Source organism: Ranitomeya variabilis, chromosome 2 (assembly GCF_051348905.1).
Source record: "Ranitomeya variabilis isolate aRanVar5 chromosome 2, aRanVar5.hap1, whole genome shotgun sequence".
NCBI lineage: Eukaryota > Metazoa > Chordata > Amphibia > Anura > Dendrobatidae > Ranitomeya > Ranitomeya variabilis.
This window is the reverse complement of record NC_135233.1, coordinates 38,081,091-38,225,269: the sequence shown is the minus strand read 5'-3', so window position 1 is coordinate 38,225,269 and position 144,179 is coordinate 38,081,091. Positions and strand designations below refer to the sequence as shown.

The 144,179-nt window shown below is 45.1% G+C and overlaps 1 long non-coding RNA gene across 1 annotated transcript; it reads right to left on the bottom strand.

Moving 5' to 3' along the window:
* Nucleotides 1-34,038: 34,038 nt before the first annotated feature.
* On the bottom strand, nucleotides 34,039-101,319 carry LOC143809056 (uncharacterized). Its single transcript, XR_013222047.1, has 4 exons — nucleotides 101,212-101,319; nucleotides 59,733-59,934; nucleotides 48,462-48,516; nucleotides 34,039-34,587 (listed from the first exon to the last, which is right to left on the bottom strand). It is a non-coding gene; the product is annotated as an uncharacterized LOC143809056 (long non-coding RNA).
* Nucleotides 101,320-144,179: the final 42,860 nt, after the last annotated feature.

The following is a 144,179-nucleotide window of genomic DNA, read 5'->3' as shown; positions in this document are numbered from 1 at the left end:
ACTGAAAGTAAAGAAGTAATAACGAATGTGAGGATAGAAGGTAAACCCTGCGTCCCCATAGAAAGTTAGTTCGTTACTAAGGACAGAAAGTAGACCCGTAGGGGTTAGTGAGTGAGTCCTTATAGGAGCCAAGCAGAGTGTGCTCCATGCTCTCAAATTGAAAGGAATGTTATGTCTATACTATGTATAGTAGAGAAAGGCAGTAGGCCCTGGCTGAACGGGGCGGTCCTGTAAAAGAAAGGAGAGGCAGTAGGTCTGGTGCCATAGGGACAGGCGGTCCTGCAGGTTCAAAGTAGGAGAATGTGAAGTTACCTTGCCCTGTAATGTGATTATAGGAAGGCCTTTGATAAACTAAGAGTGTATGTTTCTTAAAGGCAATGTTAATTTATTGTTCCAGCATTTGCACTTAGTAGAATACCCGGTTGGGTAATGAGAGTTAATTGTAGCCTGTTGCTATGATATTTGATTATGTTTTGTAACGTTAAAGTGTCCTCACCTCCCATAAAGGGAAGCCTGTTCAAGTATGCTTATTGTTTTGCACTCAACAAATTTGTATGTCTTTTTGCTAACCTGTATTGTTGTTTTCTTCCCAGTCCCGGAGTACTGTGTTTAACCAGGGGGGAGTGCAGCGCCCCAGAGTCCTGGTCGTTGCAGTACTGTGGCTCCGCCACTAAGGGGGAGCCATGGTACGTTCGATGGCACTGAAGGAGTTCCTCCAATCAGGTATCACAGACACCAATATGTTTCACAGCTGGGCCTCCGGGGGGAGCTAAGGGTGCTATTCATTAGGCCACTCCCCACCATAGTGGGTAAACTGGGGGTCAGGCAGGAAGTTAGTAGAGAAAGCTGACTGGATCGAACGAAGCAACACCTAGTGAGAGAGGGTGTTGTGGAGGAAGAGACAGAAGGGTCTCTGCCAGGGGTGGGATCCTGGCAGAGGCTTGGCATTGAAAGAACGTAACGGGACCGTGCCTGCTCAGAATAGCGGCGGTGCCCTAAGAAAGGATTAGAAGCGAGATAGATTGTGCTGAGTGAGAAACGAAATCAAGCAGAAGGAGAATACCAGCAGGGGTTTTGTTGAAAGAGGCAGCACCTTGCTGAGGCGCATTACCGGTGGCCGGAACGCCGAGGGAGTGGAATAATATACAGCTTTAAGCCATACTCCAAACAGCGGCAGGACAGTCAGTCTCAGGCGGGCTGTCTACCACATATCACCTATGAAGTCTTGGGGGGCAATTGCGGGAGAGGGGCGTCTCTAGGGTCCCGGAAGAACTCCAGGCCTACCTGACAAACGGGTGCCGTTCTTACTGTAACATCAGGAAGGGACGGAAGATTAGCAGAAGATCAGTTAATCGAGTTGTGAGGGAACTTAAGAAACAGACACAACAGTTGTGGGGTACTTTCCGTAAGCACAGCAGGGAAGGACTACAACACAAAGCGCTAAGAAGGAAGGCACTGATTTCCACCTGTGAGGAGAACTCTGGAAGTGCCATTGGACCGGCCGGACTTGCGCAGCCTGGTGGACCGGATTCCGGACTGAGGACCGAGAGATCTCCAGTAAAGAGGTAAAGAGACTGCAACCTGGTGTCCTCGTTATTTACCGCGACCTGCACCCCACAACTGCACCGCTACACCACCGTTAACAGCACCTATTTGCAACGGACGTCCCCCACTGACAGACAGGGCCACGGACCGGGTCTAGCCACCGTGACAACCCCAGGACTGAGATCCCAGAGGCCCGGCTCCGGGTACCCCTCGGCCCTGCGGCGGTGTGGGGGCGCTCCACCTACATCGGGGGGCATGAATACAATCATGGTGGTAGTTGATCGCCTGACTAAAGCTGCTCATTTTGTTCTGTGCACCGGCCTCCTCTCAGCTAAAGATACAGTGAACTTGGTTATACAGAATGTCTTTCGGTTGCATGGGGTTCCGGATGAGATCATCTCTGACCGTGGAGTGCAGTTCACTTCAAGATTCTGGAAGGGGTTTTGCTCTGCACTCAATATTAATGTCTGTCTCTCTTCCGCTTACCATCCCCAGACAAATGGTCAGACTGAGCGTACCAACCAGATGCTGGAATAATATCTAAGATGCTATGTCAGCCATCTCCAGGATGATTGGTTGGAGTTGCTGCCGTTAGCTGAATTTTCATATAACAATTCTCAGAGCGCCTCCACTAAATGTACACCTTTCTTTGCCAATCTGGGTTATCATCCGTGTATCTTACCTAGGTCTCCAATTAATTCTCCAGTTCCGGCAGTGGAGGAAAGGCTGACTGCGATGAGGCAAAATCAGGAGGTTCTGAAGGAATCCCTGACTACAGCTCAAGAACGTAAGAGATCGGCTGATAGATTCCGTAAACCTGCACCCATGTTCAAGGTAGGAGATTCCGTGTGGTTAGCAACTAAGAATCTGAAGTTAAACTTTCCTTCACAAAAACTTGGACAGAAATTCATTGGCCCTTTCAAGATCAACGGTATTGTGAGCTCTGTTGCCTGCCGGCTGAAGCTGCCTAGGACTATGAAGGTACACCCAGTTTTTCATGTATCTTTACTAAAGCCTGTATCTCCTAATACCTTCCAGGGACGTGTTGTGCCACCTTCGCAGCCTGTGGTGATTGATGGGCAAGAACAATTTGTGGTGGAGGAAATTGTTGATATCAGGATTCGCAGGAATCGGCTCCAATATCTGATAAGATGGCAGGGATATCACCCTGAGGAAGACTCTTGGGAACCTGTGGAAAACATCAATGCCCAACAGAAGATTTCTCGTTTTCATCAGAGATTCCCTGAGAAACCAGGCCCAGGATCGTCCTGAGGCCGCTTCTAAGGAGGGAGTAATGTCAGGACTCTGAACATTTTTTATTACCTTTTTGTGCATTACTGCCCTTTTCCAAGATGGCGTCTTTGGTCTCATGTGCACCGTGTCTTCCTGCTATAAAACTCCACCCCAGCCTTCAGTCTGTGCTAGAGTATTCTGCCTTGCATCCAGCTCCTGACCTCTGGTGACTCCCTGGCTATATACCTGCTCCTGTGAACCTGTGTGGTGATCCTGCTACTCTGCTCTGAGTTCCTGCTGCATACACCAGTTCCAGTAATCCTCCTTCATCTGCTGCTCGTGTTTACTTCCATCTGCATTTGCTGGACATGTAAGCTGTTTCTGCTCTGAAAGAACCTGAGACTATTACCCAGACCTCCCTGGTTGAGCTAAGATATTATTTGAACTGCCTTATAAGCTTATCTATCTGTGTTTTGGACTAAGCAAGGACTTATTCGTGTCAAGTATCCTCAAGAATAATAGTGCTTCATAGACTTTCTGCATGATTGCATTTTCCTCTGAAGTTTCCTATAGACTGCTGAGCTGCATTTGATATTTGCACCAAGTGTTGTGGACTTGAGTTTCTCTCTGCACCTGTTTGAATCACCGTCTGATAATATAGACTTTACCACTTATAAAACTGTGTCCTGTAGTTGTCTTGTTCCACGCAAAGAGTCTCCTGAGTTATCCCCTATAATTATTACACCATGACACAAAAGTGGGACACTTTTACTGCATATTGGTATTATGGTTCTTAGTGTAATGGTTCATGTTAAAGATCAGTATTGTAGTACTATTTGGTCACGTTCTTGCGGTATTTGTTTTTTTCTATAGCTGTAATAATATTGGTGTTAGCACACCGACTACTTGTGACTTGTGCAATAGTGTTGTTTACTAACTGTATGATTGAAAAAAATAAAAGGACCCCCACAACTTTAGTTTTAAAGTAATGTTTATTATTTAGAAGGAATCTGTCAGCAGGTTTTTGCCACCTAATTTGAGAGCAGCATAATATAGAGACAGATCTTGATTCCAGGGATTTGTCGCTATTGGGCTGTTTGTTGAAGTTTTGATAAAATCCCAGTTTTATCAGCAGAATATTATCACTAGAGGACTAGTACAGCTGTAGCCATCTAGCCCTCCATATTTTTTAGCTCTTTATTATCGTTTCTAAGCTTTCTGTTTATAAAATCAATTTCATGATCAATTCCCAAACTTTTACCATGTCCTAAAAACTCTCCCAGGCTTGATCATAATAACAGGAGATATGCGGTTGGCGTGGAGCGGGCGAGGTCTGTCTGTAGATAAATCCTTGAACTACCCTTCCAACAGCATCTGCAAAATAAATTGCTCAGAAATCTGTCAATCAGTGGTGTGGGTGGGGATATATAGAGCACAGCATTCAGAGAACTGCTGGATCTGCAGCCGATAAAACAGGGATTTTATCAAAACTGCAGCAAGCAGCGCAGTATGTGACACATCACTGAAATTAGGGTCTTTGCCCCTACAGCATGCTGCTCTCAGATATTGTAGTAAAAACCTTGTAACAGATTCACATTAAAGGTTTTTAGGTGCACATGCTTTCTGTTGTATCCATACTCTGATCTGTGACCGCTCCTGTCTCCTGAGCTTTGTGGTGATCGGGTGAGAGAATCTCATTGATTTGCTTGAAATTAAAAAGTGGCTCAAAATGTAGAAAAACATTCCAAATCCTTATAATTGCCTTTTTAATGTGTTTATGCCCTAAGAGCTGCCGGCACATTATACATGCTGTCTTGGGATTAGCGAGCCAGAAAGGAGCCAAAAGACCGCATCGTCTGATTTCTCCTACTCCTGCACTTATTAAAAGCACTTCACCTTCATATTAAACGGTGCAAGTTTCTTCTAGGAGTGTAGGGGTTAATCTGCTCAGTTGAGAGCTACTGGAAGCTTTCCTGCATTAAGACTCAGCTGTTCACTGTTAGCCACTTACATCTCCTAAATAATCTGGGCCCTGGCTAGCACTCATTGTCAGAGCTGCATGGATATAGGTTGTTGGTGATTGTTATTTGAGAAAGCATTTGGTGGATTTACCTGTGACTGTTGCTAGGTTTTGGGTGTGTGATAATTCCCCTTCTTTTCCTACTTTGGTTTAACCCAGTCCTTCACTCCCCGGTGTTTACCTCTGTTGTTTATGTGTGTATATTTGTATGATTGGTATTTTTCTTCATCCCTGTTCATATTACCTTGTTAGTCTGGTTGGTGTATTACGGTACACTACTACTCCCCTCTTCACTAGGCGGGGGAAGGGTACAGACAGAGGGCGGATTCAGGAGATAAGGCAAGGTCCATGACCCCAGTGTCTTCACCATCAGAAGTAATCTAGCTATGGTGCCCCTAGCGTTAGGGTCAGGAAAGGAGCCCATGATCCCAGGACACCCGACTACAGAGTCGTGACTCATGCACAGACAATTATGTAATATAACTCACTTAAAAAAGTTCAAAGTTAAACAAAGTTTAGTAAAGTTATTGTTTATTGTTGCACAAGCAGAATTTGTTAAAAGAAAGTCATAACATGTAAAATAAAAGCAAAAAATATTGTGTGTCATCGTAAACAAAACTGCCTATAGCATACAAGCTACTCACTGTATCATTCAATGGATGTCAGAAAAAGAAACACAGAAAAAGAATGCAAAATTAAAATGCAAATTATGCCAAATTTAGCCATATCTATGAATATTGGAAATGGTTATGGCATGATGTAGGCAGGAGTGGTGCTGTTTTTGGAAGAAAGCATACTTATTTTTATGGACAAGCCGATTAAAAACTTAAATACACTCTAGTGACAAGTTATTGGCTCTAAAGTAATCTCTAAACAGAGTGGTCTTCCTCTGGAACTTCTTAGCCCCTTCTGGGTCAATACATTGATAAAACAACTCCATAATATCTACTGTGTTATAAATTCATTTTCCATGATTTGATTACTCCTTATATCCTCCTTAAAAATCTAATATCCCGAAAACCTTCTTACGAATTCTTATCACTTCCCCCTCCTACCTAATTCTATCATTCCTCATTTATAAAATCCCTCAAATTCCATTTGCGGAAAGGAAATGTGCGGATTACGGCTTAAGTAACTTCATAAAATTGTAAGATCAATTTCATGATCAAATCCCAAACTTTATTCAGACCTTTAAAAACTCTCCCAGGCTTGGTACAGGAGATATGCTGGTAACGAGGAGCGGTCAAGGTCTGCTCCCGCTGCTAAGTCCTTGAACCACCCTTCCAACAGCATCTGCAAAATTAATTCCTTCTCAGAAATATTCTCGTGTTTCTGCTAAAGAGGGAAAAGCTTTCTGATGCCGAGTGACGGGATTACCAAGTGACCGCTTAGGTTCAGGGAAGACTTTTTCTATCTCATCAAGGAAATCAATTTTTTAAGTCCAAGTCCCTTAAAATAATATATTCTTGTAGCATGCAGTTATATATATATATTTGGAATGGAAAAGAATAGGAGGTAAAGAGGATCAGAGGTGGTGATGGAATATTATAATCTTGCACACTCACACATCAGTATGTCACTAAGGAATTCCAGATAAATGGAGGATTTACATATTTAAGATTAAGGGGGTCGGATAAAATAATGCAGGAGGAATTTGTGTTGCGGAGCCTTGTGTGATTTATTAAAGTCAGAGGTATGAACAGATGTAGCAGGGCTGGGTTTGTCACTTGGCACGAATAAGTGCACGTTCATAGGGTGATTGCTGATGTGATTTATTAAAGGGGTTGTCCACTTAACAAAAAATATGATTTACCAAAGGGGTTGTCCACTTAACCCTTTCGCGCCACAGCCTGTTTTTGCCTTTGTGACCAAGCCAATTTTTACAATTCTGACCACTGTCACTTTATGAGTTTGTAACTCTGCAATGCTTCAAAGTATCCCACTGATTCTGAGATTGTTTTTTCGAGACATATTGTAGTTCATGATAGTGGTAAAATTTAATCAATACCTCATTTAATGTATTTATCATATGCATTCATTTTTTGCACTTTTTATCATATGATTTTTTGCAAGATGCAGCTAGGCCTCTTTCTGTTGGCTTGGTCTATTAGGGAGTCTGTCCCTGTGTGTTGCATTGATAATACAAGGGCGTCATTAATAGACTGCAAGCCAGACACATTGCATCACACTTACCTGTATGACTGGCGTCCTACGCAAGCCAAATCAATGTGCAATTTTTTCTACTAGGCAGCCAACCCCTCCATAATCTGGTAGGTGTGGGGGTGGCTGTTTTTATCAGTAGTTTGCACCTGTACTGCCCCTTGCCTTTATTAGTGGAGGCCTGCTGCATCTTGCTAGATGTGCATTTGTCATCAGACAGGGTTTTGGGAAGGCCGTATCTTATGGTATGTGTTTACTTAATGATATTGGTTAAAAAAAATTAATATGACTTGCGTTTATTTCTCAAGATATCGGAAATTTGGCAAATCTTTTGAAAATTTCTCAATTTTCAAATTTTTAATCTTTATTCACTTAAACCAGAGAGTTATGTCACACAAAATAGTTAACCCTTCAGGTGCTTCATAAGAATTATCGAAATGTGGAAAGAAAAAATTAAAAAATTAACATTTCACTTTTTCCCACAAAAATGTTTCTTTATCGCCATATTTTCCATTTTCACGAGGGTAACGGAAGAAAATGTACCATAAAATTTGTTGTGTGATTTCTCTTGAGTATGTGGATCCCTGTTATGTGGAGGAAAACTATGGTTTTGGTGCACCTGTACACTGAAACTATACACTATATACTACATACAGAAGTCCTGTGTATAATGATACTGGTGATCACTGTATTATCTGTACACTATACACAGATCTCCTGCATATAATGTTACTGGTGATCACTGTATTACCTTTACACTGACACTATATACAGTGCTCCTGTGTATAATGTCACTGTGATCACTGTATTACCTTTGCACTGACACTATATACAGAGCTCCTGTGTATAATGTCACTGGTGATCACTGTATTACCTGTACACTGACACTATATACAGAGCTACTGTGTATAATATCACTGGTGATCACTGCATTACCTGTATACTATATACAGAGATACTGTGTATGACACAGGTGATCACTGTATTACCTGTACACAGACACTATATACAGAGCTCCTGTGTATAATGTCACTGTGATCACTGTATTACCTTTGCACTGACACTATATACAGAGGTCCTGTGTATAATGTCACTGGTGGTCACTATATTACCTGTACACTGACACTATATACAGAGCTCCTGTGTATAATGTCACTGGTGATCACTGTATTACCTGTACACTATACACTATATACAGAGCTCCTGTGTATGTCACCAGTGATCACTATTACCTGTACACTGACACTATATACAGAGCTTCTGTGTATAATGTCACTGGTGATCACTGTATTACCTGTACACAGACACTATATACAGAGCTCCTGTGTATAATATCACTGGTGATCACTGTATTACCTGTACACAGACACTATATACAGAGCTCCTGTGTATAATATCACTGGTGATCACTGCATTACCTGTACACTATATACAGAGATACTGTGTATGTCACAGGTGATCACTGTATTACCTGTACACAGACACTATATACAGAGCTCCTGTGCATGTCACCGCTGATCGTTGTATTACGTGTACAGTACACTGACACCATACACTGTGTACTATATACAAAGCTCCTGTGTATAATGGCACTTATGGTAAAATTAATATTGTATTTTTTTTATTAATGATCAGTACTGTGTGTTTGTAATATGTTATCTGGTCATGATGTGGCGGTATTTGTCCCTTGTATGTCGTATTAGTGGTCACTGTCAGGTGGCAATATTTGATCTGGTCACGGTGTGGTGGTATTTGTCCCTTGTATGTCGTATTATTCGTTCATTTTGTGGTGATAATATATGGTCCGGCCATGGTGTGGCTGTATTTGTCCTTTGTATTCGGTATTATTCGGTACCTAATTTGTGGTAATATGTGGACTGGTCATGGTGTGGTGGTATTTGTCCCTTGTATGTGGTATTATTGTTCATTTTAAATATGTATGTGACTCATTCCCTTAAACATAAATAAAAATATGCCTAAAAAGAGTACTGGATAGTTTAATGAATATTAGGTTAGAGTAGTGTGTTTGGTGAGGACATGATGCAGATGTGGGCAGTGGGACTGTGGAAGATTTGAGGGTTGGAGGTGGAGCTGGGGTGGATCCTGGGCGGAGTCTCAAGGGAGCCCTAAAATTTTGCCAGTATGGGGCCCTGAAATTCTTGGTGGCAGCCCTGAGTGTGTAACACTAATGTGATCCCCATATTTGCAGTATAACACTTCCAAATTTGCACACATGCTGGAGTCATGTTCGCTCTCACCCGATTTCTCTCCTCTGCTAGCTGTTTCTCTGCAGATGTCTCCGCTGCCCACCTCACTTTACCGGTCCTTAAACCGACACATTCGACAGGGGTATGATGGCCCTAAGTCCACCGTGAAATAAGACATAAACATGCCAAACAGTTTTGATTATCACTCTCCTACCGTTCTGTGTATGCAGCTCCAATGCAGACCTTTGTGTCTCCATAGTTATAAACTACAATCAGTATAATCCAGTTCTGCAGATTACTGACTCTCTTCGACTTGCTATTCTACAAAGTGCAGAGGAGGAGGCAGGTGGAATGGAGTAAGACATGACTACAAGATAAGATTACACAGAGTTTGTTTCTAGTTTATAACCATGGAGACATAAAGATCAGTATAGAAGCTGCATACACAAAACGGCAAAATTTCTTTAATCACTATAACTTTTTGCAAAGTTGCTTAATTTTTTTATGTGGTGGAGCAATAAATTACTAATTGCAAAAATATAAACAGAGATAAGCAAATCTTTGTCCAATATTTGCCAAAAATTTGATTGGTGGTGAATCAATTTGTAGTGAATTGAAAGTACTCCGAAGCCTTCGGCTGTCCTGAAAAGACATGTGTAAGACTCTGAGGTCTCCTAGGACTGTATATAACATCTTTCAAGCTTTTTAACGCAAACACAGTCTTAGTAATGCCAAAGTGACCCCAAGATATATGGCAATGGGTATATGGATGTTAACTGGTGGTAAAGAACAGCCTGTGTGTTCTAATTTTCTTCACTGCTGTATTCACACACTATAAGTACAGTTTCTTCAGTGTTTCATGGCTTTCTCTCTATGGATAATCTGTGAGCAATGACGTCTTCTCACTATCCAGATTCAGAAAAAAAACTGGCTTCTGCATTCCCTGCCTAGGCTTTTATACTGGTTATAATATTCCTTCCTGATTGGTTATGCTACACCATGTGATGTGATAGCTGCAAGGCATTATGTGGAAACCTCCTCAGCCGTGCCTGAGGTCATATGATTCATCTATGGTTGATGTAATCTGGCCGTTAAATCGCAAATCATTCGACTTCCAAGGTTCACCAAATTCCTAAAGATTCAACACGAATTCTATTTGCATTGAATCATCTCTTATGCACACCCTTTGATAATGTTCTACAACCTACTGATTTGAAATTCATAAACAATCATTAGAGACGAGTTTAATTTAATTTTTGCATATGGCCACCCTGACTCCTAAGGGTTTGAAATGCATCTGTTTCTTTTATATCGACAAGGATTGCACGAGACGTTTCATCTTTTCCTTCATGGGGTTCGTGTTTTATGATTAAATCTGAATGTTTGATCCACCAGGAACGTCACCCCTTGAGGCGATTTTACATCTGACTCAATGTAGTGGTGGGTGCGTGGGGACGATATCGCGGGTAAATCTCCTAAACGCTCGCTTGACCCTTGCAGTAGTTACACTTCACAGGGAGAATTAGCTTCCAATAGTAAGTAGCAATCACAACGCAAAGATGCAGAAAGGGAGCAGATGGAAACCAGAAGGAAACCAGCTGGAAGTATGTTTGTCTTCGAAACTGTTTTAACAGCCTGCACACAAATACAGCGCCGGCAATGCACAGATAACATAAAACATAAATACAGGCTACTGCTAGAAAAGACAGCACCAACTGAGCAGCTTATGACATGGCACAGGTCGCTGTAACTGCCAGAATACAAAAATTTTACCAGTATTTAAAGATTAACTAAACTTTCATTTATATATATATATATATATATATATATATATTTATATACAAAGCCATCCACAACCTGTCTCCTCCATACATCTGTGACATGGTCTCCCGGTACCTACCTACACGCAACCTTCGATCCTCTCAAGATCTCCTTCTCTACTCCCCTCTTATCTCTTCTTCCCACAACCGCATCCAAGACTTCTCCCGTGCTTCCCCCATACTCTGGAACTCTCTACCCCAACACATTAGACTCTCGCCTACCATAGAAACCTTCAAAAAGAACCTGAAGACCCACCTCTTCCGACAAGCCTACAACCTGCAGTGATCCTCAACCTACTGAACCAGCTCTACCCTCTCCTAGTGTATCCTCACCCATCCCCTGCAGACTGTGAGCCCTCGCGGGCAGGGTCCTCCCTCCTTATGTACCTGTGTGCCTGTTTTTTTGCTCATGTTTAATGTATTTGTCTATATTTGCCCCGTATTCACATGTAAAGCGCCATGGAATAAATGACGCTATAAAAATGTATAATAATAATAATAATAATAATATATATATATATATATATATATATATATATATATAGTCACGCATGGAAAGTTAGGAAACTTCGCAAAATCACTTTATTAGAGAATTTGTCTTCATTTCTGTAAAAAAAAAAATACATGTACCGTAGGTGGTTTCCAAACCCTAGCTATTCCTTCACTTGCTTTGATATCAGAACATATTGATTTGGAGTTCAGATGATGGCAGTGGTTGGGAGTACAGATGATGGCAGTGATGGATCAGCCCCTGTTACTTATCAGAACAGTCACCTGCAGCAGCTTATCATTGGACTTAGCGACACCCAGGTGCTGACCCATCACTGCCATCTTCTGTACTCCAAATTAGTACATTATTATAACAATGCAGCTAAAGGCGGCAATTAGACTGGGGAAAAGCCGGGGTTGGAAGCCACTTAACATGGAATTTCTCTTACAGGAATGAAGAAAAAGTCTCTAGTAAAGTGATTTACAAAATGTCATAACTTTCCATACTGGAGAAAGTTCTAACAAAAAATACAGTAAATATAAAAGTTGAGTTTAGCAAAGGGTTATAGGAGTAGAAGCCACAAGAAAGAAAATATGCTATAGCCGTATGCGGTGGCCTAAAATATAACTTTTAATAATTCAAGATAAAAAAGAGATAGGCATCAATGAATATATATAAAAAGGTCCAAAGTGAAACTAACAAGAAAGACAGTACAAGGTAAAATACCTAACCTAAACAAAATGATATATATCTCAAAATGTGCCCTTCATGCAATACTGTCCAACAGTAAATTGGGAAAGAATCCTAGCAGTATATACATTAGGCGCAGTCAAAGCAATTAATTGTAGGTAGGCAAGATGATTAACCATACACCGATATCAAGATTCAATCTCTCAGTCAAACCAGATATATAGGAATCAAATTCTAACAGTGTAGATGGAAATTAAATAGGAAGTACAATAGCCAAGTCAATCAGACTAAGGGGTGCTGCTCCTAATGTGTTTCCTCTATCGCAAGGTTCGTCAGGGGAGTCGTAGCGTGACCAGTGGGGTCTGTCCCACCATCATGCCACTGCTGGTCAGTACCCCTTTCTGGCGGTGCTGATGAACCTCGCGCTGTCATTCCTAAACATTACCTTGTACTGTCTTTCTTGCTAGGTTTATTTTAGACCTTTATATATATATTCATTGATGCCTATCTCTTTTTTTCTTGAATTATTAAAATATATATTTCAGGCCACCGCATACAACTATAAAATATAAAAGCTGAGTTACTTTTTGGGGAGACACTTTCCTTTTCAGACCTGATATAACTTGATCATCTTCTCATTATTGGATTAGTTATTGGTAATTATACCACAGTTGCTGTAATAGAAAGTTTTCTTCATTGTTACGCTCCTGTCTGGGCTTGGCCCGGCTCCGCTCCCTTCCCCTTATGGTCACTTCCTTTCCCTGTGCTCCACGTCATGTTTTACAAGTTGCCTAGCATGTTCCAGTGACACCACCCTCTCGAGGCCCAGTTAGAGACTCACCTGTGTCTTAATATTGAGTAGAGTCCAGTTGTTGTTTGGAGAGTGTTACCATCTGTTCACACAGTGCATTCATCTTACCATACTCCTGTGATTCCTGCAAACCTTCAGTCCTGATTATTAACTCTCTGCTAGCCACCTTCTGTTTCAGTAAGTATAACCAACTGTTATTGGACTCTAGTCCTAGTGTGCATTCATCTTGCAAAACTCCTATGACTGTGTAAAGTGGCCAAAGGTGGTAGCCATGGTCGAGCTGCTGCTCCATAGCGCCCTGGTACTTTACAGGAAAACTGTGTCCCAGTGTGCTGTCAGGTGTGGGGTACATGACACTCACTTGTAGTCCACAGGCCTCTGCCGTCACCAGGCCTCCATCTTTAGGAGCAGCCACACACAAATCAGGGAACGCCAAGATTATTTCAACCAACAAAAGTTTACTGGACAGTTCAAGTTCATCAGATTGTAACGTGGGATAGGGCACATCACTTCTGGATCCTTATTTCCTTACCACAAGATATCTTCAGTCCTAGCCTTCGTTCCTCCTGGACTATACCTATGCCCACTGTCAGCCTCCAGATTTTCTGTCCAGTCCCGCACTGGACCCGGGACCCACTACCTTCCCTTAACACTGTTCCGCGTCCATCTTCCCTTCTGTACCAGAGGACACGACGAGCCTTTTAGCCCCTATGCTGGGCCTTGAGCTCATGACATTGCCGGAATATCTGCACAGGATTCTAGTACGGCCTCCCAATGCTTTGAACGATAGGTACATGCTGGCCCTAGCAGCCCACTGTACTTGAACTTGACCTTGTGACTGTACTTCCCTATCTTACAACCATCAGGAAGCAAGTCCCTTTCCTAACCTTACTAACCTCCTCCCACTGTGCACTAGTCCCAAACATTAACTGTATCATATACCTGTACCTTGAGCTAACTACAGATAGAATCCTATAAGAGTATGTACTAAGCCTATTCTTATCTTATGTCCTAGTCTATCTCTTACCCTATGCTGGTCACTACCATATCACAGTCTATTTACGAGGGAAACTAAAACCACAGTACATAGTTCACAATTCACATGACACTATAGGAATATATTTAAAAATGACAATATCTACATTAGGCGATTGTCATCTTCAGGGACAGGAACAGGGCAATAGAGTCCACACCTTTACAACTGCATACTTTTACCTAACTCCTGCTGGCTAACCCTCTGCTGGCTACCACCTGGAAAACCCATTGGTTGCAGCATAGCACGAGCTGTTATTGTACTCTGTTCATAATGTGGATGTAACGCCGCTGGGTTTATACCTTGTTTCTTCGGCGTTACTTTTGCATGTCTCTGCTTTAACCCTTGCTCCTCTCCCCCTAATGTGCAGGGATACTGTTGTCTGTTACCTGTATGGATGCTGCTCAGTTCCCTGCCACCGCTGCGTAGCTGTACATGTGCTGTGATGACTTTGCTCTGCTGCATGGCCACTCGCATGTGCGGTCCCTGGCTGCTGCTTGGAAGCTAGCCACGGCTTGCGAGGTCCTCTGCAGCTGGTGCATGGCTTTCCGCGTGTGTCCAGGCTAGCAGCCGCTGCCAGGTGCCCTAAGCCACAGTTCCTGTGCTGTCAGTGCTATAATGGTTTCTGTTTGTGCTTAGGGTGCGCGCGGCCACACCTACCCTGCTTTTTTCAGGGTTTGAGTGTGCACCTGTGTTGCTTCCTCAGCCTATTGCTGAGGAGCAGCTCCTATATAAACTTCCTCTTTGCTGCTGGGCGTCGCCAGAGCATTGCATTGTGTTTCTGTGTCTTGCCTTGTGAGGTATCCAGCTCCCTTTCTGTCTGCAGTATGTTCTGGGAGAGCTGATACCTGTCTCTCGCCTGTTCTGGGGGCCGAGTACCCAGATCCGCCTATCCCGGAGGCTGTATATCCAGATCCGTTTGTGTCTTGTTTACCCGCCTGTTCTGGGGGCAGAGTACCCAGATCCGCCTATCCTGGAGGCTGTATATCCAGATCCGTTTGTGTCTTGTTTACCCGCCTGTTCTGGGGGCAGAGTACCCAGATCCGCCTATCCTGGAGGCTGCATATCCAGTACCTGATCCTGCCTGAACCTGTCTGTGTTGTGTGTTATGACCCCAATGGCGAGGGTCTCAGAGGTACGTGGAAGTCTGCAGAATACAAAAATCCAGCTCATAGGGCAGTGGTAACTGGGTTGACCATATATCTACTCCTAACGCCAACACTAGAAGTAGCCGGGGATCATTCCTACGTTGATTCTAGATGACACGCTCCAGCCGGAGAATCTAGCTACCCCTAGTAGAGGAAAACAAAAGACCTTTCTTGCCTCCAGAGAAGGGGACCCCAAAGCTGGATAGAAGCCCCCCACAAATAATAACGGTGAGGTAAGAGGAAATGACAAACACAGAAATGAACCAGGTTTAGCACAGAGAGGCCCGCTTACTGATAGCAGAATAAAGAAAGGTAACTTATATGGTCAACAAAAACCCTATCAAAATCCACACTGGAAATTCAAGAACCCCCGAACCGTCTAACGGTCCGGGGGGAGAACACCAGCCCCCTAGAGCTTCCAGCAAAGGTCAGGATATAGATTTGGAACAAGCTGGACAAAAATACAAAACCAAAACAAATAGCAAAAAGCAAAAGGCAGACTTAGCTGATATAACTGGAACCAGGATCAGTAGACAAGAGCACAGCAGACTAGCTCTGATAACTACGTTGCCAGGCATTGAACTGAAGGTCTAGGGAGCTTATATAGCAACACCCCTAACTAACGACCCAGGTGCGGATAAAAGGAATGACAGAAAAACCAGAGTCAAAAAACTAGTAACCACTAGAGGGAGCAAAAAGCAAATTCACAACAGTTGTGTTTCTGAAGTCCTATTGTGTCTGACACCCCGCACCCAGTGACTGAACTTTCCGGGCTCATCATTTAAAGATGGAGTTCGGTGTTCTTGCTGAGCTCTTACTATTCTGTGCTCAGCCTTCCATGCGGTGCTAACCCCGTCTGGCCAGTTCCAGTCCAGCGGTGCTTGCACCATCACGCTTGAGTTCCTTCCTAGGTCTGATGTCCGGAGCCTGACGGCCGTAGTTACGAACCTGATGACCTCCACTACCTGGTCCTGTGCCATGCCAGTGTCCCAGATGTGTTTCCGGTATTCCTGATGTCCAGCTTGTGTCTGATGTCCTTCCGGTGTCCGATGTCCTGATTCCTTGACTGCCACGCCAGTGTCCCAGCCGATGACCTGGGCTGCCACGCCAGTGTCCCAGATGTCTTTCCGGTATTCCCGATGTCCTTTCGTTGTCCGATGTCCTGATTCCCTGGGCTGCTACGCCAGTGTCCCAGCCGATGACCTGGGCTGCCACGCCAGTGTCCCAGCCGATGACCTGGGCTGCCACGCCAGTGTCCCAGTTGTCTTTCCGGTATTCCTGATGTCCTTTCGTTGTCCGATGTCTTAATTCCCTGGGCTGCCACGCCAGTGTCCCAGCCGATGACCTGGGCTGCCACGCCAGTGTCCCAGATGTCCTGCCTGTGTCCAGATGTCCTGCCTGTGTCCAGATGTCCTGCCTGTGTCCTGAGGTCCACCCTGAGATGACGTCCTTCTGGGATCGGTGTCTGATGTTCTCCTGCTGAGCCTGTGCTATGCCCAAAGCCTGAGAGCGAGGTCGGCCTAGTATGCCCGTGCCAGATGACCCTGGACTGCATCAACCCGTGATGACTCCTGCCATCGTCAGACGTCCATCTAAGCCTGTGTTCCTGATGTCCTGCCTGTGTTCCTGATGTCCTGCCTGTGTTCCTGATGTCCTGCCTGTGTTCCTGATGTCCTGCCTGTGTTCCTGATGTCCTGCCTGTGTTCCTTATGTCCTGAGGTTCACCCAGTGAAGACGTCCTTCTGGGATCGGTGTCTGATGTTCTCCTGCTGAGCCTGTGCTACGCCTGAGGCCTGAGAGAGAGGCCGTCCTAGTATGCCCGTGCCAGATGATCCTGGACTGCATCAACCCGTGATGACTCCTGCCATCGTCTGACATCTGAGTCGTGTACCCTTCCTTGACATGTGGAATCGGGATCCTGACATCTTTATGTTTTGTTATGTACTGTGCTGTAATTTAAGTAAACTTTGTTTCTTCATACCTGAAGTTGTGCGGTGTAGTCTAGTTCTGTATATTGACATCTTGTTCACATGCTCAGCTGCCACAGATCCTGCTCGCTGCCCTTTCCTAGTCTGGGTAGGTCCAGGTTACTCTATGTGGTCCAGTGGGTCCACATTGCGTTCCTTTTTGGGACGCTCGCCCAAGTCGTCATGGTCTGGCGACGTGGAGGTGTCGGCTCGGCCACGTTTGCGGCCGCAGCCGTAGCAGTGGATTGATCTTTGCAAAACTCCTGTGCTTCCTCTGCCTTCCCCTATGTGCAGGTTTGGAATTGCCATTTCCCTCTTCGTCTGCCCACCTGATCCTGTGGTCTTCAGTGTGCCCTCCAGCCTTCTGCACCAACACACTTGGTTCCTTTGTTTTGAATCCACTTAACTAGGAGACCATGCAAAAGGCCAATTTTGCACTTGTACCTATGATATTCTATGGGGCAGATACATGTCCTATTATTTTTCTTGGACTGAGTAGTCCATGTAAAAAATCAGAGACATGTCTGATTTTGATCCAAGTGTCGGATTAAATTTGCCAATCCAAGTTTATGGTTCCAAGAAAAAGTCGAATGGTGCTCGGATGACATCCGAGCATGGTCCGATTTACACAAACTGACAAAAAAAAAATTTTCTATCCATGTCCCAAAAAAATTGATGCCACTCTAATCAAAGTCTTATAAGAGTAATCAGACCCTTTTGCTTGAATGTGGAGAAAACATTTGTGTGACCCTACCCAAACACTCATGACTGCAGGGTGATATACTGTATACTGTATAAGCAGAGCTTCAGCGTAAAGGGAGTTTTCATCATGTCAGTCATCTCATGAGATGGAGGTTGGGTAAATTTGAGACCCCCAATAACCATGGGAGAACGAGCCACATATGGCTCCCGAGCTACAGGTTGGGGACCCCTGCCTTATGGAACTGTGTTCCTCATGTAATGACTACAAGGAGAGCTTGTGCCTACACATATCAGCCTATCAGCATAGGTAGAGGTGCAGTGTAAAAGCACTTTTTTGGCTTACTCACATACATTTTGGCAAACGGCAGTCTAGCTTTTTTATGTCTCTGTCAGCAGTAGGTCCTCCTGGATCTCCAGCCATAGTGTTTCATTTCATTCAAATGTCAATGGATAGTTTACACTAACACTCATGTGCCCTGAGCCTGCAGGACAGCTTGAATTTCTTTGGATCTTGATTGGGGCTGCTTATCCACCATCCATACTTTCCTGCGTTGCAACCTTTCAGCAATTTAGCTCTGCCATCCACGTTCAGGGAGATTAGCTACAGTGCCACGTGTTGTAAATTTGCTGATTATGTTGCTCACTGTGGACAAAGGAACATCAAGATCTCTGGAGATGGACTTGTAACCTAGAGATTGTTGATATTTTTCAACAGTTTTGGTTCTCAAGTCCTCAGACAGTTCTCTTCTCATCTTTCTGTTCTCCATGCTTAGCATGGCACAGACAGACACACAATTGAGATTGAGTCAACTTCTTCCCTTTTTTTCTGGTTTTAGGTGTGATTTTCATATTTCCCACACCTGTTACTTGCCACAGGTGAGTTTGAATGAGCATCACATGCTTGGAACAAAGTTGTTTACTAGTGATGAGCGAGTATACTCGTTGCTCGGGTTTTCCTGAGCACGCTCGGGTGGTCTCCGAGTATTTGTTAGTGTTCGGAGATTTAGTTTTCATCACCGCAGCTGAAGAATTTAAGCTACTAGCCAGGCTGAGTACATGTGGGGGTTGCCTGGTTGTTAGGGAATCGCCACATGTAATCAAGCTGCCTAGTAGCTGTAAATCATTCAGCCGCGGCGATGAAAACAAAATCTCCGAGCAGTCACAAATACTCGGAGACCACCCGAGCGGGCTCGGGAAAACCCGAGCAACGAGTATACTCGCTCATCACTATTGTTTACCCAAGGTGCTAACAATTTTGTCAGGACCATTTTTTTGTGAAATTATTTCTAGTGATGAGCTAATATACTCGTTACTCGAGATTTCCAAGCATGCTCGGGTGTCCTCCGGGTATTTTTTAGTGCTCGGAGATTTCGTTTTCTGCGCCGCAGCTGAATGATTTACATCTGTTAGCCAGCATAAGTACATGTGGGGGTTGCCTGGTTGCTAGGGAATCCCCACATGCAATCAAGCTGGCTAGCAGATGTAAATCATTCAGCTGAGGTGAGGAAAACTAAATCTCCGAGCACTAAAAAATACTCGGAGGTCACCCGAACGAGTATATTCTCTCATCACTAATTATTTCCAATTTGCCTTTTGTCAGTTTTTTTTTGTGAAGTTACAAAACATACAAAGGAAATAAACATGTGTATAACAAAACATGTGTAATTGGAATACATTTCTGGGAGAAATACTTAATTTTCTGGAGCAATTGCAAGGGTGCCAACAATTTCAGCCATGACTGTAAAATCTTTAAACAAATCTATATCGTTAACCAGGTCTTTCCATGACAATTATCGGTAGATGAAATACGACTATCAGTAGAATACAATTTTATCCACATTTGATTAGGTGACTTCCTTCTCTTATCACAGGCCGGGAGTATGTCATCTTTACTCTGTTATTTACAGTTCCTTTCTCAAGTAAGTGTCAAATTTCTAAGAAAATCATTTTGGGAGAGAAAATTAAATTAGTTTCATATTTTGATATTTCCCAAAGTGAGGAAATTGACAATTGTGGTTAGCTAATTTTCTTATCTTTTTTCTATTCATGGAATTCACATATTTTAGAAATTGTAAAAGATCCTGCAGGCAGCATACCATAGTTCTGGGCATTCTGACTTGTATGTTTTAATCCTATCCAATTTTTATGATGAGTAGAGTTGAGGTACAGATCAATTGCGGCTGGTCAGAATTCCAACTTCTGGTGTTTACCAGCTTGGTTCATTAACTTTGATATGAGTAAAGTATAGAATATGGCAAAATGTACAATAGGAACGGAACCTGGTGCCAGTTCACACCTCTACCATGCCATTCATCTTACAAGAGAAGGACATCAGGACCTTTGGGAACAGTCCCCATTCCTTGTTTAAGATTACTGGGACACTTATACAGGTGGAAGAGACTTCTGCAAGTTCACACCACCCTTGAGAAAAGTGGATTTGTAAAACAAGACCTGGTGCTTTTTATTTTCTGATCTCAAATGATAAAATAGTAAAGTATATGTTAGATACCTGTTTGTGTTAGATACCTGTCTCAACTCCAGGGTTGGTCTCCGATCCCTTCTCCTAAGGCCAACACCACTTTTTGCTGTGCTCCACAAGTTGCTTCTCACTACCATCATCATCCAAGGCCTTTTAAGGTTGACTTAGACACGTAGTCAGTATTCAGTCACTGTTGTGTTCAATTGCTTTTTGCCATCATTTTATTGCTTCAGCTGCAATAATTTCTGCAAACTTTTGTGCTTTTAACAACCTGCATCTACTGCTCTTCAGTCCTGCTGATTAACTCATTGTCCGTTATAAGCATTAAGAACTGTTACTTAGAGACTATTCATCTTCTTCTGCAACCATCTTTGCAAACTCCTGTAGTTCTACAACTTGTATCTACTGCTCCTCATATCTACTGATTAACACATTCTCTGTTGCATTACAACCTGTTATTTAGAGAATGTTCACACTATGCTGCAAATATCTATGCAAACTCCTGTAGATTCTTAATGGGTTGTCTAGTTCAGTAAAACCTTCCTGAAGAGAACAGGGCAAGCGCGTATAAGTTGTTTGAAGGAGCCAAGATTCTCCTATGAGTGCATTTTCCCCACTCTTGCTTCATAGGAACAGCTTTTTAGAAAGGAAGCAGATAGCAGATGTACTGGAGGCTGTGGGTAGACAGGAGACCAGTAGGCAGATAGGAGAGGTAATAGAGGTTGCATGCAGACAGGAAACCAGGAAGCAGGTAGCAAAGGTACTGGAGGCTGCAGGCAGACAGGAGACCGGGAAGCAGATAGCAGAGGTACTGAAGCCTGTGGGTAGACAGGAGACCAGTAGGCAGATAGCAGAGGTAATGAAGGTTGCATGCAGAGCAGACAGGAAACCGGGAAGCAGATAGCAGAGGTAATGAAGGTTGCATGCAGGCAGGAAACCGGGAAGCAGATAGCAGAGGTATTGGAGGCTGCAGGCAGACAGGAGACCAGGAGGCAAATAGCAGATGTACTGGAGGCTGCAGGCAGACAGGAGACTGGGAAGCAGATAGATGTACTGGAGGCTGCATGCAGACAGGAGACCAGGAAGCAGCTAGCAGAAGTACTGGAGTCTGTGGGCACACAGGAGACCAGGAAGCAGATAGCAGAGGTACTGGAGGCTGTGAGCAGACAGGGGACTGGTAGACAGATAACAGAGGTAATGAATGTTGCATGCAGACAGGAAACTGGGAAGCAGATAGCTGAGGTACTGGAGGCTGCAGGCAGACAGGAGACTGGGGAGCAGATAGCAGATGTACTGGAGGCTGCAAGCATACAGGAGACCTGGAAGCAGCTAGCAGAGGTACTGGAGGCTGTGGGCAGACAGGAGACGGGTAGACAGATAACAGAGGTACTGGAGGTTATATGCAGACAGGAGACTGGGAAGCAGATATCAGAGGTACTGAAGGCTGTGGGCAGACAAGAGACTGGTAGACAGATAGCAGAGGTACTGGAGGTTGCATGCAGACAGGAGACCGGGAAACAGATAGCAGAGGTACTGGAGGCTGTGGGTAGACAGGAGACTGGGAAGTAGAGAGCAGAGGTACTGGAGGCTGTGGGCAGGCAGGAGACTGGTAGGCAGATAACAGGTATTGGAGGTTGCATGCAGACAGGAGATCGGGAAGCAGATAGCAGAGGTACTGGTGGCTGCAAGCAGAAAGGAGACAGGGAAACAGAAAGCCAATTTACTGGAGGCTTCGGGCAGACAGGACTCAGGAACACTAAAAGTCTTAATGCCAGGACACAGGTGTTTGTCTTGCTGAGCCTTATTTAGGCACAGGCAGATGATCACATGGGAGCACAACCCAACATAGAGCACAACAGAGTTCAGCGAACCAGGTTGAGGGAAGCAAAACCAGAATCTGGGACAGGTGTGTAAAATTATTATATATTATTATTATTAGTCTTTTCTGAGAATAAGCAACATTTTTAAAAAGATAACTCCTTTACCTGCGACATCCTTGACACTGATCTCTCCTTCAAACCACATATCCAAGCCCTTTCCACTTCCTGCTGACTTCAACTCAAAAATATTTCACGGATCTGTACATTCCTAAACTAAGAATCTGCAAAAACCCTAGTCCATGTCCTCATCATCTCCCGCCTTGACTACTGCAACCTCCTGCTCTGTGGCCTCCCCTCGAACACTCGACTGCTGCCTGACTAATCCACCTGTCCCCCCGCTATTCCCCAGCCTCTCGCCCTGTCAATCCCTTCACTGGCTCCCCATTGCCCAGAGACTCCAGTACAAAACCCTAACCATGACATACAAAGCCATCCACAACCTGTCTCCTCCATACATCTGTGACCTTGTCTCCCGGTACTTTCCTGCACGCAACCTCCGATCCTCACAAGATGTCCTTCTCTACTTCCCTCTTATCTCCTCTTCCCACAATCGCATACAAGATTTCTCTCGTGCATCACCCCTACTCTGGAACTCTCTACCACAACATATCAGACTCTTGCCTACCATCTAAACCTTCAAAAAGAACCTGAAGACCTACCTCGTCCGACAAGCCTACAACCTGCATTAACCACCAATCGACCAAACCGCTGCACGACCAGCTCTACCCTCACCTACTGTATCCTTGCGGGCAGGGTCCTCTCTCCTACTATACCAGTCGTGACTTGTATTGTTTAAGATTATTGTACTTGTTTTTATTATGTACACCCCTCCTCAAATGTAAAGCGCCATGGAATAAATGGCGCTATAATAAATAATAATAATAATAATCTGGCTCCCTCCCAAGAAGTCAGTAATTGAGATCAGGGAGTGATCTGAGGAAATTAAAAAAATACTTGTCTCCGGTAAAGCACAAGATCTCCATTCAGCAGATTAACCAGACGGGAATATCAAAAGCAAGACACCAGCCACGACCAAGATGTTACACTGAACATAAGCCAGTCATTAAAGAGCCAACAAAGACCAATTATTATTACACAACGGTAGAACACAAACCCATGAAATGAAGACACATACCACATTGTCTTCTCATGACCAAGCCCTGGAAACCCCACCTAGTATATATTCAATGCAGTTAAATCAGAACCTAAGATCAAGATGATGAAATGTCGTCCATTCTTCAGTGTGATAAAAGGTACATCTGTCCTTTGTGTGTCTTATGATTAGCCTGGCTGCAAAGGCCAGGTTGTGAAAGGGCTAAGCATTTCTGAATCCATGTGGGGCCACTTCATTTAAAGTGTCGGATGTGGAGTTGACCAAGCTTCTTAAGGCCCTTTTGCCGACACTTACTGTTCAACAGGTTCTCCAATTAAATAGAAGGCTTTGATAGCCCCTAAAAGAATGGACAGAGCAAGCCCTACGTTCCGGACACATGGAAGCTATCAAAGAGCCCGGAACACAAAAGGCAAACCTTCATATCTAAACATTCCCAACGGTGGACCTGACCCACTGTTTAACTTTAAAGAGTCCCCTTTAGCAGCGAGTGCAAAAAAAAACATTATTCCTTTATTTAATTTTTTTTTTTACATTTTGTTTCAGAGATCTGTAAGGATAAAAGCAATAAGAGGGAATGTTTAAGAAATACCAACACATCTTAAAGCACCTTGCAGAGTCAAGAGCCTGACCTGACGAAGGCGTGGACTCTGTTTCTACAGCACGGCGTGTCCTCCTCATTGATACCGGTGCCTATTGTGTAATGCTACAAAATACTGAAGCACAACAGGGCATTGAAATCACACAATTACATTTCTCAGATGTGATGAGAAGCAGGAAATCGATGGATGTTCAATTTGAGGGTAATAATACGTTCCCCAGAGTTCATTGTTACTTCCATAATATTATTTTTTTTAATCTGTCTTTCACCTCCTATCCTGAAAGCTTTTCCAAGCCGAAATTCAATCAGCGAATGACTTGATTGGGGAAATTGTGTACAATGTGATTGCCGGCTAATGGTTTTTATTTTTTGTTTTGTCCTTTTTTGTCATTATTTCAAAATATATGATGAGAAGAGATGGATATAGGGTTTCCTAATGGAAGGAGAGACAAGGCTGAGAAAATCAGCCAATGACTTGAAAACTATTAGAATTGTTTAAAAAAAATCTTCTAATCTCCCCAAATGTGTAAATAACTCACTTATCCCCGTCCACGTCTGTTCTCGGCATCAACCGCAAGATCTTTTACTCCGAAGTAGAGCTTTCAATTATCTTTGGACCGTCTTGAGTGTTTGTTTATGTCGGCAAATATTAGGTTTTGCGAGGAAATAACATTTTGTTTTGTAGAAGTAAACAAACTGAAACAGGACCTCACCCCTGTCACTACTGATGCTGCTACCTACATGACCTCAAACAACCTATGATCCCATGATATCACCAGCAAGAGAAATTAGAAAGGAGGGACCTTTTTTTCCCAAAACAGCACCACACTTGGACCATTGGTGGTGCCTGGTACTGCAGCTTAGTCCCATACACTTGTTCTCTAAACGTCTAGAGTTTCTAAGATAAGAAGTAGCTATCTAAGATTTTCCAATATCAGCCATATTAATTACCTTGTATCCAGTCACATTGAGAATACCCTACCAGACCATTTCTCTCACTGTGGATATACAGGTGCTTCTCACAAAATTAGAATATCGTCAAACAGTTAATTTATTTCAGCTTTTCAATACAAAAAGGGAAACTCATATTACCGTATATACTCGAGTATAAGCTGACCCGAGTATAAGCCGACCCCCCTAATTTTGCCACAAAAAACTGGGAAAACTTATTGACTCGAGTATAAGCCTAGGGTGGAAAATGCAGCAGGTACCGGTGAATTTCAAAATTAAAAATAGATACTCCATACCGTTCATTATGGCCCCATAGATGCTCCACATAAAGCTGTGCCATATATACAATGCTCTGCACCGTTGCCCCATAGCTGTGCCATATATATAGTGCTCTGCACCGTTGCCCCATAGCTGTGCCATATAGTGCTCTACACCGTTGCCCCATAGCTGTGCCATATAGTACTCTGCACCGTTGCCCCATAGCTGTGCCATATATATAATGCTCTGCACCGTTATTGCCCCATAGCTGTGCCATATAGTGCTCTGCACCGTTATTGCCCCATAGCTGTGCCATATAGTGCTCTGCACCGTTGCCCCATAGCTGTGCCATATAGTGCTCTGCACCGTTGCCTCATAGCTGTGCCATATAGTGCTCTGCACTGTTCATTATTGCCCCGTAGCTGTGCCATATAGTGCTCTGCACCGTTGCCCCATAGCTGTGCCATATAGTGCTCTGCACCGTTGCCCCATAGCTGTGCCATATAGTGCTCTGCACCGTTATTGCCCCATAGCTGTGCCATATAGTGCTCTGCACCATTATTGCCCCATAGCTGTGCCATATAGTGCTCTGCACCGTCCATTATTGCCCCATAGCCGTGCCATATAGTGCTCTGCACCGTTCATTATTGCCCCATAGCTGTGCTGCTGCTGCTGCTGCAATAAAAATAATAAAACACATACTCACCTCTCTTGCTTGCAGCTCCTCACGTCCCGTCCCGGCGTCTCTCTGCACTGACTGATCAGGCAGAGGGCGCCGCGCACACTATATGAGTCATCGCGCCCTCTGACCTGCACAGTCAGTGCGGAGAGACGCCGGGAAGATGGAGACAGCACCCGGCGTGTGGAACGAGGACAGGTGAATATGCGATACTTACCTGCTCCCGGCGTCCCGCTCCTTCCCCCGGACAGCTGGTCTTCGGTGCCGCAGCCTCTTCCTCTGTCAGCGGTCACCGGCACCGCTGATTAGAGAAATGAATTATGCGGCTCCGCCCCTATGGGGGGTGGAGCAGCCTATTCATTTCTCTAATGAGCGGTCCCACGTGACCGCTGTACAGGGGAAGAGCTGCAGCACCCGGAGACCGTGGGACGGGCAGGGGGAGCGACAGGATCGCCGGGACTAGGTAAGTATGCCTCAGCGCCCTCTCCCCCTCACCCGCCGACCCCGCCACCGATCATGACTCGAGTATAAGCCGAGAGGGGCACTTTCAGCCCAAAAATTTGGGCTGAAAATCTCGGCTTATACTCGAGTATATACGGTATATAGAGTCATTACAAAAAGTGATATATTTCAAGTGTTTATTTCTGTTAATGTTGATGATTATGGCTTACAGCCAATGAAAACCCAAAAATCATTATCTCAGTAAATTAGAATAATTAAAAAAAAAACACCTGCAAAGGCTTCACAAGCATTTAATAAGGTCCCTTAGTCTGTTTCAGTAGCTCCACAATCAAGGGGAAGACTGCTGACCTGACAGATGTCCAGAAGGCAGTCACTGACACACTCCACAAGGAGGGGAAGCCACAAAAGGTCATTGCTAAAGAAGCCGGCTGTTCACAGAGTGCTGTATCCAAGCATATTAATGGAAAGTGGAGTGGAAGGAAAAAGTGTGGTAGGAAAAGGTGCACGAGCAACCGGGATAACCACAGCCTTGAAAAGGATTGTTAAGAAAAGGCCATTCTAAAATTTGGGGAAGATTCACAAGGAGTGGACTGCTGCTGGAGTCATTGCTTCAAGAGCCGCCACACACAGACGTATCCAGGACATGGGCTACAAGTGTCACATTCCTTGTGTCAGCCACTCATGACCAATAGACAACGCCAGAAGTGTCTTACCTGGGCCAAGGAGGAAAAGAACTGGACTGTTGCTCAGTGGTCTGAGGTTTTGTTTTCAGATTAAAGTAAATTTTGCATTTCCTTTGGAAATCAAGGTCCCAGAGTCTGGAAGAGTGGAGAGGCCACAATCCAAGCTGCTGGAGGTCTAGTGTGAAGTTTCCACCATCAGTGATGGTTTGGGGAGCCATGTCATCTGCTGGTGTAGGTCCACTGTGTTTTATCAAGGCCAAAGTCAGCACAGCCGTCTACCAGGGAATTTTAGAGCACTTCATGCTTCCCTCTGCAGCCAAGCTTTTTGGAGATGGAAATGTCATTCTCCAGCAGGACTTGGCACCTGTCCACACTGCCAAAAGTACCAATACCTGGTTTATAAATAACAGTATCACTGTGCTTGCTTGTCCAGCAAACTCGCCTGACCTTAACCCCATAGAGAATCTATGGAGTATTGTCAAGAAGAAGATGGGACACCAAACCCAACAATGCAGATGAGCTGAAGGCTGCTATCAAAGCAACCTGGGCTTCCATAGCACCTCAGCAGTGCCACAGGCTGATCGCCTCCATGCCACGCCGCATTGATGCAGTAATTGATGCAAAGGAGCCTCGACCAAGTATTGAGTGCATTTACTGAACATACATTTCAGTAGGCCAACATTTCTGATTTGAAAATCATTTTTCAAGCTGGTGTTCTAAAGTATTCTAATTTACTGAGATAATGACTTTTGGGTGTTCATTGGCTGTAAGCCATAATCATCAACATTAACAGAAATAAACACTTGAAATAGATCACTCTGTGTGTAATGACTCTATATATGAGTTTCAATTTTTGTATTGAAAAACTGAATTAAATTAATGTTTTGATAATATCCTAATTTTGTGAGAAGCACCTGTATATCAGGATCTTTCGCTCCTTACTTTTCTGTTTTGAAGAAAAAAACAAAACTGATTTGGTGATACTCTATCAGGAGATGTTTATGCTATAGGTCTCTGTATCCCCCCATAGTTATGATTTGAATTGCAACCTGTCGGGCTTCTTGAATTGTGAGAAAGTGGAAACTTTAGGGGGTACCTACATATTTTTTTGTTTTCTAATAAATGACGGGGCCTGAAATATCCTACAGGTCAGAGGGGGTTTGGCTCATCAGATCCCCACCGATGGCTTAGGACTCTCGTCACATAAGCGCTCCTCAGGAAAGATGATGCACACAGTGGGATGTATGGGCTCATAGACTTTCTAACGAACTCGTACACGCTCTGAGCTTCCTCAGAGGCGAACATAAGAAAAATATAGTAAATGATCGTTGGGGGTCTCAAAACGGGGACCACCTCTAATATACAGGTATACAGGACATTTCAGTGTCTGTCACCTATTAGAAGATGTGTAACGGAGGAGACATCTATACTTGACTCTATGTTTGTAAATTCATAGAATCATAGAATGTTAGAGTTGGAAGGGACCTCAAGGGTAATTGTGTCCAACCCCCTGCTCAATTGCGAGACATGATCTGCTGTCGGTGACTAAATAACAGGTATTGCCTGCATGTGTTGTGGCTGTCGAACAGCGGCGAGACATGCAGGCGTTGGGACTCAAACATAGTATGCGATTACACCGGAGACACTCTATTAGCACACGAGCATGCTCAGATAACACCTTATCGGAGCATGCTCGTGCAGCGCCCCAGAGTCCTGGTCGTTGCAGTAATGTCACTCTTCCACCAGGGGGGAGTGATATTACGTCTGATGGTACTAAAGGAGTTCACCTGATCAGGTATCACAAGACACACACTACACTTCACACTCCAGTCCACCAGGGGGAGCCTTGCTCCTATCTATTAGGGCACTCCTCACACACGGGTAAAACTGGTGGGTTGGATAGGAAGTTAGGGAGAAGCTACCTGGGTTCAACCCAGAGAGGACCTGTCAGGCAGACAGGGGGAGAAGGAGGAACATCTGAGCTGCAGACAGAGGTCCCTGTCAGGGGTGGGATCCTGACAGAGGCCAAGCACGAGATAGAGCGTTACAGAGCTGCGCCTGCACCCATTGCGGCAGCATCCTAAGAAAGGACACGAAGCGAAGTATATTGTGGAGAGTGAGAAACGAGATCACAGCACAAAGAGATAACACTGGGAGGAGACCTGCCCCAAGATCGGCAGCCTCCTTCTGAGGCGCGTAGCCGGTGGCCGGAACACCGAGGGAGTAATTGACTCTACGTATTACTTCAGAAATCGGCAGGACAGTCAATTCCAAGTTGGCTGCCCAACCTTAATACCTAAGAAGACATGGAGGCAAATTGTGGGAGAGGGGCGACACTAGGGTCCCTATAAAATAGCTCCAGGCCTACCCCGTCATACGGGTCATCCTATCCATATCATCTGGGGGACGGAGAGAGAATATCAGAAACACACACGACAGTTGTGAGGACTATCCCGTGATGCTCATCAGTGAGGTACTACAACACACAGGCGCTAGTAGGAAGGACACTGATTTCCACCTGAGTAAGGGAACTCTGGATGTGTCTTCGGACCGGCCGGATTCCGCCTGCCCTGTGAATGGTACTCTGGACTGTGGACGCCGAAGTCTTCAGTAAAAGGTAAAGAGACTGCAACCTTTGTGTCCTCATTATTCACTGCGCCTTACATCATCCACCATCACCATCTACACATCTGGGAAGCCCTGGGGACCTACTTCACCTGTGGGAAGGTATACCATCTAGCTGCCATTCCATCACCCCAGCGGACCCCTCAGCAGCGTCGGTCACCCTGACCGAGTACCACAGGTGGCGTCACGAACACCAGACAAACTACACCTTTAATTGGGCGCCCCTCAAAGGGCCACGGACCAGGTCGGGCCACCGTGACATCCCCAGCATCGAGAGAGGGAGAGATTGACCCAGTACCGAGTACCCCATTGCCCTTGACGTGGGGGCGATCCAACTCGCTCATCACTAATAGTAACTTATGTGTCATCTGTTTATTGCCTACCCATTGACTTATAATGGGCAAATCAGATCCAAAAAATTGATTAAATTTGTGCATTCTGCAATTTATTTAAACGTAGACCATCAGTCCATGTGTAAAAATGTTCATGTGGCCAACACATTTGCTTGTATTGGTCAGTGTGTTACCCGATTTGCAATTATATGCTAGTCTGAATAAGCCCTAAGGACATGTGTACTTCAGCATCTTTAAGTCCAGTTTTCCAAGGCAAAAACGCTTAAAGGGATGATGACGTCACTTGTGGTGACAGGGCTGGTCTCTGCTTGCCAGGTTTTCTCCTTTCAATGCGTACTGACAGTGCACTTTCTTGTCGGTTCATCAGTTTTGATCAGAACCAGTGAGGGAGCGCACTGTCACTATGTGAATTGTAACTGTGTATGTGCAATCCATCGGAATTGACAAACGATGCATTTTCAGTACAGCAGGAACTAGCTCAGCACTTAAAATGGGGGTCACGGTTGAGGCTTTGTTTCTGGGTGGGAACCGAGGCAGTAGCCCAGTAACCCAGCATGCACTGAGATTCTCAAATGAAGAGGCATGACATAGGAAATAGTAAAAAACTAAAGTTAGAGTAGGGAGGGAACGATAGGGATTTTTTAATTATTAGAAAAGAGTTAATTTCAGACTACTCCTTCGAGGAAACACATTGTCTTCATTGGCAGTTCAGCCATCGTTTTTGAGGCGGATTCGCCACCGCCATCTTTTTTCTTAAAATTTATATTATTATTATTATTTATTATTTATATGCATGTTCCAGGTTATACCCCCAGTTCCTTCACTCTCATTCCCTTCGTTTGAGGTCCACACCTTCAGGCTCTTCTGTCCCCTCTCCCTCAGAGTAGCTGTCATATACCGGCCCCCAGGCTCACCCACCCACTTCCTGGACCACTTCTCAGCCTGGCTGCCGCACTTCATGTCCTCAGAACTACCAACCCTTATCCTGGGAGACTTCAACATCCCCATTAACAGCCCCACTTCCACATCTGCATCCCAGCTTCTATCATTAACCACTTCTCTAGGCCTCTCACAGCTCTCAACCTCTGAAACACACAAAGACGGTAACACCCTGGACCTGGTCTTTGTCCGGCTCTGTTCAATCTCTTACCTAGATAACTCACCACTTCCCCTCTCTGACCACAACATTCTCTCCTTCACACTCACAATTCCTCGCCCACCGCAGCACTCTCCTACCTACCACACATTCAGAAATCTACAAGCCATTAACCCTCATACACTTTCAGTCTCCTTACACTCATCACTGTCCCCAATCTCTTCTTTTTCCTGTCCTGTTCTGGCTGTACATCACTACAATGACACTCTTAGAAGCACCCTAGACCAAGTAGCTCCCCTCACCCTCAGAACCTCCAAACACAGAGTGAAACAGCCCTGGCTCACATCGCAAACCCGATTTCTCCAGTGATGCTCTAGGAGTGCTGAACGCTTATGGAGGAAAACTTGCACCCCAGAAGACTTCACACTTCATTTATGTTAAGGACCTATAACTCTGCCCTTCACCTCGCCAAACAGTCCTACTACACCACCCTGATCTCCTCACTATCCAACAACCCCAAGAAACTTTTTAATACCTTTCACTCCCTCCTTAGGCCAAAAGCACAAGACCCTATCACAGACATTTGTGCTGATGACCTGGCCTCCCACTTTATAGAGAAAATAGACAATATCCATCAGGAAATCCGCTCCCAGACACCAAGTGCAATTACTCCCATTCCTCCCTGCACCTCCCCTGGCTCACTCTCTGCATTCGATCCCATCACAGAAGAAGTCTCCAAGCTCCTCTCCTCTTCTCGTCCGACTACATGCACCATCGACCCCATTCCCTCACACCTCCTCCAGTCTCTCTCTCCAGTCGTCACAACTCACCTAACTACAATTTTTAATCTCTCCCTTTCCTCTGGCATTTTTCCCTCCTCCTTCAAATACTCTATCATTACTCCATTACTAAAAAAAAACACCCTTGACCCATCATGCACAAACAACTACAGACCGGTCTCCAATCTCCCCTTCATCTCAAAACTCCTGGAGCGCCTAGTATACTCCCGCCTTACCCGTTACCTCTCCACTCATTCCCTCCTAGACCCTTCACAGTCCGGGTTCCGCCCCCTACATTCGACAGAAACTGCACTCATCAAGGTGACCAATGACCTTCTGACAGCAAAATGTAACGGTGACCACTCTCTGCTCATTCTCCTTGATCTTTCTGCAGCTTTTGACACGGTTGACCACCCTCTCCTACTCTCTAGGCTCCAGTCACTAGGCATTAAGGACACTGCTCTCTCCTGGTTCTCTTCCTATCTTTCTGAACGCTCCTTCAGTGTTCTGTTCTCCGGCTCCACTTCATCTCCTCTTCCTCTCACTGTTGGGATACCTTAGGGCTCAGTCCTTGGCCCCCTTCTCTTCTCCCTTTACACGGCCCCAATTGGACAGACCATCAGCAGATTTGGCTTTCAGTACCATCTTTATGCTGATGACACACAACTATACACGTCATCCCCTGACCTTACCCCCGCTGTACTACAGAACGCCACTGACTGTCTGTCCGCAGTCTCTGACATCATGTCCGCTCTCTATCTGAAACTCAACCTCTCCAAAACTGAACTTCTTCTGCTCCCGCCTTCTACTAACCTCCCTAAATCTGACATTTCCCTCTCCGTGGGTGGCACCATAATAACACCCCGGCAGCAGGCATGCTGTCTGGGTGTTATGTTTGACTCTGATCTCTCCTTCACCTCCCACATACAATCTCTTGCCCGCTCGTGCCCCTTACACCTAAAGAAGATCTCTAGAATCCGCCCTTTTCTCACCATGGAGACAACAAAAACTCTCACTGTCGCCCTAATCCACTCCCGTCTGGACTACTGTAACACTCTATTAATTGGCCTCCCCCTCACGCGACTTTCCCCTCTCCAGTCTATCCTTAATGCGGCAGCCAGGGTTGTCCATCTGGCTAATCGTTACTCGGACGTGTCCGCTCTTCGCCAGTCGTTACACTGGCTGCCCATTCATTACAGGATACAATTCAAAGTACTTGTTCTCACCCACAAAGCTCTCCACAGTACGGCACCCCCTTACATCTCCTCCCTCATTTCTGTCTATCGGCTTAGCCGACCGCTGCGCTCTGCAAACGACTTTCAACTAACCTCTGCACTAATCTGTACCTCCCACTCCTGACTCCAAGACTTCTCCCGTGCTGCACCAATCCTCTGGAATGCTCTACCCCAAGATATTAGGACCATCCACAACTTGCATAGTTTTAGGCGCTCGCTCAAAACACATTTGTTCAGAGCGGCCTATCACGTTCACTAATCAAACTCATTTTATGTTTGTGTGTGTGTAGCCCATTCACTACTTCCATCTACCCCCCACTCCCTGAAGATGGCTGGACCATCATTGTAAATACATCATTGTAAATACACACCTGTACTTTATATCTCCCCACCTCATTGTAGATTGTAAGCTCTCACGAGCAGGGTTGTCTTATTTCGTCTTATTTTGTCTTATTTTGCTTTATTACTGTATTGTTAACATTGTTACCCATGACTGTTGTGTTTGAAACTGTTTAACTGTAAAGCGCTGCGGAATATGTTGGCGCTATATAAATAAAGATTATTATTATTATTATTATTATTATTATAGCGAGCAAGGAATGATCGTGCTACTTCCTTTAACCATTTGATGTTATTATATTGCTGTGTATTATGTTAATTTTTTTGCAGTGGGTTTCGCCTGAAAAAGACATCACAAGCACATACCCTCAGTGCTGTAGACTAGTGGTTGGGATCACTCCCGTGCACAACCAGCCCTATCATGTGATTGTAATAGATGATCAGGTGGGGTCCAGATCCCAGTGATGGATCCTCCACCAATATTCTATATCAATAAATGGAGGAATCTGCAGAACAAAACACCTCCATGAAGATTTGTGAATGACCCCCATAAATCATATTTGCCATTGGAGTGTAATACTTATGAATGCATCTATAGGATTATGTGCGGACGCCTTTTACATCATCCAAGTACATTAAGATAAATGAGAAGCGATACGATTTGCCATTTTATTCCTGCGATGCGCTGAGAGCTGCCATGTGAAATGCTTTATAAAGTATCACTGCACTTAATCCAGATGATAATGGCAGAATGTGCTGTTCTCATCGGCGTCCTGCTCAATGCCTCATTGTGGGAGATTACATAAGAGGTTAGATGATGAGGATGAATTAAGGTGGGAGCTGCGAGTAATTAGAAGACAAACGCCAGAGAAATTGCCTACGTCAGCCGTCGCCTTCTGTGGGGCTATATCCAAACTTCACACTATTCAATTGTCACGGATCTTCTGTCTGGCGTCTTTCATCTACGGTCTTGTTATATGCAAGAGAATAATATTATGTACTGCTTTCATAGAAAAGCCGTGTCGTGGAGAGATGTTTCCAATTAAACCAGGGCAGGGGAGTCTTTAAAGAACGTCTTTTTTTTTTTATTATTCTTTTACAGAAGAAAAATGAAGCGGCTTTCATCGTACTCCTGACTGTTTCCTTTTTCCTCCTTTCACATATTTTCTTCCCTGGGGATTACTTGCTTTTAAACAAATCCACTGGTAAATCTTGTCCTACACAAGCAATCTGAGGATAATCAAGACAAGAAATGACAATTTTACTCATCTAAAGCCATTGTTGTAGCTCTTTTAACACCGGCCCTTGTGTTAAGACAAATTAGAGGGGCAGTCCTAGCCGAAAAATACAGTCATCGAGACGATATGTTTTAGGCTGGGATATGCATGCAAGCTAGAAAACTACGGGAAGCTTTCACGCCTTCTAAAGTGGGGCACAAGAAATACCATGGGTCTCCGATATTTCACTCTGCCCCCTGCACATTATAGTTCCTTAAAGGGGTTGTCCACTACGTGGTCTTCCCCTTTATAAATGTAGTACTCCCCTTTGTAAAATAACATAACATAGACTCACCTCCCAGCAATATTGGCACCTGGCCTCCCTTGACATTGTTATGTCTCGTGAGCCCTGCAGCCAATCAGCGATCACTATTGGGCTGCAGAACGGTCACTTCCTCGGACAAGCAAAACAAGTGAGATCTAGCGGGATAATTAGATAAAGTGCTAAAGGGGCGAACTGAATTTTTACCCTTGATAAAGGAAAGCTTAGCTTATAATTGTGGCATATGTCAATCACTGATTCTTAACCGCTCTGGTTTAAAGGCGATATGTCACCAGGTCAAAAGTATCCAGTTTTTGCTTTTCTTTTATTCTAGCTTCTCCCCTGAGTATTACACTTTTTTCTTTTTTTAAATCCTCCATACAGTTCCAGAGATATAGACCTTTTTATTTAGTGACAATTTTTATGGTCATTACAAAGGGGGTGTGGTTCATGGAATTATTTGGGGGCGTGTCTTCGGAATGTTCTGTATCATGAGCCACGCCCTCTTAGTAAAGATCATGAAAAATTGTAGTAAATAAAAAGGCCTATATCTCTGGAACCGTATGGCAGAATTTTAAAAAGCAAAAAGTGGAATGCTCATGGGTAGAGATGGGAGGACACCTGGATGTTCGGGTTCAGCCGAACAATTACTAAAAGTTTGGGTTCGGGTACCTGGACCCGAACCCCATTCACTTGAATAGGGGGCCAGAACATCCGGTGTCAGAGAGCCGCGGTGAAAAGACAGTGTGAGCGCTCAGCTGTGATCGGAGGTATACAGTTTACCTCTAGTCACTGGTGTCAGCTGATGGGACAACTGCTCCCATCATCCGACACCTGCTGCCGCTAATAACAGGGAGAGATGGAGTCTAAATCCTGGCACCTCCACCGATCATATGATCAAAATGAGTGTGGCGCACAGGAAGTTGCACAGCGCCACATATTGAGTAGTGGCCACGGATGGTACTGCAAGCTCTCTCCTGTACAAATGACAGATTATATTCTTGGAGCTCTTTCAGTCTATGTATCAGGCGGTAAAATATGTCTCAGATATACGGTTTAAAGAACGTTTTAATGCACACAAAAAAAAGTAATTTCCTAAGAAAAATTCACGGCTTTCTCCATCTCCTTATTAAGACGACTAAGGCGCGAGAGTGATACAGGCGTAATCTATGGTGTTCATTACAGATTTAACATGTGTCTAATGCTTGTTTAGAAGAATAAGCTGGAGGTAATCTTCATTTATGCATGGTCCATTGGCCTTCACAGCTGGAATTTATGGAAGATCACTTCTGGACCTGAAAAGGTTAATTGATAACCCGCTGCGCGGCAGAAACTAAGACGGGCGCAGACACATTCGATGTGAATTGTTATTGGGCTAAATGAGGTTTTCTTTCTATGGAGGCGCGCTCTGAACATGCTGAAAGGGCACTAGTTCACAGTCACTTTCTCTGAAATTACCAAATCTGCTCGGGAAGCCTTCATTAGGATATTAAATGCGACTTAATAAGTGAAAGTGATTTGCATCACTGATAATCGGGGGCATTAATCAAGGCAGCTTCTGGCTCCTATCACAATATGTTTCATGTTCCATTGTAAAGCCTCTTTAATTCTGTAGGGCTTCTTAAGAACGTTACATTTAGAAAGCCATTTTTAAAATGATTTACTTAGCAAAGATCACTATAAATAATGTTCAACTCACTTTGCAGCGCTGTGCATCAATATAATTAATACTGGGAAGCCCGCGTTCGACGCCGCGCGCAGCAGATGTGTTTCCATTATCAGACTTACGCTGCACTTACCCTAATACGAGCCTTTTATTCCCCAGTAAGTTTTCAGAACCAAATGTCTGGATTTGGCACATCATTTCCAAGTCAGGGTTTTAAGGCTTCAATTTAGATTTTATTATTTTATTTATTTATTTTTGCAGATTTGTTGTTGTTTTCTCTGCTTTTTTTTTTTTAGCTTTTTATTTTTTTGCATTTTTTTTGCAGTCAATTAAAAATATAGAAATATCTAAAGAATCAAATTATTATATAAAATTCTAAATTAAATGCTAAATTGAAATAGAAAATAATATATCGAAGATGTGTGTTAGGGAAGGTGCAGACGAGAGTATTTTTGGTCCAAGTGCGATCCGACAAAACGTCAAATAAATAATGTCTTATTATGTCTGACTTTTTGCAACTTGATTTGACATTCGGATTGCGAGTCAATGAATGTGAAGAAACCATTGGACTGTACTCAGATGACACCTGGGTGCAGTCCAATTTCCGCGTACTGACACAATGGAGAAGATGGAGAAATTTTGTTCTCCATCTTCTTACCGGTTGTCTCATTCGAGAGAATCGGATCATACTGACACTTGGATCAGAGTCATTTCCATAATCAGCCCGATTCTCTTAGATGAGAGAATTTACGGACATACGCACCGGCCCCTTCATGACCTTGCCCTTTTCCGTTTTTGCATTCTCGCTTTTCGCTCCCCTCCTTCCCAGAGCCATAACTTTTTTATTTTTCCGTCAATATGGCCATGTGAGGGCTTGTTTTTTGAGGGACAAGTTACACTTTTGAAGAACACCATTGGTTTTACCATGTCATGTACTAGAAAATGGGAAAGAAATTCCAAGTGCGGTGAAATTGCAAGAAAAGTGCAATACCACACTTGTCTTTTGTTTGACTTTTTTGCTAGGTTCACTAAATGCTAAAAATGACCTGCCATTTTGATTCTCCAGGTCATTATGAGCTCATAGACACCAAACATGTCTAGGTTATGTTTTATCTAAAAAAAATTCCAAACTTTGCTAAAAAAAGTAAAAAATTGTGCAATTTTCCAATACCCGTAGCGTCTCCATTTTTCGTGATCTGAGGTCAGGTGAGGGCTTATTTTTTGCATGGCGAGCTGTCGTTTTTAATGATACCATTTTGGTGCAGATACGTTCTTTTGATCGCCCGTTATTGCATTTTAATGCAATGTTGTGGCGACCAAAAAAACGTAATTCTGGCGTTTCAAATTTTTTTCTCGCTACTGGGAGAGAGATATGGGAGAGAGGAGAGACCGGGTCCAACTAACCATAAGAGTTTACACTCTACAGGAGAAAGAGGACCCCACTGACCATAAGAGCTTACACTCTACAGGAGACAGAGAGGACCCTACTGACCATAAGAGCTTACACTCTACAGAAGAGAGAGGACCCCACTGACCATAAGAGCTTACACTCTACAGAAGTGAGAGAGGACCCCACTGACCATAAGAGCTTACACTCTACAGAAGAGAGAGAGGACCCTACTGACCATAAGAGCTTACACTCTACAGGAGACAGAGAGGACCCTACTGACCATAAGAGCTTACACTCTACAGAAGAGAGAGGACCCCACTGACCATAAGAGCTTACACTCTACAGAAGAGAGAGAGGACCCCACTGACCATAAGAGCTTACACTCTACAGGAGAAAGAGGACCCCACTGACCATAAGAGCTTACACTCTACAGGAGATAGAGGACCCCACTGACCATAAGAGCTTACACTCTACAGAAGAGAGAGGACCCCACTGACCATAAGAGCTTACACTCTACAGAAGAGAGAGAGGACCCCACTGACCATAAGAGCTTACACTCTACAGGAGAAAGAGGACCCCACTGACCATAAGAGCTTACACTCTACAGGAGACAGAGAGGACCCTACTGACCATAAGAGCTTACACTCTACAGAAGAGAGAGGACCCCACTGACCATAAGAGCTTACACTCTACAGAAGAGAGAGAGGACCCCACTGACCATAAGAGCTTACACTCTACAGAAGAGAGAGAGGACCCTACTGACCATAAGAGCTTACACTCTACAGGAGAGAGAGAACCCCGCTGACCATAAGAGCTTACACTCTACAGGAGAGAGAGGACCCCACTGACCATAAGAGCTTACACTCTACAGAAGAGAGAGAGGACCCCACTGACCATAAGAGCTTACACTCTACAGAAGAGAGAGAGGACCCTACTGACCATAAGAGCTTACACTCTACAGGAGAGAGAGAACCCCGCTGACCATAAGAGCTTACACTCTACAGGAGAGAGAGGACCCCACTGACCATAAGAGCTTACACTCCACAGGAGAGAGGACCCCGCTGACCATAAGAGCTTACACTCTACAGGAGAGAGGACCCCGCTGACCATAAGAGCTTACACTCTACAGGAGAGAGAGGACCCCACTGACCATAAGAGCTTACACTCTACAGGAGAGAGAGGACCTCACTGACCATAAGAGCTTATACTCTACAGGAGAGAGAGGACCCCACTGACCATAAGAGCTTACATTCTACAGGAGAGAGAGGACCCCACTGACCATAAGAGCTTACACTCTACAGGAGAGAGAGGACCCCACTGACCATAAGAGCTTACACTCTACAGGAGAGAGAGGACCCCACTGACCATAAGAGCTTACATTCTACAGGAGAGAGAGGACCCCGCTGACCATAAGAGCTTACACTCCACAGGAGAGAGGACCCCGCTGACCATAAGAGCTTACACTCTACAGGAGAGAGAGGACCCCGCTGACCATAAGAGCTTACACTCTACAGGAGAGAGAGGACCCCACTGACCATAAGAGCTTACACTCTACAGGAGAGAGAGGACCCCACTGACCAGAAGAGCTTACATTCTACAGGAGAGAGAGGACCCCACTGACCATAAGAGCTTACACTCTACAGAAGAGAGAGAGGACCCCACTGACCATAAGAGCTTACACTCTACAGGAGAGAGAGGACCCCACTGACCATAAGAGCTTACATTCTACAGGAGAGAGAGGACCCCGCTGACCATAAGAGCTTACACTCCACAGGAGAGAGGACCCCGCTGACCATAAGAGCTTACACTCTACAGGAGAGAGAGGACCCCGCTGACCATAAGAGCTTACACTCTACAGGAGAGAGAGGACCCCACTGACCATAAGAGCTTACATTCTACTGGAGAGAGAGGACCCCACTGACCATAAGAGCTTACACTCTACAGGAGAGAGAAGACCCCACTGACCATAAGAGCTTACATTCTACAGGAGAGAGAGGACCCCACTGACCATAAGAGCTTACACTCTACAGGAGAGAGAGGACCCCACTAATCATAATAGCTTACACTCTACAGGAGAGAGAGGACCCTGCTGACCATAAGAGCTTACACTCTACAGGTGAGAGAGAGGACCCCACTGATCATAAGAGCTTACACTCTACAGGAGAGAGAGGACCCCACTGATCATAAGAGCTTACACTCTACAGGAGACAGAGGACCCCACTGACCATAAGAGCTTACACTCTACAGGAGAGAGAGGACCCCACTGACCATAAGAGATTACACTCTACAGGAGAGAGAGGACCCCGCTGACCATAAGAGCTTACACTCTACAGGAGAGAGAGGACCCCACTGACCATAAGAGCTTACATTCTACTGGAGAGAGAGGACCCCACTGACCATAAGAGCTTACACTCTACAGGAGAGAGAAGACCCCACTGACCATAAGAGCTTACATTCTACAGGAGAGAGAGGACCCCACTGACCATAAGAGCTTACACTCTACAGGTGAGAGAGGACCCCACTAATCATAATAGCTTACACTCTACAGGAGAGAGAGGACCCTGCTGACCATAAGAGCTTACACTCTACAGGTGAGAGAGAGGACCCCACTGATCATAAGAGCTTACACTCTACAGGAGAGAGAGGACCCCACTGATCATAAGAGCTTACACTCTACAGGAGACAGAGGACCCCACTGACCATAAGAGCTTACACTCTACAGGAGAGAGAGGACCCCACTGACCATAAGAGATTACACTCTACAGGAGAGAGACGACCCCGCTGACCATAAGAGCTTACACTCTACAGGTGAGAGAGGACCCCACTAATCATAAGAGCTTACACTCTACAGGAGAGAGAGGACCCTGCTGACCATAAGAGCTTACACTCTACAGGAGAGAGAGGACCCCACTGATCATAAGAGCTTACACTCTACAGGAGAGAGAGGACCTCACTGACCATAAGAGCTTACACTCTACAGGAGAGAGAGGACCCCACTGACCATAAGAGATTACACTCTACAGGAGAGAGAGGACCCCGCTGACCATAAGAGCTTACACTCTACAGGAGAGAGAGAGGACCCCACTGACCATAAGAGATTACACTCTACAGGAGAGAGAGGACCCCACTGACCATAAGAGATTACACTCTACAGGAGAGAGAGGACCCCGCTGATCATAAGAGATTACACTCTACAGGAGAGAGAGGACCCCGCTGACCATAAGAGCTTACACTCTACAGGAGAGAGAGGACCCCACTGACCATAAGAGCTTACACTCTAAAGGAGAGAGAGAGGACCTCACTGACCATAAGAGCTTACACTCTACAGGAGAGAGAGGACCCCACTGACCATAAGAGATTACACTCTACAGGAGAGAGAGGACCCCGCTGATCATAAGAGATTACACTTTACAGGAGAGAGAGGACCCCGCTGACCATAAGAGCTTACACTCTACAGGAGAGAGGACCCCGCTGACCATAAGAGCTTACACTCTACAGGAGAGAGAGGACCCCACTGACCATAAGAGATTACACTCTACAGGAGAGAGAGGACCCCGCTGATCATAAGAGATTACACTTTACAGGAGAGAGAGGACCCCGCTGACCATAAGAGCTTACACTCTACAGGAGAGAGGACCCCGCTGACCATAAGAGCTTACACTCTACAGGAGAGAGAGGACCCAACATGTTAGGGCATGTTAGGTTAGGCTATGGGTTGAACTAGATGGACTTAAAGTCTTCCTTCAACCTCAATAACTATGTAACTATGTAACTATGACCCCGCTGACCATAAGAGCTTACACTCTACAGGTGAGAGAGAGGACCCCACTGACCATAAGAGCTTACACTCTACAGGAGAGAGACTTGCCCAGTGACTCTAGAGATGGAAAATTACTCTGCTCCGATGTGCTCCGCGATGACCCCGCGATCTGATCATCCGCTAGATGTCATAGATGCAGGACATTATGGGGACTCCTACACGGCAATGGGAAATTATATTAGCCACTTTCTGATGTTTCAGTAGTGTGGGAAATGATGCCCGGTACATTTTTTGCTTGTTTTTTGTAAACCGTGAATCGAATCTCAAAGTTTTTGAATTTGCGTAAAACGTGAACTCGATCCTCCATGAATTGATCGGCTCATCTCTAAATACTGATAATATTAATACATTTGAGAGACTCAGTCCCCTATATAAATTATTATGTAGCTGAATTTGCATCTTGGGAGACTCCCTGTAATCTGAGGTCAAATAATTTTTTCAGTAACTTTTTCTCTGACAAGAACTCCTTGTAGAGAGTAAGACAGCGGCATAATGTCAGATCGCTGCAGCCCCATCACTGTCTGTGGATCTGATGTGTGATCGTTCCTTTCAGAGGGATACAGATGTAGTTCTAATCCATGGCAGCAGTACGTGTAAAGACAGACAGGTTGCTATACGGTACATATGCTTCACACTAGGCTTTCAGTCCTTTTTTTGACTTGGCAAAGTAAACCTTATGAAGATGAGTAAATGTGACAAATTTCACCTGAATCATCTGCAGAACGAGCTCAGGTATAAAATGCAGGAACTTTTAACAAATTGTTTCCAAGAAGACTCACAATACAATATAAAATTCCTCTCTACAACTTTGCAAATTTATTAACTCAATATATACCAATGACAAATACAGAAAACCTATTTGCTACATATCTACAGGCTTCAGGCTTCACGCACAAAAAGAAAAGTGCCTCACAAAAAAACTTTAGCCCCACAGAATGGACCCCACCCTCATTGGGATCTCCCAAAAATGTACTGCTTTTGTCCTTCGTTTGATATAATTATGAATGTATGCAGCCAGCACTAGGTGGCGATGATATAATTGGGACTGTATACAGCCACCACTAGGTGGCGATGATATAATTGGGACTGTATACAGCCACCACTAGGTGGCGATGATATAATTCTGACTATATACAGCCACCGCTAGGTGGCGATGATATAATTCTGACTATATACAGCCACCACTAGGTGGCGATGATATAATTCTGACTATATACAGCCACCGCTAGGTGGCGATGATATAATTGGGACTGTATACAGCCACCACTAGGTGGCGATGATATAATTCTGACTGTATACAGCCACCACTAAGTGGCGATGATATAAATGGGACTGTGTGTAGCCACCACTAGGTGGCAATGATATACTTTTTACTGTATGCAGCCACCAATAGGTGGCGATATAATTGTGACTTTATGCAGCAACCACTAGGTGGCGATGATATAATTGGGACTGTATACAGACACCACTAGGTGGCGATGATATCATTCTGACTGTATGTTAGACTCATGAGGTGAGGTGGATCCACTAAGCCCAATGCTTGGGTGGGCACACGGGCCATGAGCATCAGTGCAGTATGTAGATGAGGCACGCAGGACACAAATAACTGAGGAACAGGACACTGCAGGTAGGTGGAGGACATAAGTAAACTGCAGGCAGACAGAGTATGGGAAAGCACAGGTAGGCAAAGGATGTCAGGAAACCGCAGACAGATGGAGCGAAGGATGCCGCAGGCAGAGGGAGGACATTAGGAAAGCGCAGGCAAGCATGGTGAAGTGCAGGAAACTACAGTCAGGTGGAGGAAGTCAAGAGACTGCAAGCAAGTAGTGCCATGTTGGAAGCCGCAGGCAGTTAGGAGATGATACTCCGGAGTAAAGGGAAAGTCAGCAACCAAGTTAGCAGCACACAGCTAGGAGGAGGTCCAGAAAATTGCAGGTGGAAAAAGAGAAGAGGTACAGCAGACCAGGGGACAGAACTCCGGAGTCAAAAGAAGCCGTGAACAAGTTGGAAAAAGCACTAGAAGCTGCAGGTCTACAGGAGACGACCTACAGCCCGCAGTCAGATGGCTGTGGACACACAAACTGCAAGTTTACGCTCAGATTCAATACCAAAGCCCACCAAAGTACACCAGACCACTTACAAAACCCAATGTGGAGCACCAAATCGTTCACTGGACTGAGGCAGAAGAAACAGCGTCCAGACAGGGACAGGTGTGTAACAGAACACAGCCACCACTAGGTGGCAACAATATAATTCTGACTGTAAGCAGCCACCACTAGGTGGCGATAATTGCATATGACTTTCTGTAGCATTAAAAGGGTATGCCAAGCTCAAAGAATGGAGCTGCATTGCTAGGATATGCCATCACTTTGCAAGAAGCAACCCAAACTCTAATGCATACAATTTTACTTTCCTTTTAATTTGGTACAATATATCTTTTCTGGAAAAAAAAATGCCACACTTGACCAAAAGATGTAAGCAGTATAGAAATAAACCCCATTCTCAATAAACTTGTTCTGCAATACTAGATACAGCCCATCCACAGGTGTGGCACAAGTCCTAGAAGAAAGCAGATATCCTGTTCAAACCCTGTTCAATCCCTTTTCCGAGGCTACGGACTCCACTGCGTTGGTTTTTTACTTATTCATTTGATTGCTAAATACAAAATGAAGCAATTTTTCAAATGGTTTTCTTAAAAAAAAAAAATATATATATATATATATACAGGGGTTGGACAAAATAATGGAAACAACTGGAAATATCAACAAAAGTTAGTTTAATATGGTGTAGGTCCACCTTTTGCGGCGATTACAGCCTCAATTCTCTGAGGTATGTATTCATACAAGGTGTGAATTGTTTCCAAAGGAATTTTAGCCCATTCTGCAGTTAAAACACCCTCCAGTTCTTTGAGCGACGATGGCGGCGGAAATCGACGTCTAACTTGAATCTCTAAAATCGACCATAAATGCTCAATAATGTTGAGATCTGGGGATTGTGGGGGCCAGGTGAGATGCTCAGCTTCATCAGAATGTTCCTCGTGCCATGCTTTAACGATTCTAGCTGTATGAATTGGTGCATTATCATCCTGAAAGATGGCGTTCCCCTCCGGGAACAGTGCTTGAACCATTGGATGCACTTGGTCGCCCAAAATGCCTAAATAATCTCGGCTGTTAATTCTTCCATGAAGGGATATCATTGGCCCAGCGGATCTCCACGAAATAGCACCCCAGATCATCACAGAACCTCCGCCATGTTTTACGGTTGGGAGAAGGCAGTCTGGATGGAATGCTTCTTTCAGCTGTCTCCAAACGTACACTCGGCCGGAGGTCGGAAATAGGGTAAACGATGATTCGTCTGAGAATATCACATGTTTCCACTGCTCGAGGGACAAATTCTGGAGGTTTCTACACCATTCTAAATGCTTGGAAAAATTTGTCATTGAGAGCAGCGGTTTTCTAATTGCAGGTCTTCCGTGGAATCCAGATTTGTGCAGCTCCCGACAAACAGTTTTCGTGGAAACTGGGTTCTGTAGGTGTTCATTGAGCTCAGCAGTGATTTTCGAAGCCGTGGTCTTGCGATCCTCTCTCACAATTCGCTTTAGAGTCTGACAGTCTCTCTGTCAACTTTGACTTTCGGCCGGACCTGTGCTTTGCTGCGGACGTTTTTCCTTCTCTTTCAAATGCAGCCATTACTTTGGAGACAGTACCTCTTGACACACCAAGCATTCGGGCACTTTCTGTTACACTAGCGCCTGCCATACGAGCACCAACAATTTGGCCTCTTTGAAAATCCGAGAGGTCTGCCCACAGGGTATATATATTAGATTCCTTGATAAGGCGTTGATCCAGGGAACTAGTCTGATTGCCGTATGTGGGGTCGGGAAGGAATTTTTTCCCCCATGATGGAGCTTACTCTTACCACATGGGTTTTTTTTGCCTTCCTCCTGGATCAACATGTTAGGGCATGTTAGGTTAGGCTATGGGTTGAACTAGATGGACTTAAAGTGTTCCTTCAAGCTTAATAACTATGTAATTGGTATCAGGTTTTCATCAATGTTCTTACAATTATGCCAAACAAACAAACAGTTAATTTACATACACATATCACATAACACAAATAATCAACTACAAAACATTACCATATGTCACGGTTTGCATGTTTATCACATGTTCGAAGATTATGATGCCAAAACGTTAGGTGTTTCCATTATTTTGTACAACCCCTGTATATGCTACCATTTTACTGTAGTGTCTGTGGTACTATTATATATAGTTGTTTTTCCTACTGCTTTTGACATATGTAGTTCAGCACCCTCTATGTAGCAGCACCTTCCCTCTCTGCTCTTCCCCTCCCTTCTCTCAATGTTCAGGATAGCATATGGGATGGGGAAAGGTTGTCAATGGCAAAGTAAACTGGATTAGAGCACACCCACATGATGCTCCATACTGTATAATGGCCATTGGCCACACATGATGCTCCATACTGTATAACGGCCACATGATGCTCCATCCTGTATAATGGCCACACATGATGCTCCATCCTGTATAACGGCCACACATGATGCTCAATACTGTATTATGGCCACACACAGTTCTCCATACTGTATATTGACACCCCCCCTCCTGTATGCATGGCTCATATTCACCCCCCCTATGCATGGCTCATATTACCCCCCCTTCTGTATGCATGGCTCATATTACCCCCCCTTCTGTATGCATGGCTCATATTAACCCCCCTTCTGTATGCATGGCTCATATTAACCCCCCTTCTGTATGCATGGCTTATATTAACCCCCCTTCTGTATGCATGGCTCATATTCCCCCCCTGTATGCATGGCTCATATTAACCTCCCCCCCCCTGTATGCATGGCTCATATTAACCTCCCCCCCTGTATGCATGGCTCATATTCACCCCCCCTGTATGTATGGCTCATATTCACCTCCCCCCCTGTATGCATGGCTCATATTCACCCCCCCCCCTGTATGCATGGCTCATATTCACCCCCCCCTGTATGCATGGCTCATATTCACCCCCCCCTGTATGCATGGCTCATATTCACCCCCCCTGTATGCATGGCTCATATTAACCTCCCCCCCTGTATGCATGGCTCATATTCACCCCCCCCCTGTATGCATGGCTTTTATTCACCCCCCCTGTATGCATGGCTCATATTCACCCCCCCTGTATGCATGGCTCATATTCACCCCCCCCCCTGTATGCATGGCTCATATTAACCTCTCCCCTGTATGCATGGCTCATATTTACCCCCCCCCTGTATGCATGGTTCATATTTACCACCCCCCCCTGTATGCATGGCTCATATTCACCCCCCCCCTGTATGCATGGCTCATATTCACCCCCCCCTGTATGCATGGCTCATATTCACCCCCCCTGTATGCATGGCTCATATTCACCCCCCCTGTATGCATAGCTCATAATCACCCCCCCCCCGTATGCATGGCTCATATTAACCTCCCCCCCTGTATGCATGGCTCATATTCACCACCCCCCCCCCCTGTATGCATGGCTCATATTCACCCCCCCCCTGTATGCATGGCTCATATTCACCCCCCCCCCCCCTGTATGCATGGCTCATATTCACCACCCCCCCCGGCCCCGCCGTATGCGTGGCTCATCTCCCCCCCCCCGGGCCTGGCTCTGGCTGTATGCGTGGCGCCGCGGCTCATCAGCTCACCGACACTCCCATCCTGTGTGGCTCGGCTCCCCGTCCACCGCGGGCCTCCTACATCCTCCCCGGCCCCCCCTCCTCCCTGGCTGACGCTGTCAATCATCATTCATACTCACCTCACACACACCGCGCAGAAGGACGGAATCTTCAGAGTCGGAATCCTCCGCCAGGCTGTCCCTGCGCAGCACCGTCCTCCTCGCCTCGTCCTGTGTGAGCGCCGTGGTCAGGTGGTACCGCTTAATGAGGCGGCACCATGTGACCGCTCACACAGGGCGAGCTGCAGTCGTGCAGTCGCTGAGAGCAGACCAGCCGGCACCGCTGGAGCAGGTGAGGTGAGTATGAGACAGACAGTCAATGGGGGCTGTGCCAGCAAGGAGGCATCAGCGGCGGCGGCGCTGGGGGGGCGGGGGGGGGGGCGGTCGGACCGGACCGGACAAAGTGATATTAAAAAAAAAAAAACCTGCTCAGGTGCCGTCCCCCCGCATTGCCCCGCCCTAGGCACGTGCCCTCACGTGCCTAGTGGCAAATACGGCCCTGAGGACAACATTGGATCATTCAGAGATCCACAATGAACTTCTGGAGAGAGTTTGCTGCACTGAAAGTAAAGGGGCCGAATAATATTGCACGCCCCACTTTTCAGTTTTCGATTTTCCACAAAAATTTAAAATATCCAATAAATTTCATTCAACTTCACAATTGTGTTCCACTTGTTGTTGATTCTTCACCAAAAATGTACATTTGGTATCTTTATGTATGAAGCGTGATATGTGGGAAAAGGTTGAAAAGTTCCAGGGGGCCGAATACTTTGCAAGGCACTGTATATGAGGGCATTACACTGAATGGAGCACTATGTGGGGGCATAATACTGTATGGAGCACTATGTGGGGGCATAATACTGTATGGAGCACTATGTGGGGGCATTACACCGTATGGATCACTATTTGGGGCCTATTATACTGTATGCTTATAACAAGAAAAAAGAAAAATTAAGTCAGCTCACAGTTCCTCGTCTCACTCCGGGGATCCGTCCGTCAGCCAGGGTCGCAGCTCGGCAGCTGCAACAACGAAATACAGACAAAAGATATGTGACCCGGCGATGTAGAATCCAGTATACCCTCAGAGGTCTTATTTGTATAAAACTTCCATTTATTGAGAAATCGTTAAAAAATGTAAAAAAACACAGTTTCATGCAGTCAGATCAAACCAATGGACATCTAGAGCAACATGTTTCGGCCTGTAGCGAGGCCTTAGTCGTGGTCTCACTGAACAGACACAAATAGACATTATATAGCTACAAAAAGCAAGGCTAGATAATTTCAAATATAAAATGTTTTTTTTTCAGGATTTAGTTAATACAAAAATATAAAACTCTAATAATATTTCTTATTCTGTTACCCAATCAAAAAAAATTGTCCTCTAATATCAGAAATATTTCATTTTTCTAAGTATTTTTACCACGGCTACAACACATCCCTTACATCTGAATAACATCTATTATTAAAGCAAAGAAAATCACATCTGTAATTCATCTAGTGGAAATAATGACTAGTTTCGACTTATTTAATAGATGTTTAATTCTTGATTTTTTTTTTGCTAAATAAAGTTTTCTGACCTTTGGAGGAGATTCTAGCTTCTAGCTATGTGTATAAAACACCTTCTTTCTCTGCCTTGTTAAGAATCTTTTCTTATGAAGATGGCAGCACAGTGGTTTGTAACCGCCATAAAAGCTTACAAATTCTTTTGAGGTTTAGCTGCTCAGCTATTCAACTCTTACCACAAAAACTTTGAAATTCATAAAGAAAAAAATAATGTAAGTTTTTGAAGGACATGTGTTGCTGTAGGTGATCCCATTAATTAAAGTGATTGCCTGCTAGGAAATGATACTTTTTTTTTTGCAAGGAAAAAAAAAAAAAAGTTTTATGAATTTATTAGAAGCCTGAAGGTAGCTTTATATGCATGAGGCTTTATATGCTACTTATGCAATTTTTCTATCTGATCTGATAAAAAAAAACCTACTTGAATGCTCCTGGAGCACGTAACGGCAGTGCTCGCAATTGTATGTTTATATTAATTGCATTGTGTGACAACATACTAATGAAGCTTATCCGTGGGAAGTTTTCCGCTAATCTTAAAGGGGTTCTCAAGTTTGATTAAATTATCTTGAAATGCGTGTAAAATAGCATTATATACAAGTTACTTATATATTTCAATTAACAAAGGTGCCTTGATTTCCTGATACCAGCAGCAAACCCAATTCCCAGAAGCTTCCCTTTCAGCTTGTCGTTGACACAGTAGAGCATTTATCTAACTGGGTCATTTCAATAGCTAAGCCAACCTCCGTCTCCGTCATGGCCGATACATAGATAAAAAATGGGTGTTATGCCCCTGTCCTTTATCCGTGCTTTGCTTCTCTCGCTAAGGTCCGCTAGGCTCTGTTGTGCTCCATATTGGGGTTTGCAGATGGCCCGATGTGATCCCATGTGAGCACCTCTCCGGGCTTATATAAGGCTCTACTATTTCTCCAAGCATCTTGACCTGCTCTGCTGCCTGTCTACATACACTATCCTGGATGTCTTCCGCCTGCCTGCAGTTTCCAGTTTCCCAGCTGCCCGTCTGCAGTCTCCCGCCTGCCTGTGGTTTTCCGGTATCTCAGCTATCCATGTCCTTCATGCCTCACTTGTTTGCTGTACTGATGCCTGCGGCCAGTGTATCCACTAAGACCTTGTGTTTGGAGGATCCACCTCGCCTGGTGAACCTAACAATGGGGCTGGCTTGTTTTGCTTATTTCTTGTTTTGAATCCCTGTTTCCTCACTTTAATTGACTATTTGATATCTTCCCGGTCATAATCCAGATATGGACCTTGGTTTTGGCTTCAGGCTTCTCGTTGAATACTCCCTCGTACTTCTCCATGACTCTGATAGTATTCATGGTATCAATTCTTGGTTATCGTGTGATGTTAGCCTCTGTAGTCAATGCTACATCCCTTCCCAACATCTGTATTAGCATATATTAGTTACTCGAAGATGCATGACTTGTGGATCTCATGCAGAAAGTCCATATTTCCCAGAGGGAGTTAAGGGTCAAATACTGAAGGGTTCATGCCCTAGATTCCCAAATGTGCCTCCATGAGACTATACTAAAAAGCTACTTGTGAGCACAATGGCCACTACAAGTGATGTATTAGGAAGCCAAGGGCTACACTAATTATGCAGGGTTATGTGCCGAAAAATGCAGAAGAGGGCACTATAACTAGAGAGCTGTTTTTCAGGTGACGGCCTGCCTCTTGGACTTAATTCATTTTCATGCAGTGTATACTTATTTGTCAGAAATCTTACTGCCACAACTCTCTGGCTACTCAACATCATGATGCATTTGTTTAAAGACTATCTGAAAGTCCCATCTGGACAAACCCATCTTACAATGAAGTCAACTGGATGTTAGACTGATCGCAACGACTCCAACTTCCCTAACCAGGTGGATCTACACTCCCGACATATTTACCACTGAAATGAATGGGTGATGACCATTACAAAATGGTTGCACTGCAACCGCCAACACAGTAGATATCTTCTCCAGCTCATCCTAAGCGGTATACTCTTTTTTTATAATGCTCATATGCCCTGATAAGATATCCAGCAGGAGAGTCCATTTTAAAAATGTATACGGCAATTGTAAGATGTTTAGCTATTCAGCTACATGTAAAAATAACCTGTCCCTAGTACACAAATTTACTTTTGCTTCTATGTAATATTAACTTGGTAATGACTGATTAGATGATACCTTTTTCTGCAAATTGTGACTCAAGTGTAAGAGCACTACCCATTAGAACTCCTTCACGGGGCGGCCTACCGGAGGATTCTCTTGTTCACCGGTGGGCCAGTCCGAGCCTGCCCACGGCTGATTGGCAGGTACCATCAGTAGAAAATTTGAGCCATTCATGGCCGTCTGTAATCTGTGACTGGAGTAATCATGATGTTGTTACAAAGTCCTTCAGAACATCACAATAATGTCTTGTTCTATTCAGCAGTTGTTACCTTTATGTATATTATTATAAACATAGACACAACCTTATCACACCTTAACATCACACCCACTGCTTACCCATCATGCCAACCAAGTGTTAGCCCTCATTTCAACTCCTGGCTACTTAACTTTACTGTTAAAAAAAAAGTAACTTTTTACATGAAAAAAAAATTGCAGTTGGAATTTATCCAAAAAAAGAAAATAAGAACATAAGGATTTTACTATAATCAGCAACATCTTCGGTTGTATATATAAGACTCTGGGGAAAAATGCCATGCAAATAGGACATTATATCTACGTGCACATCTGCATTTGCCTGGATACAGATTGATTTTGTAATAACTTTTTCTATAAATCTATATTTTGTGCATAGATAATTAAATTTGTAATTTATGTCTTTAAAGAAACATGTTTCTTTCCACTGGCGGACACCAGACATTTTCTCATAGTCAGTATTTTCTTACACAATGTCCTGTATCTAGCTCAGGGCCCAAGGTAGCATTGCATGACATTGGAATTCAAAAACACCACAGGTGGGATCCCTGTGTCATGCATTATCTCTCATAATTAATACTAGCCATAATCAACTTTGCCTGTAAGATTCCATTGCATACAGAACATTTCCAAATTGTTTTGTAAAGTTAATTGCCAGCCGTATACAAACTAGGGGAGTTAACTTTTTTTTAGGGTCCAGATGCAACTGATAACTTAACACCCATCATATTGTATTTACACATATGCATAATGTCTCATACTCTAGATGACCGAGCATGTATATGAATTACATGAACATCCCAACTGTGTAATACCTCATTTCACCTGCGGGAATGCTGTGGGCCTGGATTCCCCCACAGTTTGCAGTTGATCACTGAAAGTTACAAGAGGAGGATTCCCTGCAATCAGCCTATATAGTTGTCAAGTGAAGAGTGCAGAAGAAGAAAAGGAGGTGGGGAGCACAGGAAAGGAAGAAGAAGAGGAGGTGCTGAGCACCAGAGATGGAGAAGAAGAGGAGGTGGGGGGCACCAGGTGGCGAGCTACAGAAGTAGAGCAAATAAGAGGCAAGGTGAATATTTATTTATTCTTTATTTTTTCAGCTCCAGAGCATTATAAGGAGCATTTAATTTGCATCGAGTAACTACAACGTGAATCAAATTTCCCTGCCAAATTCGAGCAATCTGCCGAATTTGAATCTCAGCAAATTTGCTTATCTCTACCAAGCTTCCCGAAAAAGGGGTTGTCCCGTGAATAAAGTTCATTTCAATCAAAGGATCTTGAAATAATAATAAGTTCCACAATTGGATGTATTAAAAAATGTTCCTTTGCTGAGATAATCTTATAAATGTGCCCCTATTATGTACAGTGTCTTATTTTCTGTGGTCAACCATGCAGAGCTACTGCAGCTCATGGTTGGCATATACCATAGCTCCTGGCCAGGGGAGGAAGCATAAGTCACTAACGATAAGTGAGTACACAGACACACGGTAGGGGCTCACTGCTGCTGCCCCTGTGATAAAACAGGTAAGGAAATGTTACCTCAGGAAGTGTTTCTGCTATGTCACTATTCTGCTGAGCTAATCATAAAACAAGTCAGTGACTTAGGAGTACCAGTGACTGCTGAGCTTCTACGTCACTGACTTGATTTATGACGAGCTCAGAGGGCGGTAAACATAGTAGAAACACCCACTCCTGTGATAAAACAGGAAGGAAAATGTGTTACCTCACAGAAATAAGCAAATGAGAGTCCCTGCCCTCTGAATATATAGTTATCATAAGTGACTTGTGCTTCCTTCCCTGTCCTGGAGCGGTGGTATGCCTCGACAATGAACTGGAGCAGCTCTTCATGCTAGGACACAGCAAATAAGACAGTACATAGCAGGGAATTATCTCAGCACAGTAAAAGAAAAAATTATTACATCCAATTGTAGAATTTATTATTATTCCAAAATACATTAATTAAAACATACATAGTTTGTGGGATATTCCCTTTAAACTTTTTCCTGTTCTTTCTAAATGGAAAAATATTTGTTTTTGATGAGTAGATCTTGTCTGTTAAAAGTTTCTCTGAAATCTATAGCAAATAACTTAAAGACTTCCACTAAAACAAGCCTGAATATTGTGTTATGTGGTGGTAACTTAGTCACTTATTTACTGTGTAAAAGACAATGAGAGAGTCTTGACTTCTCACCTTCACTTCCTCTTTATGAGGCATTCTCTCATCACACAGGTATCTTCCCAGAGCTGAAAAACAAGCCGTGCGGTTACAGTGCATCTCTTTACAGATGAAAATATTCCCCTGACTCTTGAGGGAAAAAAAATGATATCAGAACTATTTTGCGCTTTGACACAAATTTGGCAGAAACTGCGAGCAGCACAGCAGGTGTGAAAAGAAGCGTTAACACGGATTTCCATCTTCCTTCTACAAAACTACAAGTCACAGAGCCATTACATCTGATTAAAGCGACGTCCTGATCATTTCCCGACTTACAAAGCCCTGGGTTCAGTTCTTACAGTTCTCGGAATATTTTATATTTTCAACATTCAAATATAGCTGTAGACCCCATGTCACTCCGCAATGATGGTTCAAGTGGAAAAACTGGAGACATTGGCCAACATTATGGTGGTAACACCATTCCAAAGAAGAACTCTCTTAAAGGGACAGTACAGGGCCAGCTCAGAAGTTAGAACTGTTGCCTTGCCTTGATTGGGTCCCGAGTTCGAATCTGACCAAGGGTAACCTCTACATGGAAGACTGATTGGTTAAACTTAGATTATGAGCCTCAGAGGGAAAACAGTGCTGCAGAATATGTAGATGTTATATAAATGAATACAATAAGTGAATATCGACCCTAGAATGCCAATTTTTCATTTTATCAAAATGAAAAATGTAGTGCTGATTCATTTTTAATACACCTTGACAACAGTTGGAACTTGTTTTTTATGCTACAAAGTCACATATCACCTCCATAGACAGAGATCTGCAGTACAGTATTATATATTGACTACATGTTGCCAACGCTAGGGGAAGCTAAAGAGCTTACTGCATACTGTTAACATGTTGAACTCAATATTAACTTTTTAAAGGGCATTTGTCTAAGCTGCCTATATGGACATGTATATCATAGAAGGTTGAATAAAATCATGCCTGGTGCAGCACGGCGGCTCAGTGCAGCACTACAGCCTTGCAGCGCCGTGGTCCTGGGTTCAAATCCCACCAAAGTCAACATGTGCAGTGAGTTTGTATGTTCTCTCCGTGTTTGCGTGGGTTTTCTCCGGTTTCTCCCCACACCCCAAAGGGAATGTAGATTGTAAGCCCCAATGGGTATATTGCCGATAATGTCTGTAAAACCTCTTAGTTATTTCACACGTAAGGGGCGGACCTCAAGGTTTTGTTACCGGATACTTTTGGGGCTTTTGAAAAATTGAAAAAGTATTTTATGTCTGCTCCTGTTCTAACCCAACCCAATCTTCGGGAACCATTCATTATAAAGTTGATTGTTTCAGAGGTCGGGGTAGGGACCATTTTATCTCAGGGGCCCAAAACTCTGACTACGGTAATTTGAGGCCGTGTACATTTTTCTCAAAGAAATTTTCCTCTGCTGAAAGAAATTATGATGTCGGGAATCGTGAGTTACTCGCTGTAAAATTAGCTTCTGAAGAATGGAGCCACTTTTTGGAGAGGGCAGTAAATCAAATCACTGTGGTCACTGATCATAAAAATTTATCTTACATTGAATCAGCTAAACAGTTAACTCCTAGACAGGCCAGATGGTCCTTATTTTTCTCTAGATTCAAGTTCTATATCACATTCAGGTTAGGGTATAAGAATGTGAAGGCAGACGCACTGTCACTCAGTCTTGATTCAGTTTCACCTCCAGAACCTCCATACTCCATTCTTCCTAAGGGCTTTGTGGTATCCTCGGAGTTGAAAGCGGACATCCGTAAAACTCAGTCGTTGGCCCTGTCTACCACTCCAGGGTTCAAGCTATTTGTATCACGCCTGTATCACGCTTGTTACAGGAGTTTCATGATTCCATCTTGTGTGGCCACCCTGATTTAATAGCTACCCAGAAAGCAATTTTCAGACTCTTTTGGCAGCCATCAATGAGTAAGTATAGGAGCTTCTCACAAAATTAGAATATCACCAAAACATTAATTTATTTCAGTTCTTCAATACGAAAAGTGAAACTCACATATTATATAGAGTCATTACAAACAGAGTGATCTATTTCAAGTGTTTACTTCTGTTAATGTTGATGATTATGGCTTACAGCCAATGAAAACCCAAAAGTCATTATCTCAGTAAATTAGAATACTTTATAACCACACCTTGAAAAATGATTTTAAGATCCAAAATGTTGGCCTCCTGAAATGTATGTTCAGTAAATGCACTCATTACTCTTTTTGCATCAAATACTGCATCAATGTGCTGTGGTTTGGAGGTGATCAGCCTGTGGCAATACTGAGGAGTTATGGAAGCCCAGGTTGCTTTGATAGCAGCCTTCCGCTCATCTGCATTGTTGGGTCTGGTGTCTCTCATCTTTCTGTTGACAATACTCCATCGATTCTCTATGGGGTTAAGGTCAGGCGAATTTGCTGGCCAATCAAGCACTGCGATACTGTTGTTTTTAAACCAGGTATTGGTACTTTTGGCAGTGTGGACAGGTGCGAAGTCCTGTTGGAGAATGGAATTTCTATCTCCAAAAAGCTTGTCGGCAGAGGGAAGCATGAAGTGCTCTAAAATTTCCTGATAGACGGCTGCGCTGACTTTGGTCTTCATAAAACACAGTGGACCTACACCAGCAGATGACATGGCTCCCCAAACCATCACTGATTGTGGAAACTTCACACTAGACCTCAAGCAGCTTGGATTGTCTGTCTCTCCACTCTTCCTCTAGACTCTGGGACCTTGATTTCCAAATGAAATGCAAAAGATACTTTCCTTGTGGAGTGTGTCAATGACTGCCTTCTGGACATCTGTCTGTCAGCAGTCTTCCCAATGATTGTGGAGCTACTGACACAGACTAAGGGACTTTTTTAAACACTTAGAAAGCCTTTGCAGGTGTTTTTTGTTAGTTATTCTAATTTACTGAAATAATGACTTTTTGGTTTTCATTGGCTGTAAGCCATAATCATCAACATTAACAGAAATAATCACTTGAAATAGATCACTGTGTTTGGAATTACTCTTAACATTGTGTCTCATATGAGAGAGCAACTTGTCTCCAAGATCTGGAGAGCTTTTTCTAAGAAACTGGGGATTGACTAGTCTTTTTCTTCTGCTTACCACCCTGAAAACAATTGTCAGATGGAGAGGACTGTTCATCTTTGGAGCATCTTTTGAGGTGTGTTTTGATGCTGCTCAGCAGGAGGACTGGTCCTCTCTCCTACCTCTCGCAGAGTTTGCCTTTAATGGTTGGGTCAATGAATCCACTGGAACTTCACCATTTTTCTGTAACTATGGGTTGCATCCCTATTTTGGTAAGTTTCCAGGATAAATTATGAGTTTCCTGGGGTGGAGATCGCTATACAGAATCTTGGGGATGTCTGGAAGGAAGCTGAAAGTAATATTGGGGTTGCTCAAGTTCTACAAAAAACAGAAGTCTGATAGAAGAGATTCAGTGGTTCCTGTCTTTAAGGTTGGAGATAGAGTTTCGCTATCATCCAGAAACATTAAACTTAAGGTACCTTCAGCGAAGTTAAGTCCATAATTCATCGGTCCCTATGAGGTCCTGGAAGTGGTCAATCCGGTGGCATTTAAGTTGAAGCTTCCTCCATCTCTCCACATCTATAATATCTTCCATAGATCCCTGTTGAAGCAGATTGTTCCCTCAGTGGTGTCACCCTCATCATCGCCTCCTGTTGACAGTCTAGTGTATAAGGATCAAAGGGTTGTGTATTCTCGGAAGGTCTGAAATCTCCTTCAGCACCTTATACTTTGGAAAGGATACGGTCCAGAGGAAAGATCCTGGGTTCCATCTCGATCATTGACGGCCGATCAACTGGTAAGGGTCTTTGCTAGGTTTCCTTAGAGTCCTGGGGGTCCAGTGGCGCACCTAAAACAGGGGGTACTGTCACGGTTTCATAAGTGACTGTGGTCTAGAGACTCTGTGAGTGAACTCTAGGGACTCTGTGAGTGACAGCTCAGCTGCACTATGGAATCTGGAGTGTGCTGGACTGTTGGTTGCGTGAGTGACAGTCCAGCTATCCAATCTGATCCTGGTTCATGTTGGGCTGTCAGCATTGTGATTGACTGCTCTGCTGCTCTATCTGATTTAGATTGCGGACATTATCTCAAGCGCCTCCCATGCTTAATCATTTGCAAGGTATTTAGCTGGCTAGCTGTTAGTAGTCAGTGTCAGTTGTAGCTCTGCTTATGCTGGATGTGTTCACTTAGCTCTGTGTCTCTTTCCTCAGACCCTGTTGCCGAACTTGGGATTTGTTGTGACTATTCTCCCTTCTTCTTTTGACGCTGTCTGACTTCAGGTATCTGACCCCGGACTTGGCCTCTTACTATTCTCTTGTTGTACTCCCTGATTTTGACGTACCCTCCTGGCATTTGACCCCAGACTGTTTCCTACCCACGCCTTTGGCTAATCCCTCTGCACTACAAGCCCTCCTAGTATCTCACCTCAGACGTCCTAACTACCTTGTCTCACAGTATGCCTGTGAGTAGTGACTCAACATTAGAATTGGGTCTCCTATGACCCAGCAGGTCCTGCTCATTCCCTACACCCAGTGATCATATGACCGTTCCGTTATTGCTTCTTGTTGCTGTATACACAGCGCTAGTTGAGCGCTATATATACAGATATCAAAAATACGAAGACGGTAATAAACTTGTGCCTTCTTCCAGCTCTCGCACAATTCTGTGCAGCTGTTTTAATATGTTAGAACGTTACTGCTAAGTATAATGTAGACCGGCAGTCCAGAAGTAGGTAAAGTTATTGATTCACTGATTATTAAGATAGTACTTTTGGCAACTTTAAAGAGGACTTGTCACTTACCAAAATTATGTAATTTTTTTAATTTAGGAAAAATGCTGCTGTATTCCTGAATCCAGCTTTGTTTTTCTTTTCTTCCTGCACCACTCCATTCCCAAGATATGGCCTCGTCTTTCTTGTAGAAAAATCTAGTCTTTTAGCCAACCAGGCGTGGCTCTTCATATGATACCCACAAAGAGGAGTTAAAGGCCGCACCTTTAAATAAAAAACTCGATTTATACACAAGGAAGAGAGGGCCATAACTCAGGAATGGAGAGGCACAGGAAGAAAAGAAAAACATCGCCGGATTCAGGAGAAAAGCAGCATTTACACCGGGTAAGAAAAAAAAATTGCATTTATATTATTCTCTATTTACGGAACAATGGTGGGTATGTTACAGGCAGAAGTAGAGGGAGATTTATCTGTAGGAAATAAAATACACTAGCTGCTTATGTTATAGCCAGATGAACCAGGTTTTCTCCGCTGCCAAATGTGACCTGCTTTAATAAATCACCCTCTGTGCTTGCATAATGTAATTGAGTTAGCCAGTGATTCCCGCACCTTGCTCCATGCAGCGAGGCACTGAAAACATGACCTGCTGCGGATTGTGAGCAGAGGGGGCTGCTGCGCCTCCGCTTTATGATATTTAACAGCCATTCTGGTTGTAGCAGCTGAATACCTGGTTATAGCTGTACACCCGCTCGTGTCTTGTCACTATCCGCAGCTCTTCAGTCACCGCACCTGCCGCACAGATGGTGAGTTTATTGGCTGCTAGTCTGGAGAAGCGTAACATATGTCCTTGTGAGACATGAGATGGAGCCTAAAATAACTTTACCTACTTTTCCCTTATGGAGTTATAATGCAGTTTTCTAGAATACGCAGTATTTTACTCACTTTTTACTGACCTCTCTACCTGTGTTATATAATATACATCTGTTCCCTGCTAGGAACCCGCTTTACCTCTCCACCTGGCAAAAAATGCTCTTCATCTAGTTTTTACAATTTCCATTTAAATTAGAGTTAAACGGGTTGTCCAGGATTAGTTAAAAAAAAAAAGTTAATTTTCCAGAAGTACAGTGCCACCTTTGTCCAAAGGTTATGGCTGGTATTGCAGGTTAACCTCATTGAGCTGTAATACTAGATGAAACCTATGGCAAAGTGCAGCCCATTTTTGTGTGTTTTTTTTTTTTTTATTGTTTTCTAATTCATTAAAGGGGCCACCAAAATTAATGCTAATTATGCTATATAGTAATAAATGAGGAAATACCTCAGCGATCCTCCGCTCCCGCCCTGATGGTTCCCGAGCCCATGCCAGTCTTTGTACTTCCTTCTCCACTGATGATTTATCATCACAGACATGTGACTGTTGCAGCCAATCATTGGTTGCAAAGGTGACCTTAGTGGTTGTGACATGTCACGGTCAGAGACAGTGGTCACACATCTTGCTAGTGCAGCGATTGTTGGAGAACCTGGGATGAATAAGAAAGATATCAGTAGAGGGGAAAAGTAAGTTTTTTTAAAGAAGATTAGGTTGATGAACAATCCCTTTAAATTATAGCAATCATTATTACCGTTACTACTAATAATATATTAATTATTACAGCCCAGAAAATATAGGAAGATTTATGTTCACCCTATTTTTATGAGAACTTTCTCCTGCTATTGCATGCTTAGTTTACGTGTAGATTGTTGTTCATCCAAAGCATCAGTCAGCAGCCGATTTCACAATTAAAATAATTAAAATTAATAGACAGAGTATCATATTGCTCACTGCTCTCTCCATTACGGTTTACAGGAATTGATGGCTAAATTTTATGCCATATGGGATTACAGGACAATACTTTTCCCGATAGGTGAAGTTTCAAGTTGTGAGACCTGGAACTGTCTAGAATTTATTGCATATAAGATGGGCATAGCTCTTAAAATTGCCTGTCTATGAAATGGATATAGAAATGTCACATAGAAAAATACATGGTGCTGCAAGGTGGAATTACTGTGCCAAAAAGCCTCTGTTTGTACTCTGCACCACGCCTGTGGAAGTACTGTGCCACAAAGCCTCTGTGTGTATTCTGCACCTGTCTGTATGAGTACTATGCCAAAAAGCCTCTGTAAGTCCTCTGCACCCCTGCCTGTAGAAGTACTGTGCAAAAAAGCCTTTGCCTACCCTGCACCTTGTCTGTATGAGTACTGTGCTATAAAGCCTCTGTGTGTCCTCTGCACCTTTGCCTGTGGGAGTACTGTGCTCAAAAGCCTCTGTGTATTCTGCACCTCTCCCTGTCAGAGTACTGTGCAAAAAAAGCCTCTCTGTAGTCTGCACCCCTGTCTGTGGGAGTAGTGAGCCAAAAAGCCTCTATGTATTCTGCAACCCTGCCTGTGGGAGTTCTATGCTGAAAAGCATCTGTGTGTCCTCTGCACTCCTGCCTGTGGGAGCACTGTGCTAAAAAGCCTCTGTATACTCTGCACCTCTGCCTGTGGGAGTACAGTGTAAAAAAAGTCTCTGACTACTCTGCACCCGTCTGTACGAGTACCGTGCAAAAAAGCTTCTGGGCGTCCTCTGCACCCCTGCATGTGGGAGTACTGCGCCAAAAAGACTCTGTGTAGTCTGTACCCTTGCCTGTGGCGATAATGGGAGAAATCTTATAGCAGTTCTGGGCCTACCCAGTTTGACGCACATCCCTTGCCTGGAACGTGTATAAATTTGGTGGTGCAGAGTTTCCTTAAAAATTAACCATATATTTCAGAGCTGCTGCAGAAAGTGCGGGCAGTGTGGGCGCGTTTTCGGCGTTCTTACCCAGTTGCTGCTCGCCTGTCTGCGCTGCAGCGTTACTTCTGTCTTCCTTCTCACCGGCTGATATGAGATGTACCAACAAGGTGGAACTCCACCATGCATATGCCGGAGAGACTGTGGGAGCAGCAGTAGGCAATAATGGAGTTTCAAGCTGCAGCACACCCAGCTGAGTCGCTCCGCAGAACATTATAACTTCATCACCAATGAGTGGGCCTCCATGCTGGAAATGTGTGCTGTGTTGCGCTGCTCCGCTTTCTCAACATGCCACAACATCCAGCATCACCATCGGATAAGGTCCGAATTAGCAGGAGGCAACATTCAAACAACATGGTTAAAGAGTACCTGTCTAAACGTTTCCACGTACTAACTGATGGGTCTGCCCCCATTTAACTTTTGGGTGTCCAAATTGGACACATGGCCTTTATGCCTCGGAGGTGCTGGTCTGTCCTGCGGAAAGTGTACTGCTGGAACATGTGTTTATCTCGGCAGGGGGTGTGATCACAGACAGGTGCAGTCCAGTGTCCACAGCCTGTGTGGGAAAGCTAACATTTATTAAATTGAAGCAGGCGTGGCTCCCACAGGACTTGCCCATTCCTTTGGCTAACTAGACAACTATACCAGCTACACTCTGCTATTGTTCAACTCTATTTGCCATTCATTTCATTTTGGGGCCTCCACAAATGAAAAAAAAAAGTGTTCACTACCTCCTCCTCTACGTGTCCCACCTTTACCGCCACCTACTTGACTTGGACATCCGCCTCCTGGTTCTAGATTGTTATTTTTTGTTTTGTTAATTCTACGTTCTTTTAAGTCAGTTCCATAAAAAATAAAACATGAAAAAAAGAAAAAAAAACCCACAAAAACAGTGTTGGATAATTGCTCCTTTGCTTCTTCTATTTACACCGCCACATCCACCTACTCCTCCACTTGGACCTCTGCCTCCTGGTTCATGATTAATATTTATTTTTTTAATGCTATGTTATTTTAAGCAATTTCTCTGTCCACATTTGCAGGGCAATTGTCTTGCTCTTAACCCCTTTTTGCTTCCCTTTGCAGCCCCCTATCTGTTACTATTACCATTTTAGAGCCAGATTGAAGCATCAAAGTTCGGATCCCCATTGACTTCATTGGGTTTGGGTTCAGGGTCATGTTCGTATGCCGAACCAAACTTTTAACTACAGTTCGGGCAAACCCAAAGATCCACGGCTCCGCCCATCCCTAATAACAAGCACATAGCATTATCCTTCTCCACCATGTGTACAGTGGGCACAATGCAGTCAGGCCGCTAACGTTCTCCTGGCATTCACCAAACCCAGACTACTCCAATGGACTCCAGATAGAGAGGTGTGATCGGTTCCTGCACAGAACACATCTCCTCCAGAGTTCAGTGATGGTTGCTTTACACCACTCCATCCGACGCTCGGCCTTGTGTTTGGCGATGTAACGCTGCATGCAGCTGCTCGGCCATGAAGCTCCAGGCGAGGGCGCAGTGTTTGTGCTGATGTTAATACCAGAGGAGGTCTGGACTCTGCAGTTCTGGAGTCAGCAGAGCATTGGTGACTTTTCTATCCTCTGCTCCTCATTACTCGTTCCCACTCTGTATCATTATGGGGTCTCCACTTCTTGGCTGAGTTACTGCAGTTCCTTCCATTTTTCAATAATATTACTCACAAGTGATGGGGGAAGATCTAGGAAGAAGACATTTAATTAACTTTGTGAATAGACTCGTGGGACCCAGTTCATTGGCAACATCAGTAATTTGTGACTGGACTGGAGCCTGAAAACCACTCCTTACATGATGGCATCTGTGGCTTTTCTTTTAATTTGAAGGCCTGATGCTATGTCATAAGTGCATCATACTGCAACAATGACATTGCGCCACGATAGCTAATCAATAGAGGAGCTGTCAAGTAAGTGGCCACAGATTTCTTAAATGACCGATGGAGAAGGTCCTGCAAATCAATTCACATCAACTTTAGAATGGACGGCTCTTACTACATACTTCACTGGTATCAGTGAGCTCTTTACCACTGGTCATTTGTCCACACATAATAGTAAAGGCAGATGGCATGGGGAGGGGCTGGAGGTTATACATTTGGAGCAATGAGGCTAAAACGAAACCTGATTTCAAGGCTTAAAGCACCACCACTGGGTTTTGTTTGTTTTTTTTTGCCCCTGGAGTGGTAATACTAATGTCTGTTCCCTGCCTGTGTTAAAATACAAGCCAGTGTCTTCTGCTCTTTCCAGCGCCGCGCCAGTCCCATTCCAACCATCTTTTGACTGCAGTTTCTGAGTGACCAGAGAAGTCCGAGATAATGGTCACAAGCTCTGTCTACGATAACCTCGTTCTGCCTCTCTTAGACCTACATTGAGAAGTGGCTTCCAGCTCTTCCAACAAACAATGGAGCCATCCGGTAGGTCACAACCAGAAGAAGACAACTGGAATGGCAGAAGATGGCGACCAGTAAGTATATTACTAGGAGCAGAGAAAATGCATTAGTGATACCACACCGACGGTGAAATATAAAGAAAATCCCACCAGAATGATGCTTTCAAGACTTATGACTAGTGTTGAGCGATACCTTCCGACATCGGAAAGTATCGGTATCGAAAAGTATCGGCCGATACCGGCAAAATATCGGATCTCGCCGATACCGATACCCGATACCAATGCAAGTCAATGGGACGAAAATATCGGAATTAAAATAAACCCTTTCTTTCCTTGTAGGTTCATTCTACATGAAGAAAAACAACTAAGAATAATGTAGGATGTATTGGGGGAGGTGGCGGAGACATTAAAGGCATAGAGGTTTAGCCCAATCAAATAGAATAGCAGGAATTTTAATTTTTTTTTAAGACGTTCTGAGTTACAAAGATATTGACTATGTTAAGATTTTTTTTATTTTGTCAGATATTGATGTTTCACTACTTCCACGCCCTTCACCTTTTTTTTTACTTCTCCCACACTTTCTTCTTCATCATCATCAGCATCTTTGACATCAACTTCTTCTTCACCTTATTCATCTTCTTCTTCATCTTCTACCTATTATTTTTTTTTGTTACATTGTTCATGTTCTTTTTATTTAACTATTATCTTCTTCGTATTCAACTTCTTCATCATATTCTTATTTGTGACAGGCATTCCCGTAGTTGTTATCTATAAAAGTTTGAAGATTACACCTTCCATTCTGCCTGTCACAAAAGAGTTACATTTGTCCGCGTTCAGTTTGGCCTGCAGCATCAGGCTTTATCCAGGGGCACCACGAGGAGGAACGGACTCACCCCCATACACTGCTTAGTCTTCTTCTGCTTATAATTTAGATAATATCTTTTGCTCTGATATTTAGTGTTATGCTTAATGTTCTTCTGCTCTTTGTTATGCAGCATCTTGTTCTTCTGCTTCTCAGTCTCCCATGTCGTCGTCGTCTCCAGTGTCGTCGTCTCTGGGGTCGTCGTCATCGGGGTGGTCTTCAGGGTCATCGTCTCCAGGGTCGTCGTCATCTCAGTGGTTGTCGTCTCTGGTGTCGTCATCTTAGGGGTGGTCTTCCGGGTCATCGTCTTTAGGGTCTTGAACTTGGAAATGTAGCAGAAGGTACAAGAAGGCTGAGAAAGTGCCGAGAAACAGCTGATGGAACTGGAACTCGGATGGCTACCCGAAGGTCCAAGAGCCAATGGAACTACCGAGGACCAGCTGACGTTACTGGAACCCGGTTACTAAGCAGGAGGTACCCGTGCCTGAAAGCACTACCAAGGACCACCTGACGTTGGTGGAACTCGGATACCCAGAGGGAGGCACCTAAGCCAAAGGCTCTGCCCGGAACCAGCTGACGGTACTGGAACCAGGATGGGGACCTATTCAAGCTTGTCTTCTTAGAGCCCCAACTAGTGGGGTTGGAGCAAAGGGTCAGCAGGGGGAGCAGAGTGTAGGCCGAAGCCTGCACTGGAGGCATTTGGAGGTCTGTTGTGTCTGCGTGGCATTTGCAGGACACGATGCCAGCTACACAGCAGGGGAACAGCTGGCGTTGCTGAACCCCACTGACACATTGGCGGGTGTTTTTCTCTGTGCAGCCAGCACTTCCGGGCACCAACTGGTGGTGTTAGAGCCCAGGCTCTGCGGGAGGAGCAGAGTGTAGGCCGAAGCCTAATTGAACCAATTTTAAAGGTAACCTTTAACCCCCCCTCAGGTGTTACAAACTAGAAGAGCCACACCTTGGGCAGCAGTAATGCTGCCCAAGTCAAAGGTTGCTCTTTTAATTTTGTTCCTTGCACACGCTGAATGAAACACGTACAACATTTAGGCCCTTATACAGTCAAACTGTCTTGGAGGCGGGAGTTCCCTTTGTAATGAGACGCAGCACAGCTGTCAAAAATGCCACCTTGGTGCTGGGCGCAGCCTCCAGAGCGTCGTTATTTGCTGTACAGGAGTCTGCGCTGTCGTGTTATCCCTTGGCCATGCGCTGTTAGCGCTGCCCGTCTTCTGACATAATTTAATGTCGGCCGGTGCGGTTCGCGATGCCCATGAATACCAGCCCCGCAGTGTCTTTTCAGTAATTCACACTGCGGGGGCTGGGGTTCATGGCCTTGCACAGTCAATATGTTTGCCTCTCACACTCGTGTCCTTACACCTGCTTCAGACTGTGCGGAGTCAGCTGATCCCTTATCGCATGCCACGGCCATGAAGCCGTACAGTCTGAAGAAGGCGGAAGGAGATGAGTGACAACAGGCGAAGATATTCACTGCTCATGCCCGTCAATCACACCCTCGCAGTCAAAATAAATAAGACACCGAGGGGCGTTGTGTCGGGCAGGGCGGCCACAGAGGCGCACCCAGCCAACCAATGATGTCAGAAGATGGGCAGCGCTACCAAGAGGGTTGCAGCGTGTCATTACAAAGGAAAGTCACACCTCAGGGATGGTTTAATGGTCTCAGGGGACACATTTTAGACGTGTTTCGTTCGGCGTGTGCAAGGAGAGTAACTTAATGAGCCACCTTGTACAAATGCAGCATTACTGCTGTACAAGGTGGCTGTTATACATGCCAACGCCGGGGGGCAGGGGCCCTTCAATTTCAGTTCTTGTGTCTGCGTGGCGCTTGCAGGACACGATGCCGGCTACACAGCAAGGGAACAGCTTGCGTTACTGAACCTCACTGACACATTGGCTGGTGTTTTTCTCTGTGCAGCTAGCACTTCCGGGCGCCAACTGGCGGTGTTAGAGCCCAGGGTCAGCAGGAGGAGCAGAGGGAGCAGAGTGTAGGCCGAAGCCTGCACTAGTGGCAGCTTTGTGTCTGCGTGGCTTTTGCAGGACACGTTGCCAGCTACACAGCAGGGGAACAGCTGGCGGTGCTGAACCCCACTGACAGAGTGGCGAGTGTTTTGCTCTGTGCAGCCAGCACTTCCGGGAACCAACTGGCGGTGTTAGAGCCCAGGGTCAGCAGGAGGAGCAGAGGGAGCGGAGTGTAGGCCGAAGCCTGCACTGGCGGCAGCTTTGTGCCTGCGTGGCTTTTGCAGGACACGTTGCCAGCTACACAGCAGGGGAACAGCTGGCGTTGCTGAACCCCACTGACACATTGGCGGGTGTTTTACTCTGTGCAGCCAGCACTTCCGGGCACCAACTGGCGGTGTTAGAGCCCGGGGTCAGCAGGAGGAGCAGAGTGTAGGCCGAAGCCTGCACTGGAGCAAGTTGAAAGGAAAACCTTTAACCCCCACCCCAGGCGTTTGTTGCTGAAAGAGCCATCTTGTACAGCACTAATGATGCAAAAGGAAAAGGTGGCTCTTTTAATTATGCTCCTTTCAAAGGCTGAACTAGACACTTATGAAATGTGTCCCCTCACACCGTTAAACCGTCCCGGAGGTGGGACTTTCCTTTGTAATGTGATGCAGCCCAGCCGTCATTCCTACCCCCTTGGCGCCATGCGCCGCCTCCTCAGCGTTGTTTGATTCTGTCCCGGAGCCTGCGCTGTTATGTTATCCCTTGGCCGGGCACACTTAGCGCTGCCCATCTTCTGACATCATTTGGAGTCAGGCTGGCTGCGCCTGTGCGGCCGCGCTGGCCGAGATCCCGCCTCGCAGTGTCGTCTAATGTAATCCCACCGCGGGCCTGGGATCCGTGGCCATGCGCAGTGCATATCCTCGCCTCTCACTCCCCTCCCTCCGGCTTCTTCAGACTGTGCGATGTCACGGCCGTGGCATGCTATTAGGGATCAGCTGACGGTGCACAGTCTGAAGAAGGTGGAGGGAGATGAGTGAGAGGCGGAGGTGAAGATATGCACTGCGCATGCCCATGGATCCCAGGCCCACAGTGTGATTAAATCAGAAGACACTGCGAGGCGGGATCTCGTCCAGCGCGGCTGCACAGGCGCAGCCAGCCTGACACCAAATGATGTCAGAAGACGGGCAGCGCTAAGTGTGCCTGTCCAAGGGATAACATAACAGCACAGGCTCCGGGACAGAATCAAACAACGCTGAGGAGGCGGCGCACGGCGCCAAGGGGGTAGGAATGACGGGTGTGCTGCGTCACATTACAAAGGAAAGTCCCACCTCCGGGATGGTTAAATGGTGTGAGGAGACACATTTCATAAGTGTGTAATTCAGCCTTTGAAAGGAGCATAATTAAAAGAGCCACCTTTTCCTTCTGCAGCATTACTGCTGCACAAGGTGGCTCTTTCAGTAACAAACGCCTGGGGGGTGGGTGGGCAGGTTCCCTTAAATTTGAGTTGTGCCAGCGTGGCGGTCGCATGACACGTTGCCGGATACACAGCAGGGGAGCAGCTGACGTTACTGAACCCCACTAACACATTGGCGAGGTGTTTGGCTCTGTGCAAACAGCACTTCCGGGCAGCAACCAGCAGTGTTGGAGCCCAGGGACAGCAGGAGGAGCAGATAGGAGGTATTGCAGCACACACAGCAGGGGAGCAGCTGACGTTACTGAACCCCAATAACAGAGGAGCGACTGTTGACTGTGCGGACAGCACTTCCAGGCACCAACTAGCGGTGTTAGAGCCCAGGGACAGCAGGAGGAGCAGATAGGAAATATTGCAGCACACACAGCAGGGGAGCAGCTGACGTTACTGAACCCCAATAACAGAGGAGTGACTGCTGACTGTGTGGACAGCACTTCCAGGCACCAACTAGCGGTGTTAGAGCCCAGGGACAGCAGGAGGAGCAGATAGGAGGTATTGCAGCACACACAGCAGGGGAGCAGCTGACGTTACTGAACCCCAATAACAGAGGAGCGACTGTTGACTGTGCGGACAGCACTACCAGGCACCAACAAGCGGTGTTAGAGCCCAGGGACAGCAGGCGGAGCAGATAGGAGGTATTGCAGCACACACAGCAGGGGAGCAGCTGACGTTACTGAACCCCAATAACACGGCAGCAAGTGTTAACTGTGCATCCAGCACTTCCAGGCACCAACTGGCAGTGTTAGAGCCCAGGGACAGCAGGCGGAGCAGATAGGAGGTATTGCAGCACACACAGCAGGGGAGCAGCTGACGTTACTGAACCCCAATAACAGAGGAGCGACTGTTGACTGTGCGGACAGCACTTCCAGGCATCAACTAGCGGTGTTGGAGCCCAGGGACACCAGGAGGTGCAGAGGAACACCGTTTAGGCCGAAGCCTGATTGGAGCAAGTCGAAAGGGAACCTTTAACCCCCCAAAAGGCGTTTGTAGCTGAAAGAGCCAGCTTTTGCATCACAAAGGATGCCAAAGGAAAAGGTGGCTCTTTTCATTATGCTCCTTGCAAACACAGAACTAAACACTTTTAAAGTGTGTCCACTGATACCGTAAAACCATCCCGGAGGTGGGACTTTCCTTTGTAATGTGACGCAGCCCAGCCGTCATTCCTACCCCCTTGGTGCCATGCGCCGCCTCCTCAGCGTTGTTTGATTCCGTCCCGGAGCCTGTGCTGTTATGTTATCCCTTGGCCAGGCGCACTTTGCGGTGCCCGTCTTCTGACATCATTTGGTGTCAGGCTGGCTGCGCCTGTGCGGCCGCGCTGGCCAAGATCCCGCCTCGCAGTGTCGTCTAATGTAATCCCACCGCGGGCCTAGGATCCATGGCCATGCGCAGTGCATATCCTCGCCTCTCACTCCCCTCCCTCCGGCTTCTTCAGACTGTGCGGTGTCACGGCCGTGGCATGATATTAGGGATCAGCTGACGGCGCACAGTCTGAAGAAGGTGGAGGGAGATGAGTGAGAGGCGGAGGTGAAGATATGCACTGCGCATGCCCATGGATCCCAGGCCCGCAGTGTGATTAAATCAGAAGACACTGCGAGGCGGGATCTCGTCCAGCGCGGCTGCACAGGCGCAGCCAGCCTGACACCAAATGATGTCAGAAGACGGGCACCACAAAGTGTGCCTGGCCAAGGGATAACATAACAGCGCTGGCTACGGGACAGAATTAAACAACGCGGAGGAGGCGGCGCACGTCGCCAAGGGGGTAGGAATGACGGGTGTGCTGCGTCACATTACAAAGGAAAGTCCCACCTCTGGGATGGTTTTACGGTATCAGTGGACACACTTTAAAAGTGTTAAGTTCTGCCTGTGCAAGGAGCTAAACAAAAATAGTTACCTTTTCCTTGTGCAGCATAACTGCTGCACAAGGTGGCTATTTCAGTAACAAACGCCTGGGGGGGGACAGGTTCCCTTACATTTCAGTTGTTGTGTCAGCGTGGCGGTCGCAGGACACATTGCCGGCTACACAGCTGGGGATCAGCTGACGTTACTGACACCCAATAACACTGGGTCGTATGTTTTGACTGTGCAGACGGCACTTCTGAGCCTCAACTGGCGGTGTTGGAGCCCAGGAATTTAAGTTCAGGTGGTAGAAAGATGAACACAACAGGAGACCTGGATAATGTAGACAGTCACCTAATTATTTAATCAGGAAGAGGAGTGGCAAATTCCTGCGAGATCCAGGCCTTGTTCATTTTCAGGAAAGTAAGACGGTCAACGTTATCGGAGGATAGTCGCATGCGACGGTCAGTTAGTACACCACCTGCAGCACTAAAGACGCGTTCCGATAATACACTAGCCGCAGGGCAAGCCAGCACCTCCAATGCATACTGGCTTAGCTCTGGCCATGTATCCAGCTTTGAGACCCAAAACTTGAAAGGGGAAGAGCCGTCTGGGAGTACAGCAAGAGGGCAAGACATGTAGTCTGTCACCATCTGACGGAACCGTTGCCTCCTGCTGACTGGAGCCGTCTGTGATGGTGTAGACTTTTGTGGCGGGCACAGAAAACTGTGCCACAGTTGGGCCATACTGGTCTTGCCTTGGGCAGAGGCACTGCTTCTGCTCCCTCTTTGGGCAGAGCCTCCACCACTGCCTGGACGCACTGAGCTGCTTTGTAATGCACTAGCAGCACTTCTCTCACTTGGAATGGAGAAGATGATGGAATTCACCAGTGTGTCTTGGTACTCCCGCATTTTTCGCTCCCGGTTCAACGGTGTGATGAGGCTTTGTACGTTGTCCCGGTAGCGAGGATCGAGGAGGGTGAACAACCAATAATCAGACATGTTGAGAATGTGGGCGATGCGGCGGTCGTTTCTCAGGCACTGCAGCATGTAATCAACCATGTGCTGCAGACTGCCAACTGGCCAAGAAATGCTGTCCCCTGCTTGAGTCGTGATCTCTGCCCGCTCGTCATCACCCCACCCTTGCTGTACACACTGACTACTGGACAATTGAGTAACTCCCTCCTCTGGACGGATGTCTTCCTCCTCCATTGACTCCTCCTCATCCTCCTCACAAAGTGTCCCCTGCCTACGCGTTTGTGAGGAACCACGTGGCGCTGACTGTCCAGAAGATGATGGAAATGGTGAATCCTCATCCTCCACCTCTTCCACAACATCATCCCTTAGCGCTTGCAGTGATTTTTCAAGCAGGCAGATAAGGGGGACAGTCATGCTGACTAGTGCATCATCTGCACTCGCCATCCGCGTGGAATAATCGAAGGGACGCAAAACCTGGCAGAAGTCCTTCATAGTGGCCCACTCTGTGGTTGTGAAGTCTGAACGGCGCGGAGTGCGACTTCTTTGCGCCTGATGCAGCTGGTACTCCATTACTGCTTGCTGCTGCTCACACAACCGCTCCAACATACACTCACCGGCCACTTTATTAGGTACACCATGCTAGTAACGGGTTGGACCCCTTTTGCCTTCAGAACTGCCTCAATTATTCGCGGCATAGATTCAACAAGGTGCTGGAAGCATTCCTCAGAGATTTTGGTCCATATTGACATGATGGCATCACACAGTTGCCGCAGATTTGTCGGCTGCACATCCCAAAGATGCTCCATACAAGGCAGGATGGATCCATGCTTTCATGTTGTTTACGCCAAATTCTGACCCTACCATCCGAATGTCGCAGCAGAAATCGAGACTCATCAGACCAAGCAACGTTTTTCCAATCTTCTACTGTCCAATTTCGATGAGCTTGTGCAAATTGTAGCGTCAGTTTCCTGTTCTTAGCTGAAAGGAGTGGTACCCGGTGTGGTCTTCTGCTGCTGTAGCCCATCTGCCTCAAAGTTCCACGCACTGTGCATTCAGAGATGCTCTTAGGCCTACCTTGGTTGTAACAGGTGGCGATTTGAGTCACTGTTGCCTTTCTATCAGCTCGATCCAGTCTGCCCATTCTCCTCTGACCTCTGGCATCAACAAGGCATTTCCGCCCACAGAACTGCCGCTCACTGGATTTTTTTTCTTTTTCGGGCCATTCTCTGTAAACCCTAGAGATGGTTGTGCGTGAAAATCCCAGTAGATCAGCAGTTTCTGAAATACTCAGACCAGCCCTTCTGGCACCAACAACCATGCCACGTTCAAAGGCACTCAAATCACCTTTCTTCCCCATACTGATGCTCGGTTTGAACTGCAGGAGATTGTCTTGACCATGTCTACATGCCTAAATGCACTGAGTTGCCGCCATGTGATTGGCTGATTAGAAATTAAGTGTTAACAAGAAGTTGGACAGGTGTACCTAATAAAGTGGCCAGTGAGTGTATGTAACGTGGAATTCCACCTGGTAGGTAGGTCACATATGATGCGATGTTCCGGAAGGCGGAATCGGCGCTGCAGAGCCGCAATGCGCGATTTTGCCGTGCTGGAACGCCGCAAGTGAGCACACTCTAGGCGGACCTTGTGCAGCAGTGCATCAAGATCCGGATAGTCCCTCAAAAAACTCTGCACGACCAAGTTGAGCACATGTGCCAGACATGGGATGTGAGTGAGGTTGCCGAGGCCCAGAGCTGCCACCAGATTTCGGCCATTATCACACACTACCATGCCTGGCTGGAGATTCGCTGCCACAAACCACACATCGCTCTCCTGCTTGATGGCATTCCAGAGCTCCTGCGCTGTGTGGCTTCGATTCCCCCAAAAAATTAATTTCAAGACGGCCTGTTGACGTTTGGCCACGGCTGTGCTCATGTCGGTCGTAACAGGTAAACGTTCACGGGTCCATGTGGAGGTGGACTTTGAGGGCTCCTGCAGCGATGATTCTGAGGAACTTGTGTAAGAGGAGGAGTCAATGCATACAGACTGGATTCCTGCAATCCTTGGAGTGGGCAGGACACGTCCTGCGCCACTCGCACGATCTGTACCCGGCTCAACAACATTAACCCAATGGGCAGTGAGGGAAAGGTATCGCCCCTGTCCATGTTGACTGGTCCACGCATCGGTGGTGAGGTGGACCTTGCTACTGACGGCGTTCAGTAGCGCGTGTTTTATGTGTCCCCCCACATGCTTGTGCAGGGCAGGGATGGCTTGCCTGCTGAAATAAAAGCGGCTGGGCACATTGTACTGTGGGACTGCCAATGACATCAAGTCACGGAAGCTGTCAGTCTCCACCAGCCTGAATGACAGCATTTCCAGTGACAGAAGTTTGGCAATGCCTGCAGTCAGAGCCTGTGCTCGTGGGTGGTTTGCCGAGAAAGGCCACCTTTTCTCCCATGCCTGTACTACCGATGGCTGTAGACTGGGCTGGGAGTGTGAGGATGACTGGGAACGTGGTGCTGCGGATGGAATTACAGTGGGTCTCTGGACAACAGTGCCAGAGGTTCTTCCGTGGCGATCCTGGGAGGAAGCCGAACCAGCTGTGTGTGAGCTGGAGGAAGAGGCAACACGAGCTGAAGAGGTGGTAGCTGCCGCTATTGGTTGGCCTAGCTCTTCAGTGTGTTTTTGAAACTCCGCCGCGTGCCTGGTCCGCACATGTTTCCACATGTTGGAGGTATTGAGGTTGCTGACATTTCTCCCTCTTTTGACTTTGTGATGACACACCTTGCATTTGACATAGCAAATGTCATCTGCAACTGTGTCAAAAAAGGACCAGGCACTGCAAGTCTTGGGAGCGCCTTTTTGGCTTTTGGAAGAGACATGCTCCTAACGGGTGCCAAAGTGGAGGCTACAGGATCCGCAGTCTTCCCCCTCCCTCTTTGGCCCATTCGGGGAATCTCTGCCTCAGAGCTGCTCCCACCACCTTCCTGTCCCTCACGCCACGATGGGTCAAGGACCTCATCATCTACACTACCCTCTGCCAACTGCTCCTCCTGGGTAGTCTCAGCAGCAGAGCACGCACCAGAAAGTGGCACCTGAGTGTCATCAGTGGATGCGTTCTGCGGTGTGGTGACCGGAGGCACTGGCCCACCCGCCTCTTCAGACTCAGAGAGAAAAAGCTGTTGGGCATCACTGCACACTGCCTCTTCTTCCATTTCTCCAATGCTGCTTGGCTGGCCCCCTGTTTCCAAGCCAAGAGATTCAGAGAACAGAAGTAGAGACGGCTCCTGTCCTGGGCTCTCTGTCTGCCTGGGCAATTTGGCAGGTGGTGAAGAGACAGATGGGTGCTCTCCAGTGCTCTGTGTCTGAGAGGATGTGGCACTAATTGAAGTCGATGCGTTAGCTGCCATCCATCCGACAACGGCTTCAATTTGGTCTTCACGCAGCAGCGGTGTACGGCGCTCTCCGACAAAGCTGCGCATGAAGGACTGTTCCCTGCTGAAACTGGGTGATGATGAGTCACCGGTGCCCGCAGCAGGCACAGAATCCCCACGTCCTCTCCCTGTTCCGCGCCCATGCCCACGTGCCTTACTCCCTGCCTTCTTCATCTTGGTTGACTGATAAAGATAAGCAGAAAAGTACTAACGGCTTAGTGTGCTTATTCCTGAACAGCTCCTAACAGGTATAAGAAACACTAATTTTCTAAAGTGTGGACTAGACTTTAATATGAGCTAATGTGGCCTACACAACTGTAAAGTGGTGTGTTTGGTGAACTTTATTATTTATTTATTTTTTTTGGGCTGAACTGACAACAGGGAGAGCTGCACTCACACGGAGACCGTGCAGACAGCCGTAAACGGCGCTGCAAGGCCCCAAAAACCTCCTCTACGTTATCCTATGTAGTGTTTTTCCACAATTTAGCTGGATACGGGTGGAAAGCCACTAATAGGAATTATTTGAAAAAATATGCAGCGGGCTGCACTATTTGCAAAAAAGGACAATGGAATGGATAGAACTGTATGAGTCAGTGAACCACCCTGAGCTGGATACAACTGGCTGTGGCTGCACACAGACTACAGGGCGAGCTGCACTCACACGGAGACCGTGCAGACAGCCGTAAACGCCGCTGCAAGGCCCAAAAAAACTACTCTAGGTTATCCTATGTAGTGTTTTTCCACAATTTAGCTGGATACGGGTGGAAAGCCACTAATAGGAATTATTTGAAAAAATGTGCAGCGGGCTGCACTATTTGCAAAAAAGGACAATGGAATGGATAGAACTGTATGAGTCAGTGAACCACCCTGAGCTGGATACAACTGGCTGTGGCTGCACACAGACTACAGGGCGAGCTGCACTCACACGGAGACCGTGCAGACAGCCGTAAACGGCGCTGCAAGGCCCCAAAAACCTCCTCTACGTTATCCTATGTAGTGTTTTTCCACAATTTAGCTGGATACGGGTGGAAAGCCACTAATAGGAATTATTTGAAAAAATATGCAGCGGGCTGCACTATTTGCAAAAAAGGACAATGGAATGGATAGAACTGTATGAGTCAGTGAACCACCCTGAGCTGGATACAACCGGCTGTGGCTGCACACAGACTACAGGGCGAGCTGCACTCACACGGAGACCGTGCAGACAGCCGTAAACGCCGCTGCAAGGCCCAAAAAAACTACTCTAGGTTATCCTATGTAGTGTTTTTCCACAATTTAGCTGGATACGGGTGGAAAGTCACTAATAGGAATTATTTGAAAAAAATGTGCAGCAGCCTGCACTACTTGCAAAAAAGGACAATGGAATGGATAGAACAGTATGAGGCAGTGAACCACCCTGACCTGAATACAACCAGCTATGGCTGCACACAGACTAGAGAGTGGGCTACACTCACACACACACACACACACACACACAGAGACCTTGCAGATCGCTGTGAAAACAGCGCTGCAAGGCAAAAGCAAGGTGAACACACAGCGGTTGCTAAATTAGCCTGGGAAAAGCACAAAGAAGCAAATCGCTATCACAACTGGCCCTCAGTCAGAACACAGCGTCCTGTCACTAACTGAATTCACAGCAGAGTGAGCCCAAAATGGTGCCAGCGACTTTTAAACTGCAGCATGACATCATTTCAGCAGCCAATCACAGCCTTGCCAGTAGTTTCATGCCCATCATGCTGAACAGGATGTGCCCACACTTGTAATCATTCCTCATTGGCTGAATTCGTGCTGTTTGAATTGAGAACTTCCGATTCCGGTATCCGATATGCGGCAAGTATCGGATCTCGGTATCGGAATTCCGATACTGCAAATATCGGCCGATACCCGATACTTGCGGTATCGGAATGCTCAACACTACTTATGACCATATTGTGTAAGGTTTCCAACACGCTCATATGTAGCAGATGAACCGATAGTACCCACATATAGGCTCCGGCTGCTGCTTTAACCTCTGACCGCCATGGTTCTATCCCTATATTTACCAACCTCTAAACCCTCCATTTATTTAATGTAAAATATCCTGCTCATCCAAGTGCAACACTTCATGTGTATTCAGAGCAGACACCAGCAGAAACAGGACGGAGTAAAGAAGAGCAGCAAATCCTTACCATGCCGTTTACCATAAACTGCACCTGCTCATTTTCATTTAACTTGGGGACGAACAAAAGGAAAATGCATTTGCCGTCCAAGGAATGACAATGTGCCAATATCATTCGTCAAATCTGTTTCACCTCTAATACAGGAAAGGCTCGGCTCCTTATTTCACACAAGTCCAAAAACTTTGCCAGACTTTTGCATTAGCATCTTAGCTGTGCTCACAGATTTCTTTGACGCATGGTGTTTGTCACAACATGAATCACGTTGCCCTCCCTTTCCCGGGGCTCAGCACTACACACTATCTTCATAACAACATTTGCTGTGTAGGACTTCTTTCTTCTTTCACTCTTCTTGAGTTCCAAGCTGGCAGAAGACTTTTGGACCAGCCGATCTTCTGTAGGCACGTCTTCAAGCTTCTCTGATGAGCGCAGAATTACTCAGCCTTGGCAGCCATTCCATCTGCAATTCGAAACCCATGAAGTCTAAATTGGTTTTAAATCCTTCCAATAACAATCCTCAAAAGACTATTTATCGAATTAACTTCGTAGACTTCTAAATTCTCCGGCTCCCCCAATATTTGCTTATTAATTTATCATCGTTAAGGGACATGAAACTCTAACGTGATTGGTTGGAGGTTGTGATAAGTTTGTAACCTCTCGCTGATGTGATTACGTTGATAACCGAGGTTTAATGTTTCCAATTATCTCGGGATTTTCTCCTTCCAAATTCTTCTGAACATCGAACTCCACATCAATTTTTTTGGACCCATCTTGCCAGGAAGATGTGAAAATCTAATTCATGATTGATAACAAAGGTAAACTTGGTCTTTCTGTAATCATTAGGGCAGAGAAAAATATTCAAGACGCCAAATCTTAATTATGGCTTCACTTATGAAACATAATAAAGTAGTTAATGCTTAAATTTAATAATCTGGGCAAAGACATGAGATTTAGATGGACAATAAAGTGAAAAACATAAAAAAATAGCATGTGAAGTAGGGATGCACAAAGCAATTTTGTCTGGTATTATAGTAAGTAGGGGAAAATCCATGGCTTTTAAATCTTTCCAACAATGTTCAGTAGTACAACTACGTATATGGTACTTTCTGCATAACGGCACAATACTTTGGATGCTGCAGGTAAAGATCTCATAACCACACTGATTTTAAGATAGGAGTCACTATATTTGACCACCACTCCACTCAAACTCTATCTATCCAAAGTCCTGTATGTACGGGAAATGGAGGACGAGAGTTGTCCAATCCAGTGATTTGGGTCCAAGAAGTCGGAATCTGACAGATCTAGCATTTATCATCAAGGGCTCATTCACATGTTAGTTTTTCACATATGAGTGTTATCCATTTTTTTCACGGACAGCACTCATTCCTATGACAGTTTATGGAGCTATTGGCATGTCAGTGATTTTGCGAACTGAGTGGTCCTTACAAAATCACGGACACATATCCAACTTTGAAGAGTTGATCAAGCTTTGTAATGGAAGTCTATGAGTCTGTGGAAACATTGCACTGCACTCAGATGACATCCCTTTGCTGTTTTTTACTGACAGATAGGACAAAGTAGAGAAACTTTTTTTCTCATCAGTGTATAAAACTGATTAAACTCTGACCAAACTTTGATGAAAAATCTGATGAAAATCACTGATGAAACTCGAACGTTAAAAAACAGATGTCTGAATGAGGCCTTAGGGCTCACATTCATCTGCGTGAGAAACGGACAAGCGCAATCTTATAACAAAATCGGATTGCACTCTGACTAATGTTATTCTATGATTCCCTGCTCATCAATTTTTTTGTCTGCTCAGATCAGACTGAGAAAAAAATCGATTGGCCAGGTATATCGGACAAGACTCGCCAATGCAAGTTAATGGGTGTATGAAAAAAAATCAGACAGCACTAGGACCGTCTCCTAGATAACCCAACATTTCATCAGCCAAGTACAATAAATTCACTGTGACCCATCAGAATAGGACAGAATAGATACAGTGTATACATTGAATAGATAGAAAGATGTCAGTTGCATATATAATTAGTGCAGTGCGTGTGTAGTTTGTTGTTCATGCATTTAGTTAATAATTCCATAACTTAAAGAAAAAAATGGTGTGGGGTCCCCCAAAATTTAATAACCAGCTGAGGGAAAGCCAACAGCTGCGGGCTGATGTTTATAGACTGGGAAGGGGGTAATAAACATGGAGCTTCCCAGGACATTAACATCAGCTCATAGCTGTATGCTTAGCCTTTACTGATTAAAATGGGGACCCCCAAAAAAATGCTGCAGGGTCCCCCTATAATGAATAACTAGAAAAGGCTAGGCAGACAGCTGCGGGCTGATACTAATAGACTAGGAAGGGGCCATGGATATTGGCCCCCCTCCTGGACTAGAAACATCAGCTCTCAGCAGCCCCAGAAATAGTGTATCCATAAGATGCGCCAATTTTGTTGCTTAGCCTCCACTCTTCCCACTTGACCTGGTGCAGTGGCAAGTGGGGTAATAGTATTGGGGTTGATGTCAGCTTTGTAGTGGCAGCTGACATCAAGCCCAGGGGTTAGAAATGGAGAGACGACTATAAGACGTTCCCATTACTATTCCCAAATTTTAAAAAAAACACTGCCTAAAGAAAGTCCTTCATCTGAAATAAACACTCTCCCTCTCTTTTACACATTTATTGAAACATTAAAAATAATAAAGCACCGTATTTCTCACCTGGACGAGAAGATAATCTTTTTGTCCCGCAAGGAGTCTAGCTCTGCTACATCTTGATGCCATGCTGAACGTTGGCATGATGCGAGCATTTGGTTTGGCATTCAGCAGAGACACTGAGCTGCGTTTAATAGCGCAGCATCAGTGTCTTGTGGTGACGTGCATAAGCTGAGCGGAATTCATAGCCGATTAACTCCGTTCACCTCACTGTCTTTCTGACTTTTCAGGAACAACATCGGACCGATTTTATTAACGCTGATGAGTATAAGGCCTTAACCTGTGAATAAAGGCTCATTCACTATTCAGTTTTTTCACGTATGAGTGAGTTTCAGCAGCGATTTTGGGCAGAGTTTCATCACAGTATTATAAAAGTTTTATCTGAGTTTCATCAGTTTATCTTGTATGTGAAAAAAAAGGTTCTGCACCTTCTACTATCTGTCAGTATGTGAAAAACGGACAACACATTGAAAGCATCAGTGTGGTCCAATTTTTTTCACCCAGAAACTTGCATTGCTGATTTTGATCAGACACTTGGATTAATATTGAATGTCTCATTGATTTTGCGTGGATTTTGAATGAAAAATCTCAGACATATAAACAGGCCCATTCACTATTAAAAGCACAAGTGAAGTACGTCTAAATGAGAATGTGAAGAAAACATGAAGGAGCCACACCTCGCCACCCCATCTAATTTCAATATTACATCAGTAGGATCACATGGTAAGGTCTCCCCACTTGTACAAACATGACATTCAGCACCCCCTAGGGACACGTAAGGTCAACTTGGCACAGTTTTACAAAGACCTCTCCTGTACACACGGGTCCAGGGAGGTACGGGGAATGAGAGAAGGTGGCCCATGCAATCACTGACGTTGCACTACACTCGCCCACAACCAGTACTCTTTTATAGCCAAGATGAATGTAACATGAGGGTCACAGAAAAGGCAATGGTACATAAAGTTAGCCATATGCGCCAAGCTCTATACAGCCAAACTTCCCTGTCTCCACCATGAGATGACTCTCCATCTCCCGCTCTTCTTCCCTTTTTTCCTTCTCATTCACATCCTCAGTCCATCCATGTAGGAGACAGGACGAAGGTTGTGTGGCTACAAGCCTCTGTTGCGCTTGCCACCAGCTCCTGTTCCTCCTCAGCGTCCACCTCCTCATTGTTACCCAAACTGCGCTGAGCATATGAGATGAGGCTGGGCTGGCTACAATCTATCTGTGTTAGGTCATCCTCCATCCCCACATGGTCTGCATGCAAAGCTTCAGGTTTAATTGTGAACAATGACTGTTTAAGTAGGTACAGAAGTGGGATAGTTGCGCTGCCTATGGTGTCATCACCGCTCATCATCTTTGTGGAGTTCTCAAAGTCTTAGAGAACCAAACAAATGTCAGACATCCATGCCCACTCTTCAGTTGTTATGTGCGGAGGCTGACAAGAATACCAACGGGTGTGTTGGAGCTGGTACTCAACCACTGGCCTCTTCTGCTCACAAAGCCTTGTCAGCATGGTCAGTGTGGAGTTGCAGAGCATGGTGACGTTACACACCAGTCAGTGAGCTGGCAATTGCATACACTGCTACAGCATTGCCAGAGCAAAGGCAGCTGTAGCCGACTTGTGGAAATGGGTGCTGACATGGCGTACCTTGACCAGAAACTCTGTTAAATCTGGGTATGTTTTCAGAAACCACTGAACTACAAAGTTGAGCACATGTGGCAAGCATGGCACATGTGTGAGCTGCCAAACTTCAGTTACCACTAGATTACGCCCATTATCACACACGACCATATCTGGTTGGAGGCTCAGCTACAAAAAACACAGATCTGTCTGGTCTTTTATTCCTTTAAGTAACTCTGCCGAAGTGTGCTTTTTGTTTCCTAGACAAATTAACTTCAGCAGAGCCTATTGCCAATTCGCTGAGGCAGTGCTGCAGAGTTTCCAGCTTCTGTCTGAGGTGGACAACCTGCTCTGAGATACCACATCAGAGATGGAAGATGAGAAGCAGGAAGAGGTGCAGGAACTGCTGTAGGAGGTGGAGGAAACTATAATAGATGTAGGGCCAGCAATCCTCGGCGTCGGGAGCACGTGCCGTGCCATGGTGTGATCGGCCCCTGCCTCCACAATGTCCAACCAGTGTGCTGTCAGGGAAATGTAGCATCCCTGGCCACAAGCTCTTGTCCACGTGTCGGTCGTTAAGAGGACAATGCCAGTAAGTGTGTTGGTAAGGGCACAGGTGATGTTCCTTGGACAAGTGCCCATACAAGGCGGGGACACCACAACGGGAGAAAAAGTGGTGGCTGGGGATGTGCCCATTTAACATTTGGGTCTGTGGTTGGGTGTCTGGGAACTTTCCTTTTTTCTTTCCAAGGCCTGGAGTAGAGATAGCTGAATGTTGGGCTGGTACAAAGATTTGGAAGTGCCTGATGGTAAGTCAGAATGTGCAAGGATAGGTGCAGGGCAGGAGGCATTTTTGTCAGTTTTCTGGACAGGAGATTTGGAAGCACGTAGCACAGGGGAAGAGGTAGTGGTGTCACCCAACAGCACCAATTGTGGATACAGAAGTTCAGCCCACCGAGTCGGGTGCTTAGATGACATGTGCGTGATCATGCTGGTGGTGGTTAGATTTTTAGTGGTCAGGCTCCTGATGATCTTTGCATGGCACAGGTTGCAAATGGTCATTTTGTTTGTCTCAGAATTCTCTTTAAAAAAGTCCCAGACTGGGGAACACCTAACTCTTTGATGGAAAAATTAAGGAGTGTCAGTGCTCGGCGAATCAGTTGCCTGCCTTCTCCCACTGGTCACCCCACTGCGTCTTCCTGTCTGTTTTTGTGCTGTCGATTTCTCCCCCTCAGCTCTGCGGGCCTCATCCTGCATGGCAGCTTCCCGGGTTGGGTCAGTGACTTTGTCATCCACCACCTTGTGTTCCACCACCGCACCCTAGTCCTCCTGATTTTGTGACTTAACAACAAGACTTAGCGTTAACTGTGTCTAATCATCATCTTCCTCCTTATCCCAATTTGCCTTCCCCACCATCATGTTCTTCAGGTTTCCATATCACAGAGAAAGAAAGTGGAGTAGCCACAAACCACCAATAGCATTAAAACATTAATACTTATTTGAAAAAAATCATTAAAAAATAAGTATCAGGTAATACAACAATATAACAAAATTAAGAAGGATTAACATGCAGAGATCCACTGAGTGAGTCCAACATAATAAGCAGTGTATAATATATACAAAACCTGTGGACCCATTCAGCGGAGAACCTCCTCCACTGCTTCATCTCTGTTGTCTCTAAGGCCCAGTATGTTTTAAGCTTCCGTACTTTGGCTGGCTTGGAATGAAGAGGCCCTGGCGGCGACCTACGGGCAAGGCCTGTCTGGTAATATCAAGGATGAGTTGGCTAGCAGAGACCTACCATCCTCACTAAATTCCCTTATACACCTGGCCACTAGAATAGATCTCCATTCCATGAGAGAACTCACGAACAAGCTTCAGCGTCTTCTCGGGTCAGAAGATCACCCATACTGGGTCCAAACTTCCAGTTCCCTTTGCTATCACACGTCACACCACCAGCCACTGAGCTGATGCAAATTGAGAGGGTTTAACTTTTTGTACAGCAACGACAGCAGAGATACAGAGAGAATGTTTATATGTACTGTGGAGGCAAAGGACTTTTTGTTTGCCACTGCCCTGTGAGATCGGGAAACACCTAGGGTTGGCTAGAGAGATGACCTTAGGTTAGAGTTAATTACTCTCCAAAGTTACTGACCGAAGTTACTTTGACTTGGCAGGAGAGGTCCCTCTGGATTCTGGCACAACAGGCTACTTCATTCATCTGGATCTGGACCGTTGACTTCAGCTCCCTACACAACAGCTGGATCATCCTGACTGTTGCCTCTACTGACAGACATCTCCTGGCAGAACCTGTTCGATTCATCATGCTGCCAGTTGGTCACTCTTCTGATTGGAGCCCTGCACACTGAGAGGACTTCTTCCTACATGCTATCCAGATCTGTGAATACTGTTCTGCTGGGCCTTCCATGGCTGCATCTACAGGAGCCAGTTATTGACTGGTCCTCCAGTTAGGTACCTAATTGGGGAGCTTCTGGCTATCAAGATGGTGCTCGAGGAATGGCGTCATCTACTGTAGCATCATAAAAATCTGACCTTTCTGCAGTCCACCCAGCAGTTGTATCCTCATCAAGCCAGGTGAGCACTGTTCTTGACTCATTTTAACTTCGAATTACACTTCTGTCCTGCGGAGAAGAATGTCAAAGCTGATGCTCTGTCACGATACTTTGATGTGATCAGTTCCCTGGAGGAGCCTCAGCACATCATTCACTAATCACAGCCCGGATTGGTGAAGCATCCCCAGTCCTTTTAAGAAACATTCCTCTGGGCAAGACTTTTGTACCTACTGATAAGGGTAGGAAAATTTTGTTTTGCGATCACGAAACCAAGTTGGCTGTCCATATGGGCATATACAATTCTATTGAGCTTATTGCTCACCGCTTCTGATGGCTCTGGGACTTTGTAAAAGATGTCTGGGACTTCATAACCGCCTGTCCACAGTGCGCCAGAAACAAGTCTTCCAGGGACAAGCCTACTGGCTTCCCTCTGCCATTGCTGGTTCTTTCTGCTCCCAGGCAACATATAGCCATTTCATCATAGACCTGCCTTTCTCTGAGGGTTGCACAACCATTTTGGGTTGTGTGGATCAGTTTTCCAAAATGGCTCGGTTCATTACTCTAGTTAATCATCCCTCCCCTCCTAAGCTCTCCACAAAATTCTTCCAGCATGTTTCCATCTTTACAGCCTTCCTATCCACAGTCTCAGATTGTGGGGTTTGTTCACTTCTAAATTCTGGAGAGCGCTTTTAAACTTGTTGCATACACAGATGGATTTTTCCTCTGCATACCCTCTGCAGACTAACGGGCAAGTGGAACAGGTAAATCAGATTCTTGAGAACTACCTTCCCCTGGGTACAACTACTCCCATGTGCAGAGATTTCCTACAACAACCAGGTTGGGGAGACTGCTGTATCATCTCCATTCTTCGTTGTTTATTCCCAGCATCCTCATGTGCCCTCGCCTATGTCTGCTTCCTTTGGAGTAACAGCGGCTAATTCTTGTTATGGCAACTTCCTTCATATCTGGCAGCAGACCCCAACCTCCCTCCTTAAGGACATGTACAGGATGAAATCCCATGCAGACAAGAAGAGAGACTCTCTGCCCTATTGCCGTCCCAGAGATAAAGTTTGGCTATCGTCTCGTAATATTTGCCTGAAGGTGCCTGCTTATAAGTTTGCTCCTTGGTACCTTGGGCCATTCAAGGTTCTCAGGGAGATCAATCTGGTGACCTACAGACTTCAGCTTCCGGTGAGCCTACGGATCCCTAAATCCTTCCATGTCTCAGTCCGAAAACCAGTGGTTCTAAACCACTTCTCCTAGCCTCTAACTCGTGCCTCTACACTTGTTCCTGAGGGTCCTTTGGACGTGTCTTGAGGTGAAGAACATCCTGGATTCCAACATGGTTTCTGGTCGATTGGAAGGGTTTTGGTCCTGAGGAGAGGTCTTAGGAGCCCGGTTCACAACAGTTATGCCCCTACCATTCTTCAGCATTTTCTCTGTCAGCTGGCCTAAACAAGAGGAGGGTACTGTCACGGCACAAACTCACATGCCTCTTCAGCGCCAACCTACTCATCCTGGTCATTGCGCAGCTTATCCTCATGTCAGGCCATCTCGCTAAGTTTGCCTTTGTAAGCACTCCTCAGCACTGCAAGTGGTTTCCATTTGGCTTTAGGGGATCATGGCCGCTCTCTGCAGGAATTTGACCCTTCTGTGACCTGCAAAGATTAGGTCCCCTGGCCTATCCCAGCAGGGTCTATTTTAGGCAGCTCCTCCTACCACTCTCTACCCAAGCATTGGTTCCTAGCCGGCTAGCACCTTGTTTTTGCATAACTTCATATTCTGTCTCCCATTATCGACCCAGCCTCTTTACCCTATTTGACTTCTCCATCCCTGACACTGGCTTTGTACTGGGAACCTGTGCTGCCGACACCGACCTTGGACCAACTGACTATGCCTCTTTCTCGTTCTCCTGTACCTCATTCCAGGGACTGCCCTAGAGTGGTGCCTGGTATCTACCGGCAGCCTAGCTTATTCTCACCATCAGAGGCCCTAGTGAAGGCCCGGTATACACTTAGTCACGCCCCTCCAGAGTAAACCGGTAAACCCATCACGTGATGCTGTGGGTCCACACTCACCAGCATTACAAATCTATCCCTTCTTGCTAGGAGAGGAAGATATACACCTGTAGCCATTAATAGTCAGAAAATAATAGAGTTGGCCATGGTGTTTCAGCGACAGGGAGACAGAGCCTTGAGGGAGGGCGAGTAGAAGCTGTCCACTGAGGATCCAGAGAGGTGTAGTTGCCAGGAAAGAGTGATGAGTGTCTGCCTTATTTTGAGGCTAACAAGTGGAAGTCCAGGTGAAACGAGTTGCAGCCTAGGAATAACTGTACTGTCACTGAAGTGTAAGCCACTTTTCGCAATGATTTTGTTATTTTGCATGTATGATCAATTGATATTGTCACATTTTTTTTGTAAGGCTGGTTAGCTATAAATGAATGGTAATAAAGGTTACAAACTTACATTGGATGACTTTTTATAGGATTCAAAACCAACATTTTTTTACCTATGTCCCAAATATTAAACACTTTATACAGTAATGCGCCATTGACAACCATCAACAATTACAATCTATTCTTCTGACACTGCACGGATGTTATCCAGTGCTTAAGTATAGTATTAGATGTTTTTTCTTCTGTTGCTCCGCTCTGTGGACACATCTGCTTGGCCATATGACCACTTCCTTTCTTGATCCGGACTGAACACCGGGATTAGGGAAGTGACCCTTGGACACGGCTGCTTCCTATCCAGGTTGCCTCTTGCCAATCATCTTATTTTAAGCATTTACTTGATGAGGAGAATGAGCGATGCTTCCTCCAGAGGGTGAATCCTCGCTTATTCATTCCTGTCTTTTGTTCTTTACACTTCGGAGGAATCATCGCTGTTATCACCTCTGCCTTGGATTGAATGGGTCATAAATTTCACCTTTCCCATAAAAGTGTAAAGTCACCCGTCTGCCCGATGTTTGTTATTCCTACTCTCCAAGTGACGGTTTTGAAACGCGTGTGAGTGCCAAAGTACTCACCAATCTGTCAGTACTAATTGTGAGGATCTTCCGAGCTGTAAGGCTGCTGGAAAGGAGGATTTGGTAATAGGTCATACATTTATAGACACTGAAAGAATAGTGAAAAACACTTGGAATCCCATTGGCCTTGTTAAAGGGCCACTAATCCTAAAACTCTAGTCAGTTTGTGATCACGAACAATTACCCATGTAATGAATCATAGAGAAGGTGAGCTTACAGTGCTTGTCTAGGAATTTAAGTTGATGGCCTATCTTTAGAATAGAACATCAATATCTGATCTGTGATACCTATTTGCCCCGCCGATCAGCCACTCCCGAAATGCTCAGTTGTGAAGCTGTGCTCGAATAGGAGGCAGATATGCTGTACCTGGCAGCTGCCACTATGCAGTTGATGGAGCGGTGCTGTGCAACTAAGCACTTAGTACCACCACTGGCACCGGGAACAGCTGATCAGTTGAACTGCTGGGTATTGCACTCCCACTGATCGGATATTGATGACCTAGCCTAAGGATAGGCAATCAATATAAAAGTCCCGGACAACCCAAATTTTAGTGCATATCTGGTTTGCAGATTTTTTTATTTTACTTTTTTAGCTTTACACCACTTTAATGTACTTAAAAGTAGGCATGGCTTAGTAGGGTGTGAACTTCAGCCTGGCAGATTTGCTATAATTTACCCCAGAAATGTAATTATATTATAGTGGAAGGTGTCAAGTTCTGGCGGGTGCATAGATAGATGTGCTAAATTTATTAATAGATGTGCTTTTCTTAACAACTTTGGTGCATCTCACTCAGTCAAATGTTAAATTAAGGTTGTGTTCATGTAGGGAATGTGATATTATGTCTTTACTATGTTTTGCCAAATATGACAAAATGTGATACTGCTATACTAGCCAGTGTATTATCACCCCTGTATATGAGCGCGAAGATCTTTCAGGTGGCGCCTCTGGAGAACGCACCGAATACACCTAGCCACCCGTTTCCTGAGACTACTTGAGAGAGAATGGGAGGAGCGACTAGAAGCGAATCCTCCCTGGAACGGGTGGGGCCCAGAAGAGAGTAAAAGGTGCAGCTGCGCGGTATCATTATGCGACCCAGCAAAGACAGCAATGCATCGGTCTTATGGCTCTGGAGGAGTGAGCCGCCTAGTGTGGCAATGGCGACAGGAGAGAGGTCGGGCCCGGTTCATGGCGTGGAGCAGCGAGGAGTGGGGAACGTTGCCCTCACCTGAAGCCGGAGGACCTCGGCGGCTGCCTGAGGTAGTGCACCATCTTGATGGTGACAAGCGACGAAGCTCGGTGGGACGAAGCGATCAGCATCGGGAGACTGTGGAGTCGGAATCCGGACTACCGTCGAGACCGAGGTCATCTGCTGAAAGGCCAAAGTCCTCATGTGTACGCGAGCCCGGACCGGAAGCTACGCTGCAGCCGGGACTACTTCCGGAAAGATCAGGCATCACCACCTCCGCTGAAGGATGCAGCGGTCGCGGAGAGGACGTGGTCCACAGACGGCAACCCGAGTGTGCCTCGACCTGTGGCCCAAGTGAGTGAGACCCCTTCCTCATCACCTACCCCTGGAGCCCGGCCTCAGTCACATATCCTTGCCGTGACCGATCAACCTGCGCCCGACGAGTTGGAGGCTCCGGAGCGTACAACGGCTTGCTGGGTGTTGCAGGGAAGGCACGTCATGGGCGCTCAGGCATCTCAGGGAGCCGCATGTCCTGCTCATGCCACCGAGTGCCCATTTCCTTCTCCCGACCAGCTGTCCTGGATAGCTGGCGTAGTGGAACAAAAGAAAAAGAGGGAGAAGGAGGTGTGGGCCGAAATGCGGCAGCCAGGAGGTGGCGCTATGGCCGGGTGCCGCACCTTTGGTCAACTAGTTTATATGGAGTTGGGCCGAGGTTTTGGCTTCATCTGAGAAGTCGGGACCCCCCCAGAAAGTCTACGTGAACGGGGCTTTGGTAAAATTTGGGAGACCCCTGGAGGAAGGGGACTGGGTCTCCTTCTACAAGAGGACTGCCCTCGGGGCTATTATGCGGTGGCCGTGACCCTGTGCACCCCGGACGAGGTGCAATAAGAGGCGGGATCAAGCTTGGTCTAGTCAGACTCCCGCAAAGTTTTGTTCTTCAAGCCCCCTACCACAATTGCTTAATTGGGGCAATCCGTGGTTTCTGCGGCTGCAGAGCCACTCTCATTCCGAAGTTGGGGATGGAATTTAAAGAAGTAGAGACAGGACAGTGCTTCATGTTGTGCCGTTGCACTTAAAAGAAAAATGGTAAAGGACTGTCCCGCATCCTTCTGGGCAAAAGGGAAATGCCCTGGAGTTACATGACGAGAAGAGGTTATAAGTACATTTGTGTTGCCTTTCATGTTTGATCCAGAGGACTATGAGCTGGATAGCTATATTCAGAGCCTATGGACTCCTTTTTTTTCCATCTGTTATGCCCCTTCTGCTGAAAAGCAGGACTTTTCTAAGTACTGTATTTTAGGGTACAGGAGTACCACATTCAAAGAAAGGGGGGAGTGTCTCCCGTTGACATATGGACTTGACTCATATTGAGTCCCCTTTACTATTAAAGTATATATAGGTTATTAAAGTTTTGAAATGGTTGGGGACAACCATATTGAAAGAAAGGGGGAATGTAGGGAATGTGATATTATGTCTTTAATATGTTTTGCCAAATATGACAAAATGTGATGCTGCTACACTAGCCAGTGTATTATCACCCCTGTATATGAGTACTGCTACACCTAGAGTGTATTACTCTGTATGTGTACATGTGTGATTATGTGCACATTCACTGTTTGGTAGGGAAAGTAAGTACCCCAGGGCCGGTCTTTAGGTTTAGTGCTAGGGGACAAGTACCCCAAATTGGCCACTAGGTGGGGGCATTATAGTTATAGTGTAGGACAGAGTAGTAAATGGTTAACTGTAGGAGGGGCAAGGTGGGATAAGTTAGAGAGGTCTTCCCGGTTTGGTTCAGTTGGGGCAGGGGTACCCGTGTAGCTTACAGGGCTGGCTAGCCCAGGGCATCACTGTGCCACGTAATGTTTTCTCAGAAGATTGGGCCCAGCAGTCAGTATCCAGGGGGCCATAGTACAGAACGAAGCACAGCGACACCAGAGATAGCGGTGCAGAACAAGTGGGACTGCAGTGCTACCGGAAGAAGACTAAGCAGAATGGTAACAAGGTATGCAAGATGTGGCAGATTTTTGCATGGGCCGCTATTCTAAGGACCAGGGCGAAACGGCAGAGAATACCCTCACGAGAAGCAGGATTTCTGGGCATTGAGGACACTGAGGGACAGGAGGAAACGAACCGTCCTGGGGACAGGCTTAGCAGTAGAGAGAAGAGGCAAGGGAAAGCATTGCCAATTGTTAAAATTGACTGTGCCCTGGATAATGCGGTGTTAAGTAAAGAAGTTGAAGTTAAAGTGAAGCCGGACTGCGACTCTTTAATTGCGGAGCCGTCTGTAGGGAACACACTCTCGTGCCGGGAGATCCCAGATGACACCAAGAAGCAGCACCGAGGTACTGAGAGAAGAAAGCATGATCTTATGCTGGGAGGGGGCCAGGGGGTGATAGCAGGATTACTGTCAGCCATGACTACAGCCCTGGCTCCAGCTTCCCCAGCTTCCTACATTCACACAAACTTTTTTTGCTGAGATTTTAGAGCAAAAATCACGAGTTTTGATTGGAGGGTTGGACAGTTTCTACTCAGAAAATCCAGTAAAAATACACCCTAAGTGTGACATATGAAACCACCAGTCTTCAATAGCATTTTCTGCACTTTCAGAAATCTTTTTACATGGTAAAATTTTTGAGAGGTGGGAGTCCGGGTGCTTAGCTCACCATTGAGCTCTAAATTAACTGGTCATAAGCAGTCAGTTGAGCACTGCTCTCTTTGGAGACTATAGATGGGCTCACAGGCATTCTTTCTTAAAGGTACCTTCACACTAAACGATATCGCTAGCGATCCGTGACGTTGCAGCGTCCTGGCTAGCGATATCGTTTAGTTTGACACGCAGCAGCGATCTGGATCCTGCTGTGATATCGCTGGTCGTTGAACAAAGTTCAGAACTTTATTTGGTCGTCAGACCGGCGTGTATCGTCGTGTTTGACACCAAAAGCAACGATACCAGCAATGTTTTACACTGGTAACCAGGGTAAACATCGGGTTACTAAGGGCAGGGCCGCGCTTAGTAACCCGATGTTTACCCTGGTTACCAGTGTAAAATGTAAAAAAAACAAACACTACATACTCACCTTCGCATCCCCCGGCGTCCGCTTCCCACACTGACTGAGCGCCGTAAAGTGAAAGTGAAAGTACAGCACAGCGGTGACGTCACCGCTCTGCTGTTAGGGCCGGCGCTCACACAGTGCAGGAAGCGGACGCCGGGGGACGCGAATGTGAGTATGTACTGTTTGTTTTTTTTACATTTTACGCTGGTAACCAGGGTAAACATCGGGTTACTAAGCGCGGCCCTGCGCTTAGCAACCCGATGTTTACCCTGGTTACCCGGGGACCTCGGCATCGTTGGTCGCTGGAGAGCGGTCTGTGTGACAGCTCTCCAGCGATCAAACAGCGACGCTGCAGCGATCGGCATCGTTGTCGCTATCGCTGCAGCATCGCTTAATGTGAAGGTACCTTTAGACTTGCAGTAACGCAGATAGGATAATAAGTCATTGACACAAAGGGGTAAAAAGTTAACTTGTAGCTCTCCTGCTGTTGCATCAGAACATCTAGGAAAGGGAAAGGCACCCATACGCATTGGACTAAAGTTGGTTAGACTGGCTGTCAGTGTAATGTCTATGGGAACCTCCCATTCTTCCACTGACAAATGATGTTGGTGAAGAGAAGAATCCAGATTGTTGAACTTCAATGTCCAATCCTTTCATTTTTCCTGGAGATAAGCTGTTACCCGAGTAGACTAGCAGTGAATCTCCCACAGAGAGCACAGGAGCAATCCTGTGTATGGAGGAGTCTGGAGAGAGAGATGTTGGCCAAGGATCATTCAGCCAAAAACTCTATAATGGGTATGAGGGCCTTCACCGTTGGACTGTTGCCCTAATTTACAGTTTATAAAGGGGAATATAAGGGACATGACTGCAGCATCTGACTACGCAGGGTTTGTATGGGTCTGTAACCATGGAGTCACATGAGTCTGATAAATGTCTGATCGTTGGGACCTAAACAACGTTGGTGGTCCTGAGAGTCCCATGTTTGAAAGTAGCAGCAGTTCAGCACTGCTTAAAGTCTATGGGACTGACAGATAGCCAAATAAGTACATTGCTTAATTACCTCCATCAACTCCCTCCATCCTCGTAATCTAGAGGTCTCAGCGATGAGCAACTTATCGTGTGACTAGGTGATAAGTTGTGATATTGAGACAACGATCTTAACTCCTTTTCATCCTAGACCACCATGAATTTTTACTGAAGAACCCTTCTCCACCGGGGATGATAAATAAACCTCTCCAGGCCTCTAGTGATATTACCACCGTCAAACAACCTGCATTTACACATTTTGGAGCTGCAGACACATTCATGCCCTTGGTAAAAGATTTTATAACACATTTTGCTATTCCTCTTTAATGCCTCGTCGTCACACTTGGTCTTTTCCCATTCAGAAGTTTCCGATCTCAGGGGAGAAGAATTGTGAACACAAGATTTAAGGAAATGATTGAAAAACAAGGAAACGTGTGATATATTTGACCCCTGCGAGTTCATGAAGAACATGTGCATCATGTGACCACTTCATTTGTTCCTGTTTTTTTTTTTTTTTAAAGTCCAGAACATGTGAATCATGTACAGATCACATGCTGGATCAGGATAGAGCGTGGGCCGGTGGAAGATGTGTATGAATCCAAAGTGAGCCGCAGCCACACACATCGCTGATAAAACAACAACAAAAACAACTCAACTAATAATGGATGAGAAATCGAGTACAAATATCATCTTAATGGGAACTTGTCATCAGGTTTCTTGGCTCTAAACTCCTGCCACCACATTGAGAGTCATTTAATAGGGATCCTAACAATCAGTTCCCTGCAGTCCAGAAAACTTGCAAAAATTATCTTTCTACTGTACAGTGCTCTCGCTTCACATTACTGAGAGCCGAGTCCAATGGGCAGGTACGGATCAAGCTCGGCGCCTGCTAACCAGCCCGTCTGCCTTTGATTGATGGGATGACATCTTCATCACTATAGTAATGCAGTTGATGACTGTGGTTTGAGTTGGATGTGTTATGGTGAAATAAGAGGATGGCAGGCAAATTTTGGCCACTCTTGGCTTTACTGTTGTCAGAGACAGGACTCATGGTAGCGCTCTCCTTTTCGTCTCCAGACAATCCCTCTTCCACACAGTCTGAAGGGGGCTTCATCAGAGAAAATAACTTTGCAGAAAAAAACAGGGATTGAATGGCAGAGGATTGAGGTAATGCTATTTTTTGGGATGAAGCCCCCTGTCATGGGTTTACCGCGACAGAGTCTCCAGAAGGCCGCAGCTTCTGATTTATCTTACTCTTGCACTCATTAGAAGCACTTCATCTTAATATTAAACGTGCAGGTTTCTTTTAGCAGCTTTCCTGCATTAAGGGTCTCAGCTGTTCACTGTTAGACACTCCCATCCCTTATATATTCTGGGCCCTGGCAAGCATTCATTGCCAAAGCTAACTCCATGCTGCATGGTTTAGGAGATGGTGGTTTGTTGTTGTTGTTTGAGAAGGCATTTGGTGAATTTATCCAAGACTGTTGCAAGGTTTTGGTTGTATGCTAATCACCTTCTTCCCCTACTTTAGTTTCTCCCCATCCTCCACTCCTCGGTGTTTACCTCTGTTGTTTATGTGAGTATACTTTTATGATTGGTATTATACTTTATCCCTGTTTGTATTACCTTGTTAGTCTGGTTGGTGTATCACGGTACACTACTACTCGCGTCTTCCCTGGGTGGGGGAAGGGAACAGACTGAGGGCGAATTCAGGAGCTGAGGCAAGATACGTGGCCTCGGTGTCTTCACCATCAGAAGTAATCCAGAGAACAGGGCAAGCTAGGGCACTCCTAGTAGTAGTGACAGGGAAGGAGCCCCTGTTCCCAGAATTCCGGACAACAGTCGTGACACCCCCCTTTTTGGATAAGGCTTAAATGTACTTAACTGGAATAGCACTTTAAAACGGTTGACCACTACTAGGGCAATCTAAATATTTGGCCATAAGAGAGCTGATACTCACCTGACGTGATGGCGCCGTTCCAGCGGTGTCAGCACTCGCGGTCCTGGGATCCCGTGCAGTTGTGACACGTGAATCAGGTGCCCAATCAGTGCTGGAGTCACTATCCCAGTCTTTGTATGATTGAACTTGTAGAAGAAGTCCAGGCTGCAGCTGATCTCAGACTTTCTATTCATTTTCAATCTGTACAAAAGCGAGGACAGTAAAGCCGGCGCTGATTGAGTGCAGGGCACTACACGTCATTGCAGCAGAGCTCCGGAACTGCGAGTGCTGACACCATTGGAATGGCGCTGGCACAGGGGTTGAGTATAGGTTTTTGTATTTTATCGGGGCCAAACATTTATTTCAAGAAGGGGTTATCCTAGCCCTTTTATGGGTTAGTTCAGACATGATGGGTCTGGGGTTTATTGTATAATACTTGTGCATTTAATGTCAAGGGGAAAAAACTAATGTGTGTAGAAAAGCCTAAATGAATTTTCCTAGGATGTAAAGGATTGTCTCCTGCCTACTCATGTGTTCTGGGCTAACTGAGTAAAAAAACAATGGGGTAAGGACAGCAAAGAGCATGAGGGCACCATTCAGCCTAAGACTGGCACTGTCTTGGTCCACCTGGTGCTGGCGTCAGCCCTGGCTACAAAGCCACTGTCAGTGGTAATGTTATGGTGGCACTGTAGATGTAAGTAATTTAGGGAACTTTGGTTAAATTTGACATGGAGCACAAACTGGCACGTCTTCATGGCGTTGTGATTAACACTGTTTCATTGGCACCATGATTGGCGGTGTGACGGCTACTGCCAGGCTACAGGGCACTGCGACTGGCTGTTATGGGACACTAGCTGTCACTGTTTTGATGTCACTGAAGCTGCCACTGTTATGGAGGGCATAATGCCATCTCAAGCAGGGACATGTAGCAAGTGGCTGTAATAGTAACTATATGCCTTAATGATAGATCCAATCCTGTATTTTCTATCATTCCATAGAAGTGAGAAGATATAACCCAGCGAAGCAACGTTGTCTTTTATGCAAGTGTAAAACATGTTACATAATCAGTTTTGTGGCTTTGTATCCCGTCCCTTCCCTCCGATGGTTGCTGGATGCTGTGGGGTTTTTTTTTTTCTTTTTTTCATTTTTTTTTAAATGCAATTTGAAAGCATCTCCTGGCAAGGACATGTGGGCTAGAGATGGGCAACTTACACAACTTAGAGGTACTGCCAAATCACAGCCACGCCAAGGAGCTTACTTGGCTTTTAGAGCCAAGAAGTAGATGAGCCAGATCAAACACTCAGTGATTACAGATCAGTTGAGGAAAATACTGCATTGCAGCAGCACCCACCGCAAAATCTTCTAAACCTCCTCGATTCTCAAAGGGACATAGGAATGGAATATTATGTACCTTACAGACTTTATAGCCATTATAGATTACATTATCTGGGTGCGATAAAGTTTAAAAGTCATTCATTTATCGACAATTGTAGCTATTCTATTATTTCTTATTTCACTCTACAACTTGGCCACTAGAAGGCACTGGTGCTCTGAAGTCTTAATATCTGTGAATTAAAGAAGACCTGGCACTTGCCAATATCTAATATATAAAGCTGAATGTGTGTATGTATGTACGTACGTACAGTATGTGTGTGTGTATGTCCGGGATTGGCATTTGCACGTCGCAGCTACAGCCACAAAATTTTGCACAGTCACACGTCTGGACCCAGAGAGCGTCATAGGCTATGTTGTGAGGTGAAATTTTAGCCCCGCGCGTTCCAATTCACAAAACAATTTTGCCCCTATCTACATAATGGGGAAAAAGTGAAAGGAAAAGTGTTGGAGGCAAATTGACAGCTGCCAGATGTGAACAAGGGGGACTTAAAGAGTGAGAGCGATGGCGCCAAAGAGTATATACCGTACAGTTGCTAAGGTGGGGCCCCGACATGGGATACTCACCACACCACCACGGGGATATGAACACACACACAAAATGCGCCACACACTACCACGTGCTCGAACACATATACCACCCTCAGCGCACATTTCACCACACATACACCAACCTCACCACATAAAAGTCGAAACACAAAAGTCGCCGCTCAAAACTCGCCACGCGCAAAACTCGCCACATGCAAAACTAGGCTCACGCAAAACTCGCCACACGTGCAAAATTCACCTCATGGAAAACTCGCCATACGCAAAACTTGCACACGTGGAAAAATTGCCACATGCAGAAAAGTTGCAACACATGCAAAAGTTGCCTCACACAAAACTTGCACATACTCAAAACGCACGACACATAAAACTCGCCACGAGCAAAATTAGCCATGTGCAAAACTTGCTACACTAACCTGTCACATGCAACTCGACACACAAAAAGTTGCTACATGCATGTCGCCACACAAAACTCATCTCACAAAAGTCGCTACACGCATGTCTCCACACGCAACTCAACACACACAACTTGACACATGAAACTCACCCTAAAACACACACAAGTCTGGTATTATCCTTCAAAAATAAAAATCTGATTAATAAGCAAACTACAAGAGCAACAACTGTACCATATAGGAAATACGGCAGCTGTCAGTCACATGACCTGTCTATTATGTGTATGTGTGAGCTAATATATACTGCCAGGGGGTGGGCTTCCTGTTGGCTGGGGATTTATCAGGCTGCCAATTTAGCTTACAAATACTGGAGGTAAAAATACTGACCAAATAACGTGTGAACGAGGTCTAATACAGGAGGAGATGACATACAGATATATACTATATACAGGAGGAGATGACACACAGGTATATACTATATACAGGAGAGATGACACACAGGTACATACTATATACAGGGGAGATGACACACATAAATACTATATACAGGGGAGATGACACACACGTATATACTATATACAGGAGGAGATGACACATAGGTATATAGAGGAGATGACATACAGGTATATACTATATACAGGAGATGACATACAGGTATATACTATATATAGGAGATGACACAGGTATATACTATATACAGGAGGAGATGACACATAGGTATATAGAGGAGGAGATGACACACAGGTATATACTATATATAGGAGGAGATGACATACAGGTATATAGTATATACAGGAGGAGATGACATACAGCAGGTATGTACTATTTACAGGGGAGATGACATACAGGTATACATGTATATACTGAGGGGAAAATGAGAGGTGTGAGGTGAAAATGAGGGGTGTGAGGTGAAAATTAAAAGGTGTGAGTGCAAAATGAGAGGAGTTAGGGAAAATAGTGGAGTGATTGGAAAATGACAGATGTGAGGTCGAAATGACAAGTGTTAGGGGGGAATGAGAGGAGTGAGGGGGAAAATGAGAGATGTGAGGGGAAAATGAGAGGTGTGATGGGGAAAACGAGAGGCGTGATGGGAAAATAACAGAAGTGAGGTGCTATAACTAACCACAGATATTTACTATGCCCAGGCAACGCCGGGCTCTTCAGCTAGTATATATATATATATATATATATATATATATATATATATATATATATATATATATATATATATATATATATATTTATATTTATATACTAGATGGTAGCCCGATTCTAAAGCATCGGGTATTCTAGAATATGTAGGTAGTATATAGCACAGTCTACGTACTATATTGCACAGTGACGTAGTATATGACACAACCGACGTAGTATATAACTTTGCTACGTAGTATATAACATAGCCACGTAGTGTATTGCACAGGCACGTAGTATATTGGTCAGCCACGTAGTATATAGCAGAGCCACGTAATATATAACATAGCCACGTAGTATATTGTAGAGCCACGTAATATATTGCACAGGCACGTAGTATATTGCACAGCCACATAGTATATAACACAGTCACGCAGTATATTGCACAGCCACGTAGTATATAACACAGTCACGTAGAGTATTGCACAGCTACGTAGTGTATTGCACAGCTGTGCAGTATATTGGTCAGCGACGTAGTATATAGCAGAGCCACGTAGTATATAACAGCCACGTAGTATATTGTAGAGGGACGTAGTATATTACCTAGCTACGTAGTATATTGCACAGCCACATACACAGAGCACGTAGTATATTGGACAGTCACGTTGTATATTGCACAGTCAAGTTGTATATTGCCCAGCTACATAGTATATAGCACAGAGATATAGTATATAACAGAGCCCACGCAGTATGTAACATAGCCCACGTAGTATATAGCAATGTGGGCACTATATGCGTGGTTAAAAAAATAAACATATACTCACCTTCCGAAGGCCCCTTGAAGTCCTGGCACCTGTGTGTGGTGCACGCGGCAGCTTCCGGTCCCAGGGTTGGTATGAGCGCAGGACCTGTGATGATGTCACGGTCACATGACCGTGACGTCATGGCAGGTCCTTCTCGCATAGCATCCTTTGAACCGGAACCTGCCGCTTGCACTGCCGAGGACAGCGCGTGACGTTGGATGGTGAGAATAACCTTTTTTTTATTATTATTATTATTATTATTATTTGTAACATTAGATCTTTTTACTATTGATGCTGCATACGCAGCATCAATAGTAAAAAGTTGGTCACACAGGGTTCATAGCTGCGTTAACGGAGTGCGTTACACCGCGGTCCGTTAACGCTGGCATTAACCCTGTGTGAGCGCTCAGCGCTGACTGCAGGGCAGTAAAGCAGCGGCCATTTCGCTGCCAGACTATGGCCTCCCTGATTGGTTATGGCAATGGTCGTGGGCGTTTTGCCACGACCAAACAGCGATTGGATTTCCATGACAGACAGGGGCCGCGACCAATGAATATCCGTGACAGACAGACAGACAGAAAGACGGAAGTACCTTTAGACAATTATATATATAGATACGTACACATACCGTATATACTCGAGTATAAGCCGAGATTTTCAGCCCAAATTTTGGGGCTGAAAGTGCCCCCTCGGCTTATACTCGAGTCACGGTCGGCGGGTGAGGGGGAGAGGGCGCTGAGGCATACTTACCTCGTCCCGGCGATCCTGTCGCTCCCTCTGCCCGTCCCACGGTCTTCGGTGCAGCAGCCTCTTCCCCTGTACAGCGGTCACGTGGGACCGCTCATTAGAGAAATGAATAGGCTGCTCCACCTCCCATAGGGGCGGAGCAGCATAATTCATTTCTCTAATCAGCGGTGCCGGTGACCGCTGATAGAGGAAGAGGCTGCGGCATCGAAGACCAGCTGTCCGGGGGAAGGAGCGGGACGCCGGGAGCAGGTAAGTATGTCATATTCACCTGTCCTCGTTCCACACGCCGGGCGTCGCGCCATCTTCCCGGCGTCTCTCCGCACTGACTGTGCAGGTCAGAGGGCGCGATGACGCATATAGTGTGCGCGCCACCCTCTGCCTGATCAGTCAGTGCGGAGAGACGCCGGGAAGATGGCGCCGAGGAGCTGCAAGCAAGAGAGGTGAGTATGTGTTTTATTATTTTATTGCAGCAGCAGCACAGCTATGGGGCAATAATGGACGGTGCAGAGCATTATATGGCACAGCTATGGGGCAACGGTGCAGAGCACTATATGGCACAGCTATGGGGCAACGGTGCAGAGCACTATATGGCACAGCTATGGGGCAACGGTGCAGAGCACTATATGGCACAGCTATGGGGCAACGAACGGTGCAGAGCACTATATGGCACAGCTATGGGGCAACGGTGCAGAGCACTATATGGCACAGCTATGGGGCAACGGTGCAGAGCACCATATGGCACAGCTATGGGGCAACTGTGCAGAGCATTATATATATGGCACAGCTATGGGGCAACGGTGCAGAGCATTGTATATATGGCACAGCTTTATGTGGAGTATCTATGGGGCAACGGTGCAGAGCATTGTATATATGGCACAGCTTTATGTGGAGCATCTATGGGGCCATAATGAACGGTATGGAGTATCTATTTTTAATTTTGAAATTCACCAGTACCTGCTGCATTTTCCACCCTAGGCTTATACTCGAGTCAATAAGTTTTCCCAGTTTTTTGTGGCAAAATTAGGGGGGTCGGCTTATACTCGGGTCGGCTTATACTCGAGTATATACGGTATATTATATTATATATATACATAGATATATTACTTGGTGCAAATGCCACTTTTTTGTACTCCCTGTGAATTACTATACTCCTGTATGCTAGTAGATTTTTCTTTGCATCACTATGACTCAGGCTGCTACCGCCTTTGGTTCCTTTCCACTATAGGTCCCCAGAGCTGACTGCAGAGGTGGGTTGCCAACCCTGGGAAATCAGCAGTGATTGGATATGGTTATGATTGGATATGCTTAACTATTGGGTATGCCTAACAATTATCTGAGGTCTCTGCAGACTCCAGAGCATAATAAATGTAGAATCTCGCCCCGGCCTTTATAGGTCTCTCTGCTCCCTCCAGTTTGTTCTTCCATCTTCACAGTGGTCTTCGAAGCTTCTGATGCTCACTATCATGATGTGCGTCATCCCACAACATCCTGACTAGAGATGAGCGAACCCGAATTATAAAGTTTGGGGTTTGTACCAAAACTCCAAACATGGAAGAGAGTGAGACTTTTGCAGCCGCCTACCCCTTACTACGACCATTTTACAGCACCCAAGTTCAGTGCTGGGGTCCGAGTAGACTTCTGGTAACTGAACTGAACTAAAGTTTGCTCGAACCAGAACATCCACGGGTCCGCTCCTCCCTAATCATGACGTCACACGAGGCCTAGTGAGTGACAGAGCACTGTAAAGGTGGAGGTCGAGCCAGGAGAGCGGGAACTGTTGCGGAAGACCAGGCGAAGAGCTGTGTGGATGGACATATGGGGTCTGGGTTGAGGGGAGTATATATTTTTTTTCCCTGTTCCTAAAACGAAACTATACAGCTAGGACATGTTCAGACGGGCGTATTTCGCTGTCCCTATACGGACCGTAATGCGCAGACTGACCGCAGGTCTCCGACCCAACCTTACAGCCGTAAACGTTTCTGTAAATTCAGGTCAGGAGACCCGTGATCATTCCAGGCATTGCAGTTAATATACGGACTGAGATATACAATTTGACTGTAAATTTGGGTAGGGAAATCTGCGCTCAGTTTGGGAATTGCGGTCTATATATAGACCATGACATATGCCCATCTGAACTCGGGCCTAACAGCTTTTCTTTTCTCCTCCATTATGGGGCAGTAGCTAAAATAGAGCATAAACAGTTTTCACCATGTTAGGCAGTATATATAAATGATAGGGGAGTTTTAAGAATCCATGTTGCTGCTCTTAGCAACCAATCACAGTGCAGCTTTCATTTCATATCGGGCCCTTGAAAAATGAAAAGTGAACTGTGATTGGTTGCTATGGGTAACAAAGACAGTTTACCTTTTAAGCCCTTTTCATTTCATCTTGTCTGTATGTTTAGTTATTTTTAATAAAACCCATAGAAAACTGAAAAGCATTTCCACTTAGTGTGCTATTAGTCAGCGATTAGCAAATGCACTGAAGACACATTCTTTGGCCATGAATTACTCGTGACCTAAGGAGGATACAGGACATCGGCTGAGTTCACCTGCAGTACAAATAAAGGTTTTGCAAAACTTGGTGACCTTGTACTGTCTGCACAAAGAACAAATAGTTCAGGCACATAAGACATTTGCTCAATTCTGACTTGTGAGAGATTAGGAAGATCAATAAGAGGGGGCAGATCTCTATGGTACAACCTAGCATTAACCACTTACGGACAAATTACTCTTCTGATGGTTCTTCTGATAAGCTATGTCGCTTACCCCATGTGCAGGGCATTGCAGTAGCTTAGGTATCCATGATTACTACCACTAACAACTAACTGTCACTATCTGAGTGGTCGTAACCATGGGTACCTAAGCTACAGCAATGCCCTGCACATGGGGTAGGCAACATAGCTTATCAGAAGAATTATACTACATTTCTAACTGGATGTATTTGCTAATATTATCATGATTACACCTAATACATATTAGGATAGGATATCGGAGATGGAAATGCCCCTTTAATGTCTTTTCATGGCAATCAGGGTACTTTCGATTAGGACAAAATCGAATATATTCTAGCAAATCTGCCTGAAAAAAATTTCGGGAGAATTGCTAATCGCTAATCATAACATACGTTGTTATCACGATCAACTCAAGGGGGCTGCACCTGCAAGATCAGAGTACTGCAATCAAACTTGAAGATTTACTGGTGGGATCTGCCTTTTCTTAAATCCTGCCAGTAAACCTCCAAGAATGATGGCAACACTGTACAATAGGGGGCTATCCACGTGTAGTGCTTTTCACACATATCAGCAGAGAAGTTGCATTTATCCACATAACATTTTGATGTGTATGCCTACTAAAGGGGGTGTCCGGTCTCAGAAGAAAAGTCTGCAGTTACTGTGCTATTTTTTTATAACTTAACCCTGCTTTCCTCCTCTCCACAACTTTATCCTTGACCTGTCTGGTGTGTTCCTTGGTTTCCATGATGCTGTTTGAGCTTTAGGCTAAGTTCACACGTTGCAGAATTGAGCGGAAATTTCCGCGGCAATTCTGCGCCTCCTGCCGCGGGTATATCGCATGCAGAATTTGCATGCATATACCCGCAGAAAACTAGCGTTTTGCAAGCATAATTAGCTTGCAGAATGCTAGAGTTTTACAAGCGATCTGTAGCATCGCTTGGAAAACTGACTGACAGGTTGGTCACACTTGTCAAACATAGTGTTTGACAAGTGTGACCAACTTTTTACTATAGATGCTGCCTATGCCGCATCTATAGTAAAAGATAGAATGTTTAAAAATAATCAAAAAAATAAAAAACATGGTTATACTCACCTGCAGACCTCAGCGGCGTCCGTTCCTATAGCTGTTGTGCGGTGAAGGGCCTGTGATGACGTCACGGTCTTGTGATTGGTCACGTGACCGGTCACATGCGGTCTCGCGACCAATCACAAGACCGTGACGTCATCGCAGGTCCTTCACCGCCCAGCAGCTATAGGAACCGAAGCGGCAGCGTGCAGCGGAGAGGCCGGAAGACTGCGGGGGACATCGAGGGTGAGTATATCGCTATTTTTTATTTTAATTCTATTATTTTTTACCAATTATATGGTGCCCAGTGCGTGGAGGAGAGTCTCCTTTCCTCCACCCTGGGTACCAACCGCATATAATCTGCTTGCTTCCCGCATGGTGTGCACAGCCCCGTGCGGGAAGTAAGCAGATCAATGCACTCCTATGGCTGCAGAATCGCCGCGATTCCGCAATTTTAATGAACATGCTGCGTTTTTTTCTGGAATGCAATTCCGCTCAGGAAAAAAATGCAGCATGTGCACAAACAATGCGGAATGCATTCTGTTACATAGGATGCTTAATGTAAGCGTTTTTTTCGCAGTTTTATAGCGAAAAACCACGAAAAAAACGCGAAAAATATGCTACGTGTGCAGACAGCCTAAATAGCTGTGGTTATACTGAAAATATATTGCACACAGGTGGACTAACCTGGACTAAGGTGGGGTATTAGACTACAGGGGGGGGGGGCTAATACAAATGCATGTCACAATATTCAAATTTATGTTTTTTAAACTTTTAGAAAACCATATATAATTTCCTTTGCACTTCACAAATACTGACTACTTTGTGCTGGTATCACATAAAATAAAAAAAAATACATTTATGTTTATGGGTATAACATGAAAAAATGTGGAAAAGTTCACGGGATATGAATACTTTTTCAAGGCCCAAAATGTATGTATTTACATAAAAATAAACAACATTGCCCCAACCCCTTAAAGAAAATGTATACATTTGTAACTACAAAAACTTTTTTTTATTATATTACATTACAAAATTAAATGATTAAAAACTGAACATTAGTGTATGCATTCCATCAAAATTGAAAACTTAATGATCTGAAAGGCCAAGATGAAAGAGCTGAAAACCCCCAAATGGTCTGGTCATTGTGGATCTTCATTGTGTAGATGTTATTATGACTATCAAAACACATTCACATGGGTAACGTACTAACTAAGGAGACAAAAACCTGAATCTGATAGGTTCCTGTTCAGATTAGGAAAAGCCCTTCTCTGACCCTGGTCTGTACCTGCCTGACTGCAGAGGTTGGCACCCTATGATAATGCACTGGCGCCCCCACTCCATTGCGGCTTACCCTGAATGTCCCTAACAGCTCCTAGGATCACTAGAGTAGAAGTTCATAAAGGAGTAAAGGAATTACACACAAAACTACTGCAACCAACACAAATTAAAGCACAGTGAATGAATCCAACAAAGTCTATCATCAGCAGGAAACACAAGAACGGGAAAGTATTTAAAGCTGTACCCTAAAGCTGATAGGACAGACAAAAAGAGTAAATGAAAAATATCTGCTACCCAAAACCTACAGAATCATAAATAACACTATAACTAAAACACAATACACAATATTAAAAATTAATACACAATAACTAAAACACCCAACGAAAAGGTGTATCTGATGTGGTTCAGTGGAAAGAGACGCCGACCACAGAATCAGGGGTTCAAATCCAAAAGCATGACATTATCCCCCCGCCCTTTCTAGGAGGGGCTACCAGACCCACCATAATCCCCAACTGCTGACACTGTAGATAGAACTCCTTCACTAGACAATCGGCATGTATATCTTTAGCATCCACCCAGGAATTATCCTCCGGACTGAAACCCTTGCACTTAACGAGAAACTGAAGTCGGGATTTCAAGACTTGTGCCTCCTCGTACTCATGGTCCTCCTTCAAGTCAAGCTGAATGCTGTCCTGAGGACCTGGCATCCTTTCAAACTTTTTAAGAAGTGAGACATGGAAGGAATTATTAAGCCTCCATGCAACTGGGAGTTGGAGCTTAACTGTCAAAGGATTGATGCTCTTGATTATTTAATACAGTCCAACAAATTTAGGAGCAAATTTTCTGGATTAAACTTTAAAATGGAGATTTTTAGGGGATTATCAGATAAAATCTCCCACCCAAAAATCTCCCAACCCACCTACGTTAAAAAGCTCTTTTTAACTTCTCTCCAAATCTCAATCAAATGAGAAAAAATGTCTTTCCTCCTCTGGAACTGCAGACAGCAAATTTGAAAAATCTCTGGAAACCGGATGCAAACCACTACAACAAAATAAGGCGAAGTATTGCTAGAAGGAGAGGTTATTGAGTGCGAACTCAGCCAGAGGAAGAAAATAAACCCAATCTTTTTGATTAGATGAGACAAAACGTCTTAAATATTGTTCCAATTCCAACTACAGATGCTGATATATTTCATATGATGTGGACGTGTCGGAGACTGGCTGCTTTTTGGTTGGTAGTTTTGAGTCGTGTGGAAGGAGCATACAGATGCACGGTGCCAAGGGACCCGATGGTGTGCTTGTTGGGGTGCGTGGATGAGATTGGAGTGGATAACAACCTGAAGACAGCTATTGCCAGATTGCTGTATATGGCCCGGAAGGTAATAGCGCGAAATTGGATTAAGGACGAGCCGCCTTCAAGAAGAGAATTCCTCCAATATGTGAAGCAGGGACTGATACTGGAAAAGGGGTTTTATCAGAAAAGAGGGAAAATTGAAATGTTCGATAAATTGTGGTCTCCGTGGCTTGCCATGGGATAGGTTTGTTATAGAGAACGGGCGAATCAAGGCCCTGAATTGGTGAAAACATAACATGTGGCCTACAGTCCTAACTGAGGGGATAGTCATCCTATAGATTTGATTGTGGAGCTATTCAACAAGGTGGGCTGTCTTACTGGGAGGGGGCGGGATAAGTTGGGATTGCGGGGTTCGTTTGGGGGGAAAACTTTGTATTGAAAACAAGAATGTAACATGTCAATTGTAACGTTATTCTTAATAAAAATGTATTGGAGTTAAAAAAAAAAAAATATATTGTTCCAATTTCTGGTTCATTCTTTCCATCTGAAAATTAGCCTCAGGATAATAACCTGAGGAAAATGAAAGCTTAATTCCCAAACTACAGCGGAAGCTACACGAACAGCTAGCCACTAAGTGAACCCCTCTATTGGAAATAATGTTTTTATGAACACCATGCAGTTTAACAACATGTGAGATAAACAAAGTAGCTAAACCCTTAGCCGTAGGCAATTTTGGTAGAAGAACAAAGTGAACCATCTTGCTAAACTTGTCAACCATCACCCACACCACATTATTACAACCAGAATTAGGCCAATCCATATCAAAATCAATTGACATGTGGGCTTAAGGTGGAGATGGAACCTCATTAGGCAAAAGAAACCCTGTTGGGGCCTGGTGACAGACTTTAGACCTGACGCAAATCTTGCACTTACTGACATTCTCATTCACATCTTTTCGAGCACTCTGCCATCAAAAGGACTTGGAAACAGTTTTCCAGGTGGCAGAGGAACCAGGATGTTCATCCAACGAGTCATGTTCTTTGTTAGATCAGTGCTAAGTGAGGAAGGCACAAAAAACTTGCTGGGTGGCAAGCACCATCCTGAGCCGGTCCTCTCAGACCTTTCACGGCACCTGCAGTACTTTGCTCTGCCCTCAACAGGGCAGATAAAGTACACCTGCGCAGGAGCCGTGGCATGAACCAAAGAAGAGGATGTCATCGTATGAGGATGGGAGGTGCTGGACCCGCACCGCGACGCCCATCAGACCGGACCGCACCAGGACCGCCCCTGGGTGAGTATAATCCAACTCGTTTTCTTATCTTTCAGGTCACATCAGGGGCTTATGTACAGCATTACAGAATGCTGTAGATAAGCCCCTGATGTCGGTGGCCTTAGCTTATAGGCGAATTTTGAGGTGACAGATTCCCTTTAACTCTAAAAGGGCATATGATAATGTGACTGTTCTCAATGGTGTTGCCCATAAGCCAGGAGCTGACACCTGATATCTGGATTTTGGTGAAAATGGGAAGTTATATTGGGTCATCAAGCTGAAAAGGGAGGTATTCAAGCAGTTACTGGTGCCAGGGCCATATGCAGGATGCTAGATATGGCCCATAGACATGTGTTGGGTGGTCATTTGGGGTTGGAAAAATCCAGAGGCCGTATTGGCCCGGTTGTCACTGAGGAATCCTGAATTATTGTAGGTCCTGTCCCACCTGCCAACTGACCTCCACATTGGCTCACTTCCGTAGCCCCTTAATGCCGTTGCCCAACATCGAGGTCCCATTTGATCGCATAGCCATTGATCTAGTGGGACCCCTGGTCAAGTCTACCAGATGGCATCAGTGTATCCTGGTGGTACTGGACTATGCTACACAGTATCCAGAGGCTGTACCACTATGAACGTCCTCCACCAAGTATATAGCCTGGGAATTGGTCCATATCTTTTCCAGAACAGGGTTGCCTAAGGAGATCCTAACCAAGGGACTCCATTTATGAAAATGGTGATGACGGAGTTGTGCAAAACTCTGCAACTCCCACAACTCAAGACCTCAGTCTACCATCCAAAGAGGGACTGTTTAGTGGAAAGGTTTAATAAAACCTTAAAGGTCATGTTGAAGAAGGTCGTAGAGAAGGACAGCCAAGACTGAGACTGTCTACGTACCTTCTATTCTCCATCAGAAAGTTAGCACAGGCCTATACTGGATTCTCCCCTTTTGAACTATTGTATTGCCGACACCCCCGTGGACTCCTGGATGTAGTTAAGTAGACCTTAGAGGTGGAGTCTACGCCCTACAGGAGTCTAACTGAACATGTGGTCCAGACGAAAGAGAGAATTGCCAGAGGTGATGCCCATTGTGAAAGAACACCTCCTCAAATCACAAGAGGCACAGTCGAGGGTGCACCATAGATCAGCGAGGGTGAGATATTTCAGCCCTAGGAATCGGATACTGGTGCTGGTACCTAAGGTGGAGAGTAAATTCCTGGCCAAGTGGCAGGGTCCCTATGAAGTAGTTGAAAAGGTTGGTGATGTCAACTATAAAGTCCACCCACCAGGGAGAAGGAAGCCCTACCAGGTGTACCACGTCAACCTGATTAAGCCATGGCAAGATAGGAAGCCCTTGGAATCTCTCTGTTTGGTGGCTAAGTCTGAAGCCGATGTGAAAGAGATTACCATGGCAGAGTTGCTGTCACATGCCCAAAATCAGCAGTGCCGAGAGTTGCTACATCAGAAAAGAGACCTGTTCTCAGAACTACCGGGTTCTACTCAGGTCATAGAGCATGAGATTCTCACGGAGCCTCATGTTCAGGTAAACTTGAAGCTGTATCGGATTCCTTAAGACAGCTGAGAGGTGATCTCGAAAGAAGTGAAGCGGGAGCTGAGCCTGGGAGTAATTGAAGAGTCCATGAGTGGCTGGTCCAGTCCTATAGTATTAGTGCCAAAACCAGACAGAGTATGGTGGTTTTGCAATGACTATATGAAGCTGAATGAGATCTCCAAGTTCGATACGTACCCAATGATCCATGTCGATGAACTGATTGAAAGGCTAGGTCCAGCCCAGCACATTACCACCTTTGAACTCACAAAAGGGTATTAGCAAATTCCCATGTCCCAAGATGCCAAGGTGAAGACTGCCTTCTCAACACTAGACGGATGCTTCCAGGACACAAGGACCCCGTTTGGGTTGCAAGGAGCTCCAGCCACCTTCCAGAAAGCCGTGGACTGGATCCTGACTCCCCACAAGGCGTAAACAGTGGCCTACCTGGATGACATCATGATCTTCACCCAGGATTGGGGAAGCCATCTGAGAAAAGTCCAAGCGATACTTGATGCTCTACAGAAGGCTGGATTTCCATAAACCCAAAGAAGATTGCCATGGGAATGGAAGAAGCTAAAAACTTGGGCTATAAATAAAGTTGATGTGATCAAGAGCTAGCCACAACTCCTCTCAATGAAGCGGGTCAAAGCATTCCTGGGCATCGTGGGCTATTACCGCCAGTTTATCCCTAACTTCGCCATGATAGCCGCCCCTCTGACGGACATCCTTAGAGTGATGAAGTCGGCTATGGCTAAGTAGTCTCCAAAAGCTGAGACGGTCTTCCAGGAACTGAAGCTAGCCCTGTATAAATAACCAATGTTGGTGGCACCAAACTTCTCTAAAGAGTTTGTGGTCCAGACAGATGAATTAGATGTTGGCCTGTCTTATCAAAAGAGGTGAACAGGGAAGAGCACCCCATAATGTATCTAAGTCGGAAGCTGTCAACCTGCGAGAAGAATTAATCCATAGTGGAGAAGGGATGTTTGGCCCTCAAGTGGGCATTGTATATGCTAAGGTACTACCTCTTAGGCAGGAAATTCAGGCCATTGTCAGAACATGCCCCACTGAGGTGGATGAGGGAGAAGGGGAACACTGCCCAAGTGACCAGGTGGTTCCTAGCACTTCAGGATTTTAACTTCCATGTAGAGCATAGATCCAGGAAACTGCATTGCAATGCTGACCCGCTGTCAAGGGTCGGCTGTTTGATGGAAGGTGACAAGCCCCTCTGCTTTGGGCAGAGAGGAGGGGTATTTAAGTTGTCCGCCAGACAGATCCTTGAGGGGAGATAATATGCATCATCGAGGTTGGTAGCTTTGCTGATGTAAGCCCAGGAAAGTAAGCTCCAGCACGGGTATTCAGTGGTGACAGAGTTAATAGGGCATATCATATTCAGTGACCAGTGTCAGGCAGCTGCTAAAAAGGCAAATAAAATAATGGGATGTATTAAAAGAGGCATAGATGCTCATGAGGAGAACATAATTTTACCTCTATACAAGTCACTAGTGCGACCACACTTAGAATACTGTGCACAGTTCTGGTCTCCGGTGTATAAGAAAGACATAGCTGAACTGGAGCGGGTGCAGAGAAGAGCGACCAAGGTTATTAGAGGACTGGGGGGTCTGCAATACCAAGATAGGTTATTACACTTGGGGCTATTTAGTTTGGAAAAACGAAGACTAAGGGGTGATCTTATGTTAATGTATAAATATATGAGGGGACAGTACAAAGACCTTTTTGATGATCTTTTTAATCATAGACCGGTGACAGGGACAAGGGGGCATCCTCTACGTCTGGAGGAAAGAAGGTTTAAGCATAATACCAGACGCGGATTCTTTACTGTAAGAGCAGTGAGACTATGGAACTCTCTGCCGTATGATGTTGTAATGAGTGAGTCATTAATTAAATTTAAGAGGGGACTGGATACCTTTCTGGAAAAGTATAATGTTACAGGGTATATACACTAGATTCCTTGATAGGGTGTTGTTCCAGGGAACTAGTCTGATTGCCGTATGTGGGGTCGGGAAGGAATTTTTTCCCCAATGTGGAGCTTACTCTTACCACATGGGTTTTTTTTGCCTTCCTATGGATCAACATGTTAGGGCATGTTAGGTTAGGCTATGGGTTGAACTAGATGGACTTAAAGTCTTCCTTCAACCTTAATAATAACTATGTAACTATCAGGGCCGGGTTTATGAATAGTCAAAAAGATTGGTAGGACTGGGTGCTCACATATACTCACCCTAGGGCCAGGTACAGCAGATAAAAAGGAGACAAAGTGTCTCATTCAGTGGCTTTGTGGGAGATCTCCTAAGTTGCTCATCTTTGCTAAGGACTGAAGAGCTGGACACTAACCCAAGCGGGTGAACCCGCACCACTGTGTGGACTATTTACTTTGTGTTTTCACTTTGTGCCAGAAAAGGCTGTTTTTTGTTTTCTTATCCTGAGCGGTTTATGGAAGTCTTAATAAACTAGTCCGGATGTCTTACTGAAACCGTTTCCCGCACCTACCTCAAACCGCAACCGAGTAGAAACCCTACTCCTCTTTACCTTTAAGAAATTCATTGTATTTGAAACACTGAATCATTACATGACCCCATGGGCGACACACCGCATGTGCAGCTGCACAGGGGCCCAGGAGGACAGGGGGCCCGATCAGCAGCTCAAATATCTTACTCTCTCATAGAGCCAGCGGCTGCATCTACACTAAGAGGAGAGGAAGGGGCCGTACCTGAGCCTTTTGCTGTCAGTGAGGGGCCCCTTCCTCTCCTCTGAGTTGATGCTGCCTCTGGCTCTTTGATATGATGAAGGAGCCCGGGATCCCTGGACATGCCCCCAGCCTCTCTTCCTGGTGCAGGCAGGAACAGGCCTGGTAAGTAAGGCGTACTTTATTTGCCCTGTTGAGGGCAGAGCAAAGTCCTGCAGTGCGCAGGTGCTGTGCCTCTCTGACCTTTCCTGGCATCTGCGCACTGCAGTACTATGCGCAGATAAGTACGACTGCGCAGGAGCGCAATGCCGGGGAGCCATGATCATAGATCATAAGAAGATGGGAGGCGCCGGACCCGGAGCTGTGACACTCATCAGACCGGACCGCCCCCGGGTGAGTATAATAAAACTTATTTTTCTTCTCTTGCAGGTCGGATCGGAGGCTTATATACAGCATTATAGAATGCTGTAGATGAGCTCTGAAAGGTGGTGGCTGTATCTTATATCTGCCAAACCTGGTGACAGGTTCCCTTTAATGGGGCATTCTGGGAGCCAGACAAATCGCCAATGCAGCTGCATCGGGCCCAGAAGTGGAGTGCGGCCACTGACACCAGCGAATATTTCAGCTCGATCTGCATCCTTGGACGCACATTCAGCTGAAATATATTGCAGCGCCGGTGATCCGCCAGTTCCGCTGCAGTAGACGCCGCTGACCAATTTGCATCCAGCATCTGACCTCGGTGTGTCCATGACTGGGGGGCATATGGCAGAGACGACAAGTCAGCTGGCAGCTTTTGCACCAGTTGCAGAAGAGGACGCCGTGTGCCGTGGGAGTGGAGAAAGGTGAGTAGAATTGTTTTTTTTTTTATGTGTTGCAGAAGAATAAGACAAATTATCAGAGAAAGGGGCATGTACCACTATGCCTGACATGGTGTCTCCTCCTCCCTCCATGCAGGGACACCAGCTTACTCACCGGCCCATGGCACTGTCTCCAGTATGCTCCTGCCTTCTACCTCTACTATGCACGATGCACTGTGTCCCGATGGCGTGCCTAGGGTGCATGTGTGCGCACTCCCCTGTGCTCAGCTGGGAGGCATTTAGTTAAATGTGTGTTCACTTGCAACGTGTCTCCCAGCCAAAAGCATGGAGACATCTTGTATAAAAAAACACCCTCCCCAGTAGGGAGGTGCCTGAGCAATCCCTATAGTTACAGTATGTTAGGTGGTTGGTGTGTATGCAACTGTATGTTGCCAGGTCCCCCATCCCTAGTCTGATATAGTATCCCATATCCCATACCCTGTGTACTGTTATTAGTGCTCGCTTCCTGTGACTGCTTCGGCGGTGTCCGTATCCTGAAATCGCATCTGCGGTACCGGTACCCTCCCGTCCCTTATTACGTAACATCCTCTCTATGTATGGTGCCGTCCTTTATTATATAGCGTCTAGTGATGAGCGAATATACTCGTTACTCGAGATTTCCCGAGCATGCTCGGGGGTCCTCCGAGTATTTTTTAGTGCTCGGAGATTTAGTTTTTCTTGCCGCAGCTGAATGATTTACATCTGTTAGCCAGCATAAGTACATGTGGGGGTTGCCTGGTTGCTAGGTAATCCCCGTATGTAATCAAGCTGGCTAACAGATGTAAATCATTCAGCTGCGGCGAAGAAAACTAAATCTCCGAGCACTAAAAAATACTCGGAGGACCCCCGAGCGTGCTCGAGAAATCTCGAGTAACGAGTATATTCGCTCATCACTAATAGCGTCCTGTTATGTGGAGCGCCGTCCATTATTACACAGTATCATCTCTTGTCATCTACAGCACCGTCCCTTACATTGAGTATTCTCATTATTTTTGTTATTCACAGCGTTTTCTCTTTATTGCACGGTGTCCTCTCCTGTAAAATGACTGCTGAGGGAGCAGCACCTGACCAGAAGACCAGTCCGTCAGCCGCATCCATCACAAAAGAAGCTTTCCCATGCTCCATCAGCCATCATTTCAGGGACGGTGCTGTACATAACAAGAGGGAACTATATGATAAGGGACGGTGCTATACATAAAGAGAGAGTACTGTGTATTAAGGGGCGGCAATATATATGAGAGGAGACTGTAAAAAAAAAATATGTATATCTGTAGCTTGGTTGCGATGAAAGGAGGGGGGCCCAGATACATTTCTTGCACAGGGGACCTAAGCTGTCTGTGTCCGCCCCTGCATGACCCTATCGGCTGCAGTATAAACAGAAAAGAGCAAGAGCTTCATGCACCTCTCCCTCCTCGGTCTCTCTGCAGGCCCCAATTTGCATGGGTTCACTTGCCTCAATAGGATGAGAGGGAGTAATCACAGAAATAGTCTCAAATGTTATTTAGTGATGAGAGAGAGACTTCAGTGCTGCGCGACTCAGGGCCCACGGAATGGTGGGTTATTCCAGGAGATCTCCACTGCCCGGTGTCTGAACTGAGAGCAGCGTTCCTCCACTTTACGATTTCCCTGAACCAACCTACGGATCATTGATTCAGCCACCGCTAGTTTATCTGGGTTGTCATAAAGGAGCCCCAGATCAACGACAAAACAATACCCACGCGCTGACTCTCTACCCCAGGTTAGGTAGATACTTGTCGAAATAGTCCGGTAATTTTACCTAAGGCTCGGATAACTGATTAGGGTGGAGTAGAACCTGCGGAGGTGTGAAAAATGCACTGTTTTTGCTGCTTCTCAGCATACAACAAACAGCACATTCACCCACATAATATACAAACCAGGGAGACAAATATCTGAATCTGGTAGGTTTCTATTCAGTCCAAGAAAAGCCCTTCTCTGACCCTGATCTGTCCCTGCCTGCTCTCAGAAGTTGGCCCCCTAAGATAACGGAATGGCGCCCCCACTCGACGGCGGCTTACCCTGAATGTCCTTAGCAGCTCATAGGATCGCTAGAGTAGCAGTTCCCTAAGGAGTAAAGGAATAAAACACAAAACAGCTGCAACCAACAAAACTACAGCACAGTAAATGAATCCAACAAAGTCTATCACCATCAGGAAACACCAGTAGGTGAACTTATTCAAAGCTGCACCTCGAAAGGTGATAGGACAGACAAATAGAGTAAATGAAAAACATCTGTTATTCAAAACCGACAGAAACAAAGATAACAAAACTGAAAAACCCAAAGAAAAGGTGTATCTGCTGTGGCTCAGTGAAAAGAAATGCACAGAATTAAGGTTTCGAATCCAGAAGCATGAAAAAAAAAACAATATTTGCTATATTAGATACTGGTAAAAACAATGCTGTGTAAAGATTTTTAATTAGATATCATGGTGCAACTTCATCTCCAAGATACATAACGTGTATGCCCGCCTAATGAGCTACAGTAAGTGCTGGTGGACACACATGCTCAGTCTCTCTCACCACAGCCACGTCTCTGCTTAGTGATCCTCTGATCACTGCAGAACAGTCAGTATAAGAAGCTTTCTGTGTGCGTGTCAGGGAAGGAGCAGAGGTCTTGGAGTAGCATGCAGTATAGCCGAGAAGACTCCTTCTATAAAGGAACTAAGAATAGGCTATGTGTCAGCTGCCAGAGGGGGAAGGAGACTATTTCTGTCCACAGCCCTATCTACATAGAATAGCACCAAAAGGGACCCAGGAAAGCATAACCGATGGAAAAGGTCATTTTGTGTTAAAAACACTACAAATTATTTTAAAACTAGAGTTGAGCAAAACAATCCAGCGGCCACAACATCGGTACTCTATGGCAGTCAGTCCAGAGCACTCCAAACTTCCCACTACCTGCCAGCATACTGAGCGCTTCTGATTATGCCTTCATGATGTCATGGTGGCTTATTAAACAGAAGAGATACTCAAGATTCCATCAGGTAGAAGGAAGTAATCAGGGATCTAGTCCAATTGCCAAGGAGTACCGACGTGGCCACTTCATACCTCTGTTGTCTGGATCGGTGGAGGTCCTAGCTTTGGTGACCCCAATAATCAGAAAGTTATCAGAAAGTACCGTAATTATTTTTCTTGCGAATAGGTAACACAACATCTCAGGGTCCATAATAAACACGCTAATGAAATGTGCTGTAAAATAAATTAGAAAAAGGAATTATTCATGAGATTTAGATTTTATTTTTCCCAAGAGCATACGAAAACATTGCAGCGTGATGTCCTGTGTAAAGTCAGTGAATGCGAGTGATCTATTCCCGCTGTATTTCCAGCAATCCTCCACTAGAGGGCATCATGCTACGTAAAATAAATAAATAAATACAAAAAATAATAATAATAATAATAATAAATCTGAATGAAGTGTTTATTTTGGTTTTACTCATCAGTAGAAAATCTCTTCTTAAATACATTGTTTTCACAGTATCTTATGGCTTACAAGGATCCAATCAGAATTTGATATTTGTTTGAAATATTTTCATATTAACTTTTAACATTTTCTACCTCAATTATGATTGTCCGCCGGCGCCTTTTATACTATTGGACGCTCCATGATGTAATAAAGAATTTTTTAAAAAACATTTTTAAAGCAAATTTGGAATTGTCAGAGCAAATAATTTAAAATTGATATATTAAATATATATAAAAATTAAATTAAAATTTATATATTAAACATATATTAAATATAAATTATTTAACCCTTAAGGTGAACACTGTAACTAAAAAAGAACAGATACAAGCTCAGATTAATTTATTTTGGACACTGCACCTCAGACCCCCCCCCCCCCCCCCAGAAAAAATAAGAAGACGAAGTCAGTCATTGTTAGTTCATGCTGTGGCCACCAGATGGCGATAGGTGATAAGAGAACAGTCAGGGCTTATTTAACTCTTCCAAGGCGACGGTGTTCTGCTTCCATTTAGGAATGATAGGAACGAGTTGTAATTTTCAATAACACCCATTCATTTTACCCATGTATTGAAAAATGCGAGTAAAAAAATCCAGATGTGGTGAAAAGGTGAAAAAAAAACAAAAAAAAAAACACAATTCCACCATTGCTTTTGTGAAATTTTGTTTTTTTACGGCATTCATTGTGCGGTAAAGATGACCTGGCAATATAATTCTCCAGGTCAGTGCAATTATGGTGATACAAAATGGCTAAGGTTTAGTTTTTATATTTTAGCTATTAAAAACAAAAATCCGAACTTGTAAAAAATAAAAATACAATTCTGCTGTTTCAATTCTTTTTTGGCGTATAACTAAATTAAATAAGTTTATGTTTTGATAGATCGGAATCTTATGAGCATAACATACCAAATATATATTTTTTTTATTTTTGAAGGGGAAATAAGGAGATATATATATATATATATATATATATATATATATATATATATATATATATATATATATATATATATATATATATATATATATATATATATACAGTTGTGGCCAAAACTATTGACACCCCTGCAATTCTGTCAGATAATACTCAGTTTCTTCCTGAAAATGATTGCAAACACAAATTCTTTGGTATTATTATCTTTATTTAATTTGTCTTAAATGAAAAAACACAAAAAGAATTGTCCTAAAGCCAAATTGGATATAATTCCACACCGAACATAAAAAAGGGGGTGGACAAAAGTATTGGCAATGTTCGAAAAATCATGTGATGCTTCTCTAATTAGTGAAATTAACAGCCCCTGTAACTTACCTGTGGCACCTAACAGGTGTTGGCAATAACTAAATCACACTTGCAGCCAGTTGACATGGATTAAAGTTGACTCAACCTCTGTCCTGTGTCCTTGTGTGTACCACATTGAGCATGGAGAAAAGAAAGAAGACCAAAGAACTGTCTGAGGACTTGAGAAACCAAATTGTGAGGAAGCATGAGCAATCTCAAGGCTACAAGTCCATCTACCGTGCGCAGTGTCATCAAGAAGTTTAAAGCCCATGGCACTGTGGCTAACCTCCCTAGATGTGGACGGAAAAGAAAAATTGACAGGAGATTTCAACGCAAGATTGTGCAGATGTTGGATAAAGAACCTCAACTAAAGGCCCCTTCACACTGTGCAATCAAAGTCTGAACGAGCGTTTGATTTGTGACGTTTATCCGTCCTCGTTCCGAGGTTGCAAAGTGTGACATGGCGTTACGATTTGCGACGCAGCCCAGCATCGTACGATGTGAAAGAAAGAGCAGAACTTTCTTTCGTCGTAAATGTCTCGCTGTGGCGGTCGAAATCGTAGTATGTGATGGCGGTCATACGAGCTCGTAATGCGACTACGTGGGTTGGGCTTCCGCATACCTGTCTCCTGATTGGGCGTGACGTTTTAGCACGCCCATGCTGGTAATACGTCACGCTCGGAGTCGTAGGACTATGGCGGTGTGAAGGGTAGCGTACGATTGCGACGCGTGACGTTCACATCGCAACTACGTCAGAAAAAGCGTTAACATCGTAGAGTGTGACCGCTGGCTACGAGCTCGTACTGCGATGTCGAATATGACGCAAATGCGTCGTAATCGTAGCAGAATCGACCAGTGTGAAGGGGCCCTAACATCCAAACAAGTTCAAGCTGCGCTGCAGTCCGAGCGTACAACAATGTCAACCCGTACTATCCGTCGGCGTCTGAATGAAAAGGGACTGTATGGTAGGAGACCCAGGAAGACCCCACTTCTTACCCCGAGACATAAAAAAGCCAGGCTGGAGTTTGCCAAAACTTACCTGAAAAAGCCTAAAATGTTTTGGAAGAATGTTCTCTGGTCAGATGAGACAAAAGTAGAGCTTTTTGGGCAAAGGCATCAACATAGAGTTTACAGGAGAAAAAAAAGAGGCATTCAAAGAAAAGAACACGGTCCCTACAGTCAAACATGGCGGAGGTTCCCTGATGTTTTGGGGTTGCTTTGCTGCCTCTGGCACTGGACTGCTTGACCGTGTGTATGGCATTATGAAGTCTGAAGACTACCCCAACACATTTTGCAGCGTAATGTAGGGCCCAGTGTGAGAAAGCTGGGTCTCCCTCAGAGGTCATGGGCCTTCCAGCAGGACAATGACCCAAAACACACTTCAAAAAGCACTAGAAAATGGTTTGAGAGAAAGCACTGGAGACTTCTAAGGTGGCCAGCAATGAGTCCAGACCTGAATCCCATAGAACACCTGTGGAGAGGTCTAAAAATGGCAGTTTGGAGAAGGCACCCTTCAAATATCAGGGACCTGGAGCAGTTTGCCAAAGAAGAATGGTCTAAAATTCCAGCAGAGCATTGTAAGAAACTCATTGATGGTTACCGGAAGCGGTTGGTCGCAGTTATTTTGGCTAAAGGTTGTGCAACCAAGTATTAGGGCTCATTTCCACATGCGAGGCACACGTCCGTGTCTCGCATGTGGAAACCAAGCTCTGACACCGGCACTCCAGAGCGGAGCGTGCGGCCGCATAGGAACACATGGAGCTGCACAGCTCCGCTCCAAAGTGCCGGCGCCAGAACTTGGTTTCCACATGCGAGACACGGACGTGTGCCTCGCATGTGGAAATGAGCCCTTAGGCTGAGGGTCCCAATACTTTTGTCTGGCCCATTTTTGGATTTTTGTGTGAAATTATCAATGTTTTGCTTTTTGCTTCATTCTATTTTGTGTTTTTTCATTTTAGACAAATTAAATGAAGATAATAATACCAAAGAATTTGTGATTGCAATCATTTTCAGGAAGAAACTGAGTATTTTCTGACAGAATTGCAGTGGTGTCAATATATATATATATATATATATATATATATATATATATATATATATATATATATATATATATATACTTAAATTGCCCCCACTTAAAAATAAAAAAGCGTATAATAAAAAAAAAAAAATATGCCATATATACGGTATTTGTCCTTTTGAAAAATAAAAAATTTAAATATAAATATATATAGATTTTTTTTATTAAACATTAAACATTCAGTACTGCAGTATTTATATATATGTATCAGTGATTGACAGTGGCATTTAAATGGTTAATTAGCAGCGATCAGAGCTCGCTCCAGTTGCAGATATGTAGCCGGAGTCTGGAGTATGAGTGGGCTTAGAACGTGAACACACGCTATACACCCGGCACGTGACCTGGGACAAAAATGTACATTATAGGTCATTATGGGGTTAAACACTTTTTTTTTCCATCTCCTTTGGACATCCCATACATATGTGATTATTTGAGATCCCTGGAGCATAACAAGACGTCAATATTATGAAGAAGGTGGACTCAGAGATAGGAAGAGAAAACGTCCGGCACATGATCACAAGGACGCATCACGTGATGACCGCCGGGAGTGTGAATCCGAGCGCAATCCTACCAGTGTGTACGGTACACTCTGCAAAGACTCAGCATGGCCCACATAACCCCCTTTAAGGTTAAAGATTGTTTTGCCAGTCTCCTGGATTATTCCAGAGGAGAGCTTCTGGTGACCACTGTGGCCAATCAGCGGCCATTGATTGCCTGCTCCGGTCACTAACCATTCAAGCCCGAAGAGCTCTGATCGCAGCGGTTTAGCTCCCTAGATGGCGTGGAGAGCAACAACCTTGACATCAATCTGGTTAGAAACGGAGGTTCCTTTTGTCACCCAAGAATTTGGGAACCCATTGGGTTGTTTAATGGCAGCCGTAACCCATGGGCAGGTGGACCTTCATTTTAGAGCCGCCCATATTCTTCTATGTCCGTCCATGGTTGCTCTTCTTTGTGAAGGAATTATATCGACCTCTTTACAATGAAGGATCTGTCTGATGTGCGTCTTAAAGGTGGTGACAGGTGCGCTTTAGGGCTTTCATCAAAATATCAGCAAAGGCAGTCAAAAATAAACAAATCATCTAATTAAAAATAAGCTGCTGTTTGGGGAAGATTGATAACTTTCTTCTAGTGCCAGCCCGGCAGGATTTCTGGATGGCGTCTCGGAGTTGTGTTCATCTCCGCTGAGAAGTAACAGTTGTTGCACCGGTAGTCACGGACAATTAAATCTTCTCCTCTTGTAGAAATAATTCTCACCAGCTGAAGACAACAGCCACAATCTGGTGTGGAGCTGTCTCTATTAAAGTCCCACACATGCTACTTACTGTGACACCGCTCTTAACCCCCGCTATGTCGAGGCAGCTGGCACGTCCATTGGCACAATGGAAGCCGCTCTACCATTCTTACATGCCTGGCAGAGGATGCTTCTTTCCTTGATTTAGCTTCTTACCAAGGAAAAACAAACTTCGAAATTACCAAGAACCATCAATAACATGAAGGTTAAGCAATGTAAATAATTTATTGGTCAATGAGCGATAAAATTGGAATGAGGCACCAATGCATAGGGGAGAGTGTGATGGGTGAGGAGGTCAGGAATTGTAAGTGACAAGTCCTGTACATCTATGTCGTATACACATCTCACAATTAGGGCTCGTGCAGACGACCATATTTTTGGTCCGAGTGCGATCCGACAAAACATTGGACAAATGTAAGTCTATGGGACAAGCACTGTGGTCAAACTGTGATTAGCATAATCAGCCCCGATGAGTGAAAATAAGGTGGTGTGACCCTAGCCTTATGGAGTAGACTCACTATACGACTACATACTATTATGAGTCTCATCAACATTTGACGTGAGCTAGCTAAAGATCAACCTGTCACGCAACGTGAAGGAAAGGCTAAGTGCAACATGAAGGGATAAGGGAAAGGGAACCAAACACTAGGGAAGGGGGGAGTGGAGACCCCTAGACAGATCTAACATCACCCTGTCTGCCCTATTGTCCCTATATAGGTTCCGCACCTATCGCCGAGCAGGATACCTAATCACTGCCTGACCCTGGCGATAAGGCAGGACAGGATAGTCAATCCCCACTACCACTAAAGACAGATGGGATACACAAACAAGGGGGAACACTTAGCATGAGTATAGTCAGAGAGAAACACGGACGTCCTCCAAACACCAGAGAGGAAGATAGCCGACTGCTATAGCTCCAAGACGCAACAGGGAACTGGAAATAGAAATATCAACCGCGCCTTCCAACAGCAAGCTGGGAGTTATATACACCTCGGTCCAGGTGTGTCAACTAGAGCCGGGGAAGTTGCCACTGGGCCCTAAAGTCAGAAGGCCCAGGAAAAAGTCTGCAAACTGCTCAGACCTTCTGCAGTCAGATGCAGAGCGACAGTCTGCAGCCTCTGACACACCCATGACACAACCACCGGTTTTGCAACCCCTTCCATTTCTTTAGTGGTCCAATTTGCAGAAACATCCCCCAATGTTGGTATGTTTTAAGAAAAGTAATGGTTACCTGGGGGAACGATCCAGACTTTTCATAAGTCAGGGATAAAAAAATAAACACCTACAGAAAGCAGAGAAGTTATCAAGATATAGAGCAACATCCCTTCTTCCGTCTACAACCTGAGATGTATCTGTAAAGCCCTCGGCCCAGATGAGCAGTCATTATGCAGCACGGACAGGTCTTATGGTGCAGCAGAGAGATGTAGATGGAACAACAGAAGCAGTGATGGCTGAGCGACAATGGGAGGAGAAGACAGGAACCGCGGGTTCCGAAGAAGCAGAGTTGAGAAAATGGCAACAGTTGTGAAAGAGTTGTAATCTGTAAGCTATCAAAGTCGACTCAGTGATGAAAAACTGCTAGAGGAGAGTTGACTTGTACGACGATATAGGAACCCAGCTTTATAGCAGAGCTGAGTTTGTCGCAGAGTCGAATGCAGAGCTAACAGCAGAGTAGAAGGAGTAATACAGCAGAGCTAGGTTTGACACAGAGTCTAATGCAGAACTCATTATGACTTCAGTGTCTCCAAAGGGGGGGTCCTACCTCTCGTTCTCCCACTGTTGACTAGAGTGAAGTGGCTGAAGCACCTTTTATTCACCCCCGCCACCTACATTACAACCAACCTAAGCATTTTTTAGAAAATCTAACAGCCAATTCAATCAGCCCCTTCATGCATAGTTGTGCCAGGGACCCGATCAATCAGACATAAAGGACTTATCTATAAAATATCAATCAGCAGTATCTGTATACCCCACCACAGAATGATACAAACCGTGGGTTTACTACCAATTATGGGTTTACACAAAAGTATACTTACCTAATAAATAGCAATACCTCCTCAGGCAGAAAGTAGATGTGTATTGGACACACTGCAGACAAAATAAATGGGTTTAGTTTTCATTCCCTCTACACTAGAAAACTGGCTTCCGAAAGTTGCAAAATTTATAATTGCATTTTTGCATTTTTTTTTCCTTTCTCATCAAAAAGTTACAGCTAAAACACACCACAGCCGGAACGAAAGCGTCTCTTGGAACAAGATTACTCTTGTTGAATACTCTTCGAAATCAACACAATCAATTTCTATTAGTTTCAACAATAGTGACATATATATTTGAATAAGTTCTGAGTTGTTCATTCTTCTGTTTGCAGAGGAGCTTACAATCTCATTTTTCAACCCTAGATGTGAAGAGAAGCAGAAACATTTCAGAGGAAGACAGCGGATCCATCTGGAGCTCTCCGAGGAAGCATGTGCACAAGAGGTGACACGTGAACCCCATGCAGGTGGTTCCTTGGCCAGAATCAAACCAACGTGTCCCATGTACCATCCACATTACTAATACAGGTGGTTAATATACTGAGTTCACTTTTCTTAGTAGACCAACTCATCCAATGACTGTACCGGAGGCTGTACGTAAAGAGAAAATAAGGAATGACCTAAATCTGAGAGATACCAAGAAGTGATGAATTAAATATGTATCCACCATAAGGTATTGGAATAACAAGTAGTGCATATGACCCCTTTAATCACAATTCATATAGCCTCCAGATCAACACCATCTTAAGAAATGAGGACCAGACTCTCTAAGCAAAAACAGAGCCAAACCAGAGACCCCCTAAACAAATATACACCTCAGAAATAAATTCTGAACCCAAACCAGTTCCCTTAAATAATGAGCCAAGACAAAACTCCCTAAACAAATGCAGAAACCTGACAGGACTTCATAGACAAATACCGACTTCAGAGCAGATGCTGTAAAATAAATGCAAACCCAGATCTCTTACAACAAAATACAGACACACCTCAAAACGAATACAGATCCAGATCGAACACTCTAAACTAACACAGACACCAGAACCCGATACGGACACTCCCCTAAAAAATACACCATGTACCCTAAGCAAATACAGAACCCCCCAAAGAAGAGCCTTACACAAATACAGACCCCCAAAGACCTCTATACAAATACAGACCCCCCAAAGACCCCTATACAAATACAGACCCGCTAAACTATCTCAGATCCAAGACAAAATCCCTAACCATATACAGATCCAGACTAGACCCACTAAAATAATAATACAAATATATATAGGCCAAGTCCAGACCCCCTAAATAATTACAGATTCCAAAACCAGCCAATCACATAAATTCTGCCCCCCACCCTACAAAGATATAAACCCCCAAAATAACAACACACCCCTCAAGAGGACTGCAGAATGAGTAGAGGCGAGCATTTAGCACCCAGGAGACATGACAACTATTCCGGTAACGTTTTGTACAATTCGAGAGGCACTTAGAGAAGTTCGGCAGAATCTGAACCCAATGCTGTGGATTATAAGACGGTGCCATTACGAGGCGTCTTTCAAAACATCTTCCTGTTTGTCTCCAAGAGAGTAGGAAAACAAGGAACCGAGTGACGTCAATCATCCACCGTCCACCGAACGGATTTGCTTATGTTTTTGATAACATTCCAATCAGCATTTATCACGGGTCACTGTGAATCACCTCTATCTCCTTCCTTCCATAGTTCCGTCATCTTGCTGGACCCATTTCTCTTCACCTTTCCTCTCACGCAGAAAGAAAGATGTATTTTTTATTGTCTTTGTCTCCTTTATCCGCTTCGATGTCTCATTTTCCAAAAATACCTGGCACTCTTATTCCCACAACATTGTTCCTTGTGTTTCAGGAAAGAGATAATGTCAGGAGGCAGCAGAAAAGCTGCTGAAGAGGCCAGGAGGTGACTTCCTTGCTCACCTGATCTGTTGTTAACTGCATTTTATTTTATTTTTTAAAATTCCTCGAGCAACATGTTCCTCCCTTCCTCCAGCACAGGAAGGAGGATTTTACTGCTCTTACTAAATCTTTTCCAGTGAACGTATTGTTCTTCAGATACCGGAGGATTTCATTTGCTTTCCATTCCATCCAGTCTACTCTTTATCTTTGGCTTTTCTAAAAAAGTACAAGTTCCACGAATCCATAGATGAATCTAATGTCTATAAAAACAAACCTGTGTCGGTTTTTTTATCCTTCTCCATGAGGTTTCACCATGAGTGATCGTAAACGTCTGAGCCCCCTCCCTTTGTGGATCCCCTGGATCTCCAGTCCTGGTTGGACAGAGTATAGAGTATGTAATAACAGACATGAAGAGCAGCGGCAGAGACTCGGTGTCGGACCTGGGAGGGCGAGAAAAACACAGTTTCTTTGTTTGTTTTTTAAAAAAAAACAAATTGTACCTTGGGAAAGTGTTCTTTTCTGAAACAGTGAACCCCCTTTATTACAATAATTGGATTGGTCACCCTTCTATAGTCTAAGGCCTCGTTCAGACAATTGCAGGTGCATCTTAGTGTCTATGTTGTGACGGACATTCCCCATCCAAGCAGAAGACCCAAACGACCACCATCTATCACTATGAAAGCCCAGATCATGAGACTCAAGGATATGTGGCCATAGATGTCAGATAGATGGGTGGACAACTGGTAAAAGATTGAAATGCAGCTATACATGAATAGTAAACAAAAAAACAAAACAGAAATTAGCTTTTTTTTCCCAAGCTTGTGTTGCAAAAAAAAAAAATGACGGTATATAAATCACCCAGTAATTAATGTGTACCCTGAAACAATGCTAAAAAAATAATATAGTTTGTCCCACATAAAGCAAAGCCAAAAATTAAAGTTATGACTAATGAAGTGAGTAAACTAAAAACAAAATGGCTGGTCCTTAAGGCCCTTACTGGTCTGGTGACTAAGGGGTTAGATGTGTTCAAGAGTAGGTATTAATTATACATAGGTTAGGTGATAACTTCTATTCCAACAATCAGTAAAATGGGGATCTTTTATCCCCGTCAAAACGGAGCTGTAGTGCGTATGGCCGACAGCTGCTCCATTCATTCTCTATGGGTCTGATGAACGCTGTGCTTTGCTTTTACCTACAGTCCCATAGAAAATGAATAGAGCAGCGGTCCTGCATGTGCGTTACAGCTCCTTTCTAATATGGATAAAAGTGCCCCCTTCTAACAATAAGTGGTGGGCCCCAGTAGTCAACCACCTACTGATCTATCACATATACTATGACGCCATTTCAGAGAAAAAATGCTTTGAAAATCCAGCCAGGGACTTTGAGTCTCGGTATACTGGTCCAAGGCAGGTCCGAGGTGGCCACAATGGACCTGCATGGGACCAGTAGCGCCCATCAGAAGTTCTAACAACAGGATTACTGTTGAAAAATTACTGATTATTATTATTTCTATAGCACCATTGATTCCATGGTGCTGTACATGAGAAGGGCTTACATACAAATTACAGATATCACTTATAGTAAGCAAACTAACAGTCACAGGCTGATAGAGAGGGGCGAGGACCCTGCCCTTGTGGGCTTACATTCTACAGCAGGGGTGGGGAACGTCCGGCCCGCGATATCATCTGGTGCGGCCCGCAGCCACTTTGCCTGTTTTTGGCCTCTTCAGAGGTGCGTGCGGTATTGTGTCCGATGTTTATCGAATAGGGCCTCCCGCGCCTCACCCTGGACTACAAGTCCCTTCATACCGCGCTTCCCCTGACACCGCGCATGCGCACTGCCTTCCCGATTCCAAGTTTGGAGCTTTTCAGCTGGCAGCCCTTGGCCCATCACGGAGGTGCAGAGCCCGGGATTCTCGGCTGCGACTGCAAGTGCTGCAAATCTATTTTATGGAGCGGAGGAAGAGGGAGAATGATGAACAGCGTGCTCTGCAAGTGCAATCCAGGAAAAGCCTCCTGCAACCTCTGGCTTCCATGCAACACTGGAGATCACCACTCTTAACGCAAGCTGACATGACTGCACTGGCATGTACTGTGTAAAAACTGCACATCCCACTGCAAGCAGGCAGCAAGCAACTGGTTAACCATTGCACGCACTTAATTTTTTAATATTTTTTTCCTTTTTTATTTTGCATTTTTCTTATTTTTTCTCATGGTTGCAGCTTTAGGCATTTACTACTTAGCATTTTTCTTATTTTTTGCATGCCCGTTTAGGATTTTATATTGCACAGTTGCAAATTATTTCTTGTGCACTTTTATATCTGCAGGCATTTACTATATATGTGTGTATATATATATATATATATATATACACATATATACATATATACATACATACATACATACACAGGAATATATATATATATATATATATATTCCTGTGTGTATGTGTATGTGTGTGTGTGTGTGTATGTGTGTGTATGTGTATGTGTGTATATATATATATATATATATATATATATATATATATATATATATATATATATTTTTTATTTTTTTTTGCACACTGCAATTTTTATTTTTTTTCAATTTTGCACGGCTGCCAAATATTCCCCGTTGCTTTTCCTGGGTGCACTGTGAGGAGACATAAATTGAAATATGCATGATTTTATATGGCCCCCGAATTATAAAATTCTAAATGGCCCTTGGCAGAAAAAAGGTTCCCCACCCCTGTTCTACAAGATGGTGGGGAAGGAGACAGTAGGTTGGGGGTTGCAGGAGCTCCGGTGTTGGTGAGGCAGTAGCTCCGGTAGTGATGAGGAGGCAGCGATGTCAGTGCAGGCTGTAAGCTTTCCTGAAGAGGTGGGTTTTCAGGTTCCATCTGAAGGATCCGAATGTGGTTGATAGTTGGACGTGTTGGGGCACAGAATTCCAGAGGATGGGGGATATTCGGGAGAAGTCTTGGAGGCGGTTGGGTCAGGAGCGAATAAGTGTGGAGGAGAGAAGGAGGTCTTGGGAGGACCGGAGATTACGTGAGGGAAGATGTCAGGAGATTAGTTCAGAGACCACTGCAAAATGTTCAGTTTGTCTGATTTTTCTCTTTATAGGTATATCTTTGAGTAAAATGTAAATTGTTCCTTTATTCTATTAACTTCTGACAACATGTCTCCAAATTTCCAAGCAATACATTTTGTATTTTTTTTTCTGACAAATAAAAATGGTCAAAAAGCAGTGCTTTCAGACCTCAAATAATGCAAAAAAAACAAGTTCATAATCATTTAGAAACAACAATACTATTTATTTTACTCAGGAAGAGTTCAGAAATCAATATTTTGTGGAATAACCATGATTTTTAATCACAGCTTTCATACGTCTTGACATGCTTTCCACCAGTCTTTCACACTGCTTCTGGTACAATAATGTAAGCAGTTCTTCTTTGATTGATGGCTTGTGACTATCCATCATCCTCTTGATTACATTCCAGAGGTTTTCAATGGGGTTCAGGTCTGGAGATTGGGCTGCCCAAGACAGGGTTTTGATGTGGTGGTCTCTAAAATTTTTGCCAGAGCTGCATATGAAAGAGACAGGTTATGGATAGTTTTGTAGGTTGGTATTAGTAATTTGAACTAGATACGCTGAGGGAATTTGAGCCAGCGAAGAGACTTGCGGAGGTGTAGCGAGGAGAGAGGTGAATTAGTCGGGCAGCAGAGTTAAGGATGGACTGGAGAGGTGCGAGAGTTAGCAGGGAGGCCACAGAAAAGGATGTCGCAGTAGTCAAGGTGGGAGATGTTGAGGGCATGCACAAGCATTTTAGTAGATTGAGCGTTGAGGAAAGGACGGATTCTGGAGATATTTTTGAGCTGGAGGCGACAGGAGGTGGAAAGAGTTTGGATGTACGGTTTAAAGGACAGGGCAGAGTCAAGGGTTACGGACCGAGGCAGCAGACCTCTGGTACGGGAGAAAGCGTGATGTCGTTTATTGTGATAGATAGATCAGGTAAGGAAGATCTATGAGATGGAGGAAAGATGATGAGCTCAGATTTGTCCACATTGAGTTTGAGGAAGCGAGACGATGGGTGGCCCACACCGACTGGGGAATTTTTATCTCAGGAGGTGGGGACTTTTAACCCAGTTACAAAAATGAAGCCAATTATTGGATGATCAACCGCTTCTCCATTCATTTTCTATGGGGTTGCCAGAAAAAAGCCGAGCGCAGCACTCAACCACCATATAGGAAATGAATGGACTGGCGGTCGAGCAGGCGCACTGGTGATCCATTCTACAAGAATAAAAAAAAAATTCCAGTTGAGAGCAGGTCCCAGTGGTCAGACCTCCTTTGGATAGGTAATTTATTTTTTTCCAAACTACCCCCTTTCAAGGAATTTGTACCAATAATCAAATGCACCCTCATAATACACCACAATGAGAAAACTTTTTTTATAGTACATGTACACCATCTCATCTACGACAGGTAAATTATGTATTAGTATTAGGCCCAAGCGAGTCCAGTCATGTAACAAAAGCTATAACTACATGCCGCACTTGTGAATTGTCCATACATATAAAGCCCAGTGCAGGAGGAAGGTGGAGCAGGACACAACTAATACCCCCACATATTGATAACATTATCACAAGCTGTAATTATCCACCATTGTTTTTTTTTTTAAACAGTAAAATCAACTTTTTCTTGAGTTTGTAAATTTGAAATACCAGTGACAGCGATGATGACATCACAAGGCTCATGACATCACAGACCTCACATGACATCACAATTGGTGTAGAATGTACGAAGTTCTGCACCGGAGCCATCTTGTATCACTAGGACCTGACAGCTGGAAGCAGATGAGTCCAGGTAGGTCGCTGGGGAAGATTTACTGTAATGGGGGTATTTAGCGTAACGGGCCTGGGGGAGATTTACTGTAATGGGGGTATTTAGTGTAACGGGCCTGGGGGAGATTTACTGTGATGGAGGTATTTACTGTAACGGGCCTGGGGGAGATTTACTGTGATGGGGGTATTTAGTGTAACGGGCCTGGGGGAGATTTACTGTGATGGAGGTATTTACTGTAACGGGCCTGGGGGAGATTTACTGTGATGGGGGTATTTAGTGTAACGGGCCTGGGGGAGATTTACTGTGATGGGGGTATTTAGTGTAACGGGCCTGGGGGAGATTTACTGTGATGGGGGTATTTAGTGTGACGGGCCTGGGGGAGATTTACTGTGATGGAGGTATTTAGTGTGACGGGCCTGGGGGGAGATTTACTGTGATGGAGGTATTTACTGTAACGGGCCTGGGGGAGATTTACTGTGATGGGGGTATTTAGTGTAACGGGCCTGGGGGAGATTTTCTGTGATGGGGGTATTTAGTGTAACGGGCCTGGGGGAGATTTACTGTGATGGAGGTATTTACTGTAACGAGCCTGGGGGAGATTTATTGTGATGGGGGTATTTAGTGTGACGGGCCTGGGGGGAGATTTACTGTGATGGAGGTATTTACTGTAACGGGCCTGGGGGAGATTTACTATTATGGAGGTATTTACTGTAACGGGCCTGGGGGAGATTTACAGTGATAGAGGTATTTAGTGTAACGGGCCTGGGGGAGATTTACTATTATGGAGGTATTTACTGTAACGAGCCTGGGGGAGATTTATTGTGATGGAGGTATTTACTGTAACGGGCCTGGGGGAGATTTACGGTGATGGAGGTATTTACTGTAACGGGCCTGGGGGAGATTTACTGTGATGGAGGTATTTACTGTAACGGGCCTGGGGGAGATTTACTGTGATGGGGGTAATTAGTGTAACAGCCAATTATTTTTTCAGGGACTCAGTGTAGGGCAGATATTTTTATTCAGGAACATTATAATGACACTGCTATCTTTAAGGGCGTCGTGTGGGGAGGTGCTGCAGGAGACCGGAGAAGATGGAAATCTGCAGAGACGACAGTGGATGAGAAAACTAATCATGGAAGAAAAGAAAGAGAACGACTCCAGAGACAACGTCATCTATAAGGTACCTGGATGTAAATGTTTTTTGTGATACTGATAATAAATCTTTATTTTTATATAGCGCTAACATATTCCGCAGCGCTTTACAGTTTTGCACACTTTATCATCGCTGTCCCCTATCAGTATGTCTTTGGATACTGACTAATTCTCATATTTTATTTGTTAGAAGCATTAAAGGGGTTGTCCAAGTTTATGATGAGTTTGCAGTCATTCTATGCGTCTGCAGACTTCTGATATCTCACAGTCCTTCAAAGAATGCGGCCCCCCAAATTCAATTTTTTTCTATATGAAGCCCATATACCCAGCAGAGTTTGAGACCCTTGGGTTAAAGGATCTGGGAATGTTTAGCTTGCAACAAAAAAAAAAAAAGACTAAGGAGGAGACTTAATACCCATCTACAAATATCTGAAGGGCTGTCAGTGTACAAGGATCATCCTTATTCTTATTTGCACATGGAAACACAAGAAGCAATGGAAGGAAATTGAAAGGGAGAAAATACAGATTTGATATCAGAAAAAAAACTTTTTGACAGTGAATTTGATCAATGAGTAGAACAGGCTGCCGAGAGAGGTGGTGAGTGCTCCTTCAATTTAAGTCTTCAAACAGAGGCTGTACAGACATCTGTCTGAGATGGTTTAGTGAATCCTGCATTGAGCAGGGGGTTGGACACGATGACCCTGGAGGTCCCTTCCCACTCTAACATTCTATGATTCTGTGTGGGGCCATTCCACTGTATGTAGGACTCTGTGGGGCCATCATACAGTATGGACCATTATGCAGGGCCAATACACTGCATGGAGCACTAGGCAGGGCCAATACACTGCATGGAGCATGTATGGAGCACTATGGGGGGGCCAATACACTGTATGGAGCACTAAATGGGGCCAATAAACTGTATGCAGCACTATGTGGGGCCATTATACTCTATAGAATGGCTCCACATAATGCTCCATACAGTATAATGAGCCCACATAGTCCTCCATACAGTATAATGGCCTCATATAATGCTCCATATTGTGCAATGGCCCCACATAGTGCTCCATACAGTATAACGGCCCAACACAGTGCTTCCATACACTATAATTGGCCCACATAATCCTTCATACAGTATAATTGCCCCACATAGTGCGCAATACAGTGTAATGGCCTAACATAGTGCTCCGTACAGTATAATGGCCTCACATAGTGCTACATACAGTATAATGGGCCCGCATTGCCTTCCATACAGTATAATGGGCCTTTCATTGCCTTCCATACAGTATAATGGGCCTCTCATTGCCTTCCATATAGTATAATGGGTCTCGCTTTCCCTTCCATAAAGTATAATGGGCTTGTATGGAAGGCAATGCAGGGCCCATTGTACTGTATGGAACACTATGTGGGTTTAATATTCTGTACGGAGGACTATATGGAGCAATTCCATATAATAAAATGGCCTCACATAGAGCTCAATACAGTGTAATAGCCCCACATAGTGCTCTGTACAGTGTATTGGCCCCACAAAGTGAAGGCAATGCAGGGCACATTATACTGTATGGAGTACTTACTATGTGGGGCCATAATGTCGTATTGAGCCCTATGTGGGGCCATTATACTATATGGAGCACTATGTGGCGCAATTATACAGGGTGGGCCATTTATATGGATACACCTAAATAAAATGGGAATGGTTGGTGATATCAACTTCCTGTTTGTGGCATATTGTATATGGAGGGGGAAAACTTTCCAAGAAGGGTGGTGACCATGGCGGCCATTTTGGATCCAACTTTATTTTTTCCAATGGGAAGAGGGTCATATGACACATCAACCTTATTGAGAATTTCACAAGAAAACAATGGTGTGCTTGATTTTAATGTAACTTTAGTCTTTCATGAGTTATTTACAAGTTTATGACCAAGGGAGACCTTGGTGGCCATTCAACTGGCCCACGACGACCATCATGATGATGTGTTGCCCTCTTTGTGCACTAAAAATGGCACGTTCCCTAAATTTTTCCATCAAGATGGTGCACTACCACATTATGGGTGTCAGGTCCGACCATTCCTACGTGAACAGTTTCCTGGAAAGTGGATTGGTCGTTGTGGGACAGTTGAATGGCCACCAAGGTCTCCCGATTTGACCCCCTTAGACTTATCTTTGGGGTCATCTGAAGGCAATTGTCTATGCTGTGAAGATACAAGATGTGCAGCAACTGAAACAACGGATACTGGAAGCTTGTGATAGCATTTCTTATGCGGTGTTGCAATCAGTGTGTCAAGAGTGGGAGAAGAGGGTTGCATTGACAAACCAACACAATGGGCACTTTGAACACATTTTATAAGTGGTCATAAACTTGTAAATAACTCATGAAAGAATAAAGTTATATTAAAACCAAGCACACCATTTTCTTGTGAAATTCTCAATAAGTTTGATGTGCCACATGACCCTCTTCCTATTGGAAAATATAAAGTGGGATCCAAAATGGCTGACTTCAAAATGGGCGCCATGGTCACCACCCATCTTGAAGAGTTTTCCCCCTCCCATATACTAATGTACCACAAACACACCAACCATTCCCATTTTATTTAGGTGTATCCATATAAATGGCCCACCCTGTACTGTATGGAAGGTAATACAGGGCCTATTATACTGTATAGAGGACTATGTGGGGCCACCAAACTGTATGGAAGACTATGTGGGGCCACTATACTGTATGGAAGACTATATGGGACCACTATACCATCTGGAAGAGGAATATTTGTGGCCCATTATACTGTATGGAGGTCTGTGTGTCTTTCATTATACTGTGTGGGGTTTACAGTTGGGGAATCTTACGGAAGACTATATGGGGCCACTATACTGTATGGAGACTATGTGGGGTCACTATACTGTATGGAAGACTATATGGGACCACTATACTATCTGGAAGAGGAATATTAGGGGCCCATTATACTGTATGGAGGTCTGTGTGTCTCATTATAATGTGTGAGGTTTGCAGTTGGGGAATCTTACTGGGATGGGGTCACCACACTTTGCCGGGGCAAAGGGTGTGTAAGAAGGGTACAGAAGGGACACCATTACGTGCATGTGGAGGAAACGGTGAAGGAATTCACTGTGGCAAGGTATCTTACTGTGTTTGGGGGGCACTTTTTTAGCATCATACTTTATTATCTGCATTATTCAAGGTATGTTATCCTCTGTTTTTACTTATTTAAATTTGGCCATTGGGCCATATGCTTTCTACTGCTCTGACATAACATATTATATTATTTACATATGCTAAGTTGTATGAATTAATTTGTACTTTGCCCGTGGGACAACCCCTTTAAGTTTGTTTCCATATGTAAAGGTTCATCGTTATATTTGATAAGAAAACTTAAAAATTCTAGACATTTTTAATAAATGTCAAAGTTTGTTGCGACTTTCTCCAAGCTTTTAAATTTGACCCTCTGTGTATTTGAGTTTGACATCACTTGAATAGAATGTTCAAATTTCTAAACCTGAATTATTTTGTGTTTTTAGACACCCAGACAGTTTGAAGGTGACCGGCCCAGGTAAGTATCTCTTCAGACAATCTTGGGGGCCTGATCACACATTATGTAGCTGGGGGTGTTTGCGGTGAAGTTCAGAACTTTACCATTTCCCCCCACAAAATCAGAAAAAAACACCTCGGTGTGATGTGTTCACGGCCATATAGTTATCAAGGTGATGCCTTTACATAAATACATTTCTAAGAAATGTCTCTTAGGCCTCATTCAGATGTTAAAGTTTGTTGTTTGCATCTGAGAAAAAAATTAGACCGCACTGGGTCCAATTTTCAACCAATTTTGGTCCAAGTCTCTATTCATAGCATTAGTGTGGAAACGGATTTTCTCATATGCAAAAACAAAAGAAAATTACTGCTGCTTGCCAGCAATTTGATTTTTATGAAATCCATAACAGCAATCGAAAGACTGGGATCCACCCTATCAAGGACGTGAAGCCAAGAGCTCAAAATAAAAAGGCAACTTCCACTTGGTCCTTCAGTGTGGTTTTCAAAAAGTCAAGTAGGAGTCACTGAATGTATTTATTACCATTATTCTTGTTATCATACAATCACTCAAGCCCATTCTTCATTATGAGAAGAGAAGACTGAGAACAACCAACAACCATAAGCCAGAGGGAGGGAAGAAATAGGAATGTCGTCATGGGTTTCAGGAAAATGTAATTACCGTTAAGTAATTATCATTTTTCCCACCACCCATGACCAAGGAATCCTCGGATCGGCAGGAAACACCCCTGTAAGGTCTTACACCTGAAGAAAGATCCCAAGAATATCCTAGTTCAACGGATAGTGCTTAAGGAAAGTAGATTGTGAAAGTTTTAGACTTTGGCACTTATTGTGTATAATGGCTCCATCGACTCAATTTCCAGTGTGTCCATTTTCCGATTTCAACCGGGCGGATGCACTGGTCTTAGAACATTTTCACCAGATGCGATATAACCATCTCTAATATGAAACTCCAATTAGGATAGACTGGTATATTAATGGTATATCAGACCCATGTCGGCAAGTCCAGCTTCCACCACCATTAAGAGGGCAGGCCAGAATAGTGCTGTCCAACTTGGCACAATCAAGATCATCTTACCAATCCATACCAGGGGGGTAGATTTGGACATTAAGAATTTAATCACTTAGCATCCACAAAACCATCTTGTGACTCCAACTAAGAGTCTAAACTGGACTTACGATGGTTTTATTCAGATTAGAGCAACCATGCCCATCTTGCTCCTCCAACTAGGAGGGTAAACTGAAATCAACTTAAGTGCTGAGCAGACCCATCTTATGACATCAGACCAGGAGGATCAACTGGACTTACACTAATTTTGCTCAGATCAGCCATACGGACCTTACAAAATCCCACTGGATGGATAACCTGGAAACTAAGTTGTTAACCAACTTAAATGAAAACAAGTTCAATTTATGACTCCAACAGTGAAAGGTTAACTGGACTGACAATGATTTCATTTGGTTTATCAGAACCATGACCAACTTCAACTAGAAGGATATCTGGGACATAGATATTTAACTAATTAAAACGTGAAAAAATCCATTCTTAGAATCCTGACACCGGACTTTTATTAGGATTAGAGCAACCATTTACACCGCCTACCAAGAGGATAAACTGGGACATGGGAAGCTTATTAAAAAAGTCTGAGTTTAACATCTAAATATGAGAAATTGATTGGAAATTTGTTGGACTCCCCAACTACTCTCAGGCCCCTCACACTCAAGAACCAAACCAGACACAAGAGACGGGCGGCCCAACACACCAGACACAAGGCCAGACCCGAGGCGGGCAGCCCACCACACCAGACACAAGGTCAGACCCGAGGCAGGCGGCCCACCACTCCTCCAGACACGAGGCCAGACCAGAGGCGGGCGGCCCACCACACCAGACACGAGGCCAGACCAGAGGCGGGCGGCCCACCACACCAGACACGAGGCCAGACCCGAGGCGGGCGGCCCACCACTCCAGAGGTGAGGCGGGCGGCCCACCACTCCAGACATGAGGCCAGACGTGAGGCGGGCGGCCCACCACACCAGACACGAGGCCAGACCCGAGGCGGGCGGCCCACCACACCAGACACGAGGCCAGACCCGAGGCGGGCGGCCCACCACACCAGACACGAGGCCAGACGTGAGGCGGGCGGCCCACCACTCCAGAGGTGAGTTGGGCGGCCCACCACTCCAGACACGAGGCCAGACGTTAGGCGGGCGGCCCACCACACCAGACACGAGGCCAGACGTGAGGCGGGCGGCCCACCACACCAGACACGAGGCCAGACCCGAGGCGGGCGGCCCACTACTCCAGAGGTGAGCTGGGCGGCCCACCACTCCAGACATGAGGCCAGACGTGAGGCGGGCGGCCCACCACACCAGACACGAGGCCAGACCCGAGGCGGGCGGCCCACCACACCAGACACGAGGCCAGACCCGAGGCGGGCGGCCCACCACACCAGACACGAGGCCAGACCCGAGGCGGGCGGCCCACCACTCCAGAGGTGAGGTGGGCGGCCCACCACTCCAGACACGAGGCCAGACGTGAGGCGGGCGGCCCACCACACCAGACACGAGGCCAGACGTGAGGCGGGCGGCCCACCACACCAGACACGAGGCCAGACCCGAGGCGGGCGGCCCACCACAACAGACACGAGACAAGACCCGAGGCGGGTGGTCCACCACTCCAGAGGTGAGGCAGGCGGCCCACCACTCCAGACACGAGGCCAGATGTGAGGTGGGAGGCCCACCACTCCAGACACGAGGCCAGATGTGAGGCGGGCGGCCCACCACTCCAGACACGAGGCCAGATGTGAGGCGGGAGGCCCACCACTCCAGACACGAGGCCAGATGTGAGGCGGGCGGCCCACCACTCCAGACACGAGGCCAGATGTGAGGCGGGTGGCCCACCACACCAAACACGAGGCCAGACCCGAGGCGGGCGGCCCACCACACCAGACACGAGGCCAGACCTGAGGCGGGCGGCCCACCACACCAGACACGAGGCCAGACCCGAGGCGGGCGGCCCACCACACCAGACACGAGGCCAGACCCGAGGCGGGCGGCCCACCACACCAGACATGAGTCCAGACCCGAGGCGGGCGGCCCAAATCACAAGGGCAGACATAAGGCGGCAAACCCAAAGTTCAAGACATGAGGTCAGCGCCCATCCATGACACACACTTTAAGCTTCATACTGGGATGATCAAACACTGCTGAAAAGAATCATAAGTTACGTGATAAATGTGCTCCAGCCACAACATTTTGAGTGGGACGCATGGCAGCCGAACTAAGAATTTGGCACAACTTTCTCCAACTCCATCTTTAAGATTGAAGTGCAAAACACTAGTCCTGATAAATCTGGACCATTATGTGTGGCCATGGCCTCACATTGAGCACTTTCTGAGCAATCCCTTCCTTACATATGGACTTGCAGGCAATCAGTAGCTAAAACCACCAGCAATCAGCTGTTTCTGCTGGGAGAAGTAGTGACCTCTCCAGAATTCATTCAGCAGTGATGGGATGGGTGACTATGCAATACATGGATCTTCTGAGTCTTCCAGAACTTGATCTGCACTTTGTATTGGCTCGTCACTGTGGCTAATAGAGGGAGAGCATAGTTGGATCTCACCCTCTATTACGTCCATATGTTTTAATACAGACAGGGATGGTACAGTTGTTACTCCATGAGTCTCCGTTGTTGGGTATTCTTACCATTGATGTTCACAAACCATAGCATTTTGTAACAGAACTTTGCAAAGTTCTAATGTTCTCTGTTGTCAGCAGTTTTGCTGCGGTCAGTGTAGGGCCGCTGCTGGGTGCTGGAGATCAGCCTCTATTCAAAAGGAGAGCTCATCATTATCAAGTGACCGGACAACTCCTTTAAAGTCCGCAGACACAAGTCACTTCTTTGGAGGCCATTTGGAGCCTCTATTATATTTGCCAAAAATAAAAATGATGCTGCATGCAATGCAAAGGACACCTCGGCATTAACCAACAGACCCCGATAAGAGTCAACGGCAACTTATCTGAGCTAAAAATGTTGAAATTCAACATGCTGATCCTTCTTATCCTGACATCATCTGTCGGGGGAAAGGTGGAAGGTCCCCCATGTACATGAGTTGGGCGCACGTTCCCTCCAAAATCAGTGAGTCCCCCACCTTATCTAATATGTATGGGGGTCTTTAGCTGGCGGAGGGTATATTGTATATTAGTCTGTAGGAGCAGAGCACCCACTGTACTAGACTGTGAGCTCCTATGAGCAGGCTGCATGTCTTTCTTTCCAGGGTCGGCTCTCCTGAGCTTATAATTACGTACAGCAATATGCAGCAGGACAGACCAGATCCAGGGAGATATCCGATCGCCAGAATTGGGGTCAGGAAGGAATTTTTTTCCCCCCTTAGGGGGGGTTTCTTCGCCTTCCTCTGGATCTTTGGGTCCCGTGGCTCTCATCAGGTCCACAGTGTCCGCAGCAAGTTCTGTGGCCTCCATCAGGCCTAACCTGAGAGTCATTGTGACCTTTTATTTATTAAAGGGCCGGTAATATTTTCATTACAATGTTGCTTATTGCTATTCCAATTAAAAAAAAAAAAAAATACAAATAATATATTGTGTCGTGTGCTTTATTTGTGTGCACATCACCCTACACAGTGACAATGATGAGAGTGATCGCCGACATTCAATATTACAGACTTGGCTGCTGATCCGGCACATAATGAAGTGTCTCATCTGCTATATACATGGCTGCAGCTGCTGCAGGACCAGGGCTATAGGGGGCGCTGTATACACAGAGCCCAAGTTACATCACTAATGTTATGGGGGTCGGTCTCTGTAATGGGGTCCTATATAACACACTACCTGAGAGACTGAAGATGACACAGAATATAGGAGACACTGGAACATGGCCAAAGAGGCGTCACAGGGTGCAATCAGTAGCCATGGGGCCCGGGACACAACTAAGGCCTCACTCAGAAATTACCACACTGGTCCATTCACCAAGATCGGCTATAGGAAGTAAAGCAGATACTCAGGAGGGATTTGTGCTAAATTTTACACCTATTAGTATAATATAGATACAAGATTGTTGTTAAAGGGAATCTGTTAGCAGATTTTTTTTTTTTGTTATGGAAACTGAGAGCAGCACGATGTAGGGACAGAGAGCCTGATTCCAGGGATGTATCACTTACTGGACTGCTTGGTGAAGTTTTGATAGAATCCCTGCTTTCTCTGTTGTAAAAGTAGCAGTGGTCAGAATGTTAAGCCCTGTGTAATCAAGCCCACACTCCTGACTGGCAGTTTCCTGTGTACAAGCTGCAAATCAATACTGAGGGCGGGGTTACACAGATTAGCCTGACTGGCCTGCACCTGAGACCTAGTCAGACAGTGATAATCTGCTGCTGATAAAATACTGATTGTTTTGAAACTACAGCACACAGCCCAATAAGTGACACATCCCTGGAGTCCGGATCTCTTGCTCTACGTCATGCTGTTCTCAGATTAAATAGCAAAAACCTGCTGACAGATTCCCTTTAATCATGTACATGTCCTGTCTGACATCTCAAAGAGCAAAGTCATCAGTGCAAAGGTGGTGAGCGGCGCTGGGCTGCCCTTTTATGTCTAATAATTACCTGCAGAGCCGGCCTCCATTAGGCCAGATTCAGAACAGCGGCATTTAAGCTATGTGCACATGTTCAGGATTTCTTGCAGAAAATTCCTGAGAAAAACCTGAAATTTTCTGCAAGAAATCTGCATGCGTTTTTGCGGCGTTTTTGGTGCCTTTTTTTCCGGACATTTCCCAATGCATTTTATAGTGGGAAATCCGCAAAAAACCCACAAAATTAATGAACATGCTGCGTTTCTTACCGCGATGTGTTTTTTTCGCGGAAAAAAACGCATCATGTGCACAAAAATTGCGGAATTCATTATAAATGATGGGATGCATATTGTATGCTGTTTTTTGCGGTTTTATAGCGTTTTTATTGCGAAGAAACACAAAAAAAACCGCAAAAAATCAGCAACGTGTGCACACAGCCTTACACCAGGGGGAAAAAAAAATCCATATTTATGGAAACTGACAGGTTCTCTTTAAAGGGATTTCGGAAGATGGAGAACACTGTAAATGGATGACCTACATCCCTGGTTTCCACTATTATGATCGGCGCTAGAGAGTATGGAGATGGGACCAGTCGTGTGCAGGGTCCTCACATACAAAGGTTACCAAAAGCTGACGGGGCTGGTATCTACTATAGACTTCCATGTTGTGGGCCGAACACCAACCAGTCCATAAACCTCCTGCAATTGTTAGCCGACCAGAGAGAAGTATGAAGCCCCGTGGCCCGTGTGCATTACCAGCACCACCATTAGTTATTAATTAGTGGAGATAGTTTGGGGCAGGAGAGGGACTGCTGGTTCTAGTGTCTTAGACCCAATATGGCCAGAAGAAGCCCTGATTAGTTTAGAAGTTGGTATCCACCATTGTTACTGGACACATGAAGCCCTCACATCCATGATACCCATTGTCCTTGTGAACACTACACCTGACTCGAACCCACCACCTCTTGGTTGCCCAATGTTTTTGTATCTCTAGGGTTCTTCTCAGATAGTCTGTACACCAGCGCCCAAGAATACTAAAGCAGGGATGGATGACCGAGAGCCCCTGTGGTGGCCATAACTGCGGCAGCCATGGGGCAATGCTCCATAACGACAGTCCCCTGAGGTGGTGTAGGATGTACGGACCCATTCACACTACATTCAGCGGTGCTTCCATGTCTTCCCGCAAGGCTTCCAACAAAATCCCTGAAATACTGAATTGTGCCATCTGAAATGATGGACACCTCCAAAAGGGAAGGTAAAAGGAACCCAAAGATTTGTACGTTGTTCTCCGTTTGCCTTTGCTCAATTCAGAGTCTCTGTCAAGGGAACATGTGAAATCCATTTTTCTGTGATTTAGACAGAAGCCCCAAATGGGAACATGAGTGCAATGCCAAATTCAGTGTGACTAGGCCCTTATATCTAGAGGATGGTTATTAGTGCATCGTGCGTATTACTTGCCCTTTCTCCATACTACAGATTTGAGTGGATATTATATATAGAAAAACAAAACGCAAACCTTATTCCCCAGCAACCTATGTGCAAAATTTAATTTCTGTGTTTGGCTCTGGCAAAAAGAAATATGAGGCCTCCAGGGATGGCATTGTCCAACTACAGATTGGCAGCTCCTATTCCCAGGCGTCTATGGGCCACCGGCACCAGATCCGTTCTGTAGAAGACTCGAGGGACCTCAGCTGTCAGACAGTTATTAGGGCATGCAGGACACCCGGCAGTACAGAGTCGGCCATGTTGTGGAGGGCTGGCAGATAGCAAGCATTGTGCGTGTAGATTGGCTACTGGCCGCCGACGGCTTCTTCTGATAGAAAATGGCTCTATTTAGCGTAATAAACTTGTATCTGCTGTCAAGGAGGCGCCCGTCATGCTGCGGGCCTGATCGGCATCTGCCAGGTGCACCCTACCGCTATAGGACCCTTCATTTCCCAATAGAGGAGCGTTACATTATCCCTCTCAGGACAAGCGGCTCATTAGCGTTTATAGGATTCGGACGATTCTTTTCTGTAGTTAAAAATTACATTTGGGAGGCAGTCAGTGATTGGCTGAGGAGGCATCTCCTGCCTTTTTCATTATGTCAAGGGCAGGACCAAGAAGTAGCGATCAATAAGGTCTGGATAAGGAACAAGAGCGACAGGAGATTGCTGGGATGAGTAATGTTTGATTTATCAGGGTTCCAACTCAGGTACCCCCATGTATTGGAAGAACGAGGGTTCCAAGAGGGGTGGGGTGAATGGGTTTAGACACACGTTTGGTCTCCTTTACGTTCTTCGCCTAGGTGCCACTTTGCACTGATTTGCTAACATAAGAGACCCCAAAATAGATATAAAAAATAAGTTTTAAATACAAATAAAATGATAGAACAACATTAAAAATTGGCCTCTAGATTCACCCTACAATAAGGACCCTTATCATAACACTTGCCTACCAGCGGACGTTGGCACTCTAAACTTTATCTGTGCGAAAATGGAGCCCCCGTTCCTCAGCGGCTGACCCTAACTGCCCTGGATATCTGTGGATAAGTGAAGACAATCATGCAATGTTGGGGATGAATGGGAGGAAAATCAAGGCAAGGGTGCAACTGGAACTCACGGTGTAGGTGGGTAAGTGCCAAAGAGGCGAGTAGGTGAGTGAACCATTGGGAATCATTCCGATAATGTTAGATGATCCAAGATGAACATTGTTCCACACTTTGGCTGTCTCCTGAGAAAAATAGCCTGCCTGCCTGCCTACGGAGGTTGGCACCCTACTTGACAGTGGATATGGTGCGGGGGCTCAACGATGGCTGATCCTGAAAGTCCCTAGAATAAATATACAAACCCCAGCAAAATGTAGCAGGATAGAGGCAGAGAACTGGATCCCCAAAATAAGGAGCAAGCCAGAGAATAACAGTGTGAGGGCAGCATGTAATAAAACAAGTCATATACAGCACAAGGGGATACTTATCATCAGATCAGTAGCTTGTGAGGATCCACCCAAACTTCTGCTGGACTGCCTGATGTACAGTTGAGCTCTGGCAGCTGCGACTGGACCGGCTGACGTAGAGATGAGAAATGGCAGGAGCGGCTGGACCGGCTGGTGTAGAGATGTGCACCGGCAGGTGTGACTGGACCTGCTGATAGACAGGTGGGCAGGTAGGGTTGATAGACAGGCTGGAGGGCACAGCTGGTAGACCAGCGGGTATACAGGAATAGGAGCACTGGGACCTGAGAACTAACAATAGTGTTAGGAACACACTTACAACGTTGCACAAGCACCTCCCAACAGGTTGAGATGCCTTAAATAATAAATGTAATAAAAAGTGTTCCCTAGCCATTGGCTAGGGACACTTTAGGACGAAGCACGCTGTCCCTCTAAGATGCCGTGACCGCGCGTGCACCCTAAGCACTGTGAGAGCAGTGCACAGACCCTGTGAAAACCCAAATTTGTGTCAGCATCAAAACTTTTGCCCACTATAGACATGAGCAAAATGATTCACAGGACCCCAGTCCAGCAGCTAGGTCAATATTCTGTGGTCGCTGAACGGCAGCCCTGCAGAGCGCCTCTTACTTGATACCATGTGTGTTGATTAGCTGGCCTGGCACGACGCTATTATTGCGACGTGACACACACGTGACGTTGCACCAGGCTAATCAAACGAGGATAAATGCATGGCGTCTGGTAAGAGGCTCGTAATTTGAAGAACTCTCGTCCTGCGACCACAGAATACTGTCCTGTCCACTGGACAGGGGTTCTGCAAATATATTCACTCATTTCAAGTAAAAAAGTTATACGTTCCCTCAAAATGATGCCACTGGCAAACACAACTGATTACGAAAAAAAAAAAGAGCTATCATCCGACCAAGTAGATTAAAAAAAAAAAATGTTATGGCTCATATGACAAAACAATAAAAAAGTTAAAAAAAAGTTTGTCATAAAGGCCAAAATTGGCTGCAAAATGAATGTCTACCAAAAAGCAACAAAAACTAACATACAGGCTGTTCAATATCGTGAAAAGGTAAGGATCAGTGATGAGACAGAGCTTCTTGTGTGGCTCTAACCTAAAAATAAAAGCCTGGGAATTTCAGAAATGCTTCTTTATCACTCTTGCAGTAGGCTGTGTCATGTAAGACATAGGCCAGGATGGAAGGAATCTACAACTGGAGGTAGGCGTAGTTCTACAAAGGTCCTCGATGTATGGCACAATCTTTGTAAAGAGATTAGGGGTGTACAAAACAGTTGGACACTATAGGGAGCTGACCATCTCAGAACTGGAAGAAAGCATCTAAAGGGTCCTAGATAGGCTCCGAATGGTTAAGAAATTAGCAAATTAGTGTTTGTGACGCTAGTCACTACTCAAGGACAGGCCGTGAGGCAGAAGAATCAGATGTTCTGGGGTCAATACCAAGAGATAGAGTCTCCCTGGGCGAGTCCACGCTACATCAGCTCCAGCAGGGAGACCAGTCATCAGAGGAGAGGTGGTCCACAGATACTAAGTGGAATGACTCTGTGCTCCATAGTCACTTCTGTCATGGTCTATCGGTAAGGGTGCCTTTGCTTTGTATAAGATTCCGGTTTCCCTAGAAGCGGCCATGTCTGTGGCTATCCGAGTGAATCCCCATCTTCGCCCGAGACATAAAGAGACACCCCAATTTACGGGGCACCTGGGGTCAAGGGAACCTTGGTCTAAGTCAACTGAGGAACCTATGCAGTTGGGTGGGGCAACTCGTTCTATTGGTCCAACTATGGTTGGGCACAAAGGGGACTGCGTTTTTACCGTGGTGGAAATGGTCATTTTGTGGGTGCTTGTTCTTTCCTATCACACCGCAAACAACCACCATAAAACTAAGGAGCCAGGGTTGCAGGGAGGTTAGCAACCCAGGTATACATATCTCCTCCGTAGGTAGGTCACAAATTTTTTGACAGGCTGAGATCCATTGGGGCAAAAATAATGTGGATATTTCAGTCTTCCTGGACAGTGGCGTGGGGTTTAATTCGATTGACATTAGGTTCGTCTAGGGCTCAAACCACATACACTGTCTAGACATAAACCCATAATCGTCATTGACCGGGCACCCTAGAGCCAGGGGGATTTCACTCACGTCATCCGAAGGACACATCTACAGGTAGGGACCATACACTCAGAATGTATTGTCTGTTATGTGCTAGAGGGTCTGCCCTCTCCTGTGGTTATTGGACTACCTTGGCTTACGCTGCACAACCATGTGGTTGATTGGCAAATTTGGGAGGTGGTAAAGTGGAGCGAGTATTGTCAAGGACACTACTTGGGCACCCGGCTAACCAGGGTGGATACCCAATCTATGCCTGACCTGTATGACTTTGGGAATGTGTTTTCAGAGCAGGGGACACCAATTACTTTATTCCCATTGTCGTTATGATTGCGCTGTTAATCTTATTCCTGGGGCCAAGCTGTACACTGCAGCATGGGGTGAGTGCTCTGTGCTGTATATTGCAGCAGGGGGTGAGTGCTCTGTGCTGTATATTGCAGCAGGGGGTGAGTGCTCTGTGCTGTATATTGCAGCAGGGGGTGAGTGCTCTGTGCTGTATATTGCAGCAGGGGGTGAGTGCTCTGTGCTGTATATTGCAGCAGGGGGTGAGTGCTCTGTGCTGTATATTGCAGCAGGGGGTGAGTGCTCTGTGCTGTATACTGCAGCAGGGGGTGAGTGCTCTGTGCTGTATACTGCAGCAGGGGGTGAGTGCTCTGTGCTGTATACTGCAGCAGGGGGTGAG